Raw genomic sequence first — 121,896 nt, 5'->3', positions numbered from 1 at the left:
GAGAAGCAGAGTTTCAGGCACAGGATTTGGACAGGAAGTCTGACACAGAGAAGTGAAGTGTTCGGGTTTATTCAGAAAATGGAAACATTTTTTTGTCTCTATGAACTTTTTTTCTGAATGAAAATCCCATGTTCACCTCTCTGTTAGTCAGAACTGGACCGACAATAACAGTCTATTTAGGAAATGATGCTGCATTACAGATAATCAGCTGGTCCAGAAGGCACCCTAATTTTATAAAAGACAAAAAAGCATGATAATATGATCATCTTCAGCATGGGGGGGGGGGGGGGGGGGGGGGGGGGGGGGGTTGTTCTATTTTCCTCTTATTTCCACATATTTAGTAATTTACGGCTCTGTCTAAGGAACACTGTATGGTGGTACGATGGCTTTTCTGACTGCTTCTACAGTGATTCAATCTGAATATAACACATTTTACTGCATAATTATATTCCTTTGATAAATCTGACTCCTTATATAATACGCAATTACACTGAAGACCTAATTGGTGTCACCTTATTAAATTATATTAATTGCATTAAAAGCTACAGAAGATATGACACAGAGTAGAAGGAGGCTGTAATATTGATGTAAAGCAGTTTAAATTGTGCTCATTAAACACAGCAATTGTCCTTTCACGCTGATGTCTTAACACTGTTATTAATCCTAGCATAATTATGCAGCACATTATGCTTTAGTTAGGCTTCGGTTACATGGCTAAATACTCCAATCAGGACACCCTGCTCTAAAATCATGGTTTAGGATTATGCAACTGCTGAGGGCAGGAGAGGAGTGATAAAGCGTACTCTGGCTACACATTACAGTGCGCAGTGTGTTTGTGTGTTTTTATTGTCCCTTAGGTTATCAAGTGTGATTTAAAACCTTCAGCTGCCAACACTGCAGCGTTCATCTTTGGACTTTCTGTGAGTAAAGCATCACTCAATGTTTGCTGGTAGACATGAATGAGATTTTTGTTTGTTTTGGATTAAACTCTAGAGGTCAAGGAGAGGCAATATTATACAGTGTCAACCATTCTACAATACTGTTCTGTTATCATGATTAATTCAATATAGTAATGTGTGCAAAAACATGGAGAGTCTCTGGATGTATGCGTCTATGGCTTATTTCATTTGAAGTGAGTGCTAGACTAATTGCTAGACTTAGCAGCATTAGCTAACATGCTACAGTGACAGTGAGGCGTCGCTCCCTCAAACGTCAATCCACCCTCAGTTTCTTGGGTGCTGCAGCCGATGGCGTCCCGTTTGCGTGTCCGTTCGTCGCTGCAGGGGCGCCGTTCTGATGCTCCTTGCTCAGGGAGCCCTTGTGCTTCTTGTAAGTCTGAAGAGAGACAGCGAGAGTAAGTCACCTCACAGAGTTTGTCCACCAGAGAGCGCTGTCCTGATCATCACAAAACCTGGGACACACAGTGCTCCTCACAAAAAAAACTTGCAAGTGGATTTTTACCTTTCTTTGAATAGTCCTTGAATGCATCACTTGATGTATGGTTTAGTCAGACATTTTAACTAAACCTAGACAACAACTGAATTATTGTATCTTAAATACAGATTTAACTGGAAATTTGGAGATATTCCTATGATATCATGGCACCAGAGAAGACCAGGATCATTTCATATGGTCCTTCCTCTTCTGTTAAATAAAAAACAAGAAGAAAGAAAAACAACGAACCTGTCTGTAGAAGTTTGCGAACAGCATGACGAGTGTGACCATGTAACTTATTTGGAAGCACAGCCATCCAATGGAAAAGCCGCACGGCCATATGGCCGCACACGAGGTCTGGAATATGGTTAAAAAGAACTGGATCTGTGGGGGAGAAACATGACACACATGCAGACGTATGCAGGAGTGAGAAGGTGACACAGAGGAGGTACATCAGGCAACATCAGCTCTGCAACATGACGTGAGTGTAAATGACTATACTTTTGTTGTAGTAGAAACGTATTTTTAGCTTTTGAATTTTTTTACTTGAGTGTTTTTGTGCATGTTTGTGAACTGACCAGCTGTAACTGAGTGATGTACTTCTTCCACCAGAGGTATGGCCGGATGGCTGGAATGGCTGAGAGGCCGTAGTAAGAATACATCACTACATGGACGAAGCTGTTTAGGGAGGCGCCGAAGTACGCTGAGGAGACACAGAGGAGGAGAGAGGAGGAGACAGACACGAGAGGTTACTCATCTACAGCCAGCTGGTGAACACAAAGTGACGACAGTGCAATGATCACACAGGGAGGAACTAACTTAATCTGTAAACTGCTGCAGGAATAACAGGTAAAAAATAAAATGTGTCTATGGATGATTTTAATGTTTGGCAAAAGCAAAGTTATTGATTTGAAGAAGACTCTCCGGGTAATAATAAAGCAGCAGCGTTCAGGTCAATCAGTGTCACTCTGTGTCCTTTATGGCTGTCTGTATGGCTATGGGTTTAGGCCTTCAGGCCTAATGCGTTTAACACAAGAGCACCTGAATTATTTATTCTGCCACAAGGTCCAAACAGTAAGTGTGGTTACTGGAAGCGTGTGAGTCACTGGAGGGTGAAGTTGTGTAAAACACTCACAATGGCCGCAGGGAATCCAGTTCATGACGAACCACCAGATGTTCAGCATGCTGGCGTGGTGGTAGATGTGGAGAAACGTGACCTGGTGATTGTTCTTTCGTAGAATGAAGAAAAAGGTGTCTGTGAACTCGATGAGCTTGGAGAAGTAGTACCACCACAGGGCGCTAGCGATCTAAGAGAAAGGAAACAGCACAATGCTTAACGGGGGAAAGTGAAAGACAACAGTAAAAATCAGAACAAATGTTCAGACTAATATCACAAACCAACACGTGGAGACACTATTTATCATGAGGTGATAAAGCTGACATCTCCCCCAAAGGCCCTTGAACGTCTGAGAGGAATCATAAAGCAGTTTAGCTATCTGTAACAGTGACACAATGATAAAACGTGTTTTCTCCTAACCACTGCAGGACTGCAGAGCCATGCACATTTCACAGCAGCCTTGTTTCCACCTCCACTGCAGAGCTCAGTAGGGACACAGCAGAGAGTCATCATGGTGACATGAGTCGGATTAAATTGACTCCTCTGTAGCTGATCTGCTGGGATTTACAGGTACTCGTGCTCAGAAATGAAAGAGATTTTCACATTGTTCTCGGTGCTGTTTGCTGCACTGCTGGATGTTTATGGGCGGAGTTTAATCTAATTCACCCAAAAATCACTGGGATGATCGCAGAGAACATCAAACCTTTCCTGCAGTGAAATGAACTTATGCAAGTGAATATCACGAGCAAATGGCAACGACAGCGGCCTTCTGCTAACATTATTGACCACTCAATAACACACACATGCAGTGTGGCTAAGTAAAAGCTTGCAGGCTGCAGCTTTGTGTATCTGAGTGGAAACTGTTGTTACTCCATCAGCTGCGTGATCCGGCTGACAGTAAGTCATAGTGGTGTTGTTTATCAGTTGAACATATACGTTTCCCTATAGCTAATTACCAAACATCAGGTTTTTTTTGTCAATAATTTAATAATCAGGAAAATTGCTTAAGGCCAGTGAGTGCACTGGAGGCAATGCGGGTAAAGTGCCTTGCCCAAGGACACACGGCAATGACTAGGGAGGAGTGGGGATCGAACGGGAAGCCACTGCTTGTTTGTGATGCAGTCAGACATAAATCTCCACCTGTTCTTTATTTAGAGATATTATCGACCCGATCTGTGGTGTGAAGGTTTTTAAAGTCTTACCCACTGCTTGCATGGCTGTTGTCTGCGTGTGGTAGCTTAGCATTAGCATTCCTTTATATTATTTTCACTACAGGAAAGGCTTAATGTTTTCCTTAATTAAGTGAAAAAAAACATGAATATATGAATCAGCTTTGGCAGTCAGCCTATAGGAGTTGAGCAACTGAGTAACTATTAACCCTTTACAAAAGGGTTAATAGTTACAAAAGAGTATCTGTGTAAAGTGTGTCGACAATAACAATCACAGTTTTACCAAGCAGCTGCTGTTCAGATAACACAGTTTGTACATTTGTAAGCCTTTATACTGTAATGTAAACAATAACAAAATAGGACAAACAGGAAATTGTGCACTTTGTGATGTCAATGATGAAATCAAAGGGATCAAAGGCAGACTGACCTTATTATCCGCTTCAGGTGCACTGTGGGTGTTCTGGCAGTAGAAGTTGTAGTCGCCATGCCACGCAGTAGTAACAAGCTGCAGACAAAAAACAATGTCTTTAAACATTCAGTCTAAATAAAAGTGTTTAAAAAAAGGTCAACATCTGTTGACACGGTGTGTTGGAAGCTGAAGTTTGACTTATATGTGTCAGAGAGTTCACCCTCTGATCTGTTGCTACATTACGTATAAGGCAGAGGTCTCACTCAGTGTGAAACAGGTCTGCTTACTGTCCCCGAGTTCAAAAGTAAACACAGAGAGACAGGCTGTGTTCAGAAGCGCCCCCTCTTCCTCTGTACTTCTCACTGTATGTATGCTTCTTTTCACAATGCATTGTGGGATACATAGTGTGCACTATATAGGGCTTAATGATAAGTAGGGGGTGATTTCTGTGCACGGAAGATGTCAGCCTTACTGCTTCTATCACATGTGTTTCTTAATCATGTCACTCGTTTCCAATTGTCTTTGAATGCCCCTTTAAGGTATAAATATTCAAATACGCATAGATGTCTCAGCTTAATGCTGATTCACTAAATCAATATAGATCCTCTGTCTTTGTCTGCAGCAGTAAAAAGCTTCACTCGGAAGTTAGCGCCAAAAAACTGCCAATGCTTGTACACAGCACCGGAATAAAGTCTTTTTATCGCGTGTGTGCACAGAAACCCATATAGATAGATAATGTGAATCACCGCTGTGACCCGGACAGCGAAACAGAAACGCCCTGTACTTTGAATCACATCAGGTGGTATTGATTTTGGACTGTCACCCCATGGCTGGGGTATTGTCAGAGTACAGGGTTTAATGAATCAAACACAGCCAACAGTCCACTGAAGCCCTTACGCAATGCGCACAGAAAAGAAGAAAGAAGCTTCTGCCAGCTGAACGGGGAGGAGGAGAGTATACGCACACTTTAGACTTTGCACGTGCACGGACACGGCAGTCGTCCCGGTGACCACAGTACACATGCCAACACAGATAAGTGACGTCTTGGCACATGTAACCAGCAGATCCGGGCTCTATATCTATTTCAGTTACTTAGTCAGATGTTTATGAAAAAGCAGTTTTCCACAAACAATAGTGGGCTGTGCTCATGTCTGCAGGAGCATACGAGGGATTTGATTGCTGAAACAATGAGCCTGTCAGCATCCAGCGGTGTCCCTCTCACTGTCTGTCAGGCAGCTTTCAGCCAGACAGGTCAGGAGCTACAGGCCCGGCCCTAATCAGAGTCAAGTGCTGGAGAAATGTCTTCAACAACTTTCTTGTGTGTTGAGTTAGGTGACAAGATTGACACTTAGAGAGAGAAAACAACTACAAAAAAGTCAGATGTTTTCCATGGAATACATGACTTAAGTTGTTTAAGATGGGCTGCTGGCTGTGTTTGGTGGCTGGGCTAGTTGTTTCCCTTGTTTGCAGGCTTTGTGCTACGCTAAGCTAATAGTCTGGTGGATTCTTGAGCATTCTATTTGAAGGAACAGTCTCTGTGATGACAGATTTTGGCTTTTGATCAGACTGATACCACTGACACAAAAGCTTCAGCAGCTGGTTAGCTTAGCATTAAGAGGTCAACACCATCAGAGGCAATATAATCCACCTACAGCCTCGATTGATTTAATCATCAGTAATTAAATGAAGAAAACGTGTTTAACACTTGGACGTTACGTAGTGCCTCATAGCTATGCATCTATCTATACAGCATAGAATTAGCACAGATTAGCACATGTTAATAGATTGCTCTCATGAGTATTTTGTACCCTTGAGAAAAGCCATGCTACCTCTGGTCTGTATGCTACTAGCTTCATCTGTAGCACTGTATTCAAAGATAAAACATGTGTGTATATGACATATTTACATTTCAGTATGCAGCTTGTCCTGGTTTAGGTCAGCTCCCACTTGTATCTTTTGCAGTCTGCCTGCAGTGTGACTTTGCAGTGATTGCTTTGGCCTATTTCAGCACATCTCTCAGTGCTGAGCAGTCTGTTTACCTCATAGAACATGTAGAAGGACAAGAGCGTGAGGCCCAGATTGTAGAGCACCAGGAGGCCTCTGCAGGAGTATGGCTGCCTGTTTTTCATGTACTTGGGCCCCATCCACACAATCAGAAGGTACACGACTGTAAGTGCAAAGGTTGGTGGGTAGTTGTCGAGCAGCAGCCATCCCCGCACCCGCTGATCTGGATCACAAAGATAAAAGAGGTGAGGAGGCTGGCCGATAAGGTGGCCTGACTGGTAACAGCCAGGCAAGTGAAAGGTAAAGGGGGCGCATACTGAGGAATTTTGCTCAACACTGCGAGAGGTGAGTAGAGTAGAGGGGAATCTACCGCGCAGAGTACAGCATGTAATGACTTGGGTCAAAGGTTTCAGATAATGTTTACCTTGAACGCTATCCACAGTATTCTGTTAACTGTACAGTGCAGCAAAGCATTGATTCATCTTACCCCTGGGGCCCAGCCATGACTCCAAGTAAGTGTTCAGTTTATGGTTAAAGGTCTCCATGTGTCACCTAAAAACAGAATGCAGAAGGATATCAAACTCACATCTGTTGGATATTTTACATTCACTAATTCTCGAGTTGACTGAGGTAAACACACACACACACACGTTTCAACCTATACAATAGTTTGTTTGTCTCCACCACCACCACCTCACATCCTATCATCTCTGCATCACGTCTTCTTTGCATCGGCAGATCAAACTCTCCACACATCAAGAAGCCAGCCCTCAGGTGTGTACATATACCCTCCACTCCCTGCAGTTCAAACTGCTCCGTGTTGAGCCTCTGGCCCTCAAGATTGTTGGCGGTAATGAAGATGTCAAAATGTGTAGAGTTTATTAGCCGTAATGTGCAGCAGGAATAATCATTGTGCGATCTTGTTCGGCCCAGGCAGCCCTGCTCTGCATTCACTTCATAAACCTTTGTGCCAAAGTTGTCATAATGTGAGGAAAGGTTGAAGTTATTTCAGCCCACTGATATAAAACAGACGGCCAAGACTCACAACTGCACTTTTTTTTTCCATCTAAATCAAATTCCAGAGTTCTGAATGAATTAGCCACCTGGTCATATCAGGAAAACTCTCAAAAGAAACAAAACGTCTGCCTTCATATCAAGCTCTGAGAGGATCATTCACACTTCTCAGCAGAAATCTGCACAAATTCCAGCTTGTGATTTTCTTAGTCTCAACCTGATAACTCTCAGGAACACTCCCTTTCTTCATTATCACTGGTATTTGCACAGCCCTGCAGGCGTTTCTATTTTTCCCCTAACTGTATCACCTCAGAAATGTGTGTCCAGGCTTTATGCTTTCAATATTGCACAGTTACATCACAGCCTGCTGCACTACCGGACTATCTCACCTACAGCTGGGGGAGATAGTCCAGCTTCAGTGCATGCTGCCATGTATACTGTGAGCTTCTGATGAATTAACCTGATTTAGACGGTGGTCGCTCAGATTTTTTTTTTCAGTGACATACCTGAGGGGTTAACAGAACAACCTTGTGCTATAGAGACAGAAATGTGAGCGGATCTATCAAATTTAACTAAAGCATGTTAATTCAATCTGCATGCGGCTTCTGTATACAGTCATATGATATTGATATATGAGTAACAGCACCGAGGGGGCACACTGTCGGCTTTGTTTGCATGCATTCCTTATATTTCTTTTAAATCCATGTCCAAGTGTGAGTACAAATGAAGTTGAACTCCATATTATTAATAACGCTTGCATGCATGCATCTATAATATAATAATCACTGATCTGCAGGAAGTAAATAGGGCTTATTCTGATCAACCCTGGTCCAGTTAATATCCCAGCTCTGATTATAAAGAGATGCATTAGGCTGCACCAAAACATGATAATCTGCAGGGCTTTAATCAGAGCATGATGAGCCACCGCAGGAGAGCCTGCATGCTGCAGCCCTGCAGAAAGCATCCAAACAAACAGTCTCAAAAAGTAAATACACACCTGAAGTTTGGTTAGAAATACACAGCGGTGTCATCACTGAAGCAGCGGATATATATAGGATTTATACAAACTGTGAACGTTAGGGTTGCGTCATATGTCTGCAAAGGTGCAGATTGACCGGCAGTCACCTTATTACTTATACATTTTTATAAATTAAACTGAGTTTAGATGTGAAAATTGTAATTCTGGTCCCTACTGTAAATAAAAAAATTACACCTATGACCACATTTTAGCTCTAAACATATATATAATGTCATTTCTTAATAATAAAGTAATGTTTTTACAGTTTAATGTCTCAGCACTGCACTGGAACTGCATGCAAACCCATTTTCTTCTTCATGTCTGTAGCCTACAAACACTGAAAAGTTTTGCCAACACACAAGTGAGTCCCAGCAGATGTAAACAGAGCAGCAGCATCCACACAGTTAACACGCTGCAGAGCTCTCCAAGCTGCTTCATGATATAAATTCATGGAAAAAGACAAAAAGAGTCTGCGCCCTGGTGCTGATCGGTGCCACACTATTGTATAATAGTTGCTCTGCATTAGGGTCACACGTGTAATCGAAACTGCACTTTACGCTTTTAAATGAAGGGATGCGCGCAGATGACGCCGGTTGTCATGGCATCATTAATAATCCACTTCCATAAAGGAAACTTCCAGACAGGGCTACATGGAGACTTTAACATAACACAACTTATCGCATCCTGTCTATCGCGTGCTGCCTGCAGGAGCAGCAGCATGGAGGTCACCGCTTCAGCATCACCCGAACTACCCGCCTGCAGACGCCATGCGCGCTGCAACACGCCGATGATACAAAGCCTTACCATAAAGCCAGGCGTCCGTCCGCGCGGTGGAAACTGAAGGAAGGTGAAGAGATGCAGCTGTGTGTGTGTAAGAGAGAGAGAGAGAGAGTGTGAGTGTGTGTGTGTGTGTGTGTGTGTGTCGCGGACTGCCTACCTTCTTTCTGAGGCGGGGTGAGAGAAGCGGCTGTGTAACCTTGGCTGGCTGGCTGGCCGGTCTGAGCACAATGTGCAGCCTTGTCGCTCAGTGGAAAAGAGTGGGAGGAACAGGCAGAGCGGCCCGTTGCCCCGCAGGAGGTTTACAGCCATGAGGTGACCTGGTGTGTTACAACCACACGACACACACTCAGAGATGACATCAAGACCGCGCGTCCTCCTGAACTTGCAGATAAACTGTGGCTCCTGACACGAGGCGTGCGTGTGAAGACAGGATGAGGAGCAGAGAGTCATTGATTAACTTTACTGTATATTTTATACAGTCTGACTGTACAAAGAAGAAGCTTAAATTGTTGCACATAGTTATGATTCTTAAAAAATAATAGAGGCACTTTGTCGTGTCATTTTGTGTCATTGTGTGCATGCTGAAACTTCCCAGAGGATGAACCACCACCTTTATAGCACCACCTACTGGTCAAATTTGCAATCTGCTGGCATGCTAAACTAAGATTATAGTAACTGCTGAAGATTAGCAGATAATTATTGTATGCATGTTAATTTGATGTTTAACTCAAAGTTTTATACATAGCTAATTGAGCCCACTAGAAGTATTTTTAATGGAAACTAGTAAGTCATATTTATTGCAGCAGTCCTGCCTCATTCCTTGTTTTTTTTATAGTGGCCAGTCAGGTAAAAAATATATCATTTCCTACACACACGATTATTAATGTGAATGTTATGTGTTAAATATGTTGATTATTGCAGCTTTAAGTATCTACCACTCATGTGTCAAGTTCAATGAGACACAATCAGTGCCAACTCATAACGTAGCTGCAGTACCAGTGGTGGCCACTAGAGACTGTCTTATTAGAAGCAGCATTCACTTGTCCTCATAGTGGTCTGTTGTGATATATCTGCTAATTAACATGTTCATCAGTGCTTTTGACTGATCACTGTTCAACCATTAATGAGATTAAGTACACACACCGCAGGCTCTTCTCTGGTCTGACCTTACATTTTACTCATGTCAGCTCCACATACCCCTCTCTGTCATTTTCTCTTTGATGAAGTCTAACCACTTATTTTTTGTCATTTTTTTTAGTTTAATAAGAACCATCCATTTGTCTGTGCTGCCACTTCTTTTGTAGCAAAAGGCAGGCCTGCAGCAGACATAATCATTATCCTTACCCAAAAGGTCACACTGAGGTAATGCTCTCATCTGTCACTGCAGCTCAGTGTGAAGCTGTGGGTCAATACCACCATCTTGTGGGTGGACATGTGTGAGTGTTACTGTTAAACACAAAAGAAGCCTGTTGAAATGCAACAGAATATATTTGTATTTTTGTACTGCTGAAGTTTTTTTTGACCCGAAAATATATATTTTTTTTTGCATTTCAGTCCACAAGCCCACAGTGATGATGGCTGCCATGCACAAATATGGATTTGAGCTCTTCCAACACCCAACCTGTTCACCTCATTTGGTTCCTAAGACTACTGCTTCTTTCCTAAGATGAAGGAGCTTAGTGGTCACCACAGCGAGGATGTCACTGTTCATGTGGAAAATGTGGAAAACATTTAAAATAAATCTCTTTACTGTTTAAAAACCAGCTTCTTCAAGCAGTTTGTTGTGAAATTCTGACTCTGGAGCTCTTCTGCAGAGCTAAGAGACTAAATGAAGATTCTTTTGTGACAAACTAACCAGATAAAAACGGTCTTACTGTTGTAGAGATTTATTTTGAAATAGCATCACATTGCAAACAATGGTTCACCATTTCCTCTTGAATGCAACACTGATTTCAAGGTCCCACTACAAGGTCAGAAGAGCAAACGTTTTTTTTTTTTTTTTAAATGCAAAAAAATAAAAATAAAAGAAACAAAAAAGAATCCAAACCGAAACGTGTAGAAGAGCTTACATCCAGAAAAGACAATGTTAATGTTTGAAAGAGCAGAAGTACAGTATTTACAGAACACATGATTAAAAGCAGACTACTGTACAACCCTTTGCTACATTTACATTCTCACACAGATATGCTTAATTTCCACACAAAAATAAATACACATCTGCTTTTCTATTACACAACTCTTTGCATGTCTTAATCCTATTAAAATAACTTTGTAATCATAAAAATCTGATACAGCATATATACACATATTGGATGCAGGTGTGTTTGTTTGCAACACACACATGCTGCTTTGCATTCTCTTATAATTGGACCTCTTTCGTTGCGAGCCATACATTTGGTCTCTCTTTACATGCATGTTTATCGGCGATAATGATGCACATTCTACAAGCGTTTCTCACTTGAATCTGTTGATCGGGTTTCCAATTAGCTCAGGGCACTGCTCTTCACCTTTAGCAATGCTGTCACATTTCTTCAGCAGGTCGTAATTGATCTTGTCGGTAATGACGCTGTCCTGCTTGTACTGCGGGTGCTTGGCCACAAACTCCCTCATCCATTTGGCCATGGTCATCAGCTCACCTGTTCCCAGAGCAGCAAGAGAAGGACGTGGTGTTTAAAAAAAGAAGGAAACTGTGCATTTGGCTGTTCAGGATGTTTTGTTACATTTACCTGAAGCACGTTTCTTGATGAGTTTCAGATAATTTAAGATGGTGCACCTGGTGTCCACATCCACTTCCATGTTCTCCAGATAGCAGTTAAGGATTGGGATGAGCCCTTGAAACACTCCCTCCTGGTGATTAAAAAAAATGTAAGAATAGATGTTAAATGGCTAACAACAACATGACAACGTATTCCTAGAAAGAGCTACAAGCTCCAGCTGAACCTCTGACTGCAGCAGACAGCAGAACAAAGATGCAGCTACTCCTAAATGTCTAACCTTTCCATTGATGATTGTGTCAATGCTCATCAGTGTGTACTCCTCATTAGTGCCTTCAGTCTCCAAGCCGTTTTGAGCAGAAGCAGTGCCATCGAGTACCGGGTTGCAGCCTGTTGGTGGACAAAACAAAGGTCTTAAAGCATTCACCCTAAGCTTCCACTTCAAGATGGTATTTCTGTTTTACTTGCCTTTAAAGATGTCCTTTCGGAAGTAAAACATGCCCTCCTGGACAGCATTTCTCTTCTGTGCCACCTTCATGTTTTCATCAACCTAATAAAAAGACATTTTTAAGGACATTTTTTTTTTTAATCTACTTGAAACATCTGCTCCGTCTTTGTGCTTCTATAACAGTCTGGCTCTGTTCTCACCTTCGACAATGGGATTAGGAAGTCCAGCTTGTAGGACAGGATCACTCTGGTGAGCAGGACAACAAAGACCACGTATGCAGCGTTTTCAAAGTCAGTTAGCTGCACCTGAAAAGCAAAAACACAACGTTAACTCGCTAAACAAACATCAGTGAACATAAAACCTAGACTAGATGTTTTATTCGTACCTCCATGGGGCGGAACTCCACCCTCCAGCCGATGTCAGAGTTTGGAGGAGGAGGTTTAAACCTCATTGTCTGCCAGTTGGTTGACTGGAGGTTCTGCAAGTTGTTAGAATGCAAAGTTAAATTCGCTGAGGTCACACCTGTATTGTCTTTATTCTACTATGCATGAATTCATGAAGTAATCCTGACCTCAAAGTGATCAGAGTCGTTTTCGTCATCAATATGTATTTTTTCCTCGAAGACAGAGAGCGGGTCTCGGATGAACAAGTGCGCTATGTGCTGGGCCAGAAGCTTGTCGATTCCTGTCAATAAAGAATATCATCTTATTACTACAGAGTGTCTATAGATGTGTTTTCACTTGAAAGTAGCATGTTTGTGTGTCAGGTATCAGTACCTGCAGCGAGCAGCTGCTTGTAGATATCCTCATCTATCGTCAAATCAATGTCATTGTACTTCTCACCACAGCTAGACAGGTAGCTGTCGATCGAGTCATATCTTGACTTGAAGATCCTGTATTTGTTGTTTTTCAGTGGCTGCAGAGAAACAGGTTTTATACATTATACTCAAAACACACACTTCAATCATGTTTGGCACATAGTTATCTAAAAACTGTACAGTATATATTTAAATATATATATTAATATTGTACCCAGTATTACAGCTGCAGTGTAAAGCGCTAAAAATGACAGACTGAAATACTCTTTAACACCTTTCTGTTCATCTGGCATCCTCAGACACATGAGATGCTGCAGCTGATTCACTCACTGTAGCAGCCTTGATCTGGACCCAGTACAGCTACATATATAAATGGTTTATGGGTAAGCTTAGCTAGCCATGATACATGGTATATTATTTCCTCATTCACTCAGTCCTCACAATAAGGCGTTTCATTATGTGGAGTTTTAAAATGACAAAACAAGTACAATGTTCTTTTTTTGGATAGTAGAAGGTGAACTCAATTTCATCCTAATGAAACCAAGCACCACATCACATTTATTTCTGAAGAGTCCAAGTGTCCAAGTATAACAATCAGGTGTATTTTAGGGCAACCAAAAGCTTCATCACATCCTGAAAGTCTCCCAACATCTCATGCTCACCTTCAGCCCTCGTTCTTCCTGTGTCCTGTCATCCACAGAGGCGGAGATAACACCCCAGCGGCAATCAATATCCGATACGTAGCCTCTGTAGAAGGGCGAGGCTGCACTCAGTGCCATCTGCAAAGAGCGAAAACTAGCATTTTAGTGTGTTTGATGAAAACATATGTGCAACAAACAAATAACCATAAAGTATGTTCCCACTACCATAAAATGATTAAATCACATTCAGATTCCTATATATATGGAAAGCACAAATGCATGATAAATAGATCTGAAACCACATAACAGTAATTATATTAATTATGTTAATGTGGACAAGTTACATATAAGTCCTGTTTCGGTCAGTTAAAACTCCCGATATAGGACAAGATAGCAAATGTTTTATTTTTCTACTCACCACGATGGGGCAGAATGTTGCTAGTTGGTCATAAAGATATCTTGCCTCATCAATGCTGCAAGCCTGGAATGTTACCTACAAAAGCATCATAAAAGAGTCTGAAGTACATTTATAGATCACTCATTAGGAATGTGGAGTTGGAGTCACAATAAACAATCCCAGTTACATCCTCTCATTTATACCGGTTATAGAGAACAACAAACTGAGATGCGGTACCTGCAGACAGCAGTTGCCCATGCCGAAGCCCATAGCATCCATGTAGATATGGTCGGGCAGAACCGCCCTCGCTGCTTCGCCATCGTCCTCAGGAAACTCCTCCACAAATGGAGATGGAGTGCACTTATCTTTGAAGACTGAAGCAGAGAAAAGAAGATGGTCATAATAGTTTATATAATTGCGTGGCAATGAAATCTTTAAATGGTTTGTGTACTTAAGTAGTGTGCACAACTGTTATATTATCAAACTTACTTGGCACATTGATTACGACTTTCTCTCCTCTTCTGTGTCGTATATTTCTGGTAAGAGTGCTGAAAAACAAACATGAACAGACGCACACGTCCACAAAGCACAGACTTGATTAGAGGAAAACATTCATACAGTCAGAGGAACATGCAAACATGCCTGAGGCAGGATTCTGTCTGTGGTAACAACTGAAAATCATGTGAACTTTTTCCTGATGCAAAACATCAGGATGTTTTAATCATGATGCCTACCTGAATCTTGGGTGTCTGTTGATGGCTTCATCTGGAAAAAACAGTGACTTTGACACTCCTTTTTCAACAGGAGTCGGCCGACACTCTGGTTTGGTGAAACCTGGGCAACCTAACCTAAAGAATGTATAAAAAATAAACCAAAAATATTATGAATCAGGTTATAAAAACTGCAAGTGTGGTTAAAAAAAGAGAAAATTGCTAAGACTCCATTAAGAACCATTAAAGACATTTAAAGATTTCACTGATTAGAAGCAAAGTACCTTGGAAACGAGGTGATGGTGCACAGAGTTTCATTCTGGTTCAGGACAGACGATGCCTCTCGTCGTCTCTTCCTCATGTTTCCCTCCACCGTGTTGAACTCCGACATGGTCCCACCGTACGGCTGCCCTGGAGTCCCCTCAATCATGTAGCTGCTATACTCTGGTCTCCAGAGAGTGGGGTGACTGCAAAAAAATATTATTGTAAACTTTATACTAGGTCAGCAACAACAAAGGCCCTGGTCTCATTATCGTGATGACCTTTTTGATTGAACAAACCGGCTGCAGTCTCTTTATCATATATCAGCCATAATCCTGGCAGGGCCAACCAACGCAACGTATTTGTGTGATAGAGCGTGCTCTTTGGTGTGTGCAACAGAGGGGCAGTAATGAGGAATGCATCGGCTCTACTATTCTCACTGCCACTGGTATTTCCCCTGGGTCAAGTTGGCTACACAGATTTAGACCGACGTCATTGGCAGCGAGCAAGCATAACAGTCATGAGCCTCTACAAACACATTTACAGCGCCTGCAGAGAATTTGTTCTCTTTACAGAAATGTTACTGCAGTTCATGACGGCATTCTCAACCTGTGGTGACCTTTTGTAGAATCTTTTCCTAAAGAAAATGTGGATTTCTAAGTTCACTCTCTTCATTACAGATTTCACAAAAAAAAATCAAGCTTAAACTTTTTTAAAAATATGTTATCCTCTTGGAGGTGCAACTATAAACTATGAACTATTAGGCACGTAAAGTTTGAAATCATCATTGTTCAAGCAGAAAGACTAAAGTCTGGAACCTGAGGGGCTATTGGATCATGAGCTATGTTGTCATTGTTATTGCATATTATAGTGACTGTTGACCAATAAAATGAGCAGCTCTGTAACCTCTGTAGCCCCTCTCAGTTACCCTTTACAAGACAGGACTGCAAAGACTGCAAAAGAGGCATCACCGTGCGATGTGTAGGACAGGGCCAAAAGCAGATTTGCCTCTCTAGACCTGACTCAGAGCTTTGGTTGTACAATCACAAAAAGATCGTACAGCTACATGTTCTTAAAACATGCTAGTAGCCTTTAAAACTACCATCTAAAAACTAAGATTTTAAATTGCTTTTTGACAAAGGAGGACCTACTGGTGCCTTTCTTGTGTGTGGTTCTTAAATCTATTAACCCTATTCCTATTAGTACAGAAATCCAGCATTTTCTGTGAACGTGTGTGAAGTTAAGAGAAATATTTGACAGTCGACACTATGGTGGCCTGAAGGCAAATTCAGTATGGAAAACATCATAAGAAAGGAGTGTTCTGCCTGCCTCTGCTTGTGACTCCTAAAGTGTATAAATGACTTCATTTTAGAGTTATTTAACTAAACTATAATAAACTATAATAGCTATAATAATAGTTGTGTTGGTTAATGGTAACCTATGTCACCAAATGTTTGGCAAAAAAAGACAAAGAAATGCAGAAAAATCACATGATCCCGTTTCTGAGGGTTTACTTGACTGAGCAGCAACAACAGGCAACTGTAGCTGTAACTGTTCATGTTTACATTTACACAGCTGTGTGGGTGTTAGTGGTTTTTGTGATTATAAAGCAAACACAAATCAAAGCGCACACCTGTCTTTAAGATATATTAAACCAGTGTTTATTTCAATCACTCTGCTGGATGCGATCCAAGACAGACAAATAGCAGCACTATCATTTATCAAGATTCCTGTGGAGTCTGATTTATGTGCGCCTCTAACAAAAAAACTTAAACCTAGAGAAAGGGATCAATGACAAAGCCATAAGCCAAGTCAAACTGTCAGTAATACAATCGGGCCTTCAGTCATTAAACCCATGAGGTATAATATATATATTTTAATATCTGTGCCATATTCACAGACATGTGGGGGTTAATAATTACTCACTTGGGGTTTGTGTTTTCACCCTGCTCTTGGAGAGTTTCCAACACATCTCCACCATTCAGGACGAGTCGAACCTTCTCTTCCTTGTCGTCCAGTTCCACCAGCATGTACTCAACCTGAAAGCAAACAGCACATCATCAACCCATGTTCAAAAGTATGCTAGACTAGCAGCACAAAGCAGAGGTTTTTTAAGATCAGACCGGGACACCATCACATCACTTCCAATTCATCAGTCATGTTTCCTTGACTTTGACTCTGCTACCCTGTAATCCCCTGTCTGAAAGGGGGATTAAATCTATAACAACAGCATTCCACATGGTTTGAAATCAAAACACTTTGTTCGAGCTGTAGCACAGTGAAGTTTTGAGGAGGTAAAATAACTAGAAATCCAACATGGATGAAAGAATTAATAAATAATGATGTTACTGTTTACTCAACAAGGAGTGTGGTAGCGGTACTGACTGCATTATATGCAGTGGTAACTAGGAAGCAGAATGTTAATACATAAAGTAAAACTACTAGAAAAGGACTGATTATTACTGTCACGTGTAAATACATTATTAGGAAGTATTGTATTAAGGAAGAAGCAGAAGCAGCTAATGTACACTGCATTAAAAGTGAAATGTTTGTGTTCAGCAGCCAGGGTACAATCAATATATTAGCTTCCTGTGTCAATAAAGGACCACTATTGCATCACACACCCCTATTCATGACTGACAGGTCCAGTGCATTAACACACAGCATTTTAAAGCAGCTATAATGTCACTTTCTTACCTCATCGCCCCACTTCAACACATCTTTCTGTCGGTCCTTCACCTTGTTGTAGATGTTGACAAACTGAATGATGCCATGCTTCCTGATGTAGTCAGCATACTTCTTGGTTTCTTCCCAGTTCAGCGGAGACCCCAGTGACAGCAGACCCATCGCACAGACAGGCTGGAGGTGTGGTTTTTACGGATAGTACGGATACGGATAGTGTCTTACTGGCTGCTTATACTGAATTCGCACGCCGAGAGTTAGCTAGCTAGCTACTTTGGCCAACTCGCAGGGAGCTAACATGAAGTCTCGACCCAAAACCAGCAGCTGCGGCGGAGAGTCTGGCTTCTCTGGGGCTGCTGTCAGAGAGTTCACGGGCTGAACGCAGAGTCTCTTGGTGCTGTTAGGCGGCGTGCCCTGTCAGTAACCTTAGCTGGGCATTCAAGAGAAGCAGGCCCCTGCTCATCACCTGCTAATGACTGGTTAGCTCAGCAAACCACAAGCGTGAAAGGATAAACGCGGTTCTTCACTAAAAAAAAAACCAAAACGAACGAGTTTATCAGTGCGTGCAAACCTCTGCTCGGTGAAGAACCACAGAGAGAACCGATTAATGTGCAGCTCTGTGAGGGTGTGACAGGTGAACCGGTTCCTAAACAATGTTGTTGCCAAACGAGTCTGCTCCTCCACAGAGTTTGTCTGTGTTGAACATATGAACGTCCGCCTGGCTTTATGCACGTGATGTCTCCAGGCGGAGCGTAATGACGTCACTATGACTCGGCATTCTTCGCCGTTCTGTTCCTCCCACCTACCTGTCTGTCACACGCTGGCTGCGGTGCTGCATTCAGGCGTTCCTGAAAAATGGGAAATCACCCTCCACGATTCTTTTTTATTGTTTTCACTGCCTGTAATGTACTTTTTACATCAACATTTAATTATACAATATATATATAGCAGCTATATATATATATATATATATATATATATGACATGCTAGAGCCTTTCTTAAGTCCTCCAACCACTTATTTCAAACCAGCCTTCTGGTCATTTACTATGGTATTTATCAGAGAAACATTTGACTAACATTAACCAAAGGATATTTAATGTCTCTATTGCTATAATCAGAACAATTGTTTAGTAATTCTATGTCAGTTGTAAACCATTTAATCAATAATTGTTTCAGCGGTCCATTTTTCTAGGTCAGAGACTTTGTGTTGTGTCCATTTGTTTAATTTAATTGATTTCTAATAATGAGTCATGACTAATGTTAGAAAGGAACCACCTCCCCATGAGTAAGTGAATGCACCATTATGCAATATGAAGAGATATATTATCGTAATAATGACACAGCACTTTAGTTAGAGGGTGTAACTGTTGCCTTGCAAATACTCACTATACATGTGTGGGTGAATAAAGCTGTTGTATGAACTGCACTCAAATCCAAATAAAGGTGTGTTTTGTACTGCAATAACTGCCTTGCAGAACATCTCCAGGCATGTTTCACTTTGAATAATGATTTGAATGTGGTATATTTGTTTCTTTTTTTAGTGTCAATGCAAATCTGCTAAAAATAAACCCCTATTTATCTGTTCTGAATCTTTTTTTGATAATTTCCCCAAAGAATAAAAAAAAGAGCAAAACAATCTCCTGTGCATGCTCTTAAAAACAATCAGAATGAATTTAAATACATCTTGTTGGGTAACAACAACAAAAACATAAAAGGTACACCGAAAAAATACCCCAGCTTAGAGCTGTTTACACTTCATCTCTTTAATTTAAATACAAACAAAAAATGGAAAGACATGAGCAGTCAGGGAATTCACATGTGCTGACTTCCGGAAAAGCTCAGGTGCTGAACATCATCTGTTACTTCTATTTTTATTTTTATTTTTTACAAAATAAGTTATTACTGTCACATCTTAACTCATTCAGACCTCATCATTCTGACATCTCCCTAACAGAATCTCTTCAGTGTTTGACAATCACCCCCACACACACACAGGACTACTGAATGCTGTACATGAGAGGCATGTAGAGAAACAGCAGCCTGACTGTGTATTCAAACACTAATCACATGCACCTACTCCTGGTAGGTCAATGTCAACACTTATTCCAGCTCCAGCTTTATTATTCTGTTCAAGTATATGAGATATCACAGTAGCTGTTGTCACCACAGACACGACTGTTACATAAATCCAGTGTTATTATGTCCATGGTGGAACGACTGCAGACAGGTGAATTTCAACATAATTTTTTTCTCTTTTTTCTTTTACTTTTTTATTTGAGTTTTAAGTTGAAACTCAGAAGACTTGGCCCCAGAAGGAAAACTGATCATATTTTTGTTATTTTCTATTATTGTTAAACTTAATGATGCCAAATATACCAAAAATCTAATTCAGAACTTTCATTGGTATTAAAAAAAATACCTTGTAAGAACATACTATAAATGTATAATCTTACATTTTGTATATCTAAGCCCTTTAGTGACCAAGATTATGCAACCAACAGACCTTTTGGACATGTAAACTATGTCACTGTCTAAATCCTTATATACTGACTGGTGCAGATGCAACTGAGCTGGCTCTGGACTCTCGTGTTTTCCGTGTGGGTATGGCGACGACACAGCATGAAATCCCAACTGTAGCTTCTGGCAATTCGTCATCCTGAGTCCATTCATTGAGATCTGGGTTGTAAACCTGAATGCATTTCTTGTACTTCTTCTCACCCTCGTTCCAGCCTCCGAGTAGATAGACCTTGTTGTTCAAAATGGAAATACCAGCTGTGCTCACCCCCGTGTGGAGAGGTGCGCAGTAGCTCCACTGCCCGTTGTGAGGGTTGTAAGATTCAACAGCGAGGACATCCACCCTCTCCCCGCGACCTCCCAGCTGGCTACCACCGATCACATAAGACCGGTCACCCACAGTGGCGGCACAGTGCCAACCACGAGGTGTGCTGAGGCTGGTCTTATCCTGCCAGGTGTCAGTTGAGGGGTCGTACGAGCACACAGCCCTGGAGTAGGCATTGTTGATGTAACCTCCAGATACCAGGATCTTGCCATCGATGACGGAGCTGGCATGACAGCAGCGGGGTACCTCCATGGGAGCTTTCATCTGCCACTGGTTGGAAGAGGGCACATAGCATTCCACAGAAGCCTGAACACCATCAGCATTTCGCCCTCCAATGGCAAACAAGAGGCCGTTGAAGATGTTGATGCTGAAGTGGGTGCGCCTTTGGATCATGTTGTTCAAGTGAATCCATGTGTTGAGGCGGGGGTCATAACTAAAGAAGGGATTCACAGTTATTTTCCAATTCTACAATAATTTACATGCATATGGTGAAATCAAATCACTTAGCTCTTACCTGCAGAAGTTGCTCACAGCATGTTTAGCCTGGTTCCTGGCATCATTCTGGTCTTCTCCACCTGTCACATACAGAAAGCCATCCAAGACTGCCACACACTGATTGAAGCTCTTTGCTGGCATTTCTGTCAGCTTGTTCCACACGTTATCTTCATCTCTGTAGAGAACATCTTTGCTGAGAGATTTCTCTGTCAGGGCGGGACGTCCACCGATTGTGAGGATCACCTTCTGGCCACCACGCACCCTTGTCCTGCGTGACTGGAGGATGTTCTGTTGATATGGCAGCAAATGGTAGTTCATAGCATCCACCAGGAGGCGGTGGCACTCGGGGTCTTGCATCATCCTCGGGACACTCTGGATGTGGTTCACCAGGTCATGGGCAGAAATGGTGCCGAAGCGGATGTGAGTGAGCAGATCTGATGCATACTTCAACCTCTTCTCGTCAAAGTCCAGCCATTTCATTGCAATCTGGAAGGCAGCTGCAAGGAATCGTCTGAGAGAAATTCACAGATCTGCTTATAGGTGAGCTTGAGGAACTGCTCCATCTCAGAAAACTCAATGAAGTTCTCCCTCATGAACTTCTGAGATGCCTCCTTGGTTTCTTTGAGGTTGTAGGCATCAGCAATATTGGCCACATACATGCAATTCTCCACACTGAGCTCCTGCATGAGGAAATCACTGCACATCTTCACCAAAGTGCCAATCTGCAGCAACATGGCTGCAGCAATAGTGCTGCCGATGCTGTAGAGTGACAGGGTGAGCTTTCCTGAGTATGCATATGTGATGGCAGTAGCCAGGCCAACCGGTGAGAGGTCGTTCAGAATCAGAATCAGAATCAGAAATACTTTATTGATCCCAGGGGGAAATTGCTTTCATTCCAGGTGCTCCATGTATACTCAAAAAAGACAGGTTAGAAATCTAAATAAGGTAAAGTAGTAAGCGTAAAATAAAAATGAAACCTAATAAATTCTAAACATTAATAAACATTCCAGTCAAATCCTGGCAAGTGAAGACTGAAGTCATATATAAAACTTGTACTGTGTGCAGTAAAATCTCATCTAAATAAATCCAATATGGATATGATTACAAGACAGTGTGTTAGATCTGATCTCAGAGGGAGGAGTTGTACAGTTTGATGGCCACGGGAAGGAAGGACCTCCTGTGGCGCTCAGTGGTGCATTTAGGAGGGATCAGTCTGGCATTGAAAGTACTCCTGCACCTCAGCAGCACGTGGTGTAGAGCAGCGGTCCCCAACCTTTTTTGCACCACGGACCGGTATCATGTAAAACAACACTTTCACGGACTGGCACAGAAAAAAAATAAAATAAAAACAAAGTGCATAAACAGACAACTTACTCCTATGCTTAATTAGTGGGAGCCTTTGAGCTTTCTCAGCAATGAGGCAGTCCCATCTGAGGATAATGGGAGACAATCACACCTGAAGTGTGTTTCTTATGTCCAGTCCACTCTGTAATTTTGTTTTGGCCGTCATTAATTGCTTCTGTCCTTCTTGTTCATGTTTTCTTCTTTAAAAAAACTCCATGGCTTGTCTTTTAATGCAGGGTGCTCGGTCTCGCAGTTTTGAAGGCTTCGTTGCCTCATTTGCGAGTCTGTCGCCACACATCACTCAGAGCGGACTTGGTGTGTGAGAATCACCTGTTGCAATAAATCCGTATTTTAAATAGGACTCCTGATATAGTCTTTTAAATGCAGGTTTCTTTTTCTTTGAAGGGGTAGGCTCCTCTTCTTCTGTCTCCTCGTTAGGCCTTTTCCCCTTTCCGAAGAAGCTCTCCAAAGACGTTTGTTTTTTATTCATTTGTGCTAGGTTGTGGGCTTAATTTTGGGGCCGTATCCCGTGACCGAGGCAAGCGTCTGGGCAGGTGCTTAAAGGCACAGGCGGATGAATCTGATCGATTTATAAAATGAAACAGCTTTCAGACTCAGGTAATGAATAATATATGTTTTGCTCAGTCTTTCTGTGCGGCCCGGTACCAAATGACCCACGGACCGGTACCGGTCCCCGGCCCGGTGGTTGGGGACCACTGGTGTAGAGGATGGAAGCTGTTCTCCAGGATCCCCTGCAGCTTAGACAGCATCCTTCTGTCTGACACTGCTGTCAGGGAATCCAGCTCCACCCCCACCACATCACCGGCCCTTCTGATCAGTTTATTGAGTCTGTTTGTGTCCGCTGCTTTCAGTCTGCTGCCCCAGCACACAACAGCAAACAAAATGGCACTGGCAACCACAGACTCATAAAAAATCCTCAGCATAGTCCGACAGATGTTAAAGGACCGGAGCCTCCTCAGAAAATAGAGGCGGCTCTGGCCCTTCTTGTAGAGGGCTTCAGTATTTTTAGTCCAGTCCAGTTTATTGTCCAACACCACTCCCAGGTATTTGTAATCCTCCACAATGTCCACACTCTGCCCACCGATGGAAACTGGAGCCACGAGTGTCTTGGTCCTCCTCAGGTCCACAACCAGCTCCCTTGTCTTTGCAACATTGAGCAGCAGATGGTTCTGCTCGCACCATGTAACAAAGCTGTCCACCACAGTCCTGTACTCAGACTCTCCACCTTTGCTGATACATCCCACTATGGCAGAGTCATCAGAAAACTTCTGAAGGTGACATGACTCTGTCTGGTAGCTGTCAGAGGTGTAGAGCGTGAAGAGGAAGGGAGAGAGGACTGTCCCTTGTGGGGCCCCGTTGCTGCTGACCACTGTATCAGACAAACACCGCTGCATCCCCACATACTGTGGTCTACCAGTTAGATAATTCACAATCCATGACACAAGGGGGGGCTCTACCTGCATCGCTGTCAGTTTCTCACCCAGGAGAGCCGGCTTGATAGTGTTAAAGGCACTGGAGAAGTCAAAAAACATGACTCTCACAGTGCTCGCTGGCTTGTCCAGGTGGGTGTAGACACGGTTCAGCAGGTAGATGATGGTATCCTCAACTCCCAGCTGGGGCTGGTAGGCGAACTGGAGAGGGTCCAGGTGAGGCCTAACAGTAGGCCGGAGCTGTTCCAGGATGAGTCTCTCCAGGGTCTTCATGATGTGTGACGTCAGTGCCAACTGGTCGGTAGTCCGAAGAACCACTGGGCCGCGGTGTCTTCGGCACCGGCACAATGCAGGACGTCTTCCACAGCACAGGGACCCTCTGGAGACTCAGGCTCATGGTGAAGGCCCGGTGAAGCACTCCACAGAGCTGGTCAGCACAGTCTTTGAGGACCCGAGGGCTAACACCATCCGGTCCAGCAGCCTTGCTGGTGGGGAGTTTGCTCAGCTGTCTTCTAACCTGGAGAGGTGTGAAGAGTGGAGGAGTGAGAGTGCGGAGGAGGGGAGTGCACAGAGAGAAGAGGGCCGTTAGAGGAGGTGATTGGAGGTGGGGGTGGGGGGCCATTGTAGGTGATGGAGGCATCAAGAGGGGGGAGGGAAGGGAGCAGTGCAGGTTCCAAAACAGGAGACTCAGCGTGGACCGGGACCGCAGTGTCAAATCTGTTAAAGAACAGGTTTAATTAATTGGCCCTTTCCACACTACCATCGACCCCTCTGGTAGCTGGTCTGAACCCTGTGATGGTCCTCATGCCACTCCAGACCTCCCTCATGTTGTTCTGCTGGAGCTTCCACTCCAGCTTCCTCCTGTAGTTCTCTTTAGCCTCTCTGGTTTTCACCTTCAGGTCTCTCTGAATGGCCCTCAGTTCCTTCCTGTTGCCACCTCTGAAAGCCCGCTTCTTCTCATTGAGGATAGCTTTGATGTCCTTTGTTACCCAGGGCTTGTTGTTTGGGTAACATTTAACGTTCAGGTCAATCTTCTGGAGCACACCATCAGAGGCAATATAATCCACCCGCAGCCCCTCGTTGATTTAATCATCAGTAATTAAATGAAAATAAATTTGAATGTTAAGTAGTGCTTCATAGCTAAGCAGCTAGCTCTAATATAGCTGGCTAGCTTGTGTCCATTTCAAATGACAGCATAGAATTTTGTACCCTTGAGAAAAGCAATGCTACCTCTGGTCTGTATGCTAAACTAGGATAACTAGCTTCATCTGTAGCATTGTATTCAAAGATAAAACATGTGTGTTTATGACATATTTACAGAGGTGAGGAGGCTGGCTGATAAGGTGGCCTGACTGGCGTAGACGTCGCTAGCCCTATTTTAGGGGGCTTCAGCCTCCCTAAAATAATCCAAAGCCCCCCTATAATTTGCGGCAATATTTTATTTATTATTATTATCTTGATTATTTCGGAGTTGACCACGTTGTATACGATATGAGAGCATATGTCTTACAAAGTCGCTCATACATTAGGAAAGTAATAGCTAGAGACGTTCTGTTTCTTTCCTCGAAAAGAGGACACTTCAGGCATGTCTGTGTGATGTAGACCGGCTGTATTATTCTACGGGCAAGTCAGTGCCCAATCGGACCATCGAGCGATATCACAAGGGGCTCAAATATCCAATTGTAGAGCCTTGTGCCTCTGACGTGGTGTATCAAAGATGTCTTCTGAAGACAAGAGAAGTATCTCTACTAACTAGCTGAGTCGTCTACACATCTGAAAAGCGGCTCTGAACGCAATAATAGACGCGTAGCGGACTGTTATCTCAGCCGGAAGGTGCATTGTTCTGCATACCCCTGTTATACACTGTTATTCACTGTTATTTCTTACTGGAAACTTTTATTTGACTTATTAGCGGTGCTATGTTTTGTTACGCTAACCCGGAAGTTACGTCGAAGACGTTCCGGATGAACAGGGGAGCTCGCTCTCAGACGCTCACAGTAAACAGCGCTTCTTTCATGTAGCGCAGCTTCATTTTTCAACTTTTGATACACAACTATTGCAGGGACAAAAGAGACATTTACAGCGCGACTATTTCTGAAAGAATAAGAAAAGTTGGTGATTAGCCCCCCCCTATCTGTCAACCCTAGTGACGTCCATGCTAACTGGTAACAGCCAGGCAAGGGAAAGGCAAAGGGGGCGCATACTGAGGAATTTTGCTCAACACTGCGAGAGGTTAGTAGAGTAGAGCGGAATCTACCACGCAGAGTACAGCATGTAATGACTTGGGTCAAAGGTTTCAGATAATGTTTACCTTGAACACTATCCACAGTATTCTGTTAACTGTACAGTGCAGCAAAGCATTTAGTATCATCTTACCCTTGGGGCCCAGCCATGACTCCAAGTAAGTGTTCAGTTTATGGTTAAAGGTCTCCATGTGTCACCTAAAAACAGAATGCAGAAGGATATCAATCGAAATCGGGTGTAATCGAAACTGCACTTTACGCTTTTAAATGAAGGGATGCGCGCAGATGACGCCGGTTGTCATGGCATCATTAATAATCCACTTCCATAAAGGAAACTTCCAGACAGGGCTACATGGAGACTTTAACGTAACACAACTTATCGCATCCTGTCCATCGCGTGCTGCCAGCAGGAGCAGCAGCATGGAGGTCACCGCTTCAGCATCACCCGAACTACCCGCCTGCAGACGCCATGCGCGCTGCAACACGCCGATGATACAAAGCCTTACCATAAAGCCAGGCGTCCGTCCGCGCGGTGGAAACTGAAGGAAGGTGAAGAGATGCAGCTGTGTGTGTGTGTGTAAGAGAGAGAGAGAGAGTGTGTGAGTGTGTGTGTGTGTGTGTGTGTCGCGGACTGCCTACCTTATTTCTGAGGCGGGGTGAGAGAAGCGGCTGTGTAACCTTGGCTGGCTGGCTGGCCGGTCTGAGCACAATGTGCAGCCTTGTCGCTCAGTGGAAAAGAGTGGGAGGAACAGGCAGAGCGGCCCGTTGCCCCGCAGGAGGTTTACAGCCATGAGGTGACCTGGTGTGTTACAACCACACGACACACACTCAGAGATGACATCAAGACCGCGCGTCCTCCTGAACTTGCAGATAAACTGTGGCTCCTGACACGAGGCGTGCGTGTGAAGACAGGATGAGGAGCAGAGAGTCATTGATTAACTTTACTGTATATTTTATACAGTCTGACTGTAAAAAGAAGAAGCTTAAATTGTTGCACATAGTTATGATTCTTAAAAAATAATAGAGGCACTTTGTCGTGTCATTTTGTGTCATTGTGTGCATGCTGAAACTTCCCAGAGGATGAACCACCACCTTTATAGCACCACCTACTGGTCAAATGTGCAATCTGCTGGCATGCTAAACTAAGATTATAGTAACTGCTGAAGATTAGCAAATAATTATTGTATGCATGTTAATTTGATGTTTAACTCAAAGTTTTATACATAGCTAATTGAGCCCACTAGAAGTATTTTTAATGGAAACTAGTAAGTCATATTTATTGCAGCAGTCCTGCCTCATTCCTTGTTTTTTTAATAGTGGCCAGTCAGGCAAAAAATATATCATTTCCTACCCCCGCGACCCGGCCCCGGATAAGCGGTTGAAGATGGATGGATGGATGGATGTTATGTGTTAAATATATTGATTATTGCAGCTTTAAGTATCTACCACTCATGTGTCAAGTTCAATGAGACACAATCAGTGCCAACTCATAACGTAGCTGCAGTACCAGTGGTGGCCACTAGAGACTGTCTTATTAGAAGCAGCATTCACTTGTCCTCATAGTGGTCTGTTGTGATATATCTGCTAATGAACATGTTCATCAGTGCTTTTGACTGATCACTGTTCAACCATTAATGAGATTAAGTACACACACCGCAGGCTCTTCTCTGGTCTGACCTTACATTTTACTCATGTCAGCTCCACATACCCCTCTCTGTCATTTTCTCTTTGATGAAGTCTAACCACTTATTTTTTGTCATTTTTTTTAGTTTAATAAGAACCATCCATTTGTCTGTGCTGCCACTTCTTTTGTAGCAAAAGGCAGGCCTGCAGCAGACATAATCATTATCCTTACCCAAAAGGTCACACTGAGGTAATGCTCTCATCTGTCACTGCAGCTCAGTGTGAAGCTGTGGGTCAATACCACCATCTTGTGGGTGGACATGTGTGAGTGTTACTGTTAAACACAAAAGAAGCCTGTTGAAATGCAGAATATATTTTTTATTTGTTTCCTGCCATCTATTTAGAAGTTTTTTTGACTTGAAAATGTATATATATATATATTTTGTAAGCCCACAGTGATGACAGCTGCCATACACAAATATGGATTTGAACTCTTCAAACACCCAACCTGTTCGCCTCATTTGGTTGCTAAGACTGCTGCTTCTTTCCTAAGATGAAGGAGCTTAGTGGTCACCACAGCGAGGATGTCACTGTTCATGTGGACCCCTTCACCAAGGGTGTGTAAAACATTTAAAATAAATCTCTATACTGTTTAAAAACCAGCTTCTTCAAGCAGATCTGACTCTGGAGCTCTTCTGCGGAGCTAAGAGACTAAATGAAGATTTTTTGTGACAAACTAACCAGATAAAAACGGTCTTACTGTTGTAGAGATTTATTTTGAAATAGCATCACATTGCAAACAATGGTTCACCATTTCCTCTTGAATGCAACACTGATTTCAAGGTCCCACTACAAGGTCAGAAGAGCAAACTTTTTTTTAAATGCAAAAAAACAAAAAGAAAAGAAACAAAAAAGAATCCCAACCAAAACATGTAGAAGAGCTTACATCCAGAAAAGACAATGTTAATGTTTGAAAGAGCAGAAGTACAGTATTTACAGAACACATGATTAAAAGCAGACTACTGTACAACCCTTTGCTACATTTACATTCTCACACAGATATGCTTAATTTCCACACAAAAATAAATACACATCTGCTTTTCTATTACACAACTCTTTGCATGTCTTAATCCTATTAAAATAACTTTGTAATCATAAAAATCTGATACAGCATATATACACATATTGGATGCAGGTGTGTTTGTTTGCAACACACACATGCTGCTTTGCATTCTCTTATAATTGGACCTCTTTCGTTGCGAGCCATACATTTGGTCTCTCTTTACATGCATGTTTATCGGCGATAATGATGCACATTCTACAAGCGTTTCTCACTTGAATCTGTTGATCGGGTTTCCAATTAGCTCAGGGCACTGCTCTTCACCTTTAGCAATGCTGTTGCATTTCTTCAGCAGGTCGTAATTGATCTTGTCGGAAATGACGCTGTCCTGCTTGTACTGCGGGTGCTTGGCCACAAACTCCCTCATCCATTTGGCCATGGTCATCAGCTCACCTGTTCCCAGAGCAGCAAGAGAAGGACGTGGTGTTTAAAAAAAGAAGGAAACTGTGCATTTGGCTGTTCAGGATGTTTTGTTACATTTACCTGAAGCACGTTTCTTGATGAGCTTCAGATAATTTAAGATGGTGCACCTGGTGTCCACATCCACTTCCATGTTCTCCAGATAGCAGTTAAGGATTGGGATGAGCCCTTGAAACACTCCCTCCTGGTGATTAAAAAAAATGTAAGAATAGATGTTAAATGGCTAACAACAACATGACAACGTATTCCTAGAAAGAGCTACAAGCTCCAGCTGAACCTCTGACTGCAGCAGACAGCAGAACAAAGATGCAGCTACTCCTAAATGTCTAACCTTTCCATTGATGATTGTGTCAATGCTCATCAGTGTGTACTCCTCATTAGTGTCTTCAGTCTCCAAGCCGTTTTGAGCAGAAGCAGTGCCATCGAGTACCGGGTTGCAGCCTGTTGGTGGACAAAACAAAGGTCTTAAAGCATTCACCCTAAGCTTCCACTTCAAGATGGTATTTCTGTTTTACTTGCCTTTAAAGATGTCCTTTCGGAAGTAAAACATGCCCTCCTGGACAGCATTTCTCTTCTGTGCCACCTTCATGTTTTCATCAACCTAATAAAAAGACATTTTTAAGGACATTTTTTTTTTTAATCTACTTGAAACATCTGCTCCGTCTTTGTGCTTCTATAACAGTCTGGCTCTGTTCTCACCTTCAACAATGGGATTAGGAAGTCCAGCTTGTAGGACAGGATCACTCTGGTGAGCAGGACAACAAAGACCGCGTATGCAGCGTTTTCAAAGTCAGTTAGCTGCACCTGAAAAGCAAAAACACAACGTTAACTCGCTAAACAAACATCAGTGAACATAAAACCTAGACTAGATGTTTTATTCGTACCTCCATGGGGCGGAACTCCACCCTCCAGCCGATGTCAGAGTTTGGAGGAGGAGGTTTAAACCTCATTGTCTGCCAGTTGGTTGACTGGAGGTTCTGCAAGTTGTTAGAATGAAAAGTTAAATTCACTGAGGTCACACCTGTATTGTCTTTATTCTACTATGCATGAATTCATGAAGTAATCCTGACCTCAAAGTGATCAGAGTCGTTTTCGTCATCAATATGTATTTTTTCCTCGAAGACAGAGAGCGGGTCTCGGATGAACAAGTGCGCTATGTGCTGGGCCAGAAGCTTGTCGATTCCTGTCAATAAAGAATTTCATCTTATTACTACAGAAGTGTCTATAGATGTGTTTTTACTTGAAAGTAGCACGTTTGTGTGTCAGGTATCAGTACCTGCTGCGAGCAGCTGCTTGTAGATATCCTCATCTATCGTCAAATCAATGTCATTGTACTTCTCACCACAGCTAGACAGGTAGCTGTCGATCGAGTCATATCTTGACTTGAAGATCCTGTATTTGTTGTTTTTCAGTGGCTGCAGAGAAACAGGTTTTATACATTATACTCAAAACACACACTTCAATCATGTTTGGCATGTAGTTATCTTAAAGCTGTACAGTATATATTTAAATATATATTTTAATATTGTACCCAGTACCTTTCTGTTCATCTGGCATCCTCAGACACATGAGATGCTGCAGCTGATTCACTCACTGTAGCAGCCTTGATCTGGGCCCAGTACAGCTACATATATAAATGGTTTATGGGTAAGCTTAGCTAGCCATGATACATGGTATATTATTTCCTCATTCACTCAGTCCTCACAATAAGGCGTTTCATTATGTGGAGTTTTAAAATGACAAAACAAGTACAATGTTCTTTTTTTGGATAGTAGAAGGTGAACTCAATATCATCCTGATAAAACCAAGCACCATCACATTTATTTCTGAAGAGTCCAAGTGTTCAAGTAAAACAATCAGGTGTATTATTTAGCAAAAGCTGCATCACATCCTGAAAGTCTCCCAACATCTCATGCTCACCTTCAGACCTCGTTCTTCCTGTGTCCTGTCATCCACAGAAGCGGAGTTAACACCCCAGCGGCAATCAATATCCGATACGTAGCCTCTGTAGAAGGGCGAGGCTGCACTCAGTGCCATCTGCAAAGAGCGAAAACTAGCATTTTAGTGTGTTTGATGAAAATATATGTGCAACAAACAAATAACAAAAAAAGTATGTTCCCACTACCATAAAATGATTAAATCACATTCAGATTCCTATATATATGGAAAGCACAAATGCATATTAAATGGATCTAATCAGTAATTATATTAATTATGTTAATGTGGACAAGTTACAGTTGCAAAAGTATTCATACCCCTTGAACTTTTCCACATTTTCTCACATTATTCCCACAAAAGTAAATATATTTTATTGGAATGTTATGTGAAAGACCAACACAAAGTGGCATACAGTTGTGACATAGAAATAAAGTTAAACATGAGTTAATTTTTTTTTAACAAATAAAAAACTGAAAGGTGCAGTGTGCAAAAGTATTCAGCCCCTTTTCTCTGAGTGCATCCAATTGCCTTCAGAAGTTGCCTGATGATTTCTGACTGATCGAATGTTGACCTAATGACTAGATAGAGTCCACCTGTGTGTAATTTAATCTCCCTCCAAATACAGCTGTTCTGTGACGGCCTCTGTGGTTTGTTGAGAGAATATTGGGGTGCAAACAGCATCATGAAGTGCAAGCAACACACCAGACAGGTCAGGAATAAAGTTGTGGTGAAATTTAAAGCAGGGTCAGGCTATACAAATATTTCCCAAGCTTTGAACATCTCACAGACCACTGTTCAGTCCATCATCGGCGAATGGAAGGAGTATGGCACAACTGCAAACCTACTGAGACAGGGTCATCCACCTAAACTAACAGGCCAAACAAGGAGAGCACTGATCAGAGACGCAGCCAAGAGGCCCATGGTTACTCTGGATGAACTGCAGAGATCTACAGCTAAGGGGGCGGAATCTGTCCATGGGACAACAATCAGTCATGCACTGCACAAACCTGGACTTTATGGAAGAATGGCATTAAGAAAGCCATTGTTAAAGTAAACCATAATAAGCCATCTGAGTGACCTAGCAATCATGTGGAAGAAGGTGCTCTGGTCAGATGAGACTAAAATTGAACTTTTTGGCCTAAATGCAAAACGCTAAATGTGGCGCAAACCTAACACTGCACATCACTCTGAACACACCATACCCACTGTCAAACATGGGGGTGGCAGTATCATGCTCTGGGGCTGCTCTTCAGCAGGGGCAGGGAAGCAGGTCAGAGTTGATGGGAAGATGGATGGAGCCAAATACAGGGCAATCTTGGAGGAAAACCTGTTGGAGTCTGCAAAACACTTGATACTGGGGCGGAGATTCACCTTCCAAGAGCACAACAACCCTAAACATAAAGCCAAAGCTACAGTGGAATGGTTTAAAATGAAACATATTAATGTGTTGGAATGGCCCAGTCAAAGTCCAGACCTAAATACAATAGAATCTGTGGCAAGATCTGAAAACTGCTGTTCAGAAACGTTCTCCATCTAATTTGACTCAGTTTGAATTGTTTTGCAACAAAGAATGGGCAAAGATTTCAGTCTGTAGATGTGCAAAGCTGGTAGAGACATACCCCAAAAGACTTGCAGCTATAATTGCAGCAAAAGGGGGTTCCACAACGTATTGCCTCAGGGGGGCTGAATACTTTTGCACACTACAGTTTTCAGTTTTTTTAATTGTAAAAAAAAATTAAACTCATGTATGCCACTTTGTGTCTTTCACATAACATTCCAATAAAATATATTTATGTTTGTGGTCATAATGTGAGAAAATGTGGAAAAGTTCAAGGGGTATGAATACTTTTGCAAGCCACTGTACATATAAGTCCTGTTTGGGTCAGTTAAAACTCCTGATATAAGACAAGAAAGCAAATGTTTTATTTTTCTACTCACCACGATGGGGCAGAATGTTGCTAGTTGGTCATAAAGATATCTTGCCTCATCAATGCTGCAAGCCTGGACTGTTACCTACAAAAGCATCATAAAAGAGTCTGAAGTACATTTATAGATCACTCACTAGGAATGTGGAGTTGGAGTCACAATAAACAATCCCAGTTACATCCTCTCATTTATACCGGTTATAGAGAACAACAAACTGAGATGCGGTACCTGCAGACAGCAGTTGCCCGCACCGAAGCCCATAGCATCCATGTAGATATGGTCGGGCAGAACCGCCCTCGCTGCTTCGCCATCGTCCTCAGGAAACTCCTCCACAAATGGAGATGGAGTGCACTTATCTTTGAAGACTGAGGCAGAGAAAAGAAGATGGTCATAATAGTTCATATAATTGCGTGGCAATGAAATCTTTAAATGGTTTGTGTACTTAAGTAGTCTGCACAACTGGTATTATCAAACTTACTTGGCACATTGATTACGACTTTCTCTCCTCTTCTTTGTCGTATATTTCTGGTAAGATTGCTGAAAAACAAACATGAACAGACGCACACGTCCACAAAGCACAGACTTGATTAGAGGAAAACATTCATACAGTCAGAGGAACATGCAAACATGCCTGAGGCAGGATTCTGTCTGTGGTAACAACTGAAAATCATGTGAACTTTTTCCTGATGCAAAACATCAGGATGTTTTAATCATGATGCCTACCTGAATCTTGGGTGTCTGTTGATGGCTTCATCTGGAAAAAACAGTGACTTTGACACTCCTTTTTCAACAGGAGTCGGCCGACACTCTGGTTTGGTGAAACCTGGACAACCTAACCTAAACAATTTATAAAAAATAAACCAAAAATATTATGAATCAGGTTATAAAAACTGCAAGTGTGGTTAAAAAAAAGAGAAAATTGCTGAGACTCCATTAAGAACCATTAAAGACATTTAAAGATTTCACTGATTAGAAGCAAAGTACCTTGGAAAAGAGGTGATGGTGCACAGAGTTTCATTCTGGTTCAGGACAGACGATGCCTCTCGTCGTCTCTTCCTCATGTTTCCCTCCACCGTGTTGAACTCCGACATGGTCCCACCGTACGGCTGCCCTGGAGTCCCCTCAATCATGTAGCTGCTATACTCTGGTCTCCAGAGAGTGGGGTGACTGCAAAAAAATATTATTGTAAACTTTATACTAGGTCAGCAACAACAAAGGCCCTGGTCTCATTATCGTGATGACCTTTTTGATTGAACAAACCGGCTGCAGTCTCTTTATCATATATCAGCCATAATCCTGGCAGGGCCAACCAACGCAACGTATTTGTGTGATAGAGCGTGCTCTTTGGTGTGTGCAACAGAGGGGCAGTAATGAGGAATGCATCGGCTCTACTATTCTCACTGCCACTGGTATTTCCCCTGGGTCAAGTTGGCTACACAGATTTAGACCGACGTCATTGGCAGCGAGCAAGCATAACAGTCATGAGCCTCTACAAACACATTTACAGCGCCTGCAGAGAATTCGTTCTCTTTACAGAAATGTTACTGCAGTTCATGACGGCATTCTCAACCTGTGGTGACCTTTTGTAGAATCTTTTCCTAAAGAAAATGTGGATTTCTAAGTTCACTCTCTTCGTTACAGATTTCACAAAAAAAAAATCAAGCTTAAACTTTTTTAAAAATATGTTATCCTCTTGGAGGTGCAACTATAAACTATGAACTATTAGGCACGTAAAGTTTGAAATCATCATTGTTCAAGCAGAAAGACTAAAGTCTGGAACCTGAGGGGCTATTGGATCATGAGCTATGTTGTCATTGTTATTGCATATTATAGTGACTGTTGACCAATAAAATGAGCAGCTCTGTAACCTCTGTAGCCCCTCTCAGTTACCCTTTACAAGACAGGACTGCAAAGACTGCAAAAGAAGCATCACCGTGCGATGTGTACGACAGGGCTTTGTAGGTTCCAGCCAAAAGCAGAGTGTTAGTGGCTTTTGTGATTATAAAGCAAACACAAATCAAAGCGCACACCTGTCTTTAAGATATATTAAACCAGTGTTTATTTCAATCACTCTGCTGGAAGCGATCCAAGACGGACAAATAGCAGCGCTATCATTTATCAAGATTCCTGTGGAGTCTGATTTATGTGCGGCTCTAACAAAAAAACTTAAACCTGGAGAAAAGGATCAATGACAAAGCCATAAGCCAAGTCAAACTGTCAGTAATACAATCCGGCCTTCAGTCATTAAACCCATGAGGTGTAATATATATATTTTAATATCTGTGCCATATTCACAGATATGTGGGGGTTAATAATTACTCACTTGGGGTTTGTGTTTTCACCCTGCTCTTGGAGAGTTTCCAACACATCTCCACCATTCAGGACGAGTCGAACCTTCTCTTCCTTGTCGTCCAGTTCCACCAGCATGTACTCAATCTGAAAGCAAACAGCACATCATCAACCCATGTTCAAAAGTATGCTAGACTAGCAGCACAAAGCAGAGGTTTTTTAAGATCAGACCGGGACACCATCACATCAATTCCAATTCATCAGTCATGTTTCCTTGACTTTGACTCTGCTACCCTGTAATCCCCTGTCTGAAAGGGGGATTAAATCTATAACAACAGCATTCCACATGGTTTGAAATCAAAACACTTTGTTCGAGCTGTAGTACAGTGAAGTTTTGAGGTAAAATAACTAGAAATCCAACATGGATGAAAGAAGTAATAAATAATTAAAGCTGCAAGCAGCGATGACGGGCCCTTCCGGTCCGTGGGACCAGCAGCCGCCACTTCTCCTATCGTGCCACGACCTCTCTCCCAGCTGTACTGGCACGAGCTGTGGTCTGCATTGCAGAAGAGCACAGCAAAACACTTATGTACAAAGGACAGGTCCTCTGGCCAGTAGGTGGCGCAGTGACTGTAGCATATCAGCATGTCAATCTGTGCAGTGTCCGATGTTCAGCATGACTGTAAAGTTTCATCCACACTGGATGAAGTATGTGGGAGATACAGGCAAAAATACATCTATTTCCTGTGCTTGGGCTAAGGGTCAACTTCGTGGTGGCACCACAGCCAGACCATGTGACGAAGTACTGCGTTTTTGATAACTTTTGGTCCCTAATGCTTAAAGAGTAACCAGATCAAGTTTCAGATGGATTGGACAAATCCAGCAGGAGGTGTTCATAAAAGTGTGGGGAGAAAAAAATGCAAAATGGCGTGGTTTTTCCAAAATGGCGGACTTCCTGTGCTTTTTAGAGGATACCTCCAAGAGACTTTTTTTCACGGCTACAGGTGTTACATATGTGTACCAATTGTCGTGTGTGTAGGTGAAAGAGCAGCCCACATGTCAAAGTAGGGGGCGCTGGCGAGCCATGTGGCCACGCCCGCATGTGCATATAATTATATCAATCTATTCAGAATGACAGGCTCAGCATGCCTGATTTTTTTCATCCACATTGGATGAAGTATGTGGGAGGTACAGCCACAAAAACATCCATTTCCTGTGTGTTGGCGAAGGGTCAACTTCGTGGTGGCACCACAGCCAGACCGTATGACGAAGTGCTGCGGTTTTGATAACTGTCGGTCCTTGACCCCTAGGGGAAGTGCACCAATTTTCAGGCCAATGGAGCAAGTCCACTGGGGGGGTCACAAAACCGCGGGGAGTGCAAATTGGAACATGGCGTGGTTTTTTCAAAATTGCGGACTTCCTGTACGTTGTGGAATTTTCATCCAAGAGGCTTTTTTTCATGTCACGAAGGCAATACATCAGTATACCGAGTCTGAAGTCTGTAGCACTTGCGGTGAATATTTTCACACGTTAGGGGGCGCTCGCCAATGGCAACAGTGGCAAGTTTCGATTTTTGTCGGGGGACAATTTTGTGCTAAGTTTGGTGAGTTTTTGAGCATGTTCATGGTATGTAGGAGTATATAGAATGGTAATAACCATCTGGTATGTGTGAATGGCTGTCTGGAGTTATTGGTGACAAATCACCCTGACTTGCCTTTCTTTCTTTCTTTTATTGCTCATCATGCAAAACCGGTATGGTCTTATCTAAATCTGTTGGATCAGTGCTGTTTATACACCTACCTATATACCTGGAGAGGCTCTTGCGCTTCTCCACTTTCATCACGCCCACAATAAATTCCGACCAATCACAGCATGGTTGCCGCACAGCCTTGAAAGACTTCGGCCCGGACCCTGTGCACAAGAGTGCGGGACAGCGGGCGGTCAGAGACAAAAACTGACGTCATTTTGTTGATGAGCAATAAAAGAAAGAAAGGCAAGTCAGGGTGATTTGTCACCAATAACTCCAGACAGCCATTCACACATACCAGATGGTGACTGTTATTACCATTCTATATACTCCTACATACCCGGGCATAATAGGCTCGTTAACAATGTCTGTATATCTTTGCTATTGTTACTTTTAATGTCGCATCTTCACAGCTCATCACCGGACAGTTTGAAGTATCGCAGGCACATTGGAACACAGTAGATGTGCAAATGTGGTCATAAAGGCACAAACACTGAATCTTTGCTATTGTTACTTTTAATGTCGCATTTTCACAACTCATCGCCGGACATCTCACGCTGTTGCAGGCACCCTCTCTGTATAATGCCCTCTTGCCATGGCACAAGTCCTTGTGGTGTGTTAAAAACTCAGTAAAGTCTTTCCTTATAGTTTAGTGGGCGGGCCGTATGAGGAGTTTTGCACACACACGTCTCGCGGAGTATGGTACCTCAGTGCGGAAAATACCTTTTTTTGTATCTCTTACCACCCGTGGAGCGCGTTCTCCGCTCTTTGTCTCGCGGAGTATGGAATGAAGCTTTAGACTACGCGTTGACTCATTTGCATACGGACGCTGATTGGATGTTTACTTAGTGTGTGTGTGTGTGTGTCCGTGCGCTGCAGCCTGTGAATACACACAGCGGACGGACAGACGCTAATAAAAAGTGCCCCTTCTTGTCGGATTTTTCCGCTACCGATGATCATTTTGTCAACGCGTAATATATTCATTTTGTGAGTATATTACATGTGCTTTCTCAACTTCTACAAATTTGATTTGAGGGGGCAAGACATTTATTTGAGGGGGCACTGCCCCTTCTTGCCCATGCCTAGAACCGGCCTCGGTACACTGTATTAAAAGTGAAATGTCTGTGTTCAGCAGCCAGGGTACAATCAATATATTAGCTTCCTGTGTCAATAAAGGACCACTATTGCATTACACACCCCTATTCATGACTGACAGGTCCAGTGCATTAACACACAGCATTTTAAAGCAGCTATAATGTCACTTTCTTACCTCATCGCCCCACTTCAACACATCTTTCTGCCGGTCCTTCGCCTTGTTGTAGATGTTGACAAACTGAATGATGCCATGCTTCCTGATGTAGTCAGCATACTTCTTGGTTTCTTCCCAGTTCAGTGGAGACCCCAGTGACAGCAGACCCATCGCACAGACAGGCTGGAGGTGTGAATTTTACGGATAGTGTCTTACTGTCTGCTTATACTGAATTCAACTCGCAGGGAGCTAACATGAAGTCTCGCCCCAAAACCAGCAGCTGCGGCGGAGAGTCTGGCTTCTCTGGGGCTGCTGTCAGAGAGTTCACGGGCTGAACGCAGAGTCTCTTGGTGCTGTTAGGCGGCGTGCCCTGTCAGTAACCTTAGCTGGGCATTCAAGAGAAGCAGGCCCCTGCTCATCACCTCCTAATGACTGGTTAGCTCAGCAAACCACAAGCGTGAAAGGATAAACGCGGTTCTTCACTAAAAAAACCCCAAAACGAACGAGTTTATCAGTGCGTGCAAACCTCTGCTCGGTGAAGAACCACAGACAGAGCCGATTAATATGCAGCTCTGTGAGGGTGTGACAGGTGAACCGGTTCCTATACAATGTTGCCAAACCAGTCTGTAGTCTGTAGGGGTGGGGGAATCGATCCAAATATCGATAGTATCGATACCAACGTTAGGATCAGTATTTACTCGATATACCTTCTGCAACTTTACTCGTATTTACTCGCGGTGCAAACAGCGCAGACGTACAGACGTAGCTCCTGATTGGCTGTAAAGTACAGCTAGCGTCCTGGAGAGCGCAGAGAGGAAGAGGAGCGCTGTTTGGGGTTTCACAGCGGCAGACGTAGAAGGAGAAACTGCTACTTGTGAGGTGTGCAGGAAAGCGACCTGCCACTGGAAACACAACTAATTTACACAAACATAAAAATAAAGCAGCAGAGCCCAAAGACCTCGAGCTGCAGAGTAAACAGAGGGAGGAGAAGGAGGCAGATCCCCAAACATGAACCAGAGACAGTGGCCACTGACAAAGGCTTTACTGCACAACACTCATGAATATATAGGAGATGATTTAAAGAAGTGAAAGTTCAGACTGAATCCGCAGCATGAATTAATGGTGTCTTTCTAAGTGCAGTGATAAGATGTGATTTTAGCAGAACGACTGAAATGTCATATTATCTTAAGCTGAAATAACTGTTTTTCTCAAATTCCAAAATATATCTAATAATATAATGATATAAGTTTATATCATGATATGTATTTCAGTATGGTTAGTATAATTATTATTAACTGTAGAAGGACCTTTATTAACGCGGAAGCAGAGGGGGCAAAAGAAGACAGCTGAGATACAAGCCGTATCTTCCTTCTATCGTCATGGGTAATGTTAGATCACTGGGTAATAAGAGGGAAGAGTTAACATCTCTCACAAAGAGCGAGTGTGTGTTTCGTGAGGCGTCTGTAATGTGCTTTACAGAGACGTGGCTGCACGAAAACATACCGGACTCTACCGTGAGTCTACCACTTTCAAGCAGTTTGTGGACTGTAAAACAAGAGAAAATAAAACTCTAGATTTACTGTATGCTAATGTTAAAGAGGCATACAGCTCCATAGCTCTCCCTCCCTTGGGCAGATCAGACCATAGCCTAGTCCACCTCAAAGATTGGAGAGGGCAAGGAGAGCTACAGGAGGAAGCTGGAGAGCCAACTTACCCGAAACAACTTGAGGGAGGTATGAGTGGCATGCGAACCATCACCGGCCACAATAGGATCTCTGACCAGCTGATGGATGGAGATCTGCAGGAGGCCAACCAGCTGAACCAGTTTTTCAACAGGTTTGACAGGTTTGATAGTCCACTCCCTGACCTCTCACCCCTCCTGTGATGCACCATTAACACCTGTCTATAATAACAATGTACCTCCTCCCCCTCCCCCTAACCATACTAACCAGTATGTTGATGAAGATTCTCAGTCATCCAGGTCATCATACGTAGAGAAGATTGAAGCAAGGCGTCTGGACTTGTAGAGTTTTCTAGAAGACGTTTCGCTGCTCATCCAAGCAGCTTCATCAGTTCTAACTGTTTGGTGGGGAAACATGGTTTATATGTGGTTACAGACCTATGTGGGTGGGTCTGGGTAAAACTTAAAAAAACTTACAAACAATAGCACTAAATGTTTCCATACTTACCTGTGATGTTCTGGCTGACTGGGCCAGGTGTGTCTAACGACTGGCTAACGACTATGAAACTGCCGGAGGGGGACTGATTGACAGCCCTTTGTTCTTACTGTGAGTATGTGCAAACTTCCTGGGAATGGATGGAATCACTGCATTGTATGTGGTAGAAAGATGATGTCTGAGGCCACCACCTCTGTTAAGGGAAGGTTTTTCCAGCTTAACATAGATGGCTTCCTTGACTCCTCTTTCATACCACCTTTCCTCCCTGTCTAAAATGTGAACGTTGTTGTCCTCAAAGGAGTGTCCTTTGTCTTTGAGGTGGAGGTGAACAGCTGAGTCTTGTCCTGAGGTGGTGGCTCTCCTGTGCTGAGCCATTCTTCTGTGGAGTGGTTGTTTAGTTTCTCCAATGTACAGATCAGAGCATTCCTCACTGCACTGGACTGCATATATCACATTACTGTGTTTCTCCCTGGGAATCTTATCCTTCGGGTGAACCAGTCTCTGTCTCAGTGTTGTCATAGGTTTGAAATGGACCGGGATGTCATGGTTGTTGAAGATCCTGCGGAGTTTCTCTGATACTCCTGACACATATGGAATGGAGATGTTCTTTCTCCGCCTGGTGTTGTCCTTCTTCTTGTTGTTGGGGGGTCTTGTTTTTGTGGCTTTGATGAGTGCCCACTTCGGGTAGCCACATGTTTGCAGGGCCTTCCTGATGTGATGTTGCTCCTTCTTCTTCCCCTCTGAGCTGGTGGGTACAGTTTGTGCTCTGTGCTGCAGGGTCCTGATGACTCCCAGTTTGTGTTCCAGTGGATGGTGTGAATCAAACAACAGGTACTGGTCCGTGTGTGTGGGTTTCCTGTACACCTCCACATTGAGGCTCCTGTCCTCCTCAATATGTACTGTGCAGTCCAAGAAGGCCAGATTGTTGTCCTTGGTGTCCTCGCGAGTGAACTTGATGTTGTTATCCACTGCGTTGATGTGTTCTGTGAACCGTTCCACTTCGTTGGTCTTGATTTTGACCCAGGTGTCATCCACATATCTGAACCAGTGGGTGGGGGTGGTTCCAGGATAGGAACTCAGGGCTCTTCTCTCCACTTCAGCTAACCTTCACACATGGAGGAGGGAGGACCACTCACTGCCACAGCAGGACACCCAGGACAAATGGGTAAAGAACCTTTCAGACAGACAACTGAGCCAGCCGGAAAAAGACGTGTTGGCCAAAGGACTCAACTTTGCCATCTCGCCAGAGCAGATTCCAGTGGTGGACCTCATCACAGCCACAGAGTCAGCCATCAAGAACAACAACCTGACAGACACAGAAGCTGAGCAACTCCGCTTGAAGGTCACAGCCACACTCTCCACTGCTAAAGCACCACCATCCAACCTCTCCAGTGATGAAAGGAAGGCCCTGATTGCACTACAAAAGGACCGGGACATTACCATCTTATCAGCAGACAAAGGAAGATGCACAGTGGTGCTCAACACACAGGACTACCACGCCAAAGTGACAGAACTCCTCAGTGACACAGCCACATATGAGACACTGAAGAGGGACCCCACCGGAAACTACAAGAAGAAACTAGTCAGCTACCTACAAAAACTGGAGAAGGACCAAATCATCAACCGCAAGCTCTACTTTCGACTGTATCCTGGGGAAGCCACTCCACGCCTGTATGGACTCCCCAAGATACACAAGGAAGGAGTCCCCCTCAGACCCATCGTCAGCAGCACAAACTCAGTCACATACAACGTGGCTAAGCACTTGGCTGAACTCCTGACACCACTGGTAGGTGACACACCACATCACATTCACAACTCGCAGGACTTTGTGAACAAGGTGGAGAAGATCCAAATGGACCCAGATGACACCATGGTCTCATTTGATGTCACCTCCTTGTTCACCTGCATCCCTACATCAGAAGCCACAGAGATGGTAAGGATGTGCCTCACACAAGACAGCACACTCAAGGAGAGAACCAACCTAACGCCAGACCACATCTGTGACCTGCTGGACCTCTGCCTGACCACCACTTATTTCCAGTACAATGGGAACTTTTACAGACAGAAGCACGGCTGTGCGATGGGATCACCTGTGTCTCCTATTGTGGCCAACCTCTACATGGAAGAAGTGGAGAGAAGAGCCCTGAGTTCCTATCCTGGAACCACCCCCACCCACTGGTTCAGATATGTGGATGACACCTGGGTCAAAATCAAGACCAACGAAGTGGAACGGTTCACAGAACACATCAACGCAGTGGATAACAACATCAAGTTCACTCGCGAGGACACCAAGGACAACAATCTGGCCTTCTTGGACTGCACAGTACATATTGAGGAGGACAGGAGCCTCAATGTGGAAGTGTACAGGAAACCCACACACACGGACCAGTACCTGTTGTTTGATTCACACCATCCACTGGAACACAAACTGGGAGTCATCAGGACCCTGCAGCACAGAGCACAAACTGTACCCACCAGCTCAGAGGGGAAGAAGAAGGAGCAACATCACATCAGGAAGGCCCTGCAAACATGTGGCTACCCGAAGTGGGCACTCATCAAAGCCACAAAAACAAGACCCCCCAACAACAAGAAGAAGGACAACACCAGGCGGAGAAAGAACATCTCCATTCCATATGTGTCAGGAGTATCAGAGAAACTCCGCAGGATCTTCAACAACCATGACATCCCGGTCCATTTCAAACCTATGACAACACTGAGACAGAGACTGGTTCACCCGAAGGATAAGATTCCCAGGGAGAAACACAGCAATGTGATATATGCAGTCCAGTGCAGTGAGGAATGCTCTGATCTGTACATTGGAGAAACTAAACAACCACTCCACAGAAGAATGGCTCAGCACAGGAGAGCCACCACCTCAGGACAAGACTCAGCTGTTCACCTCCACCTCAAAGACAAAGGACACTCCTTTGAGGACAACAACATTCACATTTTAGACAGGGAGGAAAGGTGGTATGAAAGAGGAGTCAAGGAAGCCATCTATGTTAAGCTGGAAAAACCTTCCCTTAACAGAGGTGGTGGCCTCAGACATCATCTTTCTACCACATACAATGCAGTGATTCCATCCATTCCCAGGAAGTTTGCACATACTCACAGTAAGAACAAAGGGCTGTCAATCAGTCCCCCTCCGGCAGTTTCATAGTCGTTAGCCAGTCGTTAGACACACCTGGCCCAGTCAGCCAGAACATCACAGGTAAGTATGGAAACATTTAGTGCTATTGTTTGTAAGTTTTTTTAAGTTTTACCCAGACCCACCCACATAGGTCTGTAACCACATATAAACCATGTTTCCCCACCAAACAGTTAGAACTGATGAAGCTGCTTGGATGAGCAGCGAAACGTCTTCTAGAAAACTCTACAAGTCCAGACGCCTTGCTTCAATCTTCTCTACATACTAACCAGTCTCACCTCCCTATCAATAACATCACCCTGCCCCTTACCCCACCTTCCATTAACAACCCCCAGCCTCCCTGCCCCCCTCCCCCTTCAGATCTCTCTCTCTGCTCTTCTGTGTCCACAGTTACCATCACCACAGAAGATACGTAGAGAAGATTGAAGCAAGGCGTCTGGACTTGTAGAGTTTTCTAGAAGTCCAGACGCCTTGCTTCAATCTTCTCTACGTATGATGACCTGGATAACTGAGAATCTTCATCAACACCACAGAAGATGTGAGGAGGGAGTTCAGTCGCCTACGACCGGGAAAAGTTATAGGAAGGGATGGACTCAGCCCCAGAGTACTCAAGGACTGCGCCACACAGCTGTGTGGGGTCTTCCAGCACATCTTCTCCCTGAGTCTGAGCCTGATGACTGTCCCTGCCCTGTGGAAGACAACATGCCTTGTTCCTGTGCCCAAGACCAAACATCCAAGCACACACAGCGACTACAGACCAGTTGCTCTGACTTCACATGTGATTAGTCTCTGGAGAGGCTGGTCCTGAAACACCGGCGTGCTGTTGTGGAACCATCGCTGGACCCCCTGCAGTTTGCTTACCAGCCCCGTATTGGAGTGGAGGATGCCATCATCTACCTGCTGCACAGAGCACACACCTACTTGGAGGAGGCAGGCAACACTGTTAGAATCATGTTCTTTGAATTTTCCAGTGCATTTAACACCGTGCAGCCTGCCCTTTTGAAGAGGAAGCTCCTGGACATGCAGGTAGAGACCCCACTGGTCACCTGGATCACTAACTATCTTACAGGTCGACCACAATTTGTGAGGCTGAGGAACACCATCTCGGACACGATAGTGAGCAGCACAGGGGCACCCCAGGGCACAGTACTGTCTCCGTTCCTGTTCACACTCTATACATCGGACTTCAGACACTGCTCACAGTCCTGCCACCTGCAGAAGTTCTCGGATGACTCTGCCATTGTGGGCTGTACCAGCAGAGGTCGGGAGGCGGAGTATATGAGTGTGGTGGACAGCTTCGTGGAGCGGTGCGGACAAAACCACCTGCAGCTGAATGTCACAAAAACTGGTGGTGGACTTCAGGAAGCACCAGACACTCCCAAACCCGGTCAGCATCAAGGGTGTCCACATTGACCACAAACTGGACTGGTCCACAAACATAGAGGCAATATACAGGAAGGGACAGAGTCACCTGTATCTATCTGTATCTGTAAGGAGACTCAGGTCCTTTAACGTCTGCCAGACCATGCTGCAGATGTTTTACCACTCAGTGGTCTCCAGCGTCATCTTCTACGCTGTAGTGTGCTGGGGCAGCAGGATGAAGACGGCCGACACCAACAGACTCAACAAGCTCATTAGGAAGGCCGGCTCGGTCCTGGGAGTGGAGCTGGAGTCTGTGGTGGAGGTGACGGAGAGGAGGATACTGAGGAAACTCCTCTGTTATGTGCGGTGTAGTTCTTAATAGGACCCAGGCGCAGACAAAATAATGTTCAACAAAAGGGGAGCTTTATTTAAAGCCAACACAAAAACCCAGTCCAGAGGAGCAGGAGAACTAAAGCAAGGCCACTGAACACAGTGCCGGTCAAAAACGCAAAAAGTACAAAAAACACAAAATAACAAAACCAAACCTGAGGAGGGCAGAAAAGCATGGAGGAAGAAGGAGGACGATGAGACGGTGAAAGGCAGGTGATCACAAGGGAGTACACACGGGGGTGCACACGGGGAACCACAAGGGAAGAACTGACAAAGACAAAGGGAAGGCACAGGGCTTAAAAAGAGGAGAGACGACACAGGTGAACACAATTAGGGAGGAGCTGATAATCAGGGAGGAGGCTAGAGGAGGAGAGAGGGAAGGACTGAGGAGCAGAGAACAGGAGGGAGGAGCAACAGAAGGAGAGAGGGAAGGACTGAGGAGGAGCAGAGAAAGAGGAGGGAGGAAGAGAAGGAGAGAGGGAAGGACTGAGGAGGAGCAGGAGAGAGGGAAGGACTGAGGAGGAGCAGAGAAAGAGGAGGGAGGAAGAGAAGGAGAGAGGGAAGGACTGAGGAGGAGCAGGAGAGAGGGAAGGACTGAGGAGGAGCAGAGAAAGAGGACAAACACTGAAAACTAAATAACAAAATAAACAATATAATAAAAGACAAGGAGCCATGACCCTGGCTCATGACATCCTCAGTATTCGTAACAACACGTCTCACCCCCTGCATGACACACTGCTGTCCTACAGGAGCACATTCAGCGGTAGACTGAGACTACCAAGGAGCAGCACAGAACGCCACAGGAGGTCCTTCCTGCCAGTGGCCATCAGACTGTATAACTCCTCCCCTTTCTGTAGGGAGAAGAGCTTGTTGTGACCTTCCCTGGTCACCCCGGATTGTCAGATTCCGTCTCCTGTATTCAGAACATTGAGTGAAAGAAAATACCCTGGGTTTTGTAGTTTCGCCTTTTGCAAAAGGGAGAACACTCAGTGAACACAGGCCTTTCAGTCTGCTTCACTCCCCTCCATAAGTGCTCTGCCCCTCCCTGGATACAGGCTTGTTTTATTCAAAAGTGGAAGTACATTTGCATAATAGATAAACAGTTTTACCATATTGGGAAATGTTACCCTTTTATTCCCACCTACCAATGATTATAATTGGTCTAACATATTTCTGTGGAACACTCTGTATCACTCCTGTCAGGGGTTGTGAGACGGAGGACACAAATGCAGACTTAGGTGAAGGCAAACTCAGTGTTTAATTCAAGCAAGGTTCGGTACACAGGAGTTCAGTCCACGAGGCAGAGGTAATCCAAAAAGGCAAAGGCAAAAAGCAGTAGTCAAGTCCAATCCAAGTCACACACAAGAGCATCAAAAACTTACTCGAAAAGACGTAGGGAAACTTACTCGAAAAGACGTAGGGATAATCACAAGAGCGGAAAGGCTACTTGGACGGCTGTGTCGCATGGAAGACTCACAAGACGAACTGGCAACAAGGGGCAGGAAACACACAGGCTTTATACACAGGAGGGCGGGAAGACAATTGGACACAGGTGAAGCACATTAGGGCGGAGCAGGTAATCACAGGTGGGGGAAGGGAGCACACATGAGGAAGGGGAAGTAAACAGAACTGAAACACAAGGGGAAGATCGAGTTTCAAAATAAAACAGGAAGTGACTAGTAAAACTAGAACTAATACAAACAGAAAATGAACTACAAAATAAAAGACCTGGCTGAAACCATGACAACTCCTATGTCTGACGATTTATCTTACGTCAGATGCCTTCCAGTGCTTCGGTCTTCACCGCATCAAAAGGGCTCCCGGAATGTCAATATCCTCCCTAACTCTCTGTAAGGGAGTATGTGTGTGTGTACAGAGAGTCTCCCTTTTTCTCTGAGTGAAAGCATACATAAGAGTACAACAAAAGTAAAAGATCTCTGTATCATGTCAGTGTGTAGTTAACCTTATATAATCCCACAAGCTAGATAATCATGTCAGGCATCACTGTCATTCCCTCCACTGGTCTATATTTATGTTTACTTAGCACCTTATATCTCCATATTTGTATCCATGTATCATATATTGTGCTCATACTGCGTACTGTACTCTTATTTGGACTATAGTGACACCTATACTATTATACTCTGTACTTAACTGCATTTAATGTAACTCGATACCTCTGGCACAAGAATTTCCTTCAGGATTAATAAAGTTTTATCTTATCTTATCTTATCTTATCTTATCTTATCTTATCTTATCTTATCTTATCTTATCTTATCTTATCTTATCTTATTCTTCATATTTAGGCTACATGCATATAGGTGTTAGACTTTTATCAAATTATCTTCATGTTAATTGTGTATTGTATCTTCATGTTATTTAATCTACATGATCTACATGACAGCAATGGCTGTCACAAGGAGCATCGCTGACATGATTGTGAAGTTATACAGTTTTGCACTTTTGTTTGCAGCTTGATTTATGCAACAACTGTTTATTGTGTATTATTATTCTGCTAATCATGATCAACTAATTAAAGGCAAAAAGGCCAACCACGAGGCCGAGTGCTACCAATTGACCATGAATTGACCAATGACAGGGCTGCCCTCTACCACGATTCGCCAGCTCCCGCCCCTGGCAACGAGCTGGCCAATCACAGCTCGGACCACTGCTCGAGGCGGATGTGGCCCAGTCACGACGCTGTTGCTATGGCTTCGTCCTTCCCTTTACTGAGCTACGTCGCTGTGGACGGCTATCAGGATAATTTACCCCAGTAACCGTCTGCAAGATTAACTTCTACCGGAGATTCCGACGTGTTGGTGAGTGTCATTGTGTACATGCTGGTATGTGGTTGTAAAGTGCTACGTTTGTGTAGAAATGTATGTATGAACGTACCTAGCCGGTGCTCTACTGGCTAGGATAAATTCAAAGTTACCGACGGCTCAGATGGAATAATTGATCATAGACTGGCCTCTGTGTTGTTTACACCTATAAAGCATTTGACTGGGAGAACGCTACATTTAGTGTGTTTAAGCAAACATTTCCATTTACAGCGTTAGCTTCGGCGGCTAAGTTGCTCGGCTAATCAGCTACAGACAAGCCTCTTGTTATTGTTAGCTTTAGTTAGCTCTCTCTTTGTCTGTCTGTCTGACAGACATGGATCCTGAAGCTGGTGGACTACACACCACCAAGGAAATACACTGGTACAGTTTCCTAATGTCTGGAAAAACTCATTTGTATTTAGGTTTAGTGCATATATTAGTACATGACATATGATTTGATGTGTTTGTTTGTGTGTATGATTTTCAGGAGAGCTTATGGGGTGGAGTATCTATATGACCAGACAGGCAGGGCGCTGGAAGACTACAAGTGCACACTGGATGCCATGGAGACAGACACCAGCGTGGCTGTGGCTGAGGATGAGGGCTACGCTTTGCTGGAGCCAGAGGAGTTTGAGGACGTCACTGTCCCCTTGCTGGATGCTCCTCCACTCACTGGTACATCTGCCACAGCACCTCCACTCACTGCAGGCTTTATAATTGTGAATTATAAGACAGCTACTGTAATATCTGGTCATTATTTTTCAAACTAGCATGAACACTTATCTTTTATTGCTATATTTCACACTGCCTTAATTTTCCAGGTGTTTCATTGGGTCCCAAGGGCAGCCAGACCTGTTCTACTCCATTCAAGAAAACTCTACAAGTCCAGATGCCTTGCTTCAATCATCTCTATGAATATGACCTGGATGACTGAAACTCTTCATCAGCATACACCAGCAGTGTGTTGTCAACAAAGCCTGTGTGATGGCTGAGACCACCATCCAGCTGCCTGAGGTGAACACAGCAATGCTGGCATGACGGTGAATATATCATGAAGTATGTGTACCATGTCAGCTGTATTTGTGGAATATATTGCTTCTGTAAAACTACTGCTTTGTTGTTGTTGTTTTTTTCAGGTACAACAAGCAGAGTCGGCCTTGGGAGACCGAGGTGCTTCAGCAAGACATTGAGTCTCCAAAGGCTTCAATTGCAGCAGCCATCCACACCTTGACCATGGCTGCAGGGGACAACCTGCACAGCTTTACCCTGCCAGCCAGTACAGCAGGCACGGCCAGGTTTAAAAGGCAGCTGGTGTTTGGGGGAGACAGACCCCCATCTCTTCTCTGAATCTTGAGGCCACCTCGGCATCTGCTTCACTGCAGCATCCTGCCACCAGCGCAGCATCTTTGCTGCAGTGTATATCAGTGTGTATATAGTGTAAATAAACACATTCTTTTGGTATCAGTTTCCCCCTCTGTGTAATTCAATTAATAATAATAATGTTCAGGTAGTTGGGCATGTACAGCTTCATAGCATAGTAGATTGAACAAAAGGTCTGCCAGAAAGTATTGTTTGACCTCTGGAATGTGTGGATTCTTAAAACTGTGAATCTGCCTTTATCAAAAATTAATTAATTCATTTTATAAAAATTATGTTTATCCAAATATGAATTTAGACTAATATTAAAAGGCTTTATGAGCAGTAAAGACTGCAAATAAACTCCTACTGGTCCTTTACATGTGCTCAATGTGAGCAATATTCCCCCCAAAAAGTTACTGAAATGGTAATAACACCTAAAAGGTTTTTTTTTAAATTGTTCTTATATATTTGGGTTTGTGGGGGTTAATCAAGAGTCTGGAGCCATTGATGAGCCTTATATTGCAGACAAGGTCGGTATACAAAAAAGGAAGATGAGAAAAATGCAGATTAATGTATTACAGCTTGTTACTAAGGATACAATTATTGTATACAATCCTGTTCCTCTCAAGCTCTTTCCATATTAGCTAAACAGCGGCATGAATTAATGCTGTCTTTCTGAGTGCTGTGATAAGACATGGGTCGTTATCACAAGGAGCATTGCTGACATGATTGTGAAGTTAAAATTTCAAACTTATACAGTTCTGCACTTTTGTTTGCAGCTTGATTTATTAACAAATGTTTCTTGTGTATTATTATTCTGCCAATCACGATAATCTATTTAAAGGCAAAAAAGGCAAAAGCATATTGGCTCAGCATATCTTCAGAATGCATGGGCCGATTCAAACCATTCAAACATCAAAAGATTCAGCTCATTCAGGACATGCGTGGTTGAAAATATGATAATATTAAAGATATTAAACATATTCCATGTCTTCGGTTGGCTTAGCATATCTTCAGAATGCATGGGCCGATTCAAACCATTCAAACATCAAAAGATTCAGCTCATTCAGGACATTCCTGGTTGCAAATATGATAGTATTAAAGATATTAAACATTTTCCATGTCTTCGGTTGGCTCAGCATATCTTCAGAATGCATGGGCCGATTCAAACCATTCAAACATCAAAAGATTCAGCTCATTCAGGACATGTGTGGAAACCGTCAATAATAATTGCAAATATGATAATATTAAAGATATTAAACATTTTCCATGTCTTCTGCAAAATGCTGCTCCTCCTACAAATTACAAGATGGAGAAACCATTCGAAGCTTAAAATACTTCCAACATCTTGGTCTTCAAAACTTGCATACAGAATTTGGAAATTCAGCCCCATCTTCAAATGGCCGGGGACTTTTGAGGTCTCCTCTGCTGTTACCATGGTGACAGACTGATGCTACTTTCAGCTCCATCTTCAAATGGCAGGGGATTTTTGAGGTCTCCTCTGCTGTTACCATGGTGACAGCAGAGTTTGTTTTTTGGTAAAAACAAACTTGCTGTGGCAACCAAACTTGCATTTTCTTCAGGAAATGCAAGTAATTCTTTATGCATTTGACCAGGTTGGTTTACAGTCTGCAATCTCACCACTAGTTATTATTATTATTACGGTTTGGTTGCCCAGCAACAAACTCTTGTTTGTTTTCACTGCCTGTAATGTACTTTTTACATCAACATTTATTTATACAATACATTTATATTTACAATTATACAACATAGCCTACATTGCATTATGACATGCTAGAGCCATTCTTATGTCCTCCAATCACTTATTTCAATTATTTCAAACCAGCCTTCTGGTCATTTACTATGGTATTTATCAGAGAAAGATTTGGCTAACATTAACCAAAGGATATTTAATGTCTCTATTGCTATATTCAGAACAATTGTTTAGTAATTCTTTGTCAGTTGTAAACCATTTAATCAATAATTGTTTTAGCAGTATAGCTGTCATTCAATGGATGTAAGATAGGGTCCATTTTTCTAGGTCAGAGACTTTGTGTTGTGTCCATTTGTTTAATTTAATTGATTTCTAATAATGAGTCATGACTAATGTTTAAAAGGAACCACCTCCCCATGAGTATGAATGCACCATTATGCAATATAAAGAGATATATTATCGTAATAATGACACAGCACTTTAGTTAGAGGGTGTAACTGTTGCCTTGCCAATACTCACTATACATGTGTGGGTGAATAAAGCTGTTGTATGAACTGCACTCAAAACCAAATAAAGGTGTGTTTTGTACTGCAATAACACATTTGCCTTACAGAACATCTCCAGGCATGTTTCACTTTAAATAATGATTTGAATGTGGTATATTTGTTTCTTTTTTAGTGTCAATGCAAATCTGCTAAAAATAAATCCCCATTTATCTGTTTTGATAACTTCCCCAGAGCAAAAAAAGAGCAAAACAATCTGCTGTGCATGCTCTTAAAAACAATCAAAATGAATTTAAATACATCTTGTTTGGTAACAACAACAAAAACATAAAAGGTGCACCGAAAAAATACCCCAGCTTAGAGCAGTTTACACTTCATCTCTTTAATTTAAATACAAACAAAAAATGGAAAGACATGAGCAGTCAGGGAATTCACATGTGCTGACTTCCGGAAAAGCTCAGGCGCGGAACATCATCTGTTACTTCTATTTTTATTTTTTACAAAATAAGTTATTACTGTCACATCTTAACTCATTCAGACCTCATCGTTCTGACATCTCCCTGACAGAATCTCTTCAGTGTTTGACAATCACCCCCAACACACATACACATACACAGGACTACTGAATGCTGTACATGAGACGCATGTAGAGAAACAGCAGCCTGAATGTGTTTTCAAACACTAATCACATGCACCTACTCCTGGTAGGTCAATGTCAACACTTATTCCAGCTCCAGCTTTATTATTCTGTTCAAGTATATGAGATATCACAGTAGCTGTTGTCACCACAGACACGACTGTTACATAAATCCAGTGTTATTATGTCCATGGTGGAACAACTGCAGATTTTTTTTTCTCTTTTTTCTTTTACTTTTTATTTGAGTTTTATGTTGAAACAGCAGAGTTGGCCCCAGAAGGAAAACTGATCATATTTTTGTTATTTTCTATTATTGTTAAACTTAATGATGCCAAATATACCAAAAATCTAATTCAGAACTTTCATTGGTATTAAAAAAAATACCTTGTAAGAACATACTATAAATGTATAATCTTACATTTTGTATATCTAAGCCCTTTAGTGACCAAGATTATGCAACCAACAGACCTTTTGGACATGTAAACTATGTCACTGTCTAAATCCTTATATACTGACTGGTGCAGATGCAACTGAGCTGGCTCTGGACTCTCGTGTTTTCCGTGTGGGTATGGCGACGACACAGCATGAAATCCCAACTGTAGCTTCTGGCAATTCGTCATCCTGAGTCCATTCATTGAGATCTGGGTTGTAAACCTGAATGCATTTCTTGTACTTCTTCTCGCCCTCGTTCCAGCCTCCGAGTAGATAGACCTTGTTGTTCAAAATGGAAATACCAGCTGTGCTCACCCCCGTGTGGAGAGGTGCACAGTAGCTCCACTGCCCGTTGTGAGGGTTGTAAGATTCAACAGCGAGGACATCCACCCTCTCCCCGCGACCTCCCAGCTGGCTACCACCGATCACATAAGACCGGTCTCCCACAGTGGCAGCACAGTGCCAACCACGAGGTGTGCTGAGGCTGGTCTTATCCTGCCAGGTGTCAGTTGAGGGGTCGTACGAGCACACAGCCCTGGAGTAGGCATTGTTGATGTAACCTCCAGATACCAGGATCTTGCCATCGATGACGGAGCTGGCATGACAGCAGCGGGGTACCTCCATGGGAGCTTTCATCTGCCACTGGTTGGAGGAGGGCACATAGCATTCCACAGAAGCCTGAACACCATCAGCATTTCGCCCTCCAATGGCAAACAAGAGGCCGTTGAAGATGTTGATGCTGAAGTGGGTGCGCCTTTGGATCATGTTGTTCAAGTGAATCCATGTGTTGAGGCGGGGGTCATACCTAAAGAAGGGATTCACAGTTATTTTCCAATTCTACAATAATTTACATGCATATGGTGAAATCAAATCACTTAGCTCTTACCTGCAGAAGTTGCTCACAGCATGTTTAGCCTGGTTCCTAGCATCATTCTGGTCCTCTCCACCTGCCACATACAGAAAGCCATCCAAGACTGCCACACACTGATTGAAGCTCTTTGCTGGCATTTCTGTCAGCTTGTTCCACACGTTATCTTCATCTCTGTAGAGAACATCTTTGCTGAGAGATTTCTCTGTCAGGGCGGGACGTCCACCGATTGTGAGGATCACCTTCTGGCCACCACGCACCCTTGTCCTGCGTGACTGGAGGATGTTCTGTTGATATGGCAGCAAATGGTAGTTCATAGCATCCACCAGGAGGCGGTGGCACTCGGGGTCTTGCATCATCCTCGGGACACTCTGGATGTGGTTCACCAGGTCATGGGCAGAAATGGTGCCGAAGCGGATGTGAGTGAGCAGATCTGATGCATACTTCAACCTCTTCTCATCAAAGTCCAGCCATTTCATTGCAATCTGGAAGGCTGTAATCTCAGAAGGCAGCTGCAAAGAATCGTCTGAGAGAAATTCACAGATCTGCTCATAGGTGAGCTTGAGGAACTGCTCCATCTCAGAAAACTCAATGAAGTTCTCCCTCATAAACTTCTGAGCTGCCTCCTTGGTTTCTTTGAGGTTGTAGGCATCAGCAATATTGGCCACATACATGCAATTCTCCACGCTGAGCTCCTGCATGAGGAAATCACTGCACATCTTCACCAAAGTGCCAATCTGCAGCAACATGGCTGCAGCAATAGTGCTGCCGATGCTGTAGAGTGACAGGGTGAGCTTTCCTGAGTATGCATATGTGATTGCAGTAGCCAGGCCGACCGGTGAGAGGTCGTTCAGGTCAATCTTCTGGAGGGCTGGGTCCTTCTTCAAGATGTTTCGGATGTACTCACTGCAGGAGGCCATTACAACTTTGTGGACGTCAAATGACTTTGACTGGGTGGAGACTGTTAGATCACAGAGGAAGCTGTCCTGTCTCATGTTGCTCAAACCTTCCAAGAGGTTTGGAGCATACACAGAATCAGTAACCTCGGTGGAAATGCAGCTGAAGCCATTCCCTCCTTCTAACAGAGTGTTCAACCCATTGATCTTGTTGATAGGGCTGTTCTCGACCATGATAGTCATATCATTTATGTCTCCTTTACTCTTTTTGGTCGCCTTGCTCTTTTTGGGTGCCATGGCTGTAGCAGTAGAACACAGCCCAGACCTTCTGAAAATACACACATCAGATTTAGTCAGAGTTGGACTAATATGTCTGTACTGTATGTTCTTGCTGCAAATTAATCAGTCATGTTGGATCTACACAGAAAAGTTCTCATCATTTATCAGGGTTTTTTTGACACCACCAGACGCTGACAAGTTTGAAAACATGTGTGCTGCCAGGTGATGCTGGAGTGTGTGAGTACATCAACATGCCCTGCTTGCATCTGTCACAATTTATCAGCAGCACATCCAGGAATAGCAACAGTGAACGGGTGGACAGCTCACCCATGGCGTTCCTTTTATAGACTTTGAGACCCGAGCAGCAGGCCTCATGTCCTCTGACTGTTTAAATTCAGTAAAGGCATTTTTCCCTGTTTTGTGTGCATTTTCTTTCATGAGTTGTTTTAGATTTGTCTGCAATCAAAACCATCTACAAGTAAGAAGCTTCACAAAATGACACTACTGACATTATTTAACCAGAACCCAAGCAGATCGAGCATAATATATATCCACGTATATTCATAAACAGTCATTTACCAACGCCTTCAATGATTCATTTATTAATTGAAGCCCAAGTTAGTCAGAAAAAGCCGATATTTGTATACTCAAGTGACAACTGCTGAACCATTAGCTGATTCAGATAGCAAACAACTTGCCATAATGACTAATAAGGATGCATGTGGAAGCACCACTTACCTTAGAAGTGAAGTTGAGGCTGGTGAAGAAGGAACTTGTGCCTCCAGTTACTGGAGCAGGAGAGAGAGACCGGCTGTCACCCCTGCAGAAAGAGACATGCAGTTAACTCCTCCTCTAGGGGAGTGAGTGCCAATCAAGTATTGTGCAATGCACATGGCAGAAGGGAAGCGGCCATACATCCCCCCTACAAATAGTGTCCCACAATAGCCTCCAATCAGTTGATTCTTCTTAGGACTTGACCCAAGGGTGGATGTCACATAATGTGTGTTCATGAGGCCTTCTGTTGTTTACAATAAAATCACCCTAAGGGTGCAATGAGCAGCATGATGTTTATACTTTTACACTAAAAAGGTAAATTATTCTAATTTATTGTTGGACGGGGTCTTCTCAGCTGTATCATGTGACGAGACATGCCTGGTTGTTGCTCCCTGTTTTTACCATTACTGCTTTTTTTCAGCTCAGCAGGGATGACACTGGGGTACTCATCACTATCTAATGTAGCCTACAATCAAAGACATCATCATCGACACTTGTAACATGAAATATTGTGCATCATTTTCATTCTCCTGGACTACCAATACTTACTTACAATACTTACTTGTCTATGTAAAACAAACCTTAAATGAGATTCAGCTGCTCGTGGAACAAAATAAAAACATACCAGCTGTGATAAGCCTGCTTATTTTAAAATGATTGTTTTATTGGTCTACATGGTTTTACTTCTGACTGTGTGTCTGACATGATCCTCTGGGAGAACTGTTGTTCCTAGAATTTGGTTTAAGACCTAGTGCCAGGCTGCTTTTAGCCACCATGGCTTGCCAGATGTCCTGAAAGGGGAGGAGAGTGTATATAACAAAATAAATAAATAAAAGTCTAGTTTTATGTTGTGCCTTGTGGTTCTACTGTATTGTTAATGAAACATTGTGGAAATACCTCAAGCTGCCCCACATGTCCATCCAAAGTGCCAGAAATGAAGATTATTTTGAAAAATCCCAAGAACAGTGACTCATTTTGTCAGCTTGCTTACGTATTAATGTTGATATGTTTATGGATTGTTATAATTAGTATGGATTGCATTTTCTTGGCTAAATGACGCTTGTGTCCTGTTGGTTCCGCCCATTATAACAGTGCCATCAGCGGGGGCGCGCAGCCCGGTGCGTTTACGCGGTTGCACGTGAAGCTCCGTGATGGCCGGCAGCTCTGATGTGGTGAAAAAAATCACGCGATTCAAACTCCAGCTCTCTGACACAGCAGAGCCTGCAACGGTAAAATATTGTTTTATTTATCCGTGCGCGCAAGGATACGTGTTTTTAATGGAGTACGTTTTTGCTTTGTTGAAAACAAATAAAACTTTTACGCAGAGTGCGATCCATGCGTGGAGTGCTTAGTGTGAATTTAAACACCTTTTCACATATTAGTGCAATAAAATGTGAATTCTTTGTACGGTCACTTTTGTTAATGTGTGAACAGAAGCTGTCTGAGTGCTGTTTCAGCCGTTGCCTTGCACTGCCTGCACACAGCACATGAAGCCTCTTTCCTGTGGTGGTGAGTGGGGGGCAGCTTGTATAAATGGGAGGTGCATTGGTGCTAAAATTGGCAGCTCCTCCAGTTGTTCGACTGATGGCTGCTGTCCATCATCGTGGAGGAGGTGGCACTCCACAGGTTAACTCAGCTTTACATTTAGATATTTATGTGTTTATTTCAGCATCTGTCTTTAGAAGAGTTTTAAAATGAGGAGTTTAGATTGGATCGCTTGAAAACATCTGATTTGGATGTAAAGAGAGATACTGGAGCAGCCAGCAGTAACTCTGTCCATTTATAGTTCACAGTAAAAGGAGCAGCCTTAGAGGGTGTGTGCAGCTCCCATACATAGCTTCTGCAGTAAATGCACAGTCAGCAACTGGGGTGATCCAAAACCAGGACTGCCATATTTGGCATGTCAGATTTTCTCTGATGTAGTACACATTCTAATCCCAAACATGAATAAAATCTTTTTAATGAAAGTCATAAAATGTACACTAACTAATGTGTTTATCTTTTCAGGTTCTGAAAATCTTGCAGAAACTCAAGAATTTGGACGTCACATTAGACATTCTTGCTGTAAGTCTGTGATACAAATAATATTGATATATTTGCATTTAGATTTTCCTTGACTGCACTAACTGAATATAAATATAAATTAGGAAACTGGAATTGGAAAAACAGTCAATTCACTGCGCAGGCATGAAGAGGCGGGAGAACTTGCCAAGTCGATAGTCAAAGGTTGGAAATCATTGATCCCTAAGGAATCCAAAAGGTGAAGTGTATTTCATTTGGTTGATTTTGTTTTCATCTAAGCCCTAATTGTATTAATTTTTTTATGTGTATTTGTTTGACATTGTATGCAGCCATGAGGAAGATAGGGATTTGTTGGAGAACGTCACTGATAAAGACAAACTGGACACCCAAAGCTGCTCAGAAAATGGATGTTTGGCAAAAACTGTCAACAATAACTGCTTAACATCTCACAACAGTAATGAGGAAGTGGCTTCAGAGAAAGAACAATGTGAAGGGCAGAAAAGAAAAATGGAAAATTATGAAAAAAACCAGAACGATGGTGTGACAAAGAAAACAGACCTCCAGGAAGATAAAATGGACGACCTGGCTTTGTCAAAGAGAAAGAAGGACCCTCAGAGTGTCAGAGGAGACGGTGATGCTGTGGTTGAAAGCAAAAACTCAGATCTTAAAAAACCTCGATCTGACTCCAGAGAGAAGCCGAAAAGTACCACTGAAGATGGAAGATTTGAGTCAGAAAGGGAGTCAGATACAAAAACAAAACCATCCAAAGAAACATCAAAGGAAAGCAGAGACTTCTCAAAACCAGTCAGAGAAATCAAAGATGAGGGTTCAGAGTCCAGGACAAAGAAGGGGAAAAAAATGGGTCAAGAGAAGCAAGAACCTTTGAAACACAAAGCAGAGTGGGAAAATAAGGGACGTTCAAAGCATAAAAAGGCCAAAATAAAGCACAAACACGAGGAGAGTAAGAGGGTTGACAAAGAAGAGCCCTCCATGTCCTTTGAATCCTACTTGAACTATGATGTGAATGTTTCCAAAAGAAAAGAGCAATCAAGAGCAAAGAAACCTCACAAGAAATCCAAGCTGGTACACAAAGAGCAACCAACAGAACATTCTTCCAAGTCACATGTTGTCTCTCCAAAACAGGTATGTTCGACAGTAATCTTAAAGCTTTTAGAGTGCAGACCATGATTGCTGATAATTGAATGAATTTACAGGAATCTCTGCCTCTGATGGACATCCCTTTAACTCCTGCACTGCCTCAATTTAAACAGCCGCTCAGTGCCATGTGCTCTGAAAAGAAAGGTACATGTGTAACACATACAGCTGTGTGTTCACATTTTTTTCTGTATTCTTGACTTTTGTTTTTTGGTTTGAAAGTTGAGAAGGAGCCTGACTTCTGTGACGTCTCTGAGGAGTCTGCAGTCTTCAACTGTCAGCGTCTGAACAGGAAGATGCAGGTGTATTCTGGGGCTAAAACCGCCTGCCTCCCAACCATGATGAGCTTGTATCAACAGTGCATCCGCACACTGCAGAACAATATCAACTGTGAGTAAAGTACAGCAAAACACATTTTATGTTATTGGATTCATATTCAGGTGCAAGGGGTGTCTTCTCAGTACTTCATGAAACTGGTGGAGTCCCGTTTGAAATCCTGGAGCCAGTGTTGGAACGATGCACCCCAGAGCAGCTGCTGCGCATCGAAGAATGCAACCCAGTAAGAATGTGAATGCTTTTGTCTCAGCTCTTCTAATTTTTACATATTGCAATGTCATTTAAGCGATATTCAACAATTCTTCCCACAAATAGATATTGTACCAAGCTGTTTACTCTTTCATATTCCCATATCTGTCTGTCTGTGACTTGCTTCGCTGACAGGTGTCCTCCTTACATCAACAGCAAAGTAACAACTGTTTGTTTTCATAAATCCAATGAGATGGCAAACCTGAACTTTACAGTTTAGTTTTTAAATCCATAGATCTACATTGGCTTAACAGACCACTTATGGGAGAAACACTGTCAGAGAGACTTCAAAGACTTCAAACTTCAAGAGTATGAATCATGGAAAGAGATGTACATCAGGATGTTTGAGGAGAGAGAACGGAAGCTCCAGAGACTGACAAAAACGATCATCTCTGCACATTCTAAGAAACCTCAAGGTGAGGGAATAAAATCTGCCACTTGTCTAAACACAAAACCACAGTTCTACAAATGACCCCTTAAGTAAGTACGTCACCAGAAGTGAAAATAAAACAATAACATCCTCTTTGCACCTCTCGTGATTTTTTTAGAGGCTCAGTTTACTGCAGAAAAAAATAATGTTTAGTGCTTATGACGTTGTGCACACTGTGATTTTTTTTTTTTAGGTCGGCAGGTGAAGATGGCATTTATTCACACTGTTGCCAAGCCACCAAGAGATGTGCGAATTCAGCAGGAAATTCATGGAACTGCTGTTCAGCAGCCTAATCAGCACAGGTGCAGGTGCGTTTCATCCTCCTTCACACAGGGGATGTTCAGGATGTTGTTTTGTAAGCACATGACTTCAACTTTTACAATGTTTCAATTTATTAATACATTCTGGGGCATTTTGTGTTCACTCTGCTCCTCTCCCTCATAAAAGCTCTTTACTATAAAGTCATCACTAAACAGCAGCGGCTTAGCAGGGTCATAACCTGTCAGACTCGTCTGATAACAGTGGGTATAATGCTTTTTGGGTGAGCTGAGCTAAACGCAGGAATTGGAGCAATGTGCTGGATAAACTGCTTTTATTCTGGTTAGAGACGGCATTGGGGCCATTGTTGTCAACTGTTGCAATATGGGAAGTTGTTCTCTCCAGCTGTAGTCTGACATTTTGGAGGCAGATGGGTGTTTGTTTTGTAATTTTGTGTGCACTGTTTTGTAAATGATAAGCGTTGTGATGTTAATTATTTCCTCTCTTTTCAGCGTTAAGGTTCAGGACAACAGACCAAAGCCTAGTTGTAATGAGTCCAGCAGGTCCAGCAGCACAAGTTCAGGAGGAAGCAACACACAAGATCCTCGTAAAAAAACAAGTGAGCTGATGGGAGTGTTTCAGACAGTTAAAGACAGATGTATTGTGAAGCTTTCTAAACCTGCCAGAGTGGTCTGTTCAGATATTTGTCATCAGGCAGGGTAGAGGCTAAGCAAATGGAACATGACGTAATTTAAAAGAAAGATTTACGTTTTTCATTTTTGTGTTTTTTATTCTCATAGGAGTTGCTCCGATGATGGCAAAGTCTTTGAAGGCATTAAGGAAACAGTTTGGACGCAGATAAATGCTTGTATTCATTCTTCGAGCATGAATGCACTGTATCATTCATTAACTTTGGACAGTAATTAGGGCTTATGTTAACATTATATTATTCTGTTGTGTTATTTGTCTAAATATATAGTCAATAAGGCAATTGCTGTGTTTTTCTGTGATTTGTCTTCACTATTAAATGAACAATGAAATCGGCAAATTCACTTTGATTTGGTATTTTATCTTTCAGGCATTCTCTCCCTTGGTAGTTATTTAATGGAATATGGCTCCCTCTAGAGGACATACAGGGGTTTGTGTAAAATTCAACTTGACAACAATCATCTCTTTCCTGCAGTTTTTAAATATTCATATTATATCTGAACTGTGATTGTCATGTCAAGATAAAAAACAAAATGAGTTCCTTGCTGGGAGTATGTTGTGAGACACTTACTTTTTCCATAAATAAAAGGTCAGTGGTTCTTGTAGTTTTGCAATATGGAGAAAAACTTAGCTTTTTTAAATAACTGTAACCCCCTATAATGTCTCTCATGGACAAAGGGCATCTGCCACTTCTCAAGTACTCTTCCTGGCTATTTTTGATTTTTTGGGGATATGTCTGAACAACTGTTGCAGATATTAGAGGAAAGGCTCCACTCTAGCCCTCAGCACCACCTGTGGTAGCCTGTTCAGACTGCATCATCAAACTGTCTTCATGTTTAATTTATTGGTTTTTGGTGTTCTTCCATTTCTCCAGCATACTCCGTTTCTAGGTTGTGTTGCGGCTGTGAGGGACCATTTGTATAAGCGAATGGAAAAGAAGATACTTCATACTTGAAACACAGATTCAGTGAGACAGATACAGATACAGCTAGTGGCTCACCACAGAACTGAAGCTTTACTGACCATGGAGGGGCTGGTAACAAAGGCTGATGGTTAATAGGGCAATCCTTCTACCGGAGGATCTCTGCATTGTTGGATAGAGGTGACCCTGACCTTTGACCTGGATGCAAATAAATGCAAATGGGTCATCAAATAATGACACAGTGACCGACTTCTACTCATTTACTGACCTTGCTTTTCTGTGGAATGGAATGTTTACTGCTGCTTTGTTGTACATACACAATGTTGTGCTACTAAATGAATCCCCAATTTAGGTACTCCGCCTCTGGCACTTCTTGGGTTGTTTTTTCACTTAATTTTACTGTCATCAGTAACTCTAACTACTAAATATAACTTTTACATATGTGTGTGTACTACTCTGAAAAGTTTCAAGTAGTGTTACTTTAACACTCAGTAGCCTGTTAGCATCACTATCGTACTTGCTAGCTTGTATCCTTGTCTAGACAAGTGTATGATATGCTACACTTTTAGCCTGTTGTTTCTATACACTCATGTCAATTGGAAACTTTTAAAACACCAGTTGCCTCTATGCTGTGTGCAATGTTGAGAATTGAATTTAAAAAATAACTATTTTATTTTTTTACCCTCTTTTAGTGAAAAAGACCCTCTAAACAGTACTTAAACACTGGGTCAAATAATTAATAAAATACACACTTGAGGCGCAGAGCCTTTGATCCGTGTGTCCTCCTCCTGTTCCTCCTGTTCCTCCTCCTCCCCGGGCTGCTGTCATCCCTCTGTCCCATCATGGCGGCCGTGTGCGGGACGGGACTTCCAGAGGAGGGACTGGAGGGAGGAGCAGCTGGGATGATGACGTAGGATTGGAATGAGGGAGTGAATGTTCCGGGTCAGAAACTGGACGGAGAGGAAATTAACTCCAGGACGAGACGAAAAACCCAGAATGCCACCTTCTTCCACACGGAGATGTAGCCTGTGGTTTTTACGCACAAAAGAGCGCTTGTGAAAACGTGGAGAGTGGAGGAAAAAAACAGGTGCCAACTAACTACAAAGTGAGACAACGACGGAGAGTAATTCCCATGTTCGTCGCGACCTAACGAAGGCTAGCTCGGCAACGACTTATTTACAGCGGGAGTTTCGGTGTTTACTCGCCTGTGAGTTTCGCCTCACTTGTGTTTGTTGGTGAAATTTAGCGAAGGACTGTCCCGCTGTAGCAATCTGTTGCATCCACCCCCGTCCTCCTCCACTACCACCACCTCCTCCTCCTCCTTCCCCGCTTGGTTTGTTTGTCGCACGGGTACGAGATTTATTTCCACCTCCCCCGTGATGTTTCACTGCATACCCCTGTGGCGGTGCAACCGTCATGTTGAGATGATCGATAAACGCCACTGCTCCCTGCTGTATGTGCCCGATGAGATTTACCGCTACGGACGGAGTTTGGAGGAGCTGCTGCTGGATGCCAACCAACTCCGAGACTTGCCCAAGGTAAGCAGAAAACAGCTTCCGCTCACTTGTTGGAACGGCAGGTCCAGACAGCTCCGCAGCGTGCCTTTAATTCACACGACATGTGGATATGCGTTTCACTGGTTAAACGGTTTCTGGCAGAGCTGATCAGGTGTCCCGTGAGAATCTGGTGGGACCCGGGGACAATAATTACGCAAGATCAGCAAAGGCAGGCACACAGTAGGTGGAAATTTCCCCAGAACAACACCTCCCACCGCAGGTTAACTGAAAGTATGTGTGCCACAGTCCAGATTTGGATCTTTCTGTTGGAGTTCCAGGTGTCTCCCAACATGCATAACTTATTTTAGAGTCCTGTCATTGTGGATGATCTGTCCAAACTGTTTGGGCAGGTGCAGAGGTCAAATATAACCATGACCTTTTGTGTTTATGCTCATAAAGAGATTCAAAACCTGATGCTTCCAGCAAAACTCAGTGTCTCTTTCAATGTGCACTTGGGTCCTAGTTTTTGATAGTATTTTGGTCTTTACGAGACACCATCCATGAAGACACGTGATCATAAGGGGTTCCTGATTTCTGCCTGCAGGTGTATCTTATTAATTTACTGTCATCTTGGCCTCTAGAGCATGGTTAGGAAACCTCGATAAGTGATAAATGTGCCACGTTATTCTGGTTTATAGTAAACTTTTTGGATGCTCAAAACAAACCATTCAATACCTGTTTGTCCACATCCTGATAGATACTAGACATTGTGCTTTAAATTAAGAGAAGGACCAATAAATTGGACCAAGCAGGAACGAGGCAATCACACATATCGATAAGATACGATAAATCTTTATTAATCCCAGAGGAAATTCTTTAGCCAGAGGTTACAGGTTACATTAAAATATAAGAGTTTAAAGACAGCTGTGATGAAAACAATCAGGCTCAGGAAAAGGTGGATTGGATGTGTCCTGTTGATAGATCAATGTAGCTTGTAGTGACATCTAGAAGAGACACAGTGAAAAGCTTCTGTTTTTAATGTACAGTTTAATAATTGGTCAGCCATGATCCTTTACATATGCCTCCTCAGATTAAATAACCACTGAAATATGACCTCAGTTCTCACCCAACGATGTTGTCATGTGAGGCTGTGATGGCAATCCATTTAGGTGTTTTATTTCAACAATCATTTAAGGGCATCAGAGTTATTGATGACAATAAATCACCCAACCAGAACTGGTATCTGTTGTGGATAAGTGGCTGATGCCAAGTCTACTACTGATACTGATCTGTACACACCAGATCGGCACTTCTAAGTTGCTATGTCTATGTATGTCCATGTCAGGCGTGTGACATGATAATTATCTGATTGCGTGTATGATTTTTGATTACAGCCCGATCATTTTGTACTTTACAGTACTCCACACCATGACTCAAACTGAGTGAAGTAAAACATACATGAGACGGTCCCTAAAATGCAGCTTTTACACATGTTTTGAGTCATTCAAATATTGAAAAGTGTCAATTTTGTTTGATCATATCCACGTAGGAGGACTGCAGGCTGCTCACTGTGATGACAGACTTGGTGAAGTAGAGATACACAATCCCTGGCTTCTTGTGACCCTAGCGCTCTGGATTAAGTGGGATACTACTCAGGGGATTTGCATGTTATTTCCCATGGGCGCGAACGGTTCATTTAGAATTTCTCGATGTCTGCGCTTGAAACTAAAGATGCCTGACCTGTGGTGTTTCTCTGACAGTAGTGTAGCCTATAGCGGCTATGTTTTTTTCTTTTTAGCATATTTTCAGATTGTATTTTCCAGCCAAACTGGTTTCATTGCTGAAGATGTACTTCAGTTCTAAGGACTGTATTTTAGGTCTAAGAAATTGTGCTTGTTATTCTCCCTGTAACCTCTTAAAGCAGGCAGTAATTTATTGGGTTTACAGGAGTTCCTGACGTGTGGAAGAAATATGGCGTAAGGCTTAGTCTGCTTGAGAAAACCGTCCTGACCTCATATATCTGAAGTCATAATGGATCAGATGCAAAGCTGATTGGATTGAAGCACTTTTTTGTGTCTTTGTGAGATTTATTTTTTCAATCAGATGTATATCATTTGAATCAGTCTGATTATATATGTTTTACATATCAGTTTAAAGCTTTAGCAGAAGAATATTTTTGAGCACAGAAATGTGATGAACCAGAGATAATGTGAGCAACCTCCCATGGCTGCGACACATCGCTCACTTTGTCAATTGAGGACAGGTATTCTGACTGAAAACAAAGACAGCATTATGTGTTTTATTGTCGCCTCACTCGAGCAGTTGTATGTGCTAGTTTTTTCTAATGAAGTCATAATGAATCAATGACCTGAATTGTAATGTAGAGAACACACAAATAAAACCCATAAAACACAGATGGGATCCTGGCATTAAGGATCTGCAGGGATATGATTAACAGGTGTGCGGTTGTTGTGACAGCCCACACACAAAACGACAAGACAACTCACAAATATTCTAAGCATCTCTAGAGGGGTGGATTATTTGCATGCCGATGAGAGACACAGTTTATTGTGCTTTTTGGAATGTAACTAATGTCATCAATGCTTGTTGAGTGAGCGCACATCCTACTGGATAAATGGCTAACCTCCTCACATTTGTCTCAGAGGTGGCCAACAGACCACTAGATTTATTATTTTATTGACAGTGATGTAAGAAAGCCTTGACACAGTAACAAGCCAATCACTTTCACCAGCAGGCAGATAACATGTACAAAGCAGTTAATAGCGCGATGAATCAAGAAAGGTGTGTTAACCATAACAAAATGAGGCAAGCTGAACTTTGACACATTACTGTGAAAAGTGACTTATTGGCAGCCAGATTTACTGTATATTAAGTTATATAACTACCACTGTATTTATATTCTCTCACAATTCTAGTATTGTAATTGTTTTTATTGATTGTCCCCAAGAAGGGGAAACACTGAATGGATGGTGTGTTTATTCAAAGCAGCAGGCCTTTACAGTACCATCAGTCTGGTTTGTAAATAGCAGTTGTTAGCTTAGCAAACAGAATCAGGCTTATTGGAAAGGAAGTGGAGGAATGCAAGATCAACAAGCTGTTAAAATCCTCCTGCCAGTTCATCCAGTTTAACAGTGAATGCAGTTTCTACTGTCTCCTCCTGCATCGAGAATGGGTGGCTGTCGAAGAACTTTGAATGTTGTCTCAGTACTCTTGGATTATTTAGAGATAGTGGGCCAAGTATTGAGCTAATTTACAGCCACAGCATTAATTAGCAACCATTTTAATATTATTTTCTCAAGCAGTAATTGTCAAATGCTCTCTTTTTAAATCTGAGTGTGTCTTTTTCACTAGCTTCCACTAGCCCTTGTAACAGTGATGCATCAATTTCACATGGCACATGTTTAAACTGCATGCAGTCACATCAATGGATGTGCGCACAAAGGATCGGGAGCAGACTCCCAAGGATCTGTGCACAGTGTTGGTCGGCACAAACTTTAATGAAAGAGGATGTCTGCATGCATGAGCAGAGGTTTGCAAAGAGGCATGGGACTGTGAGACGCACATACGAGCTGTGCTCCTATCCTGGCAGGAGATGTGGGAGGGCAAATATCGTGGGCACACTCACTATTGTAGGTGTGATGAAGATTAATGCAAAAGTGTCTGAATTATAGAATGACATCTTTTTAATAGACTGATGAAGACAGCGATTTAATGTATCGCATGTCTGAAGAGGGCCATGACAAACTGGTAACTGAATATGTTGTTAATCAACAAAAAACATAACACTTGGTAAGTTGCAGTTGAAATAATTGGCAGAATTTTGTATTTTTTAGAAAATCAATAAATTGCTGAATCGTTCAAAAATATGTGCATTTATTCAAGTTACTCAAATGTGAATATCTGATGGTGTTCTTGGAAAGATGGATGGTCAAAATGAATTATCAGGTTTTTTGTTGATTGAATGAGAAAATGATGACAATCAAAACACATATTTGTTTCAGCTCTAGTCCAGCATTCAGTATGACTTTGGTTATCTGCTGTGAGGTATGTTGTCAGACACAGTATGATGGGGTTAATGGAAAGAAAAAAAACAACATCCGGTCTGAGACAGGAAGCTGCAGAGTTTATGACCTATGTGAAGTGGTAAAGATACGGATCCCCCAACAGGAAACTGGTGGTCGAACTGACTTGCTTACTCTTAAATCTATAAGAAGAACTGTCACAAAGGTAGTGCAGTTGTTCTGCTAAAACAGCAAAAAGTCTATGCTGTGATATAAACAAACATATAGAACCGTCATGTGTAAATTGAATAAGAAGGCGGAAACATTTGAGTTTTTGTACTTACATTTTTATTTATGACAAACACAAACGCCAAACCCAGTTAAAGGTTAAGTGTATTGCATACATGTATTCTTGTAATTGCTTCCTCTAAAGTACCTAGGCTGCTGCTTATTCTCCCACAGACAGTGCTGAGGGTGAAACTCAAGATTCAAACATTGACTCGGTTAATGTATTCTTGGCTCAGCCTGTTTTGGTTTTAGCTTGTCATGGGTGATTGTTTGGGGCGGAGGGAATCCAACAGGAAGAACTGGTTTGCTGTCAGTATGTCAGCGCAGGACTCGCCAGCCAATTCTGCAGGCAAAAAGCTGATAATAAAGAAGAAGTAGTTATTTGTAGTGCTTGTCTGGTTGTCCTCACTTTTATTAAGAGACAAAATCATTTGAATAAATCTGCTTTGTTTTCTCTTGAACTGAAGAATTTGAGTACCTGACTGTGTGCGTGCTTCGACAACGCAACAGTCAGTGTGTTGTGAAGGAGTGGCGTAGTTCCAGTTAGAGAGTGACACACATCTGTGTGATCTACCTCAAAATAAATTTGTCACATTTCAGATGGGTTTTCTGGAATATCAAGTTTAGCCAAAAAGAGACTAATCCTGAGCTGTTCACTTGTGATTAGCAGGCAGAGGCTGCACCCAGCTGCAGCATGTCAGTGAAAGCTGAAAGTCAAATTAAAGTGATTAGGATGAAAAAGCTTAGGCAAACACAGGCCTGTTTGCTTGAAGAAATGAGGGATTAGAGGTTGCTTAAATTGTCCTTACGTCCTTGATATGAGGTCCATTTTGTAGTAGGGTGAAGTGTGATTGTGAATGCAGTATTTTACAGCAGGCGTTTAGAATAGAATAGAAATATTTTATTCATCCCAAGCTGGGAAATTTCACAATTCATATCCTATCTGCTGCTGTTTGGCAGTTGTCATTATTGTTAACATAACTTTTATATCTTATTTTTACTACTTGCATTAAACAAGCAGAAACAGAACACTGCAGGTTCTGTAGTTAGAGGGTAATAGTGTTAAATATTAAGGACTTGGTCCAATCATTAAGTATTAATCATAAATCATTAAGGCTGGTAATGTACTGAAAGGGCGAGGCTAATTTTACAATGTAATGAACTGCACTAGCGAGATAAAAGGGAAACTAAGGGGAACAACCAAAAGGGGAACATCCTCATTCAAATTATATTAAATTCTGCAACATTTCACCTTTGAATGAGTGATGTGAAGCTGTAGAACACCTAATAAATACAATAGCAACAATTGCAACAGCATTCGGCAAAATAAAGGCAATATATGCACTCAAAGCAAAGTCCAGTACACATGTAGTGTTCTGCTTAGTGATTAAAAAGAAGTGTTTGGTTTTAGCATTCACAGATGAACCCTCCTGGCTGGCTGGAGCGCCTTCTGATAATGAGCATGGCTCAGAAAATGTAAAGCCCAGAGGGGAATATGAGTGTTATTTTTCTCTATTCATGCCAAAACAAGAAGCTGAACCATATTGTTCTCTACCTCCTTTGACACCACACTCTGCCCACTCTTGTTATAGGCGTCAAGTATGAGCTTGTGATGATTTGCTTTTGCCTTTTAAGTAAATGTGCCATCTGGATCTTTTCTTTCTTTCCCAACCTTGCACCCAGCCACAGAGAACAGCACAGAAGATCAGAAAGGTCTGCAGATTATGTCTGCTGCTTCAATATATATATAAATTTAAGTAGTAAGTTAGGTTTTTATTGAGAATCATCCAGTATTATACAGAGAAACGTTTCAAAAACTGCCTCTTTCAAAGCAGTTACACTATTAGTTTTTTGGGGTAGAAGTAAAGTGGAAAAACTTTGATTTCTTTATGTCAGAACAAAGTTCGTTGTTGTTTTGGATTTCTTTAAACATCAAAACTGTTGTTATTTTACCTGCTTTCAAACACGTCATGTTGACATCATATCTATCTTTTTTTTAATCTTAATACAAAAACTAGATGTATGCCATGCAGTATTTAAAACACAGCAACACTGAATGTTTCTGCATATTTATTTTATATTTCTTCATTTTTCAGCCATTTTTCCAGCTGGTGAAACTAAGAAAACTTGGCCTGAGCGACAATGAGATCCAGAGAATTCCACCAGAAATAGCTAACTTCATGCAGCTGGTAGAGCTGGATGTGTCTCGAAATGGTAAGAGTCACTTTGAAGAAGCTGATGCATGTTGTTGTTTATTACTTGTTGCACAGTATCCTCATTTTTTTAAGTGGCAACATAACATGTCTTTTCTCTTGTTTAGATATTATGGAAATTCCAGACAGCATCTCGTACTGCAAAGCCCTCCAAGTGGCAGATTTCAGTGGAAATCCATTAACAAAGTATTGTATTTATCTATCTTTTTATATAATTCAGAAGAGGAGTTTATATTTTCATGATCTGTTCTGTGTGTTTTTCTGTTCCTGGATATTTATACACTTGACAGGTTGCAGATAGTATTCTTTCCATTGTGCTGGTGAGATGAAGTCCAATTTACACCTCAGCAGGGGCAGAGCGACACTGCTTTGCAGTACAGCGCTTTGGAGACAATGACTTGAATTACAGAGGCATTGTCAGTGTTCAATACTTTTAAAGTGCACACACAGAACACTCTTTTTCCACAGTAGTAACCCAATTTTCCTCTTTAACTTCAGCCCCATTTGAACAGTTTAACAGTAAAGGTATTCTAGGTACTGTGGTTTGAAGGAAAGCAATGTTATTTTTAAAACATCTGTCAGACATACATGGGGGCATAAAGGCTTATTTTTCAGCCTTGTAAATGCCACATACATTCACTTCTTTGGTTTTCAACAGCGTTGATGAAACTACAGTTACTGTTTTGTCTTGTTTGTTTAGAAACAACTTTAGTAGCATAGCAAGAGTCTAGTAGTGTAAATTGAGTTTTTTATTAGCAACATTCATAGTTATACAATACGTGTATATGTCTCTGAATTAGTGTAAATCAAGCTTCATGATTGTGAATAGTGTGATGAAATACTGGGTAAATAAACTTGTGGACAGTGAGAAGAACTGATGATACAATAAAAGCTGCAGGAAGCATTGTAATATTTTTACCTCTGTCGGTCTGTGCAGTCACAGTGCCACAGCCTGTATACTTAAGAGGACGTTATGTGTCCACGCTGCTGAAATCATGGACTGTTTGTGTTTTAGATGCATTTTGGAGGAGATACATTTTGGCCTGTGTGATGCATTTATTTTTACATGTGCACATACATTTCAGTTGGAAAGGGCAAAGATGTAAACAAGCGAAGGTAGAATCAAAACTTTATAGCAATACTAAAACCTGTTCAAAGTCCATATTTTTCTTAAGCTTTAAAACGCCTTTATGCATTTGCACCACTGAAGTAAACAATGATGCTGTGCTTTTCTCTCAATGTGGCCTCTCTTTTATTTTCCCAGGTTACCTGAAAGCTTTCCCGAGTTGCGGAATCTAACATGCCTTTCCATCAATGATATTTCATTGCAAGTTCTTCCAGATAATATTGGAAAGTAAGTAAGCATATCCTGTCTTTGTCAGCAAAACATTTCATGATTTGTTTAGTTTTTTGCAGAAGCAAGTATAAAGATTAATTAAATGGAAAACAAAAAAGGTGTTAAGGCATATTAATAGTGTTTAGATGTGCTGATGCATGAGCTGCACTTGTGAACTTATCTCTGATTATCTGTCCTGTCTCTCTGGATTCTCTCATCTTACAGTTTGCTTAGATCTTTGTGGTCTTGCTAGAGATTTATGAGATGAAGCACAGTGTTCAGTTGGTTTAATTTGACCCTCTGTGATCCGGGTTTCTATCTGTGACTCTGCTTAACCGAAGCACTGCTCATGAGCCGCAACAACATTCCCTTAAAGTGGCACTTCTCTGTGTGAATGACTCTTTGTGTACTGACAAATTAGTCAGGTAATGGATGCAGGTTTTTTTTAGCCAGTGAACATCATGAGTCCTCCCACACAGCTAATTAACACGCATGCCTTTTAACCATTTCTGTGATGCTTATTATTATTACTAAACCTCCTACTGCATAAAAATTTCCCTTAATTTAATCTAAAATCACCCTGTATCACTGCATCTGAAAACATACCTACCAAGTGATTCTTTGTCCTTTACTTGCCTACACTGTGTTTGTTCATGAACCTAGATGACCTATGAGGGCATATAATCCGAAGTAGTGAAGGCATGTCTGCCAGCATTCTAATACTATGAGGCCTGTTTCATTGTTGAGATCAGTTCATAATTAAATTTAATATCAGAGCTATGTGTTTTCAGGTCAGAAGTGCCACAGGGGATGTTTTTAGTGGAGGTTTGGGATAAACTGAATTTAAACTCTTACAGGAATGGGTTTAAACGGATGCAATTATTCTAGACGGGCAAAGAATTTATTCAGATATTTGACAGGCTTTCCCGGGAGCTTAGCAGGAAAACAAAACAAAAGTGGATGGGGACGGATGGTGGAAGAAAATAACTTTAAAAAGTTCGGGCTGCAACTGCTGGAAATTTTAATATTAATAATATTTCTGATGCGGAGTTTAAACAACACAGAATGGATTTCCTTCCTAAAAAGGTTCAGTGGCTATTTCCAAAGAAATGGTGCAACTTTTAAAACAGCACTGATATGAATCCTATCTATACAATGAGTTTGATTGAGCACATGGTGTCTTAAGGTTACATCCACTCCCTCCTTTCCTTTCGCCCCATGGTACGGCATGTTCCCCACATATGTCCCATATTTATCTTGCATAAGGCCTGCTCACTGACGAGAGAAGAAGGTAATGAAAACCATAACCCAGGCGGAGCAGCACGCTGTGGATTTTTTAGAAGTAGATAAGATGAATATCCAAGGGGTTAAATGACATCATTTATCCTTCGGAGATGGAATGGATGGCTAGAAATGACGTGCATGGAAACTTGAGACTCTTGGAGCAGTTAGGTGGTTGTTTTCATCATTTAGCTGTTCACTAAAGCCAGATTTGCTGGAATAAGGAAGATTTTCTTTTAATCTGGTCTCAGTGATCGTCGTGGTAAAAGAAAAACACTCCCAGAAGGCAAGAGTGTCAGTAAAGAAGTGTAAGAGCTGTATTTTTTGTTTTCACAGCTTGGAGGTTGAAGGAAAGTTGCATATAAGCAGAGCAAATTCAGAAGGAGCTCAGACATACCTGGTAGATTCTGTTAATCTCCTTGGCTCAGAGTCACATTCACTTACTCACGCTGTAAATGGAAACTGTAGTACCGTAGATAATCTTTCATTTATTACCATGTCTAGTATGGATCGTTCAAATCAGTTGTCAATGTCTCACTTAAAGGACATATTAAAATATGTTTCCTCCCTGTAATACCTCACTTGGCCTAAACTTTGGTCTGGCTTGCGAGCCCCTTGTAGGACTTTGTACTGTACTGTTCAGCTGTTGTCATAAAACATGTGTTAATACAGAACAGTACAGAGGCAGAGAAAAGCATTACTTCAAGAAGATCAGTGTGTACTTTGGTCAGGCCTGGCCATTTAGATCATTAGCTCTTCATTGGAAGTACACAGCCGTGGTTGTTTATGGTCATGCAGTTTTACAGCCATGATAAGACTGACACACCTCCAAAGTACTTCCTGTTCTCAGATATCTGATTCCGAGGAGATCCTCTGCAGCCATTTTTATGGACACACTTTTTTTGTCATTGCAGCCTCTCCAATTTGGTATCACTAGAACTCAGAGAAAATGTGCTGACATTCCTACCAGAGTAAGTATGCAGCTAGAAGTGCTGTGTTATGTTCTCTGTGTATATATTTCCATTGTGTGCCTAAGCATGTTTTTTGTTGTATCTTACCATGCACCTATCATCCACAGGTCACTATCTCGGCTTCATAGACTTGAAGAACTTGACTTAGGCAATAATGAACTATACAGTTTGGTGAGTGTTTTGTTTTAAGGAGGACAGGCCATATATTTTCAAGAAATTAGCAGGAAAAATCTTTTCTTATTTCCTTGCTCAGTCTTGATTTGTCCAAGTAGATTAGCATCCCTCGAGAACAGCTTTCTCCTCTTATCACACAGCTGGGAGGATGACCATCTGTTTTGAGCTTTGGTTTTAAGTTGTAATCTTTTGTGAGGGGTTTAACTGCAACAGTGAATGATTCACTGACCAAGCAAAGTCAGGCTCTCCAGAAATGGTTTACAATTTGTTGCTTTATTTAGATTGATGGGTGTTATTATTACACACCTTTAATAAGTAATGTAACTGTGAAAGTTAACACGTATAGAAGGCAAATTGAATATGTGTACTGCTCTGAAAGGTATTCTGGTCTTGTGAGTTATCTGAAGCACAGTATCTGAAGTCACTGATAGTTGTCTGCTTTGTTGTCTCCTTTGTTTCTGTTTTCCTGGCTCTTACTCTTAAATTCCTACATTTCTTCCTCCCACGTAGCCAGAGTCAATAGGCTGTCTTGTCAGTTTAAAGGACTTGTGGCTGGATGGAAACCACTTGGCTGAGATACCTGCAGTAAGCTCATCATCAGTTTATTTATGACTGTATTGGAACGTAAATCTAATATTTAAATACCATTAATAATAATATAAATACAGACTTCGATTTTCTAAGTGGTGCTGGCATGTTGTAGTATCATACCTGTTTGCTCACCATAAGTCTTGCCCTTCTGTTTAGGAGATGGGCAGTATGAAAAGCCTGTTGTGTCTGGATGTATCAGAAAACAAACTGGAGCACCTTCCAGAGGAGATAGGAGGCTTGGTGTCACTCACTGACCTGCTGGTCTCTCAGAACATCATAGATGCTCTACCAGAAAGCATTGGTATGCATGTAAATCCTTCTCACTCTTTGCAGCATGGTTATGTTGCACGATGCAATCAGTGACATATTTTGAATGTAGCTTGCTGATATATTTTTGATATTTTCATTTTATTTGACAGGCAGGGAAATTTCCTGCTGTAAGATAACAGCATAAATTTCGAACTGCCTTGCTGTTACCGCTTCAGTGCCTATAACATTTTGTGTTTAATGTATTCTTGTTTCTCTGTAGGAAAGCTACAGAAACTTTCTATATTGAAAGCTGATCAGAATAGGCTAATGCATCTTCCGGAAAGCATTGGCAACTGTGAAAGTCTTACTGAACTTGTGCTCACAGAGAACCAGCTACAGGTTTGTTTGTTTTTTTTAACTCAGTACTACGTGTATCTCATTAACCTGCATTATAACCTATGCTATGTGCTATTTCAGTATTATCTATGTGTTTAACTCTTTCTTGAAATTTAAATTGTACTTTTATCACACAAGGTTCAGAGGAAGGCAGGTTAAATTGGTCAAGATAGATTGAGACAGTGGTGACACATACACAGAGACAAAGACATAACATGCCCACTCTGACTTGTATTTGTTTTGTTTTCTGTGGTGATAAATGACTCCTCTGTGTGAGCTGCACAGTGCATGAGGGCATTGCACCATACAGCAGAAAGGGGGAAGATTGTATTGACTATATTGTTTTTATTCATTTGCTTCTCAAACATATGTCACGGATCTTTCTAATCATTTGGTTTATTGTTGCAGGGTTTGCCTCGGAGTATTGGAAAGTTAAAGAGATTGTCCAACTTCAACTGTGACAGAAACCAGCTATTATCTTTACCTAAAGAGGTAAGCCTGTCACATACCCACAAACATTAACTGCAGATCCTACGTGCTGCTGTCTGCTCTCTTTGCCAATAGGTGGCACATTTTAGAGTGTCTTATTACAAACATTATTTTTTCTGCACTGACGCTGTTATGCTTTTAAGTTAGACTGCTGTTATTGGAATATAATGCTTGAATGCAGCTGGTAAATCTTCGTACCAACAAAGCCCTCGATTGTTGTGCGGCTGTCGTAATTCATTTTTACTTCTCGGTCTTCTGGTTAGTTCAGTGTCAGCTCTGTCTTAAGTGTGTCCATTGTGTCTCTATATGACGTTCTCCTCTGGTCTCTTGACTGTTTAAGTGAAGGCACGCCTGGTTTAAAGCTCCAGCTGAAAGACCTCTGTGTCTTGATGATGCAATGGCTGCAGTGTTGGGAGAAGAATAACAGTTCAGTGCACTTGACCTACATAATGAATCGATGCTATCACTGCTTTTTCAAACCAGCATCGCATGACATCTCTAAAAATCACAGTGTTACCATGGTTAGGTATTGATTTGGGCTTTGCTGAGCTACTTGACCACTGGCCCAGCTTTTCTGATTCTAAAGATTGCTGATTAGATGCTCGTTTTTCTCTGGCTGGCTGGATCTTTGGGTACATGGGAACAGACTCTTTCAGTATTCTCCGTGTGTGGTTTACTTCCTAATGTTTCTCATGTGAATACATTAATCTCCTGTCGTATTTACAACTGATGAGCTTAACCTGCGCCTTTTAGCATGATGAACACTTCCTATTAGCGTCTCTGTGTGAGCAGATTAATAGATTACAACTGAGGTTCAGCTGGCCCATCAAATCTTTGTTTTGTCTGGCTGCTAGGCCTAATTGTTCCTAATTTTAGGTCCCTGTGCCACATCCCATTGACATGTAATTGCTTTGCCGACAAGATCTCCAATCCTGGGACAAAGTGCCCACATGCTGACAGCAGATTTTTGTTGTCATTGCATTGTTATAAAACTGCTCTATAGACGTGCATTTTCTATTGTATGAAGAGACAGTTTAATTGAATGTGTATTTTGCCTTTGATGGAGCATGTCTTTATGCTTCATGGGCACCTGTGTTGTGACTGGCATGCAGCATCATCATGTTGTCTCTCCTGTTGCATAGATTGGGGGCTGTAGAGGTCTGAATGTCTTCTGTGTACGAGAGAACAGGCTGACAAGGATACCATCTGAGCTGTCACAAGCCACAGAGCTGCACGTGCTTGATGTCTCTGGAAACCGGTATGTTCAACAGCACAGTTTTCTTCTCTTATACCTCTCTGCCTTTACACATGACACTAGGAAAATGACATTTATTCAGTGCAGAGGCTGAGGTGAGGTGATGAAATTCTGAACCATAGTTTAAAAGTTTCCACTTTCTTTTCCCTCACTAATATTGTGACATGTCAGCCTGTAGTTGTTTTGGCTTTGTTTGACTGCCTGTACCTGTTTGGCCCCGAGCTTTGTCTCCAAATGATACAGCAGCAGTGAGTCACATGCAAAAATGTTCACCTCTGTCTAGAGAATGTTTCTCCACCTTCAGTATAGACATAACAGCTGCTACCGAATGTCACACATTTACCTATCCAGAATTTACACAAGTGCTGTGTGTATGCCTGAAATAAGAACCAGCATGCATGTGAAGGGCTGCTGCAGTGATTTGTTTCCTGTTTGTGTTCAGGCTCACCCACTTGCCGATGTCACTGACCACTCTACGATTGAAGGCCTTATGGTTGTCAGAAAATCAGTCGCAGCCGCTTCTCACCTTTCAGACGGACGAAGATCCCGAGTCAGGCGAGAAAGTGCTCACCTGCGTGTTGCTGCCTCAACAGCCATGTGAATCAGACAACAAAGGTAATGTTTTTCATCAAGCAGGAGCTAAAGTGGAAACTTTGACTAGCCATGAATCATCTGCTCATCAGGAGCAGACATTACAGCATGTTTTTTTACTCATATGTATATATATACACATGCAAGCAGATGAATGTCTCCATGCTCATAAAGTGACAGGCTTCTTCCAGAGTGAAATGACTTGGTGCCAACACTGTGACATTTGAGTAATACTCCTCATCAGTTCTTGCGTCGGCCTTGAGTATTTAGTGCCCTGCGGTTTTGATGACATTATCACATGATCTGCTTGGGGAAGCACAGTGTGTTCTACAGCCTCTGATCCTTCCCTGCAGTCTCTGTCGATTATAAGGTCCTGTAAGGGATCACAGCGCCTATAACAGATCAGGCCCTCTCCCATCCCTTGAGGCCCTCCTTGGTTATGTTTTTCAGAAATGCATTGGATTGGACAGCGAAAGAGGCTTAGCAGTGCCTGGCCTGCTGTCATTAAAAGCTCACTCACTGTGTATAAAGATGCAGCTGAGGACTGGCTTTATCTCTGCCTCATACAACAGTTCATTGTATTCGTTTCCCTCTGTGCTGTCGCACACAGGATCTACACATGGATTGAACGTGAATCTCGACCTTGTCACTTGGGTTGTCATTATATTTTGAATTTGAAAAAGATGCTTGTTACTTCCTCAACAAAAACTTTGTCACATTTATTTGTTTGCATTGTGACGTGTGGTCTGTCTTCTCGTGTGAGAAGTGCAGATATAAAACTGGTGGAGGTCAGGCGACTGAGGTTGGGGGCAGGGAAGATTGTGTTGCTGTAAGCCTGTGACTAAGCTGGGATTTGAAATTGTGATCTGGCAGTTTCAGGCCCTCTCTTATTAGCACTGGGTTATGTGACAGCTTTCATTTCTTGAGTTGGCAGATTGCAAAGCAGCAATCATAACAACCATATTGATTTTAATCTGCTGAAATATTTACTGAAGCTCGCATTTGTAACTTGATCTAAGTGTGCATGCATGAATCCCATTGATACAGAATGTGTCAAATGTGTCCTCTCTTTTAAAAAAATAAAACAACCCCAGGCTCAGATAACCTAGCCCGCTGTGGTGCCCTGGAGAGTCTAGTAAATGACATGGCAGATGACACATGGGACACCAAAGCCATGAACAGGATCAGTGCCATTCACTTCCTAGACGATGATGATGAGGAGGATGATGACAAGGTAAGCCCAGCATGCCTGAGGACGCAATGTGACGTACGGTGATGTATCTGTTGATCTAAGAACCTGACATACTTTATTTCTATGCACCATAAACCTTAAAGATGTGATTTATTCGAGACTGAAACCCAGGTAAAAGCAAATGTCCCACTAATTTAAATATACTTTCTTCCCACAGGGAACACTACTCCGGCGGGCCACGCCTCACCCAGGTGAGCTAAAAACAATGAAGAAAGCGGCCGAGAACATCCGCAACGACCTGAACGCCGCCAAAGGCCTGGACTCCAACAAAAACGAGGTCAATAACGCTGCAGACAGAGTGACCACGTCTGTGTGACCTTTACCTCAGAAATGTTTTATACCTCCTGTGTCTCGCTATGTTGTCCTGCACAATCCCTGCAGCCCCCTTGTTTCTTTTTCTTTTACCCAAAAACCCCAATGTGGCCTCCCCGCTCCTCCGATTAAACCCTGGGACGCCTGTAACCTTACTCCATCTCCAGTCCTGTGTACAACATGCTCAGTCTACCAGGGCCGTGGTGCCTTCCTCTTTTTAATAATGTCCGAGGCAATAATCTGCACAGAGATGCTCCTTTTAAAATGTATTTTAAAGATTTATTACTTTTTTTTTTAAATTGCTCTTTTTAAAAAAATACATAGGTAGTTGCACTATGTAAGTCAAACCTTCTTAAATGTATTATTTGTTCTCTATCTTTTTTAAACACTGGGTGAATACATTTACATTTTGGGCAAACAAAAGCAGGAGTTGTTGGACCTACTGATTATTAAGAATTATTGTATATTCTCTTGTGAATATTGATACTTTTATACTTTTTGGCAGCTCAGATGTAAATATAAATGTATAGCAAATTTTTTAATCCAGATTTTTAAACTTTTTTTTTCTCTTTCAAACTTGGTACATTTTGCAAATCAAAGCAATGAACAAAACTGCAGCAGTCACTGTTGTCTTATTCAGTTGAGATAATTGTCACTGGATGGATGGCCTTGGATCCTCTTACTGTTCAAAGCATTAGAATAATAAATAGATTAAATAATTCAGTTTGGATTTACATACTGCACATCAAACTTTAATTACTCATCTGCAGTGTAATTACGCAGAATTAAAGATGCTGTCTTATTTATACATGCTGTTCTTTCACTGCTTTGCATTGTTTTTCAAATAGATGCCAAAAAACAGCTGTATTTTTCTTTCCCTATAACAAAGAGTACTGTATATAGTAATTAAGGTGAGAAAGAGGATGGCATCCTTTTACAAGATGCAGTTGTTTAAGTTTCACTTTAATGCACTTCTCTGCGTTGCTCAAATCATATTCTTTTATATATGGTACATGATAAAATGGTTTTTATTTTGTTTTGTTTTTTAAACTGATTGCAAAATAAGTGGACCAGGGAATTTGGTTCAAGTGGTGGTTTCTATGTTAATTATTTTCTGATCAAACTGCACAAAACTGATCTCAGACAGGCACTGGGCCATGGAGATCTGAATGACTTTTTAACCACTGATCAATAAAATGAGTGCAACACTAAACATCTTTGTTATTCCTTTAATTTTTAAAGTCAGCGTGTTGAGTTTAGTGTCAGTATCAATTACTTTCTACATTAATTCTCAACATAAAAATTCTTTTGGGGGTCTTAACTTATAAAAATGCAATTTTAAAACTAGTAAATAAGATTTCACTTCCTGACCCTTTCATTGCTTGTTCTTGTCTGTCCTGCAGTGCATGATGTCTCTGTGATGCTCTGCCGGCATGTCACTTGTCTACCCTGCACGTGCTGCTTGTTGTACTGACGCTGGCATGCTTTCACTATAATGTATATATACTGTTTGTGCCATCGCACCTCAACAACACACTGGAACTGCAAAGGATCGCATAGGTTTGTTGCTAATGTTTATGTATCCTTACAATTGATCATCCATTTGAGGTTATCCGTACTATCTTTGTATTGAAATACATTCATTTCAAATACAAAACAGCTTTTGAAATGTAACAACAGTGCGGCTGTTAGTGCTCCTGACCTCTTACTGTTAATAAATGTAAAGCTGCTAGGAGTGGCTTTCTGCTATTTTTAATTGTGAGCTGATTCAGTGAGACTAATGATTTTAAGCATCCTTCACTCTCTTTCTTTGCCTCCCATTCATTTTATTCATTGGAAGAAAAAAAAGTGGCAGCTGGCATAGAAAGAGACAGATGCAGCTTCTATCTCTATCTATGCTGGTTTTTGGTCTTTAAACCAGCTGACGTGTTTAGACATGCACTTGCATCAGTCAACTGATCCATCCCTGTCATTAGTTATTTCTCTTACAATGTTACACTGAAGTTACATTTTCAGCAACAGGTGGTGTCTTCTAACTATCTCCAGGAGTGTAGAAATCCTCATACTAACCCGTCCCTCAGGATCAGTTGCCAAAACTGGGCCATCCCAGGCTTCAAGTGGGTGGCAAACAAAGAGTGTCTGCAGGCGGGACCTCAACTGTTCTTGACTGGCAACAGTGTGTGTGGTCACTGCTCCAGCACAGAGAAGGACAAAGAGAAAATCGAACAACCTGTGAAGGTCTGTTTTTCAGTTTAGCCCTTCTTGTTGCTCACCTTGATGATTGTGCCCTCTTACATTTACACAGTGAGTCCTGCAGTCATTGGGGCATATGGTAGGTTGACTCTTTGTAGAATCTACAATCCAGAATGTAGACAGTGCTAATGTTCATTGTTTTGGTTGTCTGAATTTGAAGTTTCTTCCTCAAACACTGGGGGTTTATGAGTTATTCTCAGGTATCTCCAATCTAAGGCCAAAAACATATATCACTTGTATATTACATTATTATGTATATTACAGACCATCATTTCCCAAGAAACCCTTTATGTAAAGTTTTTTATTAACTGAAGGCTTTGGCATCGTGTTTGTCTAATGTCTTGTAAGTAAACTGAAATATATGGCTTCGCTGATGTGTCCTCCAGACAGACAGTAAAAGCATCAAATTATGTCTTAACAGCAGGAAGGTGCCGGGCGGCTGTCAGAGACTGAAGCCTCACCACGTCGATTTCGCCATCAGCGATGTGAACCCCAAGAGGGCAGAAAAATTCAACATCGCAGAGCTCCTAATGCGAGCTCTGGTCTCCATGGAGACTCTCTCCACAACATAAAGAACCCATCCATCTCAGGGCAACTGAAACACTCTGCAGAGACAGAGAAGAGCCTTCTTCAGGAATCATTCATCTCCCAAGTGCCCTTAAGAGTAACTGCAGTATCTTTTTTTTTAATGTTAAATCATATCTGTGGGTTAAATCACTGCAGAAATGTGTATTGACTGTGTCCAGTTATGATGTGAAATATTTATTAAAGCCAAAGTGCTTGCCTCCCAGTACACATGATTCAAGCTATCAATCTGTAGTTACAGATCAAAGTGTCCGGCCAGAGAGGCAGTTTGGGAATCAGCATCGCTGGTGGAAAAGGCTCTCTGCCTTACAAAGACCACGATGAGGTGAGTGTAGAACCATTTGCCGTGCATTGCTTAGCAGTCTGAATCAATATTGAAGCAGCAGCCTTGAGCATTTTATGATTACATGATTACTTTATGATCAGCTTGAACAAATTCTCCTGCTGTACAAGTTTTTTATGTGTTTTTAAGATGACAGTCATCCAGACTAAACTGTTTCTATTTCAGGGTATTTTTATTTCCCGAGTCACTAAAGGGGGGCCGTCAGAAAAAGCTGGGATCCATGTTGGAGACAGATTGCTGGAGGTAGGATTCTCTGTAATCCTTGTATATAATTCAAGTTATTGTTGTTACAACCCAGCATGTGAAATATGGTGACTGAATAGGAATACCTAATTATTAGTATCATTATAAAATGTCCTGTTCCTCTTCTGGCCGCTGGGGGGCACCATAGGACCAACAGAGGACATTCAGTTGAAACTTCCCTTTCTGATCAGCAGGCCAATGACAACAAATTAAAAATAATCCCTGTTATTTTTAAGTAGACATCCTATGCTTTATGTGTGTCCAAAATGTCCCACCTCTGACCCTGAGTCCTACTTTCACTGGCTCTAAGAGTATATATATGACCATGGTGCCTACAGGTCAACAGCCTTAGCATGCAGGGGGTGACCCACCACGAGGCCGTCAGCGCCCTCAGGAATGCTGGAAGCTCCATCAAGATGAAAGTGCTCAGAGAGAGGCTGTTACCTCGTGAGGTGTGCAAATCAGACGTGCCTCAAGGTCCTCAGGAGGTGACGACGCAGCAGCTGTGCAGCCAGGAGAGCGCAGGAGACTGTGTGTCCAAGAAGATTGAGGCAGTTGTCTGCAATGGGAATGGCATTGTGAGTGCTGTGACTAGAATCTTAGAGCACACTCTTTTTTTAGAAAACAGATTCACCATGTTTGCTTTGTGCTTTGGTTTTGTGTTGCAGACTGATTTGGAGGATGACGTGAAGAAGACTGTATCTAAAGTGGAGGCAGAGACAAAAACCAATTTGCTTCAAGGCAGCAAACACACAATGACGGTGAGCAGATTTGTCATTGATCATTGACATAGCTTACACTTAATTTTCAGAAATGAGAACACTGTGCAAAGATCAATATTTCATTTGACACCTAACACATCCTATCACATTACATCTTACTTATTTTCCTACTTAATCCTGATTCCTTCTCTGGCAATCATCCAACAGATCCCCCGGATCATCCTCACTCATCCCTCTACCTCAGATGAAGATGTGGAGCTCTTGACACAGAGCCCCAGCAGAGGGCTGCTACATGACATTGACAGCCCTGACAAATGTGTGCGCTCTGATTGCTACGACAGCGCATTCTACCCACCTTGACCACAGCAATTGAACTATGAAGGAAATACACTGTTACCACCTAGCTAGATGTTTTTGAAGCATTGTCACTGATGGCGAAGGATTCATGTAAAAACAAACAGCTGGAATGTTTTTATACTGTGACTGCAAGGCTCTTACTGTCTGAGATTTAATTGCTGCTAATATGATTCATATGCAAGCAGGGAGAACTTTTAAGACTTTGTTCTTGTGAAATTACATGTAATTAACTCTTGATGTGCAGATTGCATACACAATACAGTCAATTAAACAGTGAATTATGCTGCTCGACATCATTTGTGTGTTATCCATGGATGTGCTGGTATACAGTGTGTCCAGCCCTGGCCCCTGACAGTGCAAAGCCCTTAAACATTTTATAGTACACACTGAGATGAAATACCACCTGGCTGCACAGAGAGCACAGCAGTGGAGCCTGAAGGCCTGTGGAGTCCTGAGACAGACTGAACTCCGCTTCACATCTTCACACACCTGCCAGACAAACTAAATGCAGGCCAGTCATGCAGGATGAATTTGTAATCTACTTATCAAAGAGTGCAGTAGAACATGCAACCTGCATTGTCTTATTACTTTGAACTTAATTGTTCACTTTCTCAATGAAGTGCAAATGTATTGATGCAGGGTGTGTTTACACCCCATGTGAATGATAAACACCTGCCCTATAGTTCAGTGAAAGAGCGGATCTCCTTTTTTTGAGGTGTAATTCACGATGGTGCTGTATACTGGATTGCACAATGTTGCGTAAGTGTTACTGTGTTCACCATGGATCTGTTTGTCTACATAAAATCGTGACATGAGGTGATGTGTGTAGCAGCAACTACTGATAGAGATTTTCCAGGGACACAACCTGTGGAAAAACATGTCAGGTGTGCAAAATTCAATTCAGAGTCAATCACTGGTGGGTCAGACTCACATTGTGAGACTTGTCCGTCTCAAGAGGTGGTTATATGTCAAAGAGAGGACTGGAGGACGGCGAGTACAGATTTTGATGACTCAATGATAAAACTGGCACTCTGGGAATATTGGTTTTTCAGTCAGACTCTATGATTTGATATCCACCATTACACAGGATTCAAATAAATGTTTCTGATCTCAATTTTGTTGATAAGATCTTTGTGGGCTACTGAACTTTAATTGATAACCAATGGTTACATAATGATAACAGTCTATATTAATCTTTATAATAATGTCAGCGTTTAAATAATCAGGTAAATGAATGACGGCAAAAACGAAGAAGAAGAAGACGTAGAAGAAGAAGAAGAAGAAGAAGATGGCGGCTGCGGCTGCGGCTGCGCCAGCCCCTCCACCTCCAGCTGCTCCTCCACCTGTGCTAGTAAGTCGCCCTGCGCATGCTTGTACGTGATTTATGTCGTTTTACTCATAAAACATGCGGCTAAAACGCGATTTCTATCGAGAATCGACCTGTTGCGTAATGTAAGTGTTAGCTTAGCTAGCCACTCTCACAAAAAATCTGTTTCCCCTGTTCGCCATAGAAAGGAGAGATTCCAACTTTTAATGACGTTTTTAGAACATTTTATGTCGTCCTAACGACATTTTTAGGACATTATACCATAGGACATTATTATAGGACAGCAAGTTGCCTCTTGTTTCAAGAAAACTTTAAGTTATATCTTTTTGTCTTGCTCGCTCTGCTGTGTCATACCGAGACCAACACAGCCATCACATTTGTTAGATGGAGTGCACTGTGGTGATGACTTTGAAGAAAGTCTGTTATCTTGAATGTTTTTTATCGTCTGTTACACACGTCACATTGTTTTAAACTCAGTGAGAACAGTTTCTCAAGGATATATGTTGTTACAAGCCTAGATGTGCTTTTCTATCTCTTTTATGTCTTTTTTGGGGGGAAATGGGATTAAAATAGTTATTGGATTGTTTATGGCTATAATTTCAGATGTGTTTATGTCAAAGCTTTTTAGAACCTGACATTCAAAAACATTTCTTTGTACTTACATTTCAGGCACTTATCGGAGGCTTTTTTCCTGAGCTCCTACTGATGAATGTTACAATATTCCAGTGAGTATATATCTGCAGACAAGCAGGCGATGCTGTAGTGCAGTCTTATTGTGTTATTTTTTTCCTGCGTGTGGCAGGAAGACATGGGGAGAGACATAGCAGGGTGAAATGGACAAGAGCAGCTGTGACAGGAATGAAAAATGAGAGGATTAGCATCCACTCCAGAGGTCCGCTTTCACTCGCTGATAAGGAAACGGGGGAGTCGATCTAGTACCACTAAAGCAAGTTAAAGAATTGGTTTCAAGCTGGCTGATAACGTGTTGATCAATAACATGCAGAGATGACTCAGCTTTAGCTTTTTAGTTCTGACCAAAGTGCCTTCATTCTGTTTCGATAGCTCACAATGAAAAGGAAACTTTGGCGACCCTTTATTGCAGAAAAGAAATCGCTTTCACTATTTTTATAAAACATGGCCAACATGGACCATGTGTTAGAATATTAGTGAAAGGTAATTTAGCAGTAGCTAAAATGTTTTGGATCCACTTTGACTTTTCCCAATGGTGTTTGACAGTTTTATTCAAGATACAATTGAACTTGTCTGTACCCTTTGACCTATATATATGTTTTTCCAATATAAGGTCCCAGATAGTCCACTAGGGGTCGCTTAATAATGTGAAGATTATAATCAGGTATTTATTGCTTATTTTCCCAGACATTTTCCCTCTGCAGTAGCATACTGCAAACCTTGTATGACTTTAGAAATTGTCATGTTTTGTGGTGTCTGTCATGGTGTAGTTGTGCTGGGAAGAAATAAACAACTGTATGTCATTTATGGAGAAGTGATAAGACGTGATCATGGACAAAAAAAGATAAAAAAGAAAATGGCCATTTGTTTCCACAACAGTGTTTGTTGTTTGTGGCTCCTGGCGTGAACATTGTTAGTTGTGCCCAGCAGGCATGACTGCCGTCTGCAAGCTATTTGTGGCTATTATGTGTCTATAAAAGGAAATCTGCAGAGCGACACACTCATACACACACACAGACACACACATACTCACACCCCCACCCCCACCCCCACCCCAACAGCAATACACTTTGAACTTCAAGAGAGGGGCTGAAAAGTGGGCATCTTGCTTTCTGCTTTGATCAACATTGGAACATTTGTGTTTGTGAAGCCGGGCACACACTCTTGGTTGCACGTCTGTATGGAGAGGCGTTTGATGCAGAAATGGACAGTTTGAATAAGAATGTGGGAAAGGTAAGAGGGTTTGCAAATAACGCTGACCTGCTGTTGCTGCTCACCTCTGTTTTTAGATGGTTTTTACCTCACAGGTAGATCCAGCTGGGAAAATGAAACCAAGCATGTGGTTGTAATGCTTCAACACTGTTCTCTGTAAACAACCCCCCCGGTGTGACCCCTACCAGTTGCTGCAACCTTCCAGGCTTACACACATAAACACATACATATTTTTACTCTAACATGACAACTTGACACTTACCTATGATTTCCTGCCACACTAACAGTGTTAACTGCTAATTTAAATGATGAACTGGTACTAATATACACTGTAAATGATAATTAGCATAAATGCGTCAAATGCATAATCTACATATGATTCACTTTTATGATTTGTTGTTACTTATTCATGCACTTTATATAGGTACATTAATGTCATTTTCCCCTTATATAATTTCTGGAAATGTATTGAGGGACCATTGTGGTATTTTTATCCCTGTGATTCGTGTGAGACTTGAGATCATAATGTTTGTTTATAATCTTGTGCTCGGTAGCAGCTGGCAGTGGGCTATATTTGCACACCCTTCCTACTATGTAGGGAGGGGCTGTGTGTTTGTCTGTAATTAAACTCTTTAGTTAGTGACACACCCAACTGTTTATGCTTGTAGTGTGGCACACTGTGGACTACCAGTATAGATAGTTTAACATCTGTGGAGTGAAAAAGCTGAAATTGCACAATACTTAGACACAAGGACTAACCTTTTTGCATTGATTTTGTATTCTGCAAGGTGTGCTGTAACTTACTTTCTTAGTGTGTATGAGTCTTGCTCATAGGGTGGTCTCCCTCAGGAAATGATTTAGTGCAGCTTGGTTTCCGTCTTTGCAATGGGTCTAACATGCCAAAGGAATGACTGAGTGAGGGCATGCACATGAAGAGTAGCACTGTGAACTAATGGTGGCTAGAAATGTGATCTGAGGACGGCATGACCTCTGCAACACATATCGGCAATTAAACATTCAACAGGCTCCAGTGGGCAAGTAGGAAATTCTCCCTTTATCCTTTCACGGGGTAAACATACTCTGCTATGACTACAGAGGATGGGCAAGCCCCACAGAAATACACAAACAAGTTTATAAGATGACACATGATTTTTTTTTTGGCTGAGGAGTCTTCTAGCTTCTAGTTTCTTTAATTGCAGCAGTTTGCAGATCTTTCAGATAAATTACTTTGACCTTTAAGTGTCATGGCTCAGGAAGAAAGACTTGTATTACAAAACCTGGCTGGAAAAGGTTCAAGAGAAGCATTGCTCAGATTGTTTATGTAAACTCAGTAAAACAAAATGTAAAATATCCTATTGAAATAAAATACCTGCTTTGGAAAGGTTCATCACAGTCATCCTTGTAATTGTATAATGTTATCGTTGTTCCTGCCAGTGTTAAATGATCTGACTGACTGAGACACGCAGGACATTAAGTGGTCTTACCCTGCTGGCTAAGTCAAGGCAATGTCCTAATAACTGACATGAGATTGGAGCAGTTAATTATAGTTGATGGTGACACACAGTTGAAGTGCTCAGTACTTGTTCCCGTTGGCCTGAATATTGCTCTCTCTTGTGCTGATACTGCAAAAGAAATTCAAAAATATGTAGTTTTCATGCAAAAAATGAGTCCTCTCTCCCTCTGAAGTGCATCCTTCCTTTTTTATTTCAGGTAAAGCAGTCTGGCATGGATAGCCATCTGCTAAGAGAATGTGAGAATAGGGCAAATGACCAGGTAATCTGGACTATTCATATTATGTACTCATCTCATGTAATATGTATATAATTTAGCCTCAAATTACATTTTGACTAGGTGGTAAAATCTTTCACAGAGCTAACCAGTATTTTCAGAACATGTTTTGACGGCAGATCTTCCAACATTAACATGTATACATGATGTCGGAGACCTTTCTTTGCTGTGAAGGATGTTCCTGTAAACATTCATGTAGATTGCCCACTGAAATCATTTAAAAGTCTATATATTCTTCTGCATAAAACAGTCCCCTGCTTTCATCCTGCAAAGGACAAGAAAATACTGAAACCTGGTTTTATAGAATGAAGATGAAGAGGTGGTGTCAGTTATGTGTGACATTTATCTCTATTCTTCTCTTCTTTTTCTGCTTCCCCTGAGTTGTTTTGGTGGTTGAAAACCATTCATTAGCTGTGTAGTAGTGAGTTGTTATAATTAGCCAGGCCTACACAAAATGTTAGCGGGGCTGTTCCAGCAGCTGCTTTAAGGCTCTCAGCAGACATTGAAAAGTAGAATAATTGGCCTACTCATCTAGTGTTTAACATAATGCACCGACCATTTCAAAGACAGCGAACAACAACTTTGAATGCTTTGAAGGGTCTTCTGACAACAGTTTCTTTGAAAAGGTTATTCACAAAAGAAAAAAAACATTTTAATTGCATCCATGAAGGAGGCCACTCCTCCACAAAGAAAATGGTTTTTGATATTCCCCTTCTAATTGACTAAAATATTTGGTCAAATAGCAGTGTACCTCTTGTCTTGAATTAATAATAAGGTCCTTTTGAAAGATGAATTTACACTTGTATGTTGAACCAAGCTTAGCATTTGTACTGGGTGCACTGAAATGTATGCATCGCTCTGTGAGTCAACTTCTAAAATGCTTGTTCAGTTTTTATTCATTTAGTTTGTTTACTTTTTGTATTGAAAGACATAGACGAGGGATGCAATTAAAATATTATTTGAAATAATTTAGGATGTTTCCATGAAGTTTTGATGATTAGGTGATCCAAATACAACTTGATCTGGTCACCGTTATTGGCTGAAATACTACTAAAGGGACACAGTTCCTTCTTACGTGCTTGCAGATGAAATATGCTATCTGCCCCCTTGTTTTTGGTGGCCCATGTACATTAGCCCTGTGGCTAAATTAATGTCAAGGCTGGGACGCTCTGGCTAAGAGTGACCAAATGTGTCACTTCAGGTGAAAATGGTGAAACTTTGTGATGCAGTGTTGCATATCAAAGACACAGCACATTGTTGTGCTGTTGTGGTGCGCTGGCTGTAGAGAAACTATGAGATAAAGAGTGAAACGACACACAATATAATTCCCCCACTGTGCTTACATTTTTTTAGCAAAGGGTGTATGATCCATTTTTAACAGGCTCACCCTCTTAAGTATCTGCTACAATAACCTTGGCTGATTAGTGGGAGAAATTTCAGTGCCCCAGCTCTCCACTTTGCATTTTGCAGCTGACCCGACAACACTGTGGAAAGGAAAAAGCTTGATTAGTAAGCAGTGGAAGTGCTTTTGATGTGTGAGTGCTTTGATTGCTGTATTGGGAATTAAGAGGAAACATTTTCTCACATTCAGACTGAAATACCATTGAGGCCATGTTGCAATGGGAACTGTGTTGGCAACATAACAGACTGAAGTCCTTGCTTGCTTTGATGGACGCCATATGGAGTGGCTCAAACCCCTTCTCCTGAGTACGGGCAATCTTTTTGCAGTATGATGTAAGCAACAAGTGGCAAAACAGAATAGCTGTTTCCCTTGAATTTGAATTTTTATAGCTCTCTTTAAAGATTAGAATCACAGAGAGACCTGCTGTTTGTCATATACATGAGCAAGTATACCCACCACAATTTACAGCTCCGCCTTTTTACATTTTCAGCATGGGTGACCCCGGTGAGTTGACCCATTATCACCGGTACAGTAGAAAAACTCAGAAAAAGCTGAACGCTCTACCTTACTACTGCTGTCCCAGAGGGCATCAGGTACCTGACTGGCAATAAAAGTGCTAATCCTGATTAGATTGCTTCATTGGAGTAAATTACTTTTAGTAATCATGTGCTAAAAATGTTTGCCAGGGTGCCAAAAGTCTGACTTTAAAGAGGTGCATTAAAAACATACTTGCTGGCTCTCTCATGTATGTCACATGTCAGTGTAGCTTTCGGTGTAAAATGTGGGGATAGGTAATTGGTGCACCAATTAAATGCTCAATAAAGGAAAACTCTGACTTCCTTCTCCCCATCCACCTTCATCGGCTCATACTGGAGGATACTGAGGCAATCCCGGGCCAGCCCACAGATATAATCCCTCCAGTATTTCCTCTGTCTGCCTGGGGGCCTCCTCCCAGATAGACATGCCCAAAACACCTTATCAAGGAGATGCCCAGGGGGCAGGTGCCCAAACTACCTCAGCTGGATCCTCTCAACACGGAGGAGCAGCTGCTTTTCTCGGAGCTAACTGAGTTTCTGTCCTAGCCACCCTGCAGAGGAAGCTTATTTTGGCTGCTTGTTTTCCCCAATCTCACTACCTATAGCTCATGCCCATAGGATGTAGATTGACCAGTAAATAGAGAGCTTTGCCTTTTCTCACCACAGGCTGAAGTAGAACCCACACCGCCACACCAATCTGTCCATTGATCTCCTGCTTTATTCCTCCTTAACTTGTAACTTAACACTAAAAAATACATGCTACTCGCATTTCCAACCTTTTCTGGATGATAACCATGGCCTCCAATTTAGAGGTGCTGATTCTTATCTTCACACTTACTGGAAACTGCTCGAGTGAGTGCTGGAGGTTAGGCTTAATGAAGTCAACGTGACCATGTCTGCAAAAAGCAGACAGGATCACAGTGCACTGCAAATGGTGTCAGTCTGAGGTGCCAGCCTCGGTACAGTGCCTGGTCCAGAGGCAATCCTGAATATTGACAAATTGCCCACATCACCAGCCTTCCTCCACTGCTGTCAGAGGGCTTGCCGCTTAAATTTAGTTTCAATTCCAAAGTAATGCTGAAGTTTAGTTCCAAAAAAGTGCTCCTAAATTAGCTGCAGAATAGTGGAAATAGTGTCTTATTTTTGCTATGTTTGAAAACATAGGTTTTAGTCACTAATTATTTGAACATAAACTCAGCATTTTTTTTCATCCAACAGCACAGCAAAAGTAAAAACATGTGAGGTTCCTTATGCAGATTAGAATATCTACAGATTTAATTGCAGCTCATCACTCCTCATTGATGCTGTAAACTCTGTGGTGCTCGATTACATAATCCGTCTGCATGTGCGATGATAGGTCATTAGTGACACAACCTTGTAAAGCAGAAATACAAAAGAAATTCAGCTGTATTCATCTGCGAGAAAATACGCTGACAGTAAGTAAAACTGGTGTTTTACGGAGGTCTCATCCTGATTCCCTAAACGGCTCCTTTTATAGACTCTGCTTGGCTCAGCATTTACTAACAGAAATATCGAACTTTACAGTAAGTGACATAGCTGGGGAAGCAGAGCATATGTATGATATGTTCCTTTTTTCGGTTTTGCAGGTTTCAGTCAAAGAGACATCTAAGCCTTCTATTTTCACATTTGTGCCAGTGGTGCAGAAATTACCGATTAAAAGCATAATTGCTGAGGAGGAGAGAACTGGAGCACTGACAGAAAAAGCAGATAAGGTACAGCAGCAGCACACACACCAGATGATGTTTAATTAACAGTTTATATTATCTGTAACATGGTTATTGCTTCCATCACAAAACAATTAAAAATAATAATAAAATAACAAATAATAAATTTCTGCATATTAATTAATAGAGTAGTTAATTAATTGTGTGGTTGTAATTCTAATCACTTTTTGCTGTTGGTGGACTTTTTTTTAAAGCTTTATATTTAAAGATGAACCCACTCATGTTGTCTTGTAAGTCATTATTATAGCTGAACCTTTAACACTTTTGTGTTTAAAATGTTAAATTAGCAGTTTTAATGTAGCTCTTTAGGACAGATGACAGCAAAGAACATGACTGCTTTCTTTCTTATATTTGATGTGACAGATTTCATTTCACACTCTCCATTTATTCTCTAAATGCCATTTAGCATTTCTACCAAACTCATGAAGCTTGACATGTGATTTAAATGCCACATGCTTTGTTTTTGAGTCATTTAAATGATGAAACCAAAAGTTCACCAAGAAAAAGCAATCTTCAGGTCTTTTTTTTAAATGACTCTAAATATAGTGATCAAATATGTCAGTAGACTGAGGATTAAAAGCTTTTTTAAGCTACTGAAGAAGATTCAATTTTAAGTTCTCACTAAGAAAAACAACAGCACAGGTGGTCAAATGTTGGGTTGTTGAAATGAATCATGTTTATGTTGCTATATATTGTTTCTTAAACATGCAGTGGGAGGAACCCTTGTGTTATTTTAATGCTAAAACCACCACAACTGCTCCAAGCTCCTGCTTGATGTCTGAGTTCCTCAAAGGCTGACTGCTGCTACTTTACAAAGGAAAACTTTCAGCCATTTGTGATCTCACTCCTTAAATAATGACCATCACTGAGGGTTGGATTGTAAATCAACTAACAAATTAAAGGCTTTTCCATCTGGCTCAGCTCCCTTTCACATGTGAACTTTTTCACTTGAGGCAAAAACTGGTCCCAATCCACCACGCCCTCAGATTTGATTGGTTCTCATTTTAGCTACTTCACACTCAACTACAAACTGCACCAGTGCATGCTGGAGGTCATGGTTTGATCAGGTTGTCACACCACCCTTCTGGATGAAAGTTTGGAGTTGGATTAATTCCCCAATCCATCCTGCCTCCCTCTGTTGTTGGTCCTCTGACTACCAAACCACACATGTTTTGGAAATTATTATTATTTTATCATATTATCAGTGAGATTCCTCAGCTAAACACGTTTTACAGAGAACAATAGAATAATGGCCATTTAACAAAACACTAATGAACTTTCATTCATAATATTTTTCTGCCTTTGTGTAGGAACAGCTTTAATGCACACAAACTAGATGTAAACAGATCAGGCAATTACAGAGGCTGGTGACGACCCCAGTGGTTCAGAGTGCTGAAGGGGTTTTAAAGTTCTGTTGGATGTTTCTTCCAGCATCACAGCAGCACCACAGCACTGGGTGCCTGGAGTCAGCTCACTGGCTGCCTGCATATAGACTTCAAAGGTCTTCTCAATAGGGGGGTGGCACCAGTAGTTTTCTCAGCCTCCCCCACTGGTATTACCTAAAGGAGTGGCAGACCTTCATGTTATTAATTGACATCATATGAATACACAGCTGCAATCCTATGTGGATGCTAGAGGGAGTGTTGTCTTTTTATACATGCATGCTATTGGAAATATGTGCTCAGACAGAAATAATGTCGAAAATAACATAAAAACACCATTTTGGAAGCAAGAAACTCTAAAATATCAACTTCATTCTCCGTCATTGCTGAACCAGATAGCTATGTATACAAACTCACTTGTTCTTGGTTTATTTTGGTTTACCTGATGGCTCCATAGTCCCGGCCAGGTGGAGCTTAACACTTCAACACTGCACAGAATTGGTGAGTCTTATCTCAGGTATTTCAGTGCAGAGTCACCCGTCTCTCCTCCAACGCAGTCATGTGGAGCCGTGTCGTGGCGCAGTGTTAATTTTTTCTAATTTGTTTGTTTCTTTGGGGAGCTTTGTAATCTACACACACACATACACACACACCATCAGGTAGGATCCTGTTAAATGTTTGAAATGAGAGCAAAAAATTGGTTTAACAGTAATCCAAAATATAGTTAACAGCTGTTTGCAGCTCACACTGAGTGACGACTTGTCACATTTACACATGACAGATTAGTAATACTTCCTGCGGTGCGACGGCTTCTATATTGAGATGCTAATAGACAGAATGTAAAGGATTACCCGTGAGACATTCGACATCTTCATAATCCACCATCATGCAGGTCTTGCTTTGCAGAAGCAAGAAAAACGTGTGTCCCTGTGCGCTCTGTTAAATTGGCTGGCGTTGCCTCAAGTGGTCATTATCACTTTGCAGTCTTAGTGGCCTCCATTGATTTGAAATATGAGGTTCAACAACAAAATACTAAGCTTCCCTGCCTAATTAGTATCTTGTTTTAAATTATAGGGTTTGTTTGCTATTCCTACTTCTGTTGCAGTACAAATTAGTTTCCACTGTCTGAATTAACTGAGGTCATCTTTTTCATTCTGAAATACCCAGTGCAACAGTTTACTCAGTTTACTGCCAGAGAAAGGCAATTAGGGAGCCAGAATGAACAACTGTTTATATATAAATTTGTCATGAAGTGGCCTTGAGCTAAAACAACACATATATTTGAATGTCATTTTCCTCCCAAAATAGTGTATAATACAGGGGCTTTCAAAATCTGCTCTGCTGTGATTGAGCAAAGTGTTTGCTCAATCACAGATGCATAATAAGGGGATTCGCAGCTACAGACATGCAATTAAGCCAGACCAACCACTTAATGCATATAAAAATGTTGTGTGCCTTCCATTTGAATATACAGTCTCTGATTTATCTATACAGAAAGTTCAGTCAGCCGTTCAGGTCATCAGTGATCAAACATGCAGTGATGTAATTTTCTAAATGTAGCTGCTTTTGATACAGGGAATGTGATGATATATTTGACACAAGCTGCCTTTTATGTTGAATTCAGTCTCGGCAATAAATGTAATTCTGGCAGCCTTTCATTAGATTTGATTACTGCTTATCTAGAAAAAGCACAAAAACGGCATCGAGAATTTTTTTAATTAGTTCAGAAAACTGAGAGCTGTCATTATAAAGAGGTGTCGTGTATTTTTAGAATCATAATTACCATCAATGTGGGAGTTCATGTCAGTAATGACTGATGTATGCTGCTCCATTCCTATTGTCACTCAGACTCAGAGTGCTCCTTCAAATTCATTTCCTGCAATTGTAATGTGATTCACATCTAAGTGAATGTTAGAGTACAACCATGACTATTTAAATTTAGGGTTCTAATGACATCTGAGCCTGGCAAATGTAGACTGATATTACAGTTATGAGCTAAACATGAAGCTAAAGCTGCCAGGAATAAAAAAAGGTCACAGTAAAATCAAGATTTATATTTTTGCCATAGCATGCAATCCAATATCTACCATAAAGAAATAAAGAAAAATATGTTCTTAGTCAATCCAACAAACACAGGAAATAAATTAGATTAAGAAAATTTGTTTAAAACTCAGGTTGGAAGCCTCCTATTGCAGCAGCACATGTCTATCTTCTATTTTCAATTATGTTGTGCTTGCTGAGAGAATGGTGGTGACAAATTGCCACCATAATTGTGTCCACATGGATACTGAAACTGTGTGTCCACAGGGCTTGCATCATGTTGTGTTACTCAGACATTCTGTGCTTTATAGGACCAGTGTGTGGGATTTAGGGGAGATCTATTAGCAAGAATGTAATATAGAATTCAGAAATTGAGCCTAGTGTCCAGCACAGCCCAAAATCCCAGTCCAGCTGATCTCAAAGCCAGCTGACGGCTCAGCTGAGGTTGTCATTGATGGCTGCTCTGTTCTGTACACAGGGGGGGGGGGGGGGGGTCTTTGCTGCTGTTCTTCTCCCCACCTTGGGCTTTTTATGTGTGAGCATGGAAAGGCAGGAAGGTCACAGGAATAAAAGGCATACTGCCAAGTATAACTCAGTGGACAGTAAGAGAGGCTTTCCAGAGCAGCTCAAAACATAGACGTACAGGTGAGAATGAAGGCTTTTTTGGTATGCAGAGTACAATAAAATGTTCCCCTGTATGTTGGCAAATTGTCAGAATTTTGCAAACTAAATTTGTATTAACAAATATTATTTATATATATATATATAGTAGTAAAGATGGCTTGCAGCCAGTTTGGAAATCCTAAATAAATTCATGCTGTCATTTCAAATACTTGAAGCTTAAAAGTTACATGTGTATTTTGACCGTGCGTCAGTTGTTCTGTTCTACATGAGGCATGCACTGCACCAGCGTGTCGGCAGGACATGTGCATGTACATGTGAATTATATGTCTGGCTCGCATGTGGTGTGCTAAAACCAAGCACACCCATGAGCTCAGAGAAGTTCACCTCGGGTTTTCTCAGGTTTCACAGGCTCAGTTAAACATTTGCTTCGTTTTTCCTCTGTCAGAACGTAGCTGTGTCTCATGAGAGGGTGGCCAGAGAGAGCATGACGGACGGGCGGATTTTCAAAGCAGAGAGAGTCTTTATCAGGGACTCTGTGCAGGGAGGAGTAGGAAATGTAATGCAGCCGGAGACTGAACCTCATGTAAGTACGACTGCTCTCAATATCAGGAGTTGAGCTACATTATAAATATATTACAAATATATAAAAGGGTTAAACAGGTGTTTCTGTTCAGGTGGATTCATTTAAGATGCAGTGAAATTTATTAAAAAAGATTTTCCATGTGTTTATTTAAAAAAGAAAACAAACAACATGACTGACTGATGTGTTCAACTATTTATTTATCTAACAATAGTTTAAAATGCACATTTTTAGTGTACATAATGAGTTTATTTTAGCTCTACTTCAGCAGCGTGTCAGGTGACAGCTGTAACTGACAGAACTTGTTAATTTTCTGGTTCAACACTGTGGTGTTCTGGAGTAATAGATTGAAGTGAAATTCCATTCTCATTCGTTTCTACTTGTTTTTTCAGTTGAAGCCTTCAGCGGATCACGACTGCCTCTCTCAAATCAAAGTCTCTCCTTCAGTCAGCAATCAGTCTGAAAATACACTCGACCACGGAGCCGCCAGGACGGCCACCATGGAAACAGCTGTTGATAAACATTGGGGTATTTCCCGGCCGCAATGTCACGATGCCTCAGGACATGCTGAGGTTAGATTGGGTTGCTTTGCAAACAGAAGGTCTGTATCCGAAGACAGAACAAGCCCCACAAACAGTGCAGACCTGTTCCCTACCCCAGCTTCATCCAGAGATTCCATCCTCTCGGAGGACAAGAGTTGGTCCGCTGCACAGCTTTCCTCTGTAACCTCACCTGCCTCTTTCAGCCGCACCGTTTCTCCCTGCTCGTCTGTCCGTTCGGGAGTCTTCTCCCCTGCTGTCATCCAGATCAAGAGGCACTTTCTGGCTCCTGGTTCTAGTCTGGTTCACATCCCTCAAACCTGTTTCTCATCCTGCGAGAGCTTGTTCTCCTCAGTTTGTCCACAGTCTCCCCCTCCCCGGCACCGGCCCCCTCTCACCAGACTTTCCCTTCTCACTGCTATCCTGAGAAAAGGCCGTCTTCCTGTCCTGTCCTCTGCATTACAGAGGCCTTACACCCCCTGCTGGCCTGTTAACCCTGTGACCCTGTCCTTCTGTAACGCATGTTCAGCTGCCTCCAGTGTGGCCTCTATTCCCTTGGAGCTCTCCTCTCAGTTCTCCTCTTCAGCATCTATAGATAGTCAAAGCCACATTCAAAGGGAATCTAACAGGATCATCACTGCTCCTCTAACAGTGCAGCCCTGTAAGCTCAGCAGAACATGCCCTCAAAAAGTGAGAAAAGACACAGAACAAACTTGCTCGAAAGTTGCACCTCGATGGCAGCAAGTTATTTCACCTCCGCCAGAGAGGAGCAGCACTCTAACCCAGACTCCACTGCCTTTGTTTTGCTCAAACTTCCAATCTGTTTCTCCAGCAAAGCATGAAGAAATAGATTGTGCAACTTTCAAAAAAATGCCACACACACACATTACCAAATCTCCAGAGCTGAAGGACAGCAACACTCACATGTTCCTCAAGGGGCATGCAGATAATAACCTTAAAAAACTCATCTCCCCATCCCCTAAACTTATTAATGAGCCAGAGACCTCAGCGCCACAGACATTGAGTCTCCAACCAAATTCATCTCTCTCAAGGCTTCACTCGCTTTCTCAGCGACTGAGATCTCCGCCTGTCTGCCCTCCTCATCTTCAGCCTTCTCACTCATGTGTCACAATTCACTCTCCTCGCTCAGACACCGCATCACCTCTCCCTCGTCCGCAAAACACCACCATGAGGTGTGAGTTAGACAGGGACAACTTTAATTCCAAAAGTGCTACACCATCACAAGGTTTTCCCAAAGCCCACAGCCTGTCTTCGCCACGCTACACACCCATTGTTTTCTCTGGATGTCCATCACCCATCAGCTCCCCCACGCCTACGCCCTCTCCCGCTCCACCAGTCAGAGAACTCACTTTGTCCCCTTCTCCCTCCCTGCGCTCCACGCCATCCCCAAGGCCGGGGAGTGGAATATCAGACTGCAGTGACAGGGAGGGTAAAAAAAGAAAGGTAGCTGCTGCGCTTGCCACATGCATGAGTACTTTAAACTGAGGACATTATTTATTTAGTTCTCTCTGACATGCTGTTCTCACACGCCGTGCAGTTAAAAACATATTCAATCACTTGCTGTCTTTAGATTTCTTTCTGTTTATCACCATCACTCTCTGATGCTGATACAGATCGTTCAGAGATTCCTGTTGTTCTTCTGATGACTGACACAACTGAGCAAAAAGGGAATCCATCATCATAAAATGTATGCTTTTTAAAGCTATGTTTTCTAGGCTATTTGCTTATAAAAAACTGGAATTTTGTGGCACAGTATTTCTTTTTATTTAGAGCAACCAGTGGAAGAGCTTATAATCTATTTTTTTCTTGACGTTGATAAGATTTACTATGTGTCAAATGAGCCATACATGCAGCACAGTGATTGGGTTTTCAGTACTTTGACACTTCAGCATTGTTCTCATGCATGCCTTAAAGATGCAAAATACAAATGCAAAACACACTGCATGTGGGATGATGAGACAGAGACATCTTGCACACTGTATATTTGTAAGTTAATTTGTTTTCATTGTCTCCCTGTGTAAACTCTAGACACACAAGATTAAATTAAGCTACAAATCGCTGGCTGCCATCCCCACAAACACTCTTCTGTTGGATCAGCAAGTGAGTTCATTTATTGGCTGTAATCCGGATAATTTATGTTGTTACACAGTGAAATCTCCAGCTATAAGGTACGAAGCCCTAATGATGCATATAGCTAATATGTGGGAAATGGGGATAAGCTCCTAAAGTTTGCATAGGAGAGGAGGAGGAGGACTTATCCATATTAAGTCTTCATTGATCAGGCTTTACTTTTAACTGTAGAAACTTGCCGGAAAAAAAGACTTAACTTAAGGATCATCATTTTTTTTAAACCTTATTAAAAGTTAAGTCAGGGAAAAGAGACTAAAAATCATGGTATATTAGTTTGTTATTCGCAGATACCTTTAGAGCTGCAGACAGGTGAGTCTTGAGGAATTTACAGTCGCTGGATAGGAAGTGTCAGAAGTGAGACGCTTCAATGAACAGAGTGTTATCAAAGCGGTGTTCTTGGCTGGAAACTCACTCTGTTGTTGTGTCTGCCTTTGCATTCACAGGCGATAGATGAGCAGGTAGAGAGGGAACAGACTCCTTGTGACACACCAGACGGAGGTGGTACATTGGACGAAGGTGTTGCAGACACCCATGCAGAGGTTAGACTGCACACACAACCGCTGTACACTACACGCTTCACAGAGCTGCAATAATACCTGTGTGTTTTCTACAGATGTGCTCACCAGCACAACTCCGTCAACAGTCAGCAGAACTTTATGCTGTTATTGATGAGATATTGGCAAATTCCATTCCACCAGTGAGTTCACTTGCATAGAGTTAGCGTTCATATTAAATTGTTGATTTGTTATATTAAAAGTTAATATATATATATATATATATATATATATATATGGTTCAATTTGAATCCAATAATTGCAAAACATCTTTGTTATTACAGTCCTCCCGGTCAACAACTTCCAACAGTGTGAAGGTAAAGTATTTTTTTTTAATTAGAATTCTAAAAGTAAAAGCTCACGTTGAAGGCGATTAAAATATCATACATATTCACTGACTAAACTTCATCATAATCTTCTGCATTGAGTCCATGTGAAGTCTCTGTGATTTCATCACCTAATGGCTAGTTGTCAGTGGGGTTTCTTTAACCTTGTGACCTGAGTTTGTTTTTTTTTCCATCCTCGTTTAAATAATGTTAAGATTTAAAGGCATGCATAATTGACAGCTTTGTTTGACAATTCATTAACCCAGCATCATCTGCCTGCCTTACAGTGAGTCTTCAGAAGAGAATGTATTCATGCCTTCAAGTCCAGTTTTATGTTTGAAGATTCCTTCCATGAATCTTCTGTAATATGGTGACTGCTGTATGACTAATGAACCGGGCAAAGCTGTCGAGTTCTGCCTCACTGTGATGTGTGGAGTTTCACATCAAGCTGCTGCGTAGATTGGAGGCAGAGATATGAATCAATCTTTGGATGAGAAGATCAATCACAGCTGTTATTGAACAAGATATAAAATGTTAAACAGTGAGCTTTAATAGTGATGGCATGTGAAATGTCAGAACACAAGTTTACTTAGTGTCTAATTTAATTGAAAGATAAGAGAGTCAGTCCTATTTAATAACTGTTCCTTTAAAGTTTGTCATCATTTGGAACAGTTAACCCTAATGTGTTAAAGTCACATCAGAAACGCTGTCTCACTGTAGTTCAGTCTTCCATCTTTTGATATTTTTATACTATAAGTGTAAAAATGCAAAGGTGGAATGTGAAACATAAACAGAGATCTGTTTTTTGCAGTCGGATCTTTGTTTATGTCCAACAACCATGTGATACAGTGTCTCTGAATCTTCTACTGTCCTGCATACAGCTACAAATGTCCGCTTTCTATGAAAACAAAATTTGTACTTAAATTCAAATCAAAGTAAGATGAAACTGCAAATGTGCAGTAGCCTTTGGGCAACAGAAATCAGTCCTGTGTAAAGTGATTTACTGCCACACAAACGCGAAGGGGGATAAAAGTGAATTCTGGCTGTATAATCATCAGCACGGGAAATGAAAAGATGTCTGTTCATTATTCATCAAAGGGAATAGCCTCTACTAGGTTCCAGAGAAAACAAGTGTGTCTATGTAGAGAAGATTGAAGCAAGGCGTCTGGACTTGTAGAGTTTTCTAGAAGACGTTTCGCTGCTCATCCAAGCAGCTTCATCAGTTCTAACTGTTGGTGGGGAAACATGGTTTATATGTGGTTACAGACCTCAGTGGGTGGGTCTGGGTAAAAACTTAAAAACTGAAAAAACAATAGCACTAAATGTTTCCATACTTACCTGTGATGTTCTGGCTGACTGGGCCAGGTGTGGCTAACGACTGGCTAACGACTATGAAACTGCCGGAGGGGGACTAGTTTCATAGTCGTTAGCCAGTCGTTAGCCAGTCGTTAGACACACCTGGCCCAGTCAGCCAGAACATCACAGGTAAGTATGGAAACATTTAGTGCTATTGTTTTTTCAGTTTTTAAGTTTTACCCAGACCCACCCACTGAGGTCTGTAACCACATATAAACCATGTTTCCCCACCAACAGTTAGAACTGATGAAGCTGCTTGGATGAGCAGCGAAACGTCTTCTAGAAAACTCTACAAGTCCAGACGCCTTGCTTCAATCTTCTCTACGTATGATGACCTGGATGACTGAGAATCTTCATCAACAAGTGTGTCTATGTGTGTGTTATAGTGTCATTCTTGAGTTGTCAGTGAGTTGTGAATCTAGGTGTCCAAGTTCAAGAATAGAGTGAGGAAAAATAATGATAGTGAATGGAGCATGTGTAAACTAAATTTGGCTTAGATTCATTCAGTGAGTTCAGACTGAAGTGTAATATTAACCTGTACTGGACGTACCTGATCTGAAGTATTTACTTTAATGCCTTTTCATATATGTAGAGATGTGCGTGTGTGTATTTGTTTTTTAATACCACCATAAGAGAGAGCTGCTAAACAATCCTTCATTGTTTTACAGTGACAATAAAGACCTTCCATAGATAGATCTATTCCAGTATTCTTCTATTTTATTCTGTTGTATTCATGAGCCGTGTCTCCAAGGACGCCATTTTATCATATTTCCAATCAGTTTTTCCGTTTTTCAAAGTGATGGTGGCATTTTTAGAAAAGAAGTTTTTTGGATAGATTTTTTTTCCGTTTTTTCCACCAGACAAGGCGTGTGTTGACTTGTTTTCTTGTCTCTTTTTTTTTCCTTTTTCACTTTCAGCAAAACAACTTATCATCTCCAAAATCCTTGGGGCGTGAAACCAAATACGTGAGTCTGATCCTTTTTGTCTCAATTGTATGCAGGATTTTGTAAGCATTGTTTGTGTAATTGCCTCCAATGCCAGGTGGGGGAGAGAAAGTACAAGATTGTAGTTTAAGTATGAATACATTTTATTTTCAACATAATTAACCCAGAAACAGTCACATAACAATAGTGTAAATTATTCCTAATCAAGCTGCATTATTATCCTTGTGTTTGAGGCAGAAATGTTCATTGATTGATTGATTTATGTGCATTGAGAGCAGATGTTCTGGCAACATAAAAAATGTTTAACAGGGCTATTATTTTCCAGCCTTCTATAGTCAGTTCACAATAGCAAACATATCCATCAGAAATATGAACAGTTTTCCAGAGAAGGGGCTTTCCATTATTTTTGTTTCCATTTCCATAAAAGCTCCAGGTCTTTTTTTCAGCTGTTCATTTTTCCCCCCATATTGTTTATTCAGGCATCTTTATGCAGCCTGCACCCATCTGCCAGAGTGGAAAGAAAACCAGTGGATCCAAAAAAGGTACACATTCTTTGTATTTGGTCAAGCCTATTCTTCATCTGGCACTATTCCTAACACTGATGAAAAGTGTTTTGAAAAGCTGCACATAAGACTCCTGTAACTCCTGTGTGCTGTCTAAACAGACGAAACCTGGGGTCATTCGCCCATTGACAGCCATTCCACGGCTGACGGTGGAGGATGAAGACAGATTTTACCCAAACCCCTTCAGGCAGACTGTCATCAAGCAGACTGACAAGAAAATGGTAGGAGGACGGCTTTTGTTCAGAGTTCTTATTTTATTTTAAGTGATATCAAAGTGTTATTTTTGTGTCGCTCTCCTCGTGGGCTGCTAAAAAAAAAAAAGATTATCAAGAATTTGATGACAGGTAAAATATACTCTCACAGCAGCAAGACAAGATGACTAACACAACTTCACAATTAACATAGGAAAAATAAGGCCTTAGGGTTAGACTGAAGACATGTTTTGTTACCTCACTTATTTATCTTATGATGAATGTTTAGCCTCAATTTAATCAGAGAATCCTTATTTACAGCAAAGAGAATATAGAACAACAGGTTTGCATGCCTGTTTTTATAGGATGGAATGAAATTGTTCAATCTTGGATCATCTGTCAGACTTTGTAGAAAACAGCAATGAATGATTATAAATGTTCCACATTTCCTTATATTTCTATGTCTATGTTGAGTCCATTGTCTGAAACGATTCTAAATTTGCTTTATCATAACACATTTATTTTATTTGAAGTGACTAAAGGATTTCTGTGTTCTTTGTTACATTATAGTAACACTTTTTAAACAACCTTCTCTTCTTCACTGAGAAAGGCTACAATTCATAAATCACAGATGACTGAGCTGTGAGGTCACCTATAGATTTTCTTGAACTCTAATCAATTGGAGGTCTGTGGGGATTGATTTCTTATGGAAGCATCAAGAGACCATTTAGACTACAGCTTTATGTTGGCTGTATTTTTCAGCCCTGGAGACTGCTGTTTTTATCGGGTCCAGCTTTGATCTGCAGTCATGGAAACATGAAAACCAGGGGCCACTTTTGGTCATTTTGTGGATGCAGTACTATGACATGCTTCATGTGACTCTCAGCTGTCTAAAGTGCAAATTGTGTCCATCTTCATTGAGAAGATTGAAGCAAGGCATCTGGACTTAAGCAGCTTCATCAGTTCTAACTGTTGGTGGAGGACCTCAGTGGGTGGATCTGGGTGAAATGTCTAACTCTACAAGTCTAGATGTCTTGCGTCAGTCGTCTCAACAAATATGACCTGGATGACTGAGAATCTTAAACATCCATCTTCTTTCAAGCAACTGTCCAGTCTGTGTGGAGTTTAAAGGCACAAATAACAAATACACACATGTATTCTGCATTTAGTGTAAAAAGGGTACAGCATAAGAAAACTCCTCACGTCAGGTACTGTTTGCACTTCCCTGCGTGAATTTAACCAGAAGTAATCTCCATTTTTGCATTTGATGTGGGGAAATATGAGTAAAGATCTATTAGGAGAATAAATGAGGGTCTGTCAATTCATCAACTGTGTCAAGAAACGGCAACTGCGGGTGAAATTTGCAGACATGTCGGCGACACAGAGGAAATGAGGCTGTTTAACCAGTTGGTGCAATTTAACAACTACTGAAATATGAGCTTCCTGCAGCCTCTGTGTTTTAAACCATATATTTCAGTATGGTCATTTACATTTACCTTCGTACAAGCTACTGTTTGTATTTTCATTTTTGTGTGTGCCACAATGTCCTACAACATAGTCTGAAACTTGTTTACATATGACTCATTAGAGGTCAACACACCGACTGCCAACATTTCTACACATGCAAGGAGCTGATGAGATGCAAACACTGAAGCGTGCCAGGAAATGCAGTCTTCCACAGCAGATAGGTTTTTAAGACGTCAGTGCTCTTGACACGCTTGATGTTAAAAACACTGTTTTAAAATAACTACTTGTGAAAGGCTGGCATTTTACCTCCATAAAGACAAACAATAGCACTATTTCTGACATACTGGTAGCTTATTTCCTGCCTATACTGGTGGAACCCTAATCTTTGTAATTGGTTTGTTGTGATGTCGAACATAATAGCATGCAGACTGGAACCACGCTGAGCTGTAACACTCATATTGAGTGGAGTGGAGCAATCTTTTCCTTGCCACAGCTCGAGTTTTCAGTTGTAGTCGTTTAACCTTGGTTCTTTGCATTCATTGTATTACACTGTACATTATCCATAATTAAATTGAAATTATGAAACAGTCATGAAAGACCTAAATGCTGCAGGAGGGTGAGGATGTAAAGGTTTGTAGAAGATTTCTGAGGCAAACGGCTGTAAAGCTCAGCAGTTAATATGATCTTGTTTATAACAAAGTGTACCCTTTACTAAATCACTAACTCCTAGTAGTTTAATCTTGAGAAGTCCTTTTTTTTGGCAATTTTAACTGTATTTCTTTTTGTCTGTTTCTGTCTATTTCAATGAAAAACTGTACAAGAAACAATCTTGCTGGTCTGTCACAGCCCAACTAAGCTATTAGGATGTCTGGCTCTGCTGTTCATTCATTTGCTTTCAGCACTCCTGCTTCTTTCTGGTCTGATTTCTTTCTAAATTGTGACGCACTCTGCGGCTTTAACTGGCTCACGGTGTATGTTGCATATGAGTCATTCTCTAAGTATCAAGTGAGTTTAGTTCTCCCAGTGGTGTGTCCAGGACCATACTCCCCGAAGAACTGTTTTCTGCTTTGATTAAACTGGGGCCTGTTTCAAGTGCAGAAAGCAAGTACATAACCATCTCCTGCAAAGAAAAAAACACACTCTAATATATGTTCACTTGATTTTCTCTTCAATTTCTTGAACCTATTACAACTGAACAAGTCCGAGTCCGACAATTGCTGTGTATATTATTTTCCAAGGGATGTGCTGACAGCATGGAGGGGAAGCTGATGAGATGGTCAAAGGGTCAGTCAATTAATTTAAGAGACAGAATAAGATAAAGCTCTTGTTAGCCTTGATCCTATTAAGATAATCCAAGACCAATTTTAATTAGATAGAATACAGTGAAGGAACTCCCTACTTATGTTTTTTCCCAGACTTTCACCCAGCAGACTGAGACTTTTCCTGAGTCGGGTTGGCACTTGTCCATTTTCTGTTCCTTTTCAGTTGCTGTTTGGTTAGCTGGTTAGGTTTAATACTACCTGGTCTGTTGAGCTGTAAGTCAAAGTTAGCAGGTTGACAGATGTGGCTCTGTTATAAATTGGCTACATTACCATGGTAACCTGTGCTGCAGACTTAACCTGGTTGTGAGCAGGTTAACTTTAAATGGTCAAAAAAGGCACTTGTTCACTGACCACCTACTATAACATATCGTCGCCATTGACAGCTGACCTACTGGACCTAAAGCTACCTGATCTGTAGCTACCAGGTTTTTTGTGCAGAGGTAGAGGGTGTGGAGATAATAGTTATTTATTCAATTATTTTAGATGGCACACAGTGTTCTTTGTTCAGCAGACATTCTGTATGCTAGTAATGGTACCAAAAGCAGCCATCAGTATGAGACAGATGTAAAATAGGAAAATATTTTTAATATTAGACTATAAAGGTTATTGAAATAGACCGTCAAATCAAACTGATGCTTCAGTATATAAATATTGAAGCATCTGTTTAAATACTTAAAGTTAATAAACATTATGCTTTATTTGCTGCCACTATGTTTACCCTTTATCATGAGTTATATATTCTCCATATCTCTCTATAGATGCCTGTTCCATCTGGATAATGCATAGCACAATGGAATAAAGCAGCACTGCCTGAAATCAATGAGAAAAACAGAAATGCATCAATATAAGATTACACTCATCCACATTCCTTCCACACACATGCTAGTAAAAATTTTACAAACATTATAAAATTATGTCCAGTATTAAAAAAATAAATACTGTAGATGGTTATGGCTGTGGGGTGTGTAATTTAACAGCGAACTTTATTTATATAGTGCCTTTCATATGAAACCTTTGTAACACAAAGTGCTTTAAGAAGTTAAACAGAAACTCTCACCCTGAATACTTACCACACACACACACACACCTACCTCTATTCATAGTATAAGTTTAAAGAAATAAGAAATGGATAAGACACACAGACCAAAGAAACGTCATTATTATCACCACGATAGTGGGCGGGATGCCTTCCGAAGACAGCAGGAGGTGTAGATGTCTTCCACGGCTGTTCTCGGAAGCTTTTAAGAATTTTAGCCGGAAATGTTTGTCAGCTGCAGAGCTGTTGCCTTAACACACCTGGACCATGAGTCAGAACACTCTCTCAATAGAGCACCAGTAAAAGGAAACCAACAGTCGCTGTGCCAGACTGACCTTCATTAGTGTTCCCAGGAAGCATCGTCTCTATTGTGCCTTTGACTAGAGTGTGTGTTAGGGTGTCCATGTGAGATCGTGTAACATGTGGATGCCCAGGAATTCAGAGGTGCAGACTTTCTTTACTTTTTCTAATTATTGATGTATTGAGCCACGGTCACCATGCTTCTTTCTGTCTGTTTGATTGTGTTGTGTTATGGGATGGTGTAGATTCATGTGTGTGTGCAGAGAATAAATGAAAGGGCAAAGCAAACAGCCTTGTGGGGAGTGACAGAGTGGAGGAGCGGTGTGGGCCCATTCAGACTGAGGAGTCCTGTCTGTTACGCGGTCCTGTATCCACACGCAGATGTTGTGTGGGAGGCCGAGATCAGACACTTTGATTGTATTGAATACAGAACTGTAATCCAACAGTCATGCGGGTCTTCCCTCTTGTTTCTAGTGCAGCAGTGTGGTGTGTAAGACAGTGAAAATGTCTCATCTGTCAACTCTGTTGGTTTTCTAAGCATATTGGTTAGGGTCCAGAGTGGGTGGGAGCACAGCCTTTATGTGTTTGAGGACCAGTCTTTCAGGCACTTCATAATTACTGCTGTTAAAACCACTGGCCTGTAATCATTGAGGCAGGTTATTGCAGTCTGCTTTGGAGCTGGCACAATGGTGGATATCTTAAAGCAGGTGCGAACAGTGCTTGCTTCCAGTATGTGTAATCTTTCTCCAGGCTGACCCTAGCATACTTCAGTCGGGCGTGGACGTGTCTTCTCTGTGGAGGTTTTTCCGGTCTCTAGTGACCTGTGGTCAGTCTTCTCTGACACAGAAGACTAGACATTACTAAATAATTCATTAGTGTCTTAACAGCTGTTCTAGGTCCTTTAGACACGTCTCACTAGTTTTCTTTTTCAACTTCCTGTTTTTGCAGGTCTTGTTCTGTACTGGTTTGAATTTCTTGATAAACTTGTTTATTCTTCTCCTGCTTTGTAGGCATAAATGCTTTTTCTCAAGTCTAAACTTATTTCTTCACTTTTGCCATGATGCTTTCACAAGTGTTAAGGCAAACCTTTATTTATTGTACTGCAAGAAACCAATCTTCACATTTAAGTGTGAATTGGAGGCTTATTATTGAGAATCTATGGTACTAACTGTAGTATAGTTACAAACTGCACAAACTGCTTTGTGCTATTAGTGTTATTGAATGAAACATAATAGGGAAAAAAACAGAAACAAACTTTAGGTTTAGGTTTGCTGTCACTTTTACCCCATATCATGACACACTTGATGTAGAATATAAAGGCAGCTGAACACAGAGGTGTTGGCTCTAAACTCCCTCAGCAGAGCATATGTGAAGGGTTGAGAATACACAACAAAATACAAGAAATCAGCACTGTGTTGGATCAACGTGATTGAGCTAGACAACAGTATCCTAATCCATTTTATGCAGCCATGCTTATGTCGTCAAGTGGGTTGCTATGTGAAATCATCATGACGACACCTTATACAATAATAATAATAATAATAATAGTAATACTCTCTTGTATACTCCCTGTTCTTGCTCCTTTGTCAGTCTCTTGAAGTGGCCGCATTATGCGATTCAGACACTGCCCATTATACACAACAGCATCCACAGCAGTGACAGAGCCTCTGTATGCGAGTGATACATGCTAGACGTGTGACTGTTAATGTAAAAGTACTTTATTTATAAATGTGACAGATATGGTCAACAGGAAGCTGACATGTTCAGATGGAACGAAGGCTCTGTATGGATTTAACCAAGCTGAATCGGTTGTTGTGGTATCTTGGCATGAAATAAGACATTGATCTAATGTCTCAGAAGAAATGAATTAGTGTCGCTTCACTAGAAAGTGAAAGTATGAAATGGTAGCTGGACAACAGAGAAGAAGTGATTTTGTTTTAATAGTGTGTTTTTATAAATCTGATCAAATGTAGCATATAGATGATACACAAAATATAAGTTTTAAGCTTAAAGCAAATTGGATGCTTCAGAAACCTTTGCATTCAGATGTAATTTTTACTGACCCACAATTCAATTCAGTCCAGTTTTTATTTGTATGGCACTTTTTACATCGAAGATGAATTGTCTCAAAGCACTTTACAGAGACCCAGAGCCTGAACCCCGTTAAGAGCAACAGTGGCGAGGAAAAACTCTGTTTTAACAGGAAGAAACCTTGAACAGGAGAAGAAGAGGCAGACAGGACAGAGAGGATGAAAGAGAGAGAGGAGCAAACATGCACAGACATCATACATTACAGAAAACAAACATGACAGGTTGTTGATGATGTTCTGCCAGAGTCTGAGTGAAGGAAAATAAAAACGTTAAAGGAGGAAATCAATCAATTTTTAAAGAACCTTATCAGCAGGAACATCTAAAAAAGAATGTAATATTGTTCAGTATGACGCTTGATCAGACTGAGTTGCTGCTTTCAGGCAGCGTGCTTTCACCCATCTCAACAACTGTCACATCAGCTTGGAGCACACGCCTTTGTTGAAAAGCCATAAAGCATCTCGGAGATGCTTTCAACCAAACATAGTGAAGATTTAATCTTTGTTTTGTTTGGAAATTAATTTTGGATAAAAGGAGAATGTGTAATAACAGATGTTTCTGATGTGAAGTCAGAAGGTTACAAATATTTTAGAATGTGTTTATAGATTCCAAAGGCTTCAACAGCGCTGCTCAGGGTCATGCAACCCGTCGGCTATAATTTTCATTTTTAGTACAAATAGAAAAAGTGATGAGCATCTGGACTGGTCACCATTCAATCTGAAGAGAGGACTGTCAATTATGAGCAAAAACACACAATGAATATTCAACCCAGCTGGAGTGGAACTTCATGGAGGGATTATATTAGTCTGAATTGTAACTGACAATAAAATTTTGCTGATGTCCATTTTCCTTTGTCCTGCACTATTATCTGAATCATTGTGTTCTTTTGTGTTTCAGGTGGGAAATGTGAGACCTGAAGAGCTGGGGATTCATTTGCACTCAAGCTCAAAAGGTGAAACACTGTCAGAGCAAAGGAATGAAAAGAAAAGTCCATTCTTTGTGTGCGACTTGCAGATTACAGAGCCTGGAGACCAGATCAGGAAAAGACGCTTCAACAACTTTCAGTCCTACTGAGAGGTGAACGGACGCTTTTGAAACTCATGTTTAAAACACCAAGTTCTTTGAATTTTAGTGAATATCGTCTGCCTAGGCACAGTCAAGGCTCAAGACGATCACAGAGCTTAAAGAGAAAAGCTGAGTGCACCTTATCACAACCATGTGGTTAACAAGGATTTAAAACGGCTTACAAGGTTGATAAAACTGCAGATAGCCGATTGATAGTTCCTGACCTCCTAGCCTGTATGCATGTTAAAGAGATTTAATAATGCATTTAATGGCCAGAGTGAACTAAAAGATTGCTGTCTGCTGAATACAAATGGAGGAAAACAGGTTATAGGTATCAGGCATGTCTTGAGTCAGATTTAGTGGATGATCATTACATCAGTTTTTTTTTCTTTATTTCTCATACATCTTTATGTCTAACTGACATTTCCCATTTGACTATTCCTTGATTATTTAAGCAGCTTGTAGAGAGGAGTGGTTCTGTTTCCCCACTGTACATTGAAAGCAACCTTGTTGGAAGATGGAAGTGCTGTTTTCAAAGACATGAGGATGAGATGAAAATCTGACTGTCACAAATAGCAACACATTTTCTGGGAGTCCCTGCTTTAAAGAAGAAAAAAAAGACTTCTGAAAAAATCATCAACATGTGTAAAATGCTTTCTCCCTGTATTTCTATGTATTTTCACATGCTTGTTGTTTCAAACTGAACACAACCAGCTGTGTGCTTTGTTTATCGAAGATGAAAATAGCAACATTTGACCAAGTAATGAAAATGGTCTGCATCTATATAGAGCTTTTCTACCCGAGCAGTCTTTAAAGCTCTGCAGCAGTGACTCATTGCAGATTAAATCAGCGCATTAGACATACTGATGTCGAACAATGTGTATAATATATATATGCAGCACTCATGCAGTTCTTTAGCTCCATTGTCACAAAAGTGAAAATTGGTTGGTGGTATTTGCCATGAGTGGGCTGGAGGGGTTCAGAATAAAATAAATGTCCTTTCATCAAGAAAGGAAAATAAAACTGCCATATGAAATAAAGGACCTGTCTGTCTTATTGTAAGGGGTTACATCTTCTAGTCATACATCAAAAGTAGCAGAAATACCAGCAAAAATTACTTTTGAAAAAAGAAATCATAGGATATTTCAAAAAGAATATAGATGTGAATTAATTTACAGACCATATGTTCATGTCCTTGATTTCTCTCCTGGATGTAACCTCAAAGGGGCTCTTCTCTTGGAGTAACAGGAGTTGCGATGATGTATGTGATTGCTGCTCTTCTGGTGTTTTAAGTACCTGCAGTGGACCTCTCTATATGCTACCGGTTAAACGGTTAAACATGCACTCATAATCAAATCAAGAATGCTGAATGTGGAGCAGCCTGTTCAAGGCTGTAATAAAAAACCTTGAACAGTATCTACTGACATGACTTCAGCAGCTCTCATTTCATAGCTTCACATTTCAGTTTTATTTTGCTTTCATAAAGGGGTCCCGCTTTTGGACTTTTGAGGACTTTATGGAGAGTGGATGAAGGCCATCTGTTGGTCCTATTTGACAAATATTTTCATGTAATGGTTAGCGTGAGCAGCGTTTGTAATACTATGGGGTCCAGTAGTGTCTGCGTGTCTCTGCTGACGTCTGTATAATCTGTTGTCTGTGCCCACTAGCTTTAAAAAAATCCAAATGGGCTGAAACTGAAGAGCTATAATTTGTCTTTCAAACCATAGAAAAAGGTGCCAATCTACACCTCCTGCATTCTAAGAGAAGCAACAAAAAAGACCAGCAGAACAAAGGAGCAAGTGATGGGAAGGAAAAGCGACGATAAAGAAAAATTGATTTATTGATTTCTTGCATGCTTTTGGAACCCCGGTGGAACCTATACTACAGGGGTAACAAATGCCCGGCTGATTAGGAGGCCGGTACTGTAAACGATTTGCTGCTGTCCAAACACACCTAAAGGGTTTTTAGGCTACGTGCCTAAAACAAGGGTATTGTGCGGGACAGGTCAAGCACGATTTTGAAGGCCATAACAGTGGTGTTAGAATGTGCATCATAAACAACAACATTACATTAGCTTTGCATACTATTTTCTGTCTATTTATGTCATCATGTTATTGTTCAATTTTTCCTGGAAAGATGCTGATTTTTAGGAGAAGCTAAAGATAATCCTCTAACTTTGGAAATGACACTTTAAAAGTTCTTCCTCTCCTCTTCTTCTGACAAAAAGCTCAATGTGAGTGTTCAGATCACATTAAGGATCTGTCATTCACCCACATTCAGACTTTCTGCGCAGACAAATTGGGACGTTGGTATTCATGGAAACAAATGTCACTCCTTTTATGCTGTCTTGCACCCACACCCTGGGTGTCACAGTCAGTGACAAAGTGCATCAAAAAGTGTCAAAGAAATAATACTAGCTAATGCATTATTATGAAAATAAATGCACAAGGAGGAGTGCACACTCAATCACACACACATTTGCAAGACTGATAAAAACTAAGTTTTAGTGCTAACCAGCTAAACCACAGTAATACAATAACACATCTGGTCTGCTCTCAGTCCAGTAACAGAGTGAGAAGAAGCAATGCCGCACACTAATTCTAACTTCCATCCTGTTGAAAGGTGGGGTTAACGAATGAACTAGTAAATGCACTGTTAATGACATCCTGTTTCCTGGCACTGGCTTCAGGCAATTCTGAGGGCTGGAGGCCTCAGCGGCATGAAGAGATGATGTTCAGCAAATCATTATCCAGATTGGTTGTAGGATGGCTTTTATGTTGTAGCACTGTTTGGCAATAGCGTACATGAACATTAAAATGTCCTTATGCTGCCAAAATTAGATTAGATTATTGTCATGGATGTTCTCTTAGGTCACAGTTTATATAGAAATAAGCTGTTGTTTCTCCAGCAGCCAGTAAATTCAGCACTGTGCATGTACCCAGTAGCCACCTTCTTCTGGTTGGCCTGGGAAATATGAAGTGGAAGAAAAAGACATGCTGTATGTGTCAAGATTGATATTGTACTGGGTATTTTACATCAAAGCCAGAGCCGTCCGTGTTGACCTCCATCACTAATTTTGTTGCTGTTGGCTTTGATTACTAGTCTCATTTGTCAATACAAGACTTTCTGAACGGACGGATAGAAAGGAAGCTGTGGAAGGTAAACAAGCACCTGAGCATAGTGTTATGATTATATAATGCCAAGCAATGACAGGCCTGTTCACATCCTCAATAAGGAGTTGAAGAGCAGCATCAGGGTGGCAAAGGATGGCAGAAGAAGTTTACTGCTAAATTGTTTTCTGGCTGCAATTCCATCCTGAGAGAGAGGCTAGGAAACGAGGAGCACTTGAAAATGTAATAAAGTCCCTGACGACAACAAAAGCAAAAACAAAGAGCGAGCTCTTAGGATTGACGGCTATGATGATGGATCAGTTTTGAGTACTCAGAGCACACCACAGCAGAGATAGTCCAGCTGTGCCAGCCACCTGCCCTCACAATTATAAATGATTGGGGCATAGTTGACATAATCCTCCACTCTAAGCATGTGAGCCAAAACAGCTACAACGGGGGATCCTTTCTCAGGTGGCTTTGAGCCTGACAACTATTGAGGAAGTGACTGAATGCAATTGTCCCTGTTTTGATGTTTTTGAGATAAAAGGTCTTACAAAAATGGCCAATTCTTCTTTTAAAGAAAAAAAAAAGTTATTTCTGTAAAATACAAAAGACAGAATGAGCTTTGCTTTAAATCCCACATGGCGTTTGTTATCCTGTGTGTGGGTGGAGGAGTGTTTTTTTTGTGTTGATAGTGTTTGAAGTGTCCTTCACACTCAACATACTCTCTCATATTTCGAACACAGCGATAGAGCTTGCCTTAGTCCTTAATGTTTTTCTTTTGCAGTGCTGTGTGTCTAAGATGCAGTGGAAGGAAAGGTCCTGCTCTCAAGATGTTATAAACATTTTGATATGAATGTTTAAGCCACTTTAATGGTACAATAAGTTGACTCCATGATCTTCTTCACATGCAAAGACTTAAATATTCTTGCGCTGTATAAAGTGCGAATGCAAACCAAAGGCTGACTACTGCTCAGAGACTGATAAGTAGGCTCCAGTAAATGTCTTGTATATCATAAATATTCATGCATGTTAAAATGTTATATAAATAAAATAATTACTATAGGAATAGTTCACCAAACTGCCCCAGGGTGTTACTGACAAGATGACAGGACGGGGGCTGCAGAGACATCCAGGCCTCCCTAGCTAGCTGCTCCCAGGCCAACTAGGAGATATAATCCCATCAGGCAGACTTGGTCTCTGTCCTCATGACACTCCTGGTAAATCTCTAAAGGGCCCTTCTCCAGCTTCCTAGAAGAGCTACAGATCTACATATTTCTGAGCCTCTCAGTTGAAACAGTGCAGTCATCCTGCTGAGGAAACTTTCTTTCCCTTGTTTGTGTTTGCAGCCTTTTCATGGTCACACTGTAGGTGAAGATGGAAACAGAAATCCAGAGCTATGCTTTGTTGCTCAGCTCCCTGCTCACAGCTGTGGTCTGATATCCTTTTTTCCCCATTTCTGCACCAAAGAGCTACTCATAGCCTAGGAGCCCATGGAGTGGGCTTGACTTTGCTCAGGATGCTAAAGTTATGCTGGGAAGGGTATTGTACTGAGGGCTCTGACCGAAAAGGAAAATGGGGGCCATACACCAATGTTCCCTGAGGCAATGAAAGTCAGACCCTCGCTCTGGGAATTGCTGTATAGCTTTATGAAACCTTGCAGGATTTTTCTTTCTTTAGGGAGGGTTTTCCCCTGGGCCTTCAGGAGTCTCATTAGCCTTGATGTATTTATAGATATTCTTTAGGTCAGTCATTCCACCGTGCTTCTCTTCCTCGAGGAAAATTAGTTTTGTGCACCCATACAGCGTAGTGCAGTGCAGTGAAATGACCTCCACAGATTCACATCATAAAGATGAGAGAGAGAATTCTCCTAAGTGTTTCTTGTGATAAGGAACGCAATGAAAAGTATATTCTGCCAGCGAGCCATCAAAATCACTTACTCCGCACACAGAGAGATGGCAGAGAATAGCTGGAAAGCTTAATATTGCGGTTGGCGTCCTTCTCCGCCAAGGCTTTAATTGGAAGTTAACACTGCATGGCCATGAGCGGAAACAGGTGGTGGGCAGGAGTCGAATGTACTGATGTAAGCTGCTGTGTTTGTCCACAGGAAGCCACACAGGACCGCGATGCTGATGTTTAGAACACAGGGCTCTCTGTAGCAGATTTTTTTTGGCAACACATCTAATCATGCCGGAGGCACTGTGAACGTGGCTTAAATTGTGAATATGAAAAAAGTTAGAGGTGGCGGAGGAAAGAAGAATCAAACGTGTCATAGCATCCTTTCCTATAAATAGACTGGCATGTACTGAGTGATGATGTGAATGCAGCAAAGCTGTAAAAGGCAAACATGCAGACACTGTGAGTCCAGGTAAAAAAAAAAAACAAAAAAAAAAACAAATGAAGACATTTTAAAAATGTGTGCAGCAGATAGCACGAAGAAAAAAAGCAGTTGGTATTTTTTAGAAGGAGAAGAAACAACAAGCTAAGTCAGTGTTTAGAGAAACCAAATCATTTAAATGCACCAAGACCAAACTGGTGAACCATGCAAAGAGCATCTGCTTTTTGTTTCAGCCCACTTTTTAACTGAATAACTTTTTTAATACAAGAACCAAAAGCCTGAAGTGAATGATTTAACATCTCTCTCTCTCTCACACACAGGAGAGACCGGTCAAAGATTGAGTTCATCAGAGCAACGATGTGGTCTGTCTGCAGCTCTATTAGCCCATCCGTCATGATTTCATTGGTATGCTGGCAGTAAATATTGAACCATGACAAGATTAATCTGCAGCACAGCCACCACTAAAACCCCTCATCGACACCATGTTCCCCCATCCTTATCACTTGCATGTTTTCAATTAGGGATGTAAACAACAACAAGAGTTTTATTCCTCACGTGTGTCAGAGACCTTCTTGAAGGTTGCGAACATAAACCAAACCACGGCCAGAAAGTAGGTGAAAATGTGGACTATTGGAAATCTTTAGCAACTGTCTGATTCTGTCTTTCATGTGCTGTTTTATTTATGTGAACGTCTGAATCTGTTATGACTTCTCCATCAGTTTCTTTAGAGCAAGGCAGAAACGAGTCTTTGAGTCTATAACTGCAGGGTAACAGCTCGATACTTCAATAGATTTTATTATGCCGACATAATTTCTCATCGACAGAAGCCTTTGTGTGAGCTGTAGCCCACATTATGATTTAAATATAGAAATATAGAAGAAATAAAGCTTTGTCAAAGGGGACAATATTAACGACACAGATGCCAGTTCACCACCAACGCCCAGGATTATGTCAGGTTTAGGGTGAAAGTGCAGAGTGCAGCATGTCAGACATTACCCAGGATACTGATCACACAATCAGACAGAGAGAGGCACGGATGTGCGCCGTCCCTCTCTCTGTATAGACAGGTAAGCCAGGCAAACAATGTAAGCTAGCTTTAGCTACTTTAGCAGTCATGAAAATGACCATGGACAAAGGCGGCTTTTTGCATAATTTATAGGTTATAGCAGAAAAGAGATGAGCCAAAGGAGTATGGGCACTGGCCCTAGGTGGAGGCGCACTGCAGTGTTGACCTTCTGTGCTCCTTGTCAGCCCCCCTGTGAATACAGATACGTAACTACAGTGAATGCATATAATATTTATAACCTAACACTGAGACATACATATATATCTGAATTAACTTCATACACTGAACCTTCTGTTAGTAGCCTATGTATGTACTGATGCAACATGCCAGCTGTATGAAAAATTAATCAACAAATCACTGTGAGCAAGCACGAGAGCCGTCACAAAGGTCAAAGGTCAGCCAGGGAAAATCCAAATGCAGGACAATATAAATCTGAAGCTGTCTAGACAGGGCCGGTGCTTCCAGAAACATATTTGTATAAATATATAGATTATATAAACCATCTGTCAGTCACTGCATCTAAAATGTTAACTCAAGTACACACAGCAGTTCTTCTTTGCAGCAGCTAAACTATTCATTAATGTGTGTTTCTGATCACAGTAGGCATCTGTTCACTTTCTTTAGAATTCTTTCTTTCTTACCTCAAAGTTACTGAGGTTCAGTAACTTTGAGGTATAATAAAGGAACTGCCTCTGCTGACCTGCAGATTGTATGTCCGACATTTACCCAGGCCGCTTGGTCTTCAGAGCACATCCACATTAAACTAGGTACAGTTTACAGAAACACACCCTTTCCTCTGTGTTTCAACTGCCCACTCTTCCAAAAAACTATGTTTTCACAAACAGTCCCCTGGGTCAATAAATCTTAAAAGCTTAGTGTTTTCAGTGGGGCTCGCAGCCCTGTCAGGTTCAGCTCTGTTGTTCTGCAGGTTGCAAAATGAAAAGAAAAAATGTGTTTTCTGTTGTTTTATCTCCTGGCTGAATTCTATAGTGAAACAGCACTAAATGTTAGTGCAGACAGAAAGCCATTGTTAAGCCAGATGTCTTCAAAATTAAACACCACAGAGCAGCTGTATTTTCTTTTTTTTTTGTATTTAAGAGAAAAAACACATTTTAATTCAATTTTAAGGGTAGCATATTGTATTTAAAATGACACTGGAATAATCTGAAAGGCTGTGTTACTTCTGACTAACACACTATATACTGCCTCACCTCCTGGACGCCTGCCGTCTCACACAATAGAGCAGCAGAGATTTATGAACTTTGGTCTTTAATGGAGCAAAAATATGACTGTCAGGAAAGTTTAATTATGTAATTGAGAATATGAAGGATACCTTGCTCATTTATCAAACAAGAGTCTCTATCATTAGTATTTAATACAGTTCATGCACTGAATATTTTGGCTACAGTAAATGGAATTTTCCTATTTCATGGTGATTAGCACTTGAACGTAAGTTTGTGAAGTCTGTAGTTGTGGGGAAACAGATAAGATGCTATGACACCTGCTGACAGGACTCATGAAAACAGCTCTCTGCTGTGTTTGTATCAGTCATTTTTAATGGATCTGTTGTCGTCAAATCTTAGGCTTGAGAGGAATATAAAGGAAGATCAAGTGGATGTCAAAGTGAATTCAAACACACAATCTGTTTATGTTCAAGGCACATTAAAACATTAAACACCTCATCAAATACTGAAATAATGCATGTAGCACAAACAAGAATGGAAATTTATTATTAGGACCCGAGCATGAAACGTGCGAGAGCCCTATTGAAATGCAAGAAATTATTATTATACTTATCCACAAACTTGCAGCATTTTGCCCCCTAGACGACCTCCAAAAGTCACCAGACTTTCCCCGCAAATTGACACTTTTGCTGCTAGCAGGCGTGGCCGCATGGCTCTGCAGTACCTCCTAACGTATGAAAATATGCTACAGCAGCAACTGCTACATCCTTGAAAATTCCATGATGTACAGGAAGTCCGCCATTCGTGTGCGTTGTGTGTTTGTGCATGTATTGTCAAATTAATGGAGATGTTTCTCAGTTTCACTGCAGATCTCACATCTCATATGTCATATGTCATATATATCTGACTGCTTATTTAAAGCATGCATTTAGTTTTTTTTAACACACTTTACTAAAAGCTGCCACTTGTCATAGAGCGAAAAGCTCGAGTTGTCATATTGCATGTCATTACAGCTTCCTTCCATGTAAGTGTTGAACCCTGGTATTATGTATACGGGGACACTCCATGGAATGAAATCACTTTCCTTTTATGACATGTTAAAAATGTCTGTCTGGGAAATGTGTGATAGGACTGAGTTTGTTAACCATACCACAACTGCAATCTATCACTCTGTACTTGGCATGTGCATTTGTTGGATGATAGATCTTATTTTGACCTCAATCTAAAAATGTATAAAATGACTGATATTTTACCAGAAGAGTGAGTTTTGAAGATTTGAATATAGTTGGAAGCAGACTTTCAGGAAGATTAGCCAGCATGTTTGGCGCAGCTTTGAATAAACAGGATCAGGATCCAAAGCTGAGCAGCACAAAGCAACAAAGACTTACTCCACAGAGAATGCGCTAGACACATGAATGGAGCTTTTTTATTAGAGCAGACAAATATATAAAGTAATTTTCCCAACTGCCTGCTAGACATCGAGGGCAGACATCAGACTAAAAATTGCCTGCTGGCATGAACAGCAGGAGGCAGCACTCCAGTGCCGTATACCTGACCTTCACCAGGGTTCAATCACAGGCTTTTACTGGGCTACCATGTATCACTCAATATCGGAAAAAGTCAATAGTGGTACATTTGATTCAGGCTAATTACAGTTATGAATAATGTACTGCTTAAAAGTATTTGCAGCCTTCAGAATTTTCTACATTAGGGTTAAAAACGTCTGCATAAAACTGGCTCAAAACATCAGCAGCGGAACAGTAGTCCTGAGAGTGGACAAAGAGAACCGAGTCAAACAGATTAAGGAGAAATGTTACACTTGTGTGTTTGTTTATTTAGGAAAACAACATATCTGCAGGTTGCAAAAGTAGATGCACGTCTAGGATTACAAGTGAATTTCAAGGCTGAATTAGGGTCAAGCTGCTCAGAAGTGTTTCCAGTCACTCAGCTGTTGGGCTGATACTGAAGTTCATTAAAGAACACTGAACAACCATGGTGTTTAGAGCAGGGACAAAGAGAAAAGGCATTTCAGCCCGTCAGGAGTTGGCCAAACATCATGTGGACAAGCCAGAAGACTGGCTTAGAAGGACCTGAAGCAAGCAGTTCATGTGAGCAAGCGGTTCTGTGCTGTGGAATGAGCTGAAACGCCTCCAAGCTGCTGTAAACAAAAGATCAGCAGAAAACAAGGGTTCACATACTCCTGCAACTCACAGATATGGAATAATATTTCTGTTTGATGAGGCTCTGTTTGTGTACTAACAGCACTTGCAGATGATCTGAGTTGTATTTATGCAGATTATAAAACTAATTAAACAACATTTGGAGTCTAGTGATAGCTGATGTGAGGCGCTCTGCTCTTACAGTGTCCATACTTTAGCATGTTATTTAATATTAGACTAAGACAAAGGGACAGCCCTGGACTTACTCAATATTTAATATGAGTCTTGATATAAAATAGGAAATGAAAATTGAATATGTAATTTTTTTCATAATTAAATATACAGAAAGATAGTGAATTGGATCTATACTTCAGTTTAACCACACATGTGCAGCTAATGTACGCTATAGACCCAGTGAAATATTTAACCATTTGGCAGAGATGTCAGGAGATGTGCTATTAGACTGTAACGTCACTGGAATATAATAAAAGGTCAAACTATGAATCCTCAATATTACATGTCTTTAATCCCTCTAATATTTTGGTCGCACACACACAGTTAGCAGGTGTTCTACACACATGGTTAGAAGGTGCTCTACACACCTGTAAGGACACATCTGAATATAAACTACCTCATTTCTGTGATCCAGCCGAGCTCTCTTTCACAGGCATGCAGATGAGGAGGAGCTTTGTTGGTCAACGTGTGCACAGCGGTCTACATGCGTCTAATTTATTTGACAGTAATACCTCTCAGACTGCCTCATTTTACAAGAGGTCTTTAGTGAGGGGCCACACATGAAACACTAATGAGACTGTGTTGGGAAAAAACTTTAATGACTGAGGGAGCCCGTGTTTAGATCATCCATTGTCTCTCTTCTCCTGAATCTGTGGTGCTTCTTTTAAATTAAACACAGCCTGACCGAAATACCCAGCCTCCTTAGAATGTGAATGCCACTTTATTTATTCATTTATTTTCTAGGAAGGTCATTAGTTTCATTTTGAGAAGACTGATTACTGAGTCTGCTTCCTTCATGAAGCTCCTGATATACATTAACAGCTACATCGTTATTTTTCCGTGGTTTATGTGTGGTAATGAGGGAATGAGCGTCTACCTGGAGAGAGGCTGCTATCTCAATTTATAAATGCTAAATTGCTTCTTTCAAATAGTTAAAAGGGAAGACGGTTGCTACATTGCCCTGAGGAGGAGTTCAGTGTGGAGGTCAGCAGCGCCTCAATCTCTTCATTTAACCCAAAGGTTTAACCAAACAGAGGTTTGAGTGGGTCTGATCCATCCATCACCCCTGGATAGAGACACAGACTTTTGCTATTTATACTGTGGCAGGGAACATGGTAATGTGTGTGCATGAAAAAAATGATGACAATTTTACTAAACACTGCACCAGAGTGGATGAAACAATGGATTTCATGACTATTTCATGCATAAGACGGTTTTGTTGCAGCTGTGATGGCTTTAACTGCATCACTAAGGTACTCTGGCTTCCTCCCACATACTAAAGATGTGCATGTTAGATTAGTGAATGACTTTGACTTTGTGTGTAGCTGCAGCTGTGAGTGGAAGTGTGTGGTTGTGTGTCTCCTGTGTAGCCCTGCAATGGACTGGCAACCTGTCTCAAATGCTGAGACAGCTGAAA

General features: G+C 41.5%; 7 protein-coding genes and 1 long non-coding RNA gene across 17 annotated transcripts; 4 read left to right on the top strand and 4 right to left on the bottom strand.

The window, feature by feature from the left end:
- Window positions 1-307: 307 nt before the first annotated feature.
- On the bottom strand, window positions 308-9,333 carry elovl5 (ELOVL fatty acid elongase 5). 2 transcript variants are annotated; one of them, XM_028423853.1, is made up of 8 exons: window positions 9,103-9,333; window positions 6,621-6,685; window positions 6,169-6,356; window positions 4,148-4,225; window positions 2,570-2,741; window positions 2,013-2,137; window positions 1,684-1,818; window positions 308-1,335 (listed from the first exon to the last, which is right to left on the bottom strand). In XM_028423853.1, exons 2-8 carry the CDS (start codon window positions 6,676-6,678, stop codon window positions 1,213-1,215), a joined length of 879 nt encoding a protein of 292 aa, XP_028279654.1. In that variant the 5' UTR covers window positions 6,679-6,685; window positions 9,103-9,333; the 3' UTR covers window positions 308-1,212. The 2 variants fall into 2 exon arrangements, with proteins under 2 accessions (XP_028279654.1, XP_028279653.1); XM_028423852.1 differs by lacking the exon at window positions 9,103-9,333 and adding an exon at window positions 8,970-9,100.
- Window positions 9,334-10,815: 1,482 nt separating this feature from the next.
- On the bottom strand, window positions 10,816-18,322 carry LOC114447519 (glutamate--cysteine ligase catalytic subunit-like). Its single transcript, XM_028423841.1, has 16 exons — window positions 17,631-18,322; window positions 16,860-16,972; window positions 14,957-15,139; window positions 14,697-14,810; window positions 14,452-14,510; window positions 14,200-14,336; window positions 13,984-14,058; window positions 13,587-13,703; window positions 12,884-13,022; window positions 12,679-12,791; window positions 12,493-12,585; window positions 12,308-12,412; window positions 12,128-12,209; window positions 11,940-12,049; window positions 11,672-11,792; window positions 10,816-11,581 (listed from the first exon to the last, which is right to left on the bottom strand). The coding sequence occupies exons 1-16, from the start codon at window positions 17,778-17,780 to the stop codon at window positions 11,400-11,402; spliced, it is 1,893 nt and encodes a 630-aa protein (XP_028279642.1). The 5' UTR covers window positions 17,781-18,322; the 3' UTR covers window positions 10,816-11,399.
- Window positions 18,323-19,670: 1,348 nt separating this feature from the next.
- klhl31 (kelch-like family member 31) lies at window positions 19,671-62,645 on the bottom strand. Of its 4 annotated transcripts, XM_028423839.1 has the most exons (6): window positions 62,494-62,645; window positions 61,843-61,939; window positions 55,626-55,707; window positions 54,163-54,936; window positions 20,970-21,401; window positions 19,671-20,888 (listed from the first exon to the last, which is right to left on the bottom strand). In XM_028423839.1, the coding sequence occupies exons 4-6, from the start codon at window positions 54,903-54,905 to the stop codon at window positions 20,156-20,158; spliced, it is 1,908 nt and encodes a 635-aa protein (XP_028279640.1). In that variant the 5' UTR covers window positions 54,906-54,936; window positions 55,626-55,707; window positions 61,843-61,939; window positions 62,494-62,645; the 3' UTR covers window positions 19,671-20,155. The 4 variants fall into 4 exon arrangements, with proteins under 4 accessions (XP_028279640.1, XP_028279639.1, XP_028279637.1 ...); XM_028423838.1 differs by lacking the exons at window positions 19,671-20,888; window positions 20,970-21,401 and adding an exon at window positions 52,136-53,649 and having other exon boundaries at window positions 53,731-54,936; window positions 61,820-61,939; XM_028423836.1 differs by lacking the exons at window positions 19,671-20,888; window positions 20,970-21,401 and adding an exon at window positions 52,136-53,649 and having other exon boundaries at window positions 53,731-54,936.
- On the bottom strand, window positions 28,389-38,543 carry LOC114447532 (glutamate--cysteine ligase catalytic subunit-like). The gene is made up of 16 exons (XM_028423857.1): window positions 38,322-38,543; window positions 35,339-35,451; window positions 34,000-34,182; window positions 33,739-33,852; window positions 33,494-33,552; window positions 33,244-33,380; window positions 33,028-33,102; window positions 31,072-31,188; window positions 30,428-30,566; window positions 30,222-30,334; window positions 30,036-30,128; window positions 29,851-29,955; window positions 29,671-29,752; window positions 29,483-29,592; window positions 29,215-29,335; window positions 28,389-29,124 (listed from the first exon to the last, which is right to left on the bottom strand). Exons 1-16 carry the CDS (start codon window positions 38,469-38,471, stop codon window positions 28,943-28,945), a joined length of 1,893 nt encoding a protein of 630 aa, XP_028279658.1. The 5' UTR covers window positions 38,472-38,543; the 3' UTR covers window positions 28,389-28,942.
- On the top strand, window positions 48,086-49,075 carry LOC114447535 (uncharacterized). Its single transcript, XR_003671850.1, has 3 exons — window positions 48,086-48,196; window positions 48,687-48,874; window positions 49,021-49,075. It is a non-coding gene; the product is annotated as an uncharacterized LOC114447535 (long non-coding RNA).
- On the top strand, window positions 56,813-60,973 carry eloal (elongin A, like). The gene is made up of 11 exons (XM_028423842.1): window positions 56,813-56,890; window positions 57,669-57,725; window positions 57,809-57,921; window positions 58,013-58,826; window positions 58,898-58,985; window positions 59,061-59,228; window positions 59,300-59,397; window positions 59,659-59,839; window positions 60,047-60,161; window positions 60,624-60,730; window positions 60,912-60,973. Exons 1-11 carry the CDS (start codon window positions 56,813-56,815, stop codon window positions 60,971-60,973), a joined length of 1,881 nt encoding a protein of 626 aa, XP_028279643.1.
- A 14-nt stretch (window positions 62,646-62,659) lies between the features above and the next one.
- lrrc1 (leucine rich repeat containing 1) lies at window positions 62,660-79,870 on the top strand. The gene is made up of 14 exons (XM_028423843.1): window positions 62,660-63,279; window positions 69,644-69,761; window positions 69,868-69,946; window positions 71,025-71,114; window positions 73,292-73,348; window positions 73,456-73,519; window positions 74,033-74,107; window positions 74,270-74,414; window positions 74,643-74,761; window positions 75,167-75,250; window positions 76,390-76,505; window positions 76,945-77,117; window positions 78,188-78,327; window positions 78,503-79,870. Exons 1-14 carry the CDS (start codon window positions 63,121-63,123, stop codon window positions 78,659-78,661), a joined length of 1,578 nt encoding a protein of 525 aa, XP_028279644.1. The 5' UTR covers window positions 62,660-63,120; the 3' UTR covers window positions 78,662-79,870.
- A 6,339-nt stretch (window positions 79,871-86,209) lies between these two features.
- On the top strand, window positions 86,210-111,428 carry mlip (muscular LMNA-interacting protein). Of its 6 annotated transcripts, XM_028423822.1 has the most exons (13): window positions 86,211-86,410; window positions 88,100-88,162; window positions 91,723-91,848; window positions 96,352-96,489; window positions 96,879-98,489; window positions 99,075-99,146; window positions 99,620-99,715; window positions 99,790-99,873; window positions 100,015-100,047; window positions 102,330-102,377; window positions 102,836-102,898; window positions 103,021-103,140; window positions 110,221-111,428. In XM_028423822.1, the coding sequence occupies exons 1-13, from the start codon at window positions 86,381-86,383 to the stop codon at window positions 110,395-110,397; spliced, it is 2,661 nt and encodes an 886-aa protein (XP_028279623.1). In that variant the 5' UTR covers window positions 86,211-86,380; the 3' UTR covers window positions 110,398-111,428. The 6 variants fall into 6 exon arrangements, with proteins under 6 accessions (XP_028279626.1, XP_028279623.1, XP_028279625.1 ...); XM_028423824.1 differs by lacking the exon at window positions 88,100-88,162 and having other exon boundaries at window positions 86,212-86,410; XM_028423826.1 differs by lacking the exon at window positions 91,723-91,848 and having other exon boundaries at window positions 86,212-86,410.
- The last annotated feature ends 10,468 nt before the right edge of the window (window positions 111,429-121,896 follow it).

The sequence above is a fragment of the Parambassis ranga genome, chromosome 15 (genome assembly GCF_900634625.1).
Source record: "Parambassis ranga chromosome 15, fParRan2.1, whole genome shotgun sequence".
In the NCBI taxonomy this organism is placed as follows: Eukaryota; Metazoa; Chordata; class Actinopteri; family Ambassidae; genus Parambassis; species Parambassis ranga.
The sequence above is the reverse complement of the archived record's forward strand: the minus strand, read 5'-3'. Positions and strand labels throughout refer to the sequence as shown.

What these genes read in the sequence shown, in the direction of transcription:
- klhl31 (XM_028423839.1), bottom strand. Translation starts at nt 54,905, where the DNA reads ATGGCACCCAAAAAGAGCAAGGCGACCAAAAAGAGTAAAGGAGACATA. An exon ending in CTGGACTTTGATGAGAAGAG is followed by an intron (nt 21,402 to 54,162) that starts GTTGAAGTATGC and finishes TGACGAGAAGAG; the next exon opens with GTTGAAGTATGCATCAGATC. An exon ending in GCTGTGAGCAACTTCTGCAG is followed by an intron (nt 20,889 to 20,969) that starts GTAAGAGCTAAG and finishes TCCCTTCTTTAG; the next exon opens with TTATGACCCCCGCCTCAACA.
- elovl5 (XM_028423853.1), bottom strand. Translation starts at nt 6,678, where the DNA reads ATGGAGACCTTTAACCATAAACTGAACACTTACTTGGAGTCATGGCTG. An exon ending in GTCATGGCTGGGCCCCAGGG is followed by an intron (nt 6,357 to 6,620) that starts GTAAGATGAATC and finishes TTTGTGATCCAG; the next exon opens with ATCAGCGGGTGCGGGGATGG. An exon ending in CCTTCTACATGTTCTATGAG is followed by an intron (nt 4,226 to 6,168) that starts GTAAACAGACTG and finishes TTTTGTCTGCAG; the next exon opens with CTTGTTACTACTGCGTGGCA.
- LOC114447519 (XM_028423841.1), bottom strand. Translation starts at nt 17,780, where the DNA reads ATGGGTCTGCTGTCACTGGGGTCTCCGCTGAACTGGGAAGAAACCAAG. An exon ending in AACAGACACCCAAGATTCAG is followed by an intron (nt 14,511 to 14,696) that starts GTAGGCATCATG and finishes TTTGTTTTTCAG; the next exon opens with CACTCTTACCAGAAATATAC. An exon ending in CAACATTCTGCCCCATCGTG is followed by an intron (nt 13,704 to 13,983) that starts GTGAGTAGAAAA and finishes CGCTCTTTGCAG; the next exon opens with ATGGCACTGAGTGCAGCCTC.
- LOC114447532 (XM_028423857.1), bottom strand. Translation starts at nt 38,471, where the DNA reads ATGGGTCTGCTGTCACTGGGGTCTCCACTGAACTGGGAAGAAACCAAG. An exon ending in ACCATCACCTCTTTTCCAAG is followed by an intron (nt 33,853 to 33,999) that starts GTACTTTGCTTC and finishes TAAATTGTTTAG; the next exon opens with GTTAGGTTGTCCAGGTTTCA. An exon ending in CAACATTCTGCCCCATCGTG is followed by an intron (nt 31,189 to 33,027) that starts GTGAGTAGAAAA and finishes CGCTCTTTGCAG; the next exon opens with ATGGCACTGAGTGCAGCCTC.
- lrrc1 (XM_028423843.1), top strand. Translation starts at nt 63,121, where the DNA reads ATGTTTCACTGCATACCCCTGTGGCGGTGCAACCGTCATGTTGAGATG. An exon ending in AACTCCGAGACTTGCCCAAG is followed by an intron (nt 63,280 to 69,643) that starts GTAAGCAGAAAA and finishes TTCATTTTTCAG; the next exon opens with CCATTTTTCCAGCTGGTGAA. An exon ending in GTGCTGACATTCCTACCAGA is followed by an intron (nt 73,349 to 73,455) that starts GTAAGTATGCAG and finishes TATCATCCACAG; the next exon opens with GTCACTATCTCGGCTTCATA.
- mlip (XM_028423822.1), top strand. Translation starts at nt 86,381, where the DNA reads ATGGACAGTTTGAATAAGAATGTGGGAAAG. An exon ending in GGGAGGGTAAAAAAAGAAAG is followed by an intron (nt 98,490 to 99,074) that starts GTAGCTGCTGCG and finishes TGTAAACTCTAG; the next exon opens with ACACACAAGATTAAATTAAG. An exon ending in TTGCAGACACCCATGCAGAG is followed by an intron (nt 99,716 to 99,789) that starts GTTAGACTGCAC and finishes TGTTTTCTACAG; the next exon opens with ATGTGCTCACCAGCACAACT.
- eloal (XM_028423842.1), top strand. Translation starts at nt 56,813, where the DNA reads ATGGCCGGCAGCTCTGATGTGGTGAAAAAAATCACGCGATTCAAACTC. An exon ending in ACACAGCAGAGCCTGCAACG is followed by an intron (nt 56,891 to 57,668) that starts GTAAAATATTGT and finishes TTATCTTTTCAG; the next exon opens with GTTCTGAAAATCTTGCAGAA. An exon ending in TCACATTAGACATTCTTGCT is followed by an intron (nt 57,726 to 57,808) that starts GTAAGTCTGTGA and finishes AATATAAATTAG; the next exon opens with GAAACTGGAATTGGAAAAAC.